At 41.9% G+C, this 125,000-nt stretch overlaps 2 protein-coding genes and 1 long non-coding RNA gene across 5 annotated transcripts in view; 1 reads left to right on the top strand and 2 right to left on the bottom strand.

Moving 5' to 3' along the window:
* Positions 1 to 18,769: 18,769 nt before the first annotated feature.
* Positions 18,770 to 75,751, bottom strand: LOC310790964 (uncharacterized protein). 3 transcript variants are annotated; one of them, XM_083652681.1, is made up of 6 exons: positions 75,537 to 75,751; positions 72,198 to 72,317; positions 71,580 to 72,098; positions 70,482 to 70,618; positions 59,824 to 59,924; positions 18,770 to 19,379 (listed from the first exon to the last, which is right to left on the bottom strand). In XM_083652681.1, exons 1-6 carry the CDS (start codon positions 75,718 to 75,720, stop codon positions 19,238 to 19,240), a joined length of 1,203 nt encoding a protein of 400 aa, XP_083508807.1. In that variant the 5' UTR covers positions 75,721 to 75,751; the 3' UTR covers positions 18,770 to 19,237. The 3 variants fall into 3 exon arrangements, with proteins under 3 accessions (XP_083508807.1, XP_083508805.1, XP_083508806.1); XM_083652679.1 differs by lacking the exon at positions 18,770 to 19,379 and adding an exon at positions 59,319 to 59,705; XM_083652680.1 differs by lacking the exons at positions 18,770 to 19,379; positions 59,824 to 59,924 and adding exons at positions 69,756 to 70,067; positions 70,185 to 70,288.
* LOC310790864 lies at positions 20,607 to 21,662 on the bottom strand. The gene is made up of 3 exons (XR_014553402.1): positions 21,570 to 21,662; positions 20,991 to 21,110; positions 20,607 to 20,891 (listed from the first exon to the last, which is right to left on the bottom strand). It is a non-coding gene; the product is annotated as an uncharacterized lncRNA (long non-coding RNA).
* A 42,077-nt stretch (positions 75,752 to 117,828) lies between the features above and the next one.
* Positions 117,829 to 125,000, top strand: part of kcnq1.1 (potassium voltage-gated channel, KQT-like subfamily, member 1.1) — a gene marked incomplete at both ends in the record, with an annotated part of 38,175 nt that continues 31,003 nt past the window's right edge. Inside the window, one exon of the mRNA XM_083652891.1 lies at positions 117,829 to 118,205. Coding sequence (XP_083509017.1) covers positions 117,829 to 118,205 — 377 coding nt within the window. The remainder of the gene's footprint in view (positions 118,206 to 125,000) is intronic.

The following is a 125,000-nucleotide window of genomic DNA, read 5'->3' as shown; positions in this document are numbered from 1 at the left end:
TGGGCATTATGAGGAAGAGCAACTGAGTAAATGTTTGAGTAAATGTTTTGTTCTGCTTGGGTGGCGGCCGGTAAACCAGGACACAAAGCGTGGCAGCCTTAGCACTAATCAAAACGCAGGGGGATTCACAGGGAGAGAAATAGCCTTGAGACATAATAATGCATCTGAGGTGTTTATTATAAATGATTACTACGCCATCACCCCGAGCAGAAAGTCTGGGCTTGTGGAAATGAGTTTAGAATGGAGAAGTAACCTCAATTAGAGGGCTAATGTGACTACAACCAAGACTCCATAATGAAAATGAGCTGAAGGTAGGAAATCAGCTCCTGAATAACTTATTTGAGATGGACCTTACATCCATCCTTACAACCATCCAGGCAGAGGTCAGGCAAGGCAGAGTCCAGATAAACGATACAAACAGGAACAGACAGACGCGGGAGAGCTAGACAGAACACAAGTTGACTTGACAATCTGGCATGGACAGGGTGAAACGAACAGTCTTAGGGTGTGGCTGGTTGGTATGGTGACTGGCGGGAAACAGGGAGAGAGATAGGCTGTGGTCGAAGGGCAAAAAAGAACGTTTTTAATTATTGTTCTGCATTTTCCCCCCATTTTCTTCCAAATTACTTGGCCAATTTCCCCCCTGCTGCCTCGGTTGCTGCTCCACCCTCTGCCGATCTGGGGAGAGCCGTAGTCTAGAACCATGCTTCCTCCAACACACGCGCAGTTGCCAGCCGCTTCTTTTCACCTAACAGGGGCAGCTTCACCGGCAGGATGTAGCACGTGGGAGGATCACGCTATTCCCGCCAGTTCCCTTCCACCCCGACCAGGTGCCCCGAACCGACCAGAGGAGGCGCTAGTGCAGCGACCAGGACACATATACCCCCAATCCGGCTTCCGGTAGTTCTTGTGCTGTTGAAAAATGTTAAAGTAGATCTGAGGTGTAAAAAATGTTGTGGCACCCCTGACCTTAAAGGGTTAACCCCGCAGGAAGGCTGTCCCAGGCTAGTTTTATCACATAAATGACATTGGGTGAAGGAGGGGTGGGGGGAGGGGGGTGATGCAGCAGAAAGGACAGAAATAATTAGAAATCTTCAAAAGTCCTTTTTATCTGTACAGAAACGAACGACACAATCGTTACCCAAAAATTGAGCACACATTTCATTTTGACCTCCAGCAAATGACCTTCTTATAGTCTGAGGGGAGCCAGAGGGAATGGTGAACAGTTTCTTCAATAGCCATGTGACAGCTGACAAAGGGACATGACGTGCCTTTAATCCACACAAAATACCGCATCGTGTGTTATGTAAATGCTAACTTGTGACCCCTCATTATATGTGGACATAATGGCACCTCTTTAAACGGTGCTGCAAGTCTGCAAATTGGTGACATCTTATTGCGGCGCATCGGATTTTTCAATATAGCTTCACCTAAGAAGCCCCTATAGGCTGCAAAATGTATATATAGCCTGAATGGATACAGTAGTGCTGGGCGTCTAATGGGCATTGGGAAGAGTAATTATGCCGGCCATTGTATAACAAACTTCTACGAGAGCCTGGAGGCTTCTTTCAAAATAGATGCATATGATCACCTCCATTAGTATATTTTTTTTTTTTTTTTTTTTTTTTTTTTTACCTTTATTTATACAGGGGGAGTCTCACTGAGAGCAATGCTCTCTTTTTCAGGAGTGCCCTGTTCACATTCACACACACATTCATACCTGGAAGCTGACCAGTACAACCACAGTCTGAACTGCTGGCCACTGATCAGCTCCACTGGAGCGGTTGGGGATATAGGGCCTTGCTCAAGGGCACCTCAGTGGTGGTAATGAGGGAGGGGCAAGCGCTGCCTTTTCACTTTCCCCAACCAGATTTATCCTGCCGGTCCCGGGGATTGAACCGACGACCTTCCGGTCACAAGCTCGCTTCTCTAACCATTGGGCCACCACTGGTATATTCCTGACCTTTAACCCTTTATGGGCCTACTGTCCTACCTGAGAGATATAGGCAATGGTCAGTATAGAGAGCCAAAGTTTTGTAAAATGCTTATAAAAATAGTTGTACTTGTTCAAACCAAACGGTACAGATATATTTAGAAACAGGAGAGACCGCATAACATTTCACTCAGGCCAAAATGTTACAAAAAATGCGGGTTTTAAAGAAAATATGTTTTCGATGTTTTTTTGTTAAAGTTTTGGTCCAAGTGAAATATTCTATGGTCTCTCCCGATTCAAAATATAGCTGAACCGTTTGGTTTGACCAAGTAAAACTATTTTTATAAGCATTTTAGGAAATGTCTATGGGAAAATAAATTGCGGAAGAAAATCTCTGGTACAGTGCTGAAGCGGGAAGTGACGTTCACTTTGCCTCTCTAATACACAACAGATAGAGGGTACACAGACATTACTGACACAACCAAATGAGTGGATGCAGGGCGGTTTCAACATTTCCAGGTAAGAGTTTTTTGTCAATGATGATCTCTTGTGCATAATGACCCTTTAACAAAGGAAGAAAACCAGGGACAAAAGGGGGATTTTAATTCATGAATTGCTCCCCACCTCCCAGCCTAGACAGCGAGTCCTGTGATTTCAGGAGAGTGAGGGAGCACTTGTGTCTGCTCTCCACACAGACATAAACCCCCACAATGCACATCTCACCGTGCTGAGCACGTCCAATGGGCTCGCACTGGGCCAAGGCCCACGCTCTTACAAATTGCTCTGCCAAGCGGTTAAGGCATTTTCCCCCTCAGAGCATCAGTTTCTCCTGCAATAATTTATTACAACAAACGTGTTGACACTGCGCGCTGATGCCAAGTCATGCAGTTTGTTTGTTTCCAGTCTAGTTTACTTGATAGAATTTCTTAGAGTGACTGCAAATCAACTCCAGTGCCTGCCTGGGGAGCGCCTGTTCCCTCCCAATACGACTCCAGCAGCCATCCTATTTGGACTATTCATTATCTATTAGGCTACTAAAAGCTATTAGATTCTAGATTTGGATATTTTCCAAAGCGTTGCCGTATTGAGCCACATGTGGGGCTGGTGAGTTGAAGGAGGAGGAAGGTTTTTTAATGCGTGGTTAATTGGGAGGCTGTGCAGCTGTTCGTCTCTTCTCTTTCCCCTGGTGTCCCTCAGAGCAGACAACAACATGCTGGAGCAGAGCTGGTCCAAGGCAGAGGAGGAGGAGGAGGAGGTGGAGCTACATCGGACAGGTGACATGAGGATACTGTTAATCAGAGCAATTTAGAGAGAGAGAGTGGCGTCAGTGGGGGACCAAAATGCGTGACTCATTAGCCAATGAACAGCCAGGAAGGGGTCTCGCTACTTTTGAATGCTAAAATAAAGCTGATAATGTACAATTTGATTCTAAAAAACAAACAAACAAACAGTACAGCACAAACTGTCCATTTTGCTGCAACTCGACAGTGCTGCTTAATCCAGGACCTTACTTCCTGGAACTATTGAGAGTAAAAAACTGGTCTATTGGAGTGATAGGAGATGTCGCGACTCTTCTGTATACACGCTCTGCTTTTAATGCTGATACAGTCAGCTGACTTACACTGGGGAGCTGCAGGTCAGCTGACTGACCGGGGAGCTCAGGTCAGCTGACTGACCGGGGAGCTAAGGTCATCTGACTGACTGTACTGGGGAGCTCAGTCGACTCAATCGCTGGGCAGAGCTCAGCCTCGCCCGAGGCTGTGTGGTGCTGTCTCCATAGGATCAGTCCCTATTAGAAGACAAGAATAGACACCTAGAGTAACAGTGATGCTCTACTGTGTTTAAGCAGGCCCACATAACAATCAAATCAATATTCATAAATATTTCAATCATCTACAGTAAGACTGACAGTGCTGCCAGGGGGAAGCTGTGAACAAAACAACACAATCTATTCATCAAGTGTGATTGGCTGTCACAAGATGAAGAAAAGGTACTGCTATATACAGTACACACACACACTGTAGGGAAGTTCTACCATTTCAATTAGCCCCGCCCCCTTCCCATTCCCCACTATAGCTGTCACACTTCATCCCAGCATTGTTCTCTTATGGTACATTGATGTGATCCGTACTGAGCAATAATGTATTTTGGGACATGAGACTCATGGGGTTAGTGGTGTTCTCTGCTGCTACTGTACTGTATGCCATCTTCATTACGACAGGGAGGTGGCAGTTTTACTGCAAATTGGACCTTTGACAGCAGAGGAGAAAGTTTAAAGTTCCATGACTAGTTGGCTTTTGCTTCTGCTTGAAGGGATGTTCACATACATACAGTATAGCAAATTATATAGCGAGTTTAAACAAAAAGACATCTCCAATGACACTAATTATCATTTAAAGCTATGGCCTAAAACTATTATATTATAGTGCTAAAGAGGTGTGTGTGTGTGTGTGTGTGTGTGTGTGTGTGTGTGTGTGTGTGTGTGTGTGTGTGTGTGTGTGTGTGTGTGTGTGTGTGTGTGTGTGTGTGTGCGTGCATGTGCCAGCGTGTGTGTGTGTGTGTGTGTGTGTGTGTGTGTGTGTGTGTGCGTGCGTGTGCCAGCGTGTGTGTGTGTGTGTGTGTGTGTGTGCATATCATCATACCTTTAATTATTTAGTAGAGAAGAAGAAGCACTGAGGGGAGGCAGTTGTGACTGGAGGAGATCTGGAGATGAAGGTCAATTGCGGCTCTTCAGAGGGATCACGTTGAGATGACAAACTGCACACTCGGGCTACACAACATGTAGCATGACAATTACTTGACACATATTGCATTTTGTGAATGTGATACGAGCTTTGATTGAATTCCTTAAAAAGGTATAGTTTTACCTTTTGCACTCTACATTGCCTTTTGATGTGATATTAAATGCGTTAGCCGTTGTGGCTCCACTAGCCTAGATTGTGGCAAGATCTCCTGTCGGACCTTCCATTGCTGATATACCAGTATACAGTATTTCTACAACAGTTAGTTCCAGCCAAGCAATTTGATTGGACAAGAGGCATTCCAAGAGTTACGTCATCTCCATTCATGCCAATGGACCTTTTTTCTTTTTCTTTCTTTTACCTCACAATAGTTCCCGGAAGTATGGTTCTAGATTAAGCAGTGCTGTTGAGTTGCAGCAGAATGGGCCGTTTGTGATGTACTTTGAAAGGGTAAGACATTTAAAGATTCAAATTGTATAATTATCAGGTACTTCCGGGAACTATTCCCCCGCACACACTATAGCTATACGTGACGCGACGATCAAGGATTTTGGACTTCTGTTGGCGCCACTCTCTCTTTGTTCCAGCCGTGCCGATATTTCAGTATAACATCACATCACGTGTATATATCACTCCGCTTCACAGCTGTAACCTTGATTAGGCTGAGTTCAAACAGCGTTCACACAGTAGGGACAGCGATATAGATACTTTTTTTTTTTTTTTTTGAGGGGGGGGGGGGGCATTTTTGCCTCAAAGTAGCTAACGTTTGCTTAGCTAGTATGCATTTTACTCTAAAGCACTGTAACTGCATTGTAAATGCTCGCTGTGCGGAATCAAGTGGAACCTGCAGTGCTCCGCAATGTGCTTGGTAAGGTAGGACCTTGAATACTGTTTCATAGGTGTGCCACCCACCTTTTCTTCCCTGCTGAAAATTGATGTTCATGATAATGGACCTATACAGTACAGTGTATTATCGCTGCACCCAGCAGACTATAGTTATCAATAATGAATGAAATTTACTCGTGCTAAGTGCTGAAATTGTTTCATAGGATTCCTGAGAGAGATTAATGTAATAATTGCTCCCATATTCATCACTGCAGCTCTGGGAAACAATCTCAAATCTGATCAATTACCGTAGTCTCTATTGTGATGACACCACACACATCGTATCAATGAAAAGCATTTGCCCTAAAGACAAGGGAGAGATAAGCCTATTTACTTAGCATTTACACTATCTGCAATTTCCATCCAGCAAGCCTCTACAGCCTTAGGAGCAGAAACGGCTGTTATATGTTATGTATTGCTCATTATAATAGCAAAGAAGAGAAGAACATAGTTGTTATTCATCCATTTCTTTCTCATGATACCTCCCACTTTTACATGTTGGAATTATTAGCAGCATATGTTTACACAACCCCCACAGTTGTCATTTTATTGCTTTTATTGTTTTATTTTTTTCTAGATTTTATTGTGTAGTTTTATGTGCTTATATTTCATTTCCCCTGCTGAATAAATGTACTTTTGCTGCCTGCAACAATTTAATTTCCCCAGGGTTATTATCATTTATATATATATAAATATATATATGTATATATATATATGTATTTAAGTTATCTTAAATGCGCTGCTCTGGATCTGTACATGTTGCATATGATTGTCTATTTGTTAATTTGTTGTCTGTCCCTGAATGCGATCATGGTTGGATTGGAAAATGTTTGACACAATTACTACCAGCAAATTGAAAGGGTAGTCACATTTCAAAACTGTATGATTTGATTTTCCTGATGATGTAACATTTTCCATTTCAAAACATTACCGTGCTGGCTTTCATCATTCTAGGGAATTGAGCCAAAATGAAAAAGTTCCTGCGTTAATGCGAGAGGATGAGAGTAAACAATGGAAGTGTTTTTGTCCTTTTAGGATACAAACAAAAATGATCAAGGTCATTATTTGGAACGGTTGCTCCCGAAATTCATGACAATCTACACATTTACATAATATGGTTCAATAAAATGTTCCTTCCAAGGACGTGCCCTCGACTCCTTCTCCATCTACCGTAATTAGACTTGAGTTACAGTCAACACACTGTGATCAGAGCGCCAGCAGTTCTCAGCACCCAGGGGACAGATATGCTGTGAAAATCTATAATTAATGGCAAATCTAAATTGTCTCTAAGTCATACAGATCTTATAGAGACATCTTGAGCAATAGTGACTCCTTTATTCACATCAGAGTGACATTGTAGTCTTTAATCCTTTGACATTCTGTTGAACTTATTTTGTACTTGACAGCACGTCACATTTACATGTTTATTCCTATAGATTTAGCCAGTCATAAAGCATATTGATATATCTATCAAATTGATCCAGTCACCTCAGTCATTCCGTTGTCTCCTGGATTGTTTAAAATGCGTGTGGCATGAAAATCCCTTCATTCATTTAATGACAAATGACATGTAAAGAAAATTTCTGAATAAATTTCACAATTATTATTCATGCCTGTTATTCCACAAATCGATCAAGTAAAATAGCACTTTCCTGAGAAATACATCTCATTTAAATATGTACAAAAAGTTAATTTCACATTATTTTCAACATGTTGACTCTGATACGCTCCCTCCACACCTCCTCTCTTTCCCTGCTCTCTCCTCCCCAACATCCCCCCGCTCTCCCTTCCCGACCTCCTCCCTTTCCATGCTCCCCCCCCACATGCAAGTACAGAATCCTCAGCTGGGAAAACCTGACAAAATTCACTGATGCCTGCCTACTGTTTAAAATTTTGAATGGTAAGGCCCCTCCACCTCTCAGTACTTTTGTCAAACAAAAAACATCTCATAATAGGTCCACAAGATCTTCCCAGAGGGGGGACTGTACTGTGCCGTTTAGGTCCAGCTCCTTCAGTCAATCCTGTTTTTCAGTCAGAGCCACTCAGTTTTGGAACATCATACCAACTGATATAAGATACTGTGCTACCTACCACACCTTTACAAAAAAACTCAAGACCTGGCTATTAACAAATCAAACATGTGACCACTTGTAATCAGTTAATTGTGTATTGTATTATTGTTTTTACTATTATTTTGGATTGTGTTGTAAATATTGTGTTTTACTTTTAATGCTTCTGTTTTAGGTGTATGGTTTTATAACATCTTGCCAAAAGGACTACAGTTGCGAATTAGCCAGTTGGCTAAAACTGGCGCATTTACAGTAATGTTGATTAATGTGTACTGTCCTTTTTCTTAAATAAACTGAAACTGAAACTGAAACTGAAACATTCCCCCCTTTCTCCCTCTCTTTCTGTCTCTCTCTATCATATGATTGTTCAATCATGTTGTTGTCATCACTGCTGTAATTGGTATTGTTGTGTCAGCTAAATTTAGCTAGACACATTATTCTCTGTGAAGTCCTCTGAGACATGCTTGTGAATTAGGGCTATACAAATAAACTTGACTTGACTTGATATTCAGCATATAGGACCTGAGAAAATTCACGACAGAGAAGAGAGAGAAGGGAAGAGGGAAAATAGATTGTGATAAACAGAAACTGATTGCTCAGTCTGGGTCGTTAACGTTCTAAATGCACATGATTCAAACTCTTGCCATTGATGTGGGCATGTACATTAAAGCTGTATCTTAGCGTGTCAGAATGTATCGCACGCGGTCGGCAATATCCACCGTAAACATGAATTCCATCGTAAAAGTATTGACACTGATGAATATATATATAAAGTAAATGTAACCAAATACCTCTTTGATGAGCCTAGACTTATAGGATGAAATGCAGTTCACATCTATTCAACATCACTTATTCAAGGATTATGTCTCAGCTTTAGCTATTGTATATATTAGTATTCTACTAATACTGCAGTACTGCTGTGAGTGAGAAAGATTAACTCTTATTTGCACATCGCTCTCCTCTCGTCTCTTAATCACCAACTAGGTTTATTACCACAGACAGATTTCTTACTCCCAGATGAGCTCAGTAATAAGCAGATTTCTGGGTCCCTAATGGAAGCATAAATAGCGGTTGTCGTGAAGGACAGAATTAGATACGACCGCACCATGGATTAGGGGTGTCTTTACATGAACACAAAGTTATTTATTTTTTTGTTTATTTTGTTTGCAGTTTTACCATTTCTCACACGTAAAAATGGTCTTGATACAGAAACAGAACCCAAGATTGGCCTGTTACTTGATGGCAGTGAGAAATGGTATTCGTGTATTCGTTCATATTTATAATCGCTGAGGGTCACAGACAATAATGTTACACTAGAGTGGAACAAGTGATGTGAAACCATGTTTTTCTGTCATTAACAGTGTCCTCGAGGCTCAGGTGTATCGTTTCAAATATTGTTTTCATAATGTGGGTGTTGCGGAGCCTTTTGAGATGAACAGTGATTAAGTGCTAAACAAATAAACCTGCCTTGACTCAGAGATGTACACACATCTTTTGACCTTTGTGGGATTTGATTGATTGATAGATACAGTATGATAGATGGAGAGAGAGAGAGAGAGAGAGAGAGAGAGAGAGAGATCGAGAGAGAGAGAGAGAGATCGAGAGAGACCCCCGGATGGAAATTCTGGCGTTACAACAGCTGTTACATCAATGACAACGTTTTACAAGCATCATCATCATCATATAAAAGGGAGTAAGAGGCTTCTGTTTGTTTGTTTCTTTCTTTCAATTTATGTCCCACACTGATGATGTCACAATGTCTATGACATCATCAGTGATGTCCTTTGGTGAGTCAGCCCATTGAGATATATGGGCGATACTACCCCACTCCATGGATGTATTAAAAAAACTGGATAGGGGACGTGCCACGCCCACCCATGTATTCGGACGGAGGTTGCTCATTGGCGCATGAAGCCATCATGGGGGCTTTTTCTTCCTGGTTTTACTTCCTGACAATGCAGCCCAAGGCGAAGTGCGCATGTGTGCCATGACGTGTTTCATGACGTCTCCCACCCCTCCCACCCATGGATTGTATTACAAGAAGAAAATACCCCCGTATACGGCTCTTAGTGGCTTCTGAAGAAAAAAATGCCCCATAAAAAATTAGTTGATAATTAAAAGAGTCGTTTTATACTTTGAGTGACACCCGGAAAAAATTCACCTGGGTTTAACAGCTGCCGGAGTCCCCATGCAAGTGGATGGGAATTTTCCTTTCTGGGCTGCATGGCGTCATGTGGCTTGCAATACAGAGCTTCGCCAGCATGTTCAAATGGCTTCAAAGCCCAGCGCTATTCCTGGGGGCTTGCCCCACTCGCGCGCCAGCCGTATAACATTTTGTGGGCGTTCCCGTATTGGGATAGGAAGGTCGTAGAGTCTGGGTTCGAGGGGTGGGTAGGGGGAGTGGCTGGGGGGATGTGGGTGGTGGGTTAGATTTAGGGGTAGGACCACTTTCAATGTTGAAAACAATTAGCTGTGTTATTGAGCTACCCCAAAACATTGCCTAGAGTGCTATATAATAAGGCTGAATGACCACACAACTCCGCCAGCGCCATGGGCTTCAAGGTATTTGCGATTATACTTTTACTGCAAGAAATCATAATTCATTTTCCAATGACATACACCATATTGTCGTTCATAGCCTTGAGGGTACTTCCGCAGAGGAAAGGACAGGAAAAGACAGTGTTGAAAGGATAAATAGATACACATATAAATAAAATATATAAAATAAAAAATACATACACATATCCTTTCACCACTGTTGGCTTTTATGATACAAGCCAACAGAATAGAGAAAGAGAAACAATTATTCTGTTACAATAAAGTAAACAAAAGTTCAAATGTAGCTATTGTTCTCTCTGACACAAAGACAATTATAAGTTATTCAATAACTCCACAAGGCAGCCTATCCCCCATATAGTAGAGTTTGTAATTATGTTATATAACGTACACACACACTTGCACTTAAGTATTCATGCCGTGGACCCAGGTGGGATCAACTTCTCCCTACAGATGAAATATATTATATGTGTATGACTCAGTGTGACTCACGCTGGCTACTGTCATCATTAAACCATAGCTCCCTCGTCCATCATTATACATTGCATTCTAGGGGCTTGATTGACCACATCTTTACATAAATAGGTTCAGTCAGCTGATCATTTATTCATAAGGCCATAGAGAGAGAGCTTCCCTTCTCACTCTATATTTTATATTACTCAGAAATGTGGAGGACAATACCATCTGAGATGCCATCATTTATGCTGACTGGGCCCAAAGTGTGGACATATACAGAGCAACTTTAGAAGGATCTGTGTGCTGCCTTCCTATGGAAAGAAACCTGCGAAAAGATTTCCACCTTAAAGGAGAACTTAACCGAAAAACAATGCTGATTTAGCTATTTTGCACATGACCTCGCACGTAAAAAACTGTAAACAGTTTTGCAGGCATTCATTTCTTTTGACAGTTATACGAGGGTAGAGTCTACGTTGAGCGCAAAACACCAAGATCACCAAAGGTGTAACCAAAATCAAGAAATATTATCACTAAGTTTCAGGCCGATACAAATAAACTCTGACTTGGCTATTTATCTCATTGCATTTTGAATGTCGTCTGTTACAATGTTGCAATCTTAAGAGCAAAATCCAAACAGCTGTCACATCTCCTCATCATGCTATCAGTACGCTGTTTCCTCATTTCTTCCAGTACCTTTCCTTCACTGCTTTTCTCCCCCTGCGGGTCAGGGTTTGAACACAACTATTCTAATTTGACAAAGAGGAAGTATTCAAAAGGTTTAGAAAAAGACATCTATAAAAGACATCAAGCTAACACCGCATGAAGTAAGTGAAACCAGCGGGGTGCCAAAGATAGTGAAACCATCATACCCAAGCCACATTTCCAACCATGTCCTATCTCAGATCAGAGGTACTACAATAAACACGACTTTTTGTGTATTAATTGAGACATGGGGGGGGGGGGGGATCACACCCACACAATGTTGAGTTATTTACAAATGAAAAAGTAGCATCTAGCAGCCACAGCTGTTGATAGGAATCAGTCTCATGATGACTGATGTATGGCTTAGGAGGCATACTGCGTGCGAAGTGAGAACACAACGAACTGAAAAAATATAGTAGCCTACTATGAACATTACATATAGGATTTAGACAACAGAACACTGAATCGTGCCCACAATTCATTGGACTATCAGAAATAACAAAGCGAGACAGAAAGAGAGTGAACTTTAATTTGAAATTCTGTCAATGATTATTCTCATGGAATTTATGAAAGGATAATTCCAGTGTGATACTGTATGAGATTTGGGATTTTTTTTTTACATTTCCCACCATCCCTTTAATAGTGATTATGATTATAAATTATTATCAATGATAATGCATTATCATTGAAGATATTTCAAATCAGTTATGTCTGACCCAATAAATGTTACACAATTCTGGCTTAATATTGACACCCTCTTATTTGGGATTAACTCATCACATTTAGACAGCATTTATTTCAAAGTAGTTACTTTTAAAAACAACTAAAATATAGGAAAATAGCAAATATCACATGAAATTATAATAGCACTGAAAACTGTATAGAGTGATGTAAAACAGCAAGGGAAAGCAGGAAATGAGCAAACTTCAATGATGTTGGAACGCCTTTTAAAGTTTGACCAACATTTTGCAAACAGATTATATTTACTTATGTAGCCCCGCCCCCTTGACCCATTGTATCACGACTTCCTGTTCAAAACGCCGGCTGTTTTATTTGCTCAAACTAGTCTGACTCACCTGGTTAAACCTAGTTTGACTCACATTATAAGTCAGACTAGGTTTATGAGTCACAGGAAGTGTAAATACAATTGGAACTTCCGATTGTATTTACACTTCCTGTTAGTCTCTCAAGCCAGCTGGTCTCTTCTGAATTAGGTGAATAAACTGTACTGTAAAAACTTTATGTAATGAGAGACAGCAGCTGTAACGGCAGCTGATCCAAGTTTTGGCTCTCCTGTAAAAGCTACTAATGCACTAATGCAAATATTTAACAAGGGGCTTTAACAAAGCTGTTATTATTGAGGAACTGTCACACCTCCTTCTCACAGACCCAGCCATTCCTGCTGTCACATGAAAGGTCATTCCATCTGTTCAAAGGGTCACGAAAATTATTATACAACTCAGCGCAGTACGCATTGCCACTCTTATTGTCAGGCTGCTTCTGTCCCCAGTATCTGAAACAGAAACACAGGAGGACAAGGAGTCAAACCCTGTGGTGAAGACATGGTCCACAGCTACAGTGACTCTGAAGTCTCACACAAATTAATCAGAACAAATGTGATCTGGTCTTACTCAGTGGTCAGATGTGATCCATCCACCCATCTCCAGGTCCCTTCTTTAGTTCTGTATGCCAGACCAATCCACACCTTCCTGTTTAGTCCAACCAGGAATTCCTGTTTTTGGAGATGCAATTAGAGCACGTGCAAGCATGCGTGCAATGCACACACGCACACACACACACACACGCACGCACGCACGCGCGCGCACACGCACACGCACACGCACACGCACACGCACACGCACACACACACACACACACACACACACACACACACACACACACACACACACACACACACACACACACACACACACACACACACACCTGTTCTTCTCTGCTGTTGATGATCACCAGATCAGCTCCTCGGTCCAGACAGTCCTGTCTGCTCTCTTCCCAGGTTTTCTTCATGATGGCATTGGAGACGTAGTACCGCTTAGACTTAAATACAATCCCCATTTGTGCTGCAACAAATCAACACAACAAAACAAAACAAAACAAAACAAAACATGTATGTTATATTATGCTCACACATGAACACAAAATAATAACTATTTGAACTGCCTTCATTTAATAATCATAAAAAAATCCTTCACTATTATCAGATATTAACAAAATCCATTTTAAAGGTCTTAGCTGATGAAGACTGTGATGCACAGTTGATTGCACTATTGTTGACAAAATGTACTATTGTAAGTCATTTTGGATATAAATGTCTGCTAAATGATGCAATGTAACTGGTCATTAACACATCAAACACACCCCTCACTGGACTGAACCCCACCTCCATTCACGGCAAGACAGTAGAACAGGTCAACAACTTCAAATATCTCGGACTCACATTGGACAATAAACTCAGCTTTGATCAACACATCACCAATATCCATAAACGTTCCCAGCAGAGACTCCACATCATCTGCAAACTCAGAGCACTTTCTGTTGCCCCCCACCTCCTGTTACTACAAAAGTATCATTCAACCCATCCTCCTACTGTTCCCCCTGTTTGTACACCATGCTGACCATATCCAACAAAAACAAACTCACCAAGATCACCCATGCTGCCTCCAAAATCATCCACTCCCCCACACCCAATCTGTCAGACACGAACGAGCTAGCCATCAAACGCCTCGCACTCACAATAGTAAATAACCCCGATCACCCACTCAACCCACACTTCACACTATGCCATCAGGCCGCAGATACAGATCACTCAAATGGAGAAGAGAACTCAATATATTTCCAACTTTACCGAACTTCACGTTTTGGTAGAAGTTTTGTCCCCTCAGCAATAACCGCCCTGAACAAAATGCCCCGTTGGCCTTGTATAGTTCCAGACCTTACCTCACCCTACCCTACGTTTGTGTTATATGCTGTGTTATATGTTGTGTTTATATGTACTGTGATCACTGAACATGTACCGACTGAAAACACATTTCCTATGGGACAAATAAAGCTATCTATCTATCTAATGTAATGTAATGTAATGTAATGTAATGTAATGCAATGATATCATTTTACTTTTTATGGCCAACATTTACTCACGTACATGTCAATCTGTTGTTACTGGTCTGTAACTGGTCTCTCTCTTTAGTCAGGATGTTGTTACTGTTCTGTAACTGTTGTTTCTCACTGGTCAGGTCAGCATTGTGCTTTCTCTCCTCGTTCAAGCTGGTTTTGTCCTGAATAACTGCCATAGCAGGAAAATGACATGTTGGGGTCTCATACTGTATAACATTCACATGACTTATTTAGACGATCTATAATAGCATCACCAAACTGAAAACTCACATTGGCCGATGATCCCAGCCAGGAGGAGAAGACACAGCAGCCCCAGAAACACTGTGGCAGCTCGGAAAGGATTCCTCTTCTCTGAGCTGACACTTACAGTGACTGGACTGACTGTGGACACAAGAGCTAGAGATAGATAGATAGATAGATGATAGATAGATAGATAGATAGATAGATAGATAGATAGATAGATAGATAGATAGATAGATAGATAGATAGATAGATAGATAGATAGATACTTTATTGATCCTTTGCAGGAAATTGATGTGTCACATGATGCAGCCACATTCAACAGTCAGGACAACAGGAGACAAAAACTGACACTGAAACATGTAGCTAGCTAGGCACAATAATACCAGAATAAGTTGCTAAGAGTACTATGTACTAGAGTTGCTAAATCTACTACGGCAATAAAAAATATACATATCTAATACAGCATTATGCAAAAATAATGAAAGTGCAAAAATGTACATAAATGCAACGTGTGTTGGGGAAAGTTGCTTTTAAACGTAATTTGTAAGTCACAATGTTACATACTCGTTATTAAAATCGTAAGGGTACTTTTGCATTCCACATGTCAAAAGCATGTGAAAAGCAATACTTTCACAGCCAAGTGTACCGTCAATTATTGTTTTAAAATATGTTTTTAAAACTTAAAAATATATATATATCAAGCAGACTTTTCCAAGTAGTGGCATGTTTTCTGCACAAGATGTCGTGGGATATTCTCGCTCTTTCTACTTTTTAAATATTTGCTCTCACACACAAAAAAGGAACGATAGGAACAAAAAGTAAAAAGAAACATTAAAATTTTAATTTTAAATCTAATTCTAGCTGCCACAAAAAAGATACATGTACAAAGATAGATAGATAGATGGATAGATGGATAGATGGATAGATAGATAGATTGATTTGATTTGATTTGCAGATTTTTTATTTTTGGTCATCCAAACACCATGTACAATACCTCTATTTCATAGAATCAAAACAATAGACATAACACATTTTACATGGATCTTGACCAAAAAAAGGTATGGGCTGAAGCTAAAAGCTTATTTTGCCCACCCTATTCACATACAGCACATGACAAAGAAAGAAAAACAAGTGTGAATCTTTATAAGAAAAGAAAACAAAAAAGGAGAAAAACGAAAAAGAACATGCTTCCTGCTCATACTTTATAATGCATATTTAATAGTTGTACATGATTTATTTTATTTTATTTTTTTACTTTTTTATTTTTTTTTATTTTTTTAATTGTCTTTGTTTATTTATTTATGTATTTATTTATTTATTTATTTTTTATTTTTTTTTATATATTTTTTTCCATCCCTTTTTCCTGCTTCATGATCCATAAGTAATAACAATAATACATGATTAATTAGATAGATAGATAGATAGATAGATGGATAGATAGATACTTTGGTGTTGACCCTCAGTAGTGTCCGGTGGTGTCCTCTCCTCCGCCGAGGGGTTCTCATAAATCCTCAGGCTGTCTGCGCTCTCATAGATGTCCACAATCCTCTCCTCCTTCTCGCCTCTCTGATATCTAACCTTCTTGGTGAGGTCTACCTTGGCGTACAGATCAGCAGACATCGTTGTATAATCACAGTGTTTTTCTCACCACACATCAGCTGTGTACCTGAATCAGTTCAGCTGGACTCTATTCTACTGTAGGGTGCTCTATCCTGCTCTGCTCAAGACTCCGGCAACTCACTGTATTTCAAATGTATTTTGTTCAGGAAATACAGAAGTAGGAGGAAATAGAAAATAGAGGAAGTCAGGGGTATTGGATTGGCGGGAAGGAGGGGGGGTGGTGGTGTGGGTGCGAGTGCCTTTTTATTCTTGTATTGGGTTAGGGTTACCAAATGACCAAGCCACAAGGCTTGGTCAGTGTCAAAAGTGGGGTTTTGCTACTGTACGTGTCAAAATGGCGTACATGCAGTAACATCTTTTAGACAGCAAACAAACCCTACTTGTACTGTCTTTGCAGTGAGCTATACAATGATTTTCATGACCCTTGGCACGTACACACGACGGTTGTCAGTCGCCAGTCACTGTTCTGCTCAGGATATACAACTTGCTGTCTTCTAATCAGGAGTCTTTGTGTCATTTTAGTTTTCACACTATATATAGGTTATTTCACCAGGAGAATCTTTGAACCTTGGTTCAAAGTCAGAGTTATTAAGGTAAACAAACGGCTTCACTGGGTGGAAACGCGTACCTTTATAATGGGACCCTATGGCGGCAGCCTTGAGTGTCTCACTCTAGCCGACTGTGCTGTTTACTAAATTCACTTCATTTAAAAAACTGCGACAGTTCACACAACTTTAACACGACATGCATATATTATACATCAGATACAAGAGCTACTTCTGCTCTCACTCAGAATGTCAAAATATAAGCGATGTGTGTTTTTGAGATATTAACGTTTGTTTGGCACAACTCATACTAGTTAACCGCTACGGGGGGTTCCGCATTTCCGGGTGGTTGTGATGTCACGCTGATTCGTCCTATTGAGAGTTGATTTGAGTTAAGTTGTGGACCAGTGACATCATCAGAAGGCACTGTATCATTTTGAGTGACATCACTGGTCCACAACTGTCAAACTAAACGAATGTCTGCAAAACTGTTTACAGTTTTCAGGCTTTTCAGGTTGAGCGCAAAACACTAAGATCACCAAAGGTGTAACCAAAAAGAAGAAATATTATCACTAAGTTTCAGGCCGATACAAATAAACTCTGACTTGGCTATTTATCTCATTGCATTTTGAATGTCATCTGTTACAATGTTGCAATCTTAAGAGCAAAATCCAAACAGCTGTCACATCTCCTCATCATGCTATCAGTACTCTGTACTCTGTGGGGGTACGGTGGCGCAGTCGGTAGCGCTGTCGCCTCACAGCTAGAAGGTCCTGAGTTCGATTCTCGCCTGGGACGCTGTGGGCGCTGGAGTTGTGACCCCCCCATATCTTCAGTGCCTACTGCCCAGGTGGGCTATTTCGTCGAAAGGGCCTTTCTGTGTGGAGTTTGCATGTTCTCCCCGTGCTCCCCAGGGGGTTCCTCTGTACATAACCCCCCACTAAAAACATGCAGAAGATCGTCATCCGACCAGTGACGACAACATCCGAAGTTGGTCCCCGGGTGCTGGAAAGAAAAAGCGACCACTGCTCCTGGCCTGCCCCCTGGAGGAAAGGACAAGCCTGGATGGGTCAAATGCAGAGGACAAGTTTCACCGGCCACCGTCAGCATGAGTGTGTGTTTGTGGCCGCATGCATGTGTTCGTGTGACAATAAAAGACGGGCTTGTCCGTCTGAAATGGTGTTTAATCGTGTCTCCTCATTTCTACCTTTCCTTCACTGCTTTTCTCCCCCTGCGGGTCAGGGTTTGAACACAACTATTCTAATTTGACAAAGAGGAAGTATTCAAAAGGTTTAGAAAAATACATCTATAAAAGGCATCAAGCTAACACCGCATGAAGTAAGTGAAACCAGCGGGGTGCCAAAGTTAGTGAAACCATCATACCCAAGACACATTTCCAACCATGTGTCCTATCTCAGATGATCAGAGGTACTACAATAACCATGACTTTATTGTGTATTAATTGAGACATGGGGGGGGGGGGGGAATCACACCCACACAATGTTGAGTTTTTTACAAATGAAAAAGTAGCATGTAGCAGCCACAGCTGCTGATAGGAATCAGGCTCATGATGACTGGTGTATGGCTTAGGAGGGATACTGCGTGCGAAGTGAGAACACAACGAACTGAAAAAATATAGTAGCCTACTATGAACATTACATATAGGATTTAGACAACAGAACACTGAATCGTGCCCACAATTCATTGGACTATCAGAAATAACAAAGCGAGACAGAAAGAGAGTGAACTTTAATTTGAAATTCTGTCAATGATTATTCCCCCCAGCATAACAGTTTTGCTTAACAAACATGGAATTTATGAAAGGATAATTCCAGTGTGATATGAGATTTCTTTTTTTTTTTACATTTTACATCCCTTTAATATTGATTATGATAGTGCATGCATCATCATTGAAGATATTTTAAATCCGTTATGTCTGACCCAATAAATGTTACACAATTCTGGCTTAATATTGACACGCTCTGATTTGGGATTAACTCATCACATTTAGACAGCATATATTTCAAAGTAGTTATTTTTAAAAACAACTAAAATATAGGAAAATAGCAAATATCACATGAAATTATAATAGCACTGAAAACTGTATAGTGATGTAAAACAGCAGGAAAGCAGGAAATGAGCAAACTTAAATGATGCTGGAACGCCTTTTAAAGTTTGACCAACATTTTGCAAACAGATGATATAAACTGTACTGTAAAAATGTTATATAATGAGAGACAGCAGCTGTAACGGCAGCTGATCCAAGTTTTGGCTCTCCTGTAAAATCTACTAATGCACGTAGGAAAATATTTAACAAGGGACATTAGCAAAGCTGTTATTATTGAGGAACTGTCACACCCTCTTCTCACAGACCCAGCCGTTCTTGCTGTCACATGACTGGTCATTCCATTTGTTCAAAGTGTCACCAAAATGATTATTCAACTCAGCACAGTACTCGCCATTATCAATGTTAGGCTGCCCCTGTTCCCAGTATCTGAAACAGAAACACAGGAGAACAAGGAGTCAAACCCTGTGGTGAAGATCCATATGGTCCATACTGTAGCTACAGTGACTCTGAAGTCTCACACAAATTCATCAGAACAAATGTGATCTGGTCTTACGCAGTGGTCACACGTGATCCATCCTCCCATGTCCAGGTCCGATCAGTTCTTTCTGCCAGACCAATCCACAACCTCCTGTTTAGTCCAACCAGGAATTCCTGTTTTTGGAGATGCAATTAGAGCACGCATGCGTGCACTGCACATGCACGCACGCGCGCGCACACACACACACACACACACACACACACACACACACACACACACACACACACACACACACACACACACACACACACACACACACACACACACACACACACACACACACACACACACACACACACACACACACCTGTTCTTCTCTACTGTTGATGATCACCAGATGAGCTCCTCGGTCCAGACAGTCCTGTCTGCTCTCTACCCAGGTTTTCCCCGCGGCATTGGAGGTGTAGTAGAACTTAGACTCAAATTCAATCCAGCAATAATGCATTTGTGCTGCAACAAATCAACACAACAAAACAAAACAAAACAAAACATGTATGTTATATGCTCACACATGCACACAAAATAATAACTATGTGAACTGCCTTCATTTAATAATCATAAAAAAATCCTTCGCTATTATCAGATATTAACAAAATTCATTTTAAAGGTCTTAGCTGATTAAGACTGTGATGCACAGTTGATTGCACTGTTGTTGACCAAATGTACTATCGTAAGTCATTTTGTATATAAATGTCTGCTAAAGGATGTAATGTAATGTAATGTAATGTAATGATAATCCAAACAAGTTCATTTCGTCTATCTATTATTAACTATTAGTTTTTCTTATTGAAAGACTGTGTGTATTTTGTGTATTGAGGCCAACCCCTCATAAACCAGCCATACAGCACGTCACAACAACATCACGTGACGTCTCTGAGGAAGACTGCAGGAAGCAGCAGTCGAAACTGTCAGGTATGACAAAATACACACAGTCTTTCAATAAGAAAAACTAATAAGTAATGTAATGATATCATTTTACTTATTCTGGACAACATTTACTCACGTACATGTCAATCTGTTGTTACTGGTCTGTAACTGGTCTCTCTCTCCGGTCAGGATGTTGTTACTGGTCTGTAACTTGTCTTTCTCGTTAGTCAGGATGTTGTTACTGGTCTGTAACTGGTCTCTCTCTTCAGTCAGGATGTTGTTACGGGTCTTTAATTGGTCTCTCTCTTCAGTCAAGATGTTGTTACTGGTGTTTAACTGGTCTCTCTCTTCAGTCAGGATGTTGTTACTGGTGTTTAACTGGTCTCTCTCTTCAGTCACGCTGTTGTTACGGGTCTTTAACTGGTCTCGCTCTGCAGTCAGGATGTTGTTACTGTTCTGTAACTGTTGTTTCTCACTGGTCAGGTCAGCATTGTGCTTTCTCTCCTCGTCCAAGCTGGTTTTGTCCTGAATAACTGCCACAGGAAAATGACATGTTGGGGTCTCATACTGTATAACATTCACATGACTTATTTAGATGATCTATAATAGCCATCACCAAACTGAAAACTCACATTGGAGTTCCAGGCCGATGATTCCAGCCAGGAGGAGAAGACACAGCAGCACCACAAACACTGTGGCACCTCGGAAAAGGTTCCTCTTCTCTGAGCTTACACTTACACTGACTGGACTGACTGTGGACACAAATGAACTGTGTTGGGGAACGTTGCTTTTAAATGTAATTTGTAAGTCACAATGTTACATCCTCGTTATTAAAATTGTTAGGGTAATTTTGCATTCCACATGTCAAAAGCATGTGAAAAGCAATACTTTCACAGCCAAGTGTACTGTAAATCCTTGTTTACAAATGCGATGCAAGATGCTCTGTTTTTAAAACTTTTTTTATTTTTTTTATATCAAGCAGACTTAGCTTGCACTTTTCCAATTAGTGGCATGTTTTCTGCACAAGATGTCGTGGGATATTCTCGCTCTTTCTACTTTTTAAATATTTGCTCTCACACACAAAAAAGGAACGATAGGAACAAAAAGTAAAAAGAAACAACATTCTAATTTTAGTTCGTAATTCTAATTCTAGCTGCCACAAAAAAGATAGATAGATAGATAGATAGATAGATTGATAGATAGATAGATACTTTGGTGTTGAGTCTGTTGACCCTCAGTAGTGTCCGGTGGCGTACTCTCCTCCGCTGAGGGGTTGTCATCAGTCCTCACGCTGTCTGCGTTCTCATAGATGTCCACAGTCCTCTCCTCATTCTCGCCTCTCTCATATCTAACTTTCTTGGTCCGGTCTATCTTGGCGCGCAGATCGGCAGACATCACTGTATAATCAGTGTTTTTCTCTGTGTACCTGAATCAGTTCAGCTAGACTCTACTCTACTGTTGGGTGCTCTATCCTGCTCTGCTCAAGACTCCAGCAACTCACTGTATTTCAAATGTATTTGTTCAGGAAATACAGAAGTAGGGGGAAATAGAAAATAGAGGAAGTCATGGGTATTGGGTGGGCGGGGAGGAGGAGGAGGAGGAGGTGATGTGGGTGCGAGTGCCTTTTTATTCTTGTATTGTCTAATATTGTCATTATAGTCTATTATCAATTATATATATCAACACATATATATATATATACATACATACATGCAGTTTTGCAAAAACCATGCATTTGTTTTGCATGCTGTATAAATGTGTTATTTGCACCTATTCTATTTTGATATTTTTGGAATTGCATAAATTGGGTATAACTGGAAAGTTGATACTCTTCTTATTAGAATACAGTAGTAGTAGTAGATACATGCTGTACATGCTGCCATGCTAGCATTACTTATGTCAGCATGTATTTTGAGCTGAGCTAAGTGCTGTTTGAATCCTCTACCCAAAAGGCTTGGTCAGTGTCAAAAGTGGGGTTTTGCTAGGTGTCAAAAGGGCGTACATGCAGTAACACCCTTTAGACAGCAAACAAAACAAACTTTTAAAGATGCAGTACGCTATACAATTATTTCCCTGACCCTTTGAACAAATGGAATGACTTAAAGAGCAGGTGGACCATGTGTCTCAGGACACATGACTTATTGATGTGTCCTGGCTGGGACACATTCAAAGAACTGTAAACCCCTGCAAAACTCTTACTATCAGACCTCATCCTGACCAGTTCACACTCCTAACCTTATAGAATAACATTTGAATCTGTAGGCCTAAGTATTTCATGGGAATATTAACATATTTATATTCCCAGCTACAGGGTGAGCGAGGGACCAAGTGAGCCCGCACAGCAGTTGAGCTGCAGGGGGGGTGAGGCCACGCAGTGGCTGAGCTGCATATGCAAGCTGCAGGGCCAGCTCGGCAAGCTGCAGGCCGGGCGAGCCCGCGCATTGTCAAGCCTAGGAATTGAGCGCGCAAGATGCCTAGTATAGGATAGTAGAAATGATGTTATCATGCTGCAAAGCTAGCATTACTTATGTCAGCATACATTTTGAGCTGACCTAAGTGCTGTTAGGATCCTCCAGTCTACCCACAAGGCTTGGTCTGTGTCAAAAGTGGGGTTTTGCTACTGTAGGCGTCAAAATGGCGTACATGCAGTAACACCCTTTAGACAGCAAACAAACCCTACTGTCTTTGCAGTGAGCTATACAATGATTTTCATGACCCTTGGCACGTACACATGACGGTTGTCAGTCGCCAGTCACTGTTCTGCTCAGGATATACAAGTTGCTGTCTTGTAATCAGGAGTCTTTGTGTCATTTTAGTTTTCACACTATATATATTATATATATTATTATATATATTATATATTTCACCAGGAGAATCTTTGAACCTTGGTTCAAAGTCAGAGTTATTAAGGTAAACAAACAGCGTCACTGGGTGGAAACGCATACCTTTATAATGGGACCCTATGGAGGCAGCCTTGAGTGTCTCACTCTAGCCGACTGTGCTGTTTACTAAATTCACTTCATTTAAAAAACTGCGACAGTTCACACAACTTTAACACGACATGCATATATTATACATCAGATACAAGAGCTACTTCTGCTCTAACTCAGAATGTCAAAATATAAGCGATGTGTGTTTTTGAGATATTAACGTTTGTTTGGCACAACTCATACTAGTTAACCGCTACGGGGGGTTCCGCATTTCCGGGTGGTTGTGATGTCACGCTGATCACCAGAGTGTCTCTGCCCACCCTGCATGACACCTATTCTAAGCGGGTGAGAGCAAGAGCTCATAAAATAATGAAGGACGCCACACATCCCAACTTTGGCCTGTTCACCATGCTGAGGTCAGGGAGACGCCTTTGTAGCCTGAAGGCAAAAACCGAAAGGCTCAAGAGAAGCTTCTTCCCCCAGGCTGTTCGCATGCTAAATGCCAGCCACTAGCAGCATTATGACCACACAACATTTACTTTTTTATTTTTTAAATATGGCACTTTATTTCTATTTTTAATTAAAGACAGGACATGACGATACTGTAGCGTTTCTCAACTGGTGGGTCTTGGGTCGCGGGGCCGTTTGGATTGGGTCGCGGACATTGGCCAAAAAAATAAATAAAAATAAATAAATCATATTTCATTTGAGTTAAATTCAGATTATTGAAACTGGATTAGCCTGACCAGTTCTACTTGTTTAACAAGCTGAAGCATATGCTCTGCCTGTAATTCAAGAGAAGTCTGCCTTTTCATTTCATATTTAATTTTAGTTCAATTCAGATGATTGAAACTGGATTAGCATGGCCCCAGTTTAATTAAAAGTTATGACCAGTTTAACTAAAAAGCATATAGCCTGCCTGTGATTCCTTTTGTTATTGTTATTATTATTATTATTATTATTATTATTATTATTATTATTATTATTATTATTATTATTATTATTATTATTATTATTATTATTATTATTATTATCATTAACTTGTTTAAAAACATATAGGCATGTAATTCAAGATGCCTTTTATTTCATATTTCATAGAGTTCAAATAAGACTTTCTGAGCATAACCAGTTTGACTTGTTTAAATTTAAAAACATATAGGCCTGTAATTCAAGTCTGCCTTATTTCAATTGGTTTTTAGCCCTAGTTGCACTTCTGTTGCACTTTTTTGTTCACTTGAGGTTTATAACAGTGCATGAAGGCATTGTGTATTAAATTAATGCGCTATTTTTTTGTGCAATAAATTTGAGTGGTTTAAAAAAAAATCTGAAATTTGGGTCGCGACTTCATGACAAGGAAAATAGTGGGTCCTGAGGCTACACCAGTTGAGAACCACTGCTATAGCACTTTACGATCAGCACTTTATGTCTCTTATATGTTCTGTGTCTTTTATTGTTTTTACTGTTTTTATTGATACCTACCTTTTCTGGCACATTGCAGAGACCAAGTCCCATTGCATTTCACTGCATGTTTTACACTGTATTTCTGTGCAAGTGACAAATAAAGTATCCTTGATCCTTGATCCTTGATTCGTCCTATTGAGGGTTGATTTGAGTTAAGTTGTGAACCAGTGACATCATCAGAAGGCACTGTATCATTTTGAGTGACATCACTGGTCCACAACTGAACTCAAATCAACTCTCAATAACTGTCAAACTAAACGAATGTCTGCAAAACTGTTTACAGTTTTCAGGCTTTTCAGGTTGAGCGCAAAACATCAAGATCACCAAAGGTGTAACCAAAATCAAGAAATATTATCACTAAGTTTCAGGCCGATACAAATAAACTCTGACTTGGCTATTTATCTCATTGCATTTTGAATGTCATTTGTTACAATGTTGCAATCTTAAGAGCAAAATCCAAACAGCTGTCACATCTCCTCATCATGCTATCAGTACTCTGTACTCTGTGGGGGTACGGTGGCGCAGTCGGTAGCGCTGTCGCCTCACAGGTAGAAGGTCCTGACTTCGATTCTCGCCTGGGACGCTGTGGGCGCTGGAGTTGTGACCCCCCCATATCTTCAGTGCCTACTGCCCAGGTGGGCTATCTCGTCGAAAGGGCCTTTCTGTGTGGAGTTTGCATGTTCTCCCCGTGCTCCCCAGGGGGTTCCTCTGTACATAACCCCCCACTAAAAACATGCAGAAGATCGTCATCCGACCAGTGACGACAACATCCGAAGTTGGTCCCCGGGCGCTGGAAAGAAAAAGCGACCACTGCTCCTGGCCTGCCCCCTGGAGGAAAGGACAAGCCTGGATGGGTCAAATGCAGAGGACAAATTTCACCAGCCACCGTCAGCATGAGTGTGTGTTTGTGGCCGCATGCATCTGTTGAAGTGTTCGTGTGACAATAAAAGACGGGCTTGTCCGTCTGAAATCGTGTTTAATCGTGTCTCCTCATTTCTACCTTTCCTTCACTGCTTTTCTCCCCCTGCGGGTTAGGGTTTGAACACAACTATTCTAATTTGACAAAGAGGAAGTATTCAAAAGGTTTAGAAAAATACATCTATAAAAGACATCAAACTAACACCGCATGAATTAAGTGAAACCACCGTGGAGCCAAAGTTAGTGAAACCATCATACTCAAGCCACATTTCCAAGCATGTGTCCTATCTCAGATGATCAGAGGTACTCCAATAACCATGACTTTATTGTGTATTAATTGAGACATGGAGGAGGGGAAATCACACCCACACAATGTTGAGTTATTTACAAATGAAAAAGTAGCATCTAGCAGCCACAGCTGCTGATAGGAATCAGTCTCATGATGACTGGTGTATGGCTTAGGAGGGATACTGCGTGCGAAGTGAGAACACAATGAACTGAAAAAATATAGTAGCCTACTATGAACATTACATATAGGATTTAGACAACAGAACACTGAATAGTGCCCACAATTCATTGGACTATCAGAAATAACAAAGCAAGACAGAAAGAGAGTGAACTTTAATTTGAAATTCTGTCAATGATTATTCCCCCCAGCATAACAGTTTTGCTTAACAAACATGGAATTTATGAAAGGATAATTCCAGTGTGATATGAGATTTGGGATTTTTTTTTTTACATTTCCCACCATCCTTTTAATATTGATTATGATGCATGCATCATCATTGAAGATATTTTAAATCGGTTTTGTCTGACCCAATACATTTTACACAATTCTGGCTTAATATTGACACCCTCTTATTTGGGATTAACTCATCACATTTAGAAAGCATTTATTTCAAAGTAGTTACTTTTAAAAACAACTAAAATATAGGAAAATAGCAAATATCACATGAAATTATAATAGCACTGAAAACTGTATATAGTGATGTAAAACAGCAGGAAAGCAGGAAATGAGCAAACTTCAATGATGCTGGAACGCCTTTTAAAGTTTGACCAACATTTTGCAAACAGATTATATAAACTGTTGCTGTAACGGCAGCTGATACAAGTTCTGGCTCTCCTGTAAAATCTACTAATGCCCTAATGCAAATATTTAACAAGGGGCTTTAACAAAGCTGTTATTATTGAGGAACTGTCACACCTCCTTCTCACAGACCCAGCCGTTCGTTTTGTCACATGACTGGTCATTCCATTTGTTCAAAGTGTCACGAATACAATTATACAACTCAGCACAGTCGTCAGCACGATTCTTATTGTTAGGCTGCCCCTTTCCCCAGTATCTGAAACTGAAACACAGGAGGACAAGGAGTCAAACCCTGTGGTGAAGACATGGTCCACAGCTACAGCAGTGACTCTGAAGTCTCACACAAATTAGTTAGAACAAATGTGATCTGGTCTTACGCAGTGGTCACACGTGATCCATCCACCCATCTCCAGGTCCCTTCTACCGCTCTGTCTGTCAGACCAATCCAAAACCTCCTGATGTTTAGTCCATGCAGGAATTCCTGTTTTTGGAGATGCAATTAGAGCATGCACGCACGCACGCACGCACGCACGCACGCACGCACGCACACACACACACACACACACACACACACACACACACACACACACACACACACACACACACACACACACACACACACACACACACACCTGTTTTTTTTTGCTGTTGATGATCACCAGATCAGCTCCTCGGACTAGACAATCCTGTCTGCTCTCCTCCCAGGTTTTCTCCATGATGGCATTGGAGACATAGTACCACTTAGACTCAAATTCAATCCACATTTGTGCTGCAACAAATCAACACAACAAAACAAAACAAAACATGTATGTTATATTATGCTCACACATGAACACAAAATAATAACTATGTGAACTGCCTTCATTTAATAATCATAAAAAAATCCTTCATTATTATCAGATATTAACAAAATTAATTTGAAAGGTCTTAGCTGATTAAGACTGTGATGCACAGTTGATTGTACTATTGTTGAGAAAATGTACTATCGTAAGTCATTTTGGATATAAATGTCTGCTAAATGATGCAATGTAACTGGTCATTAACACATCAAACACACCCCTCACTGGACTGAACCCCACCTCCATTCACGGCAAGACAGTAAAACAGGTCAACAACTTCAAATATCTCGGACTCACATTGGACAATAAACTCAGCTTTGATCAACACATCGCCAATATCCATAAACGTTCCCAGCAGAGACTCCACATCATCCGCAAACTCAGAGCACTTTCTGTTGCCCCTCACCTCCTGTTACTGCTATCCAACAGTATCATTCAACCCATCCTCTTGTACTGTCCCCCCTGTTTCTACACCATGCTGACCATATCCAACAAAAACAAACTCACCAAGATCACCCATGCTGCCTCCAAAATCATCCACTCCCCCACACCCAGTCTGTCAGACATAACCATCAAACGCCTCGCACACGCAATAGTAAATAACCCCGATCACCCACTCAAACCACACTTCACACTACTGCCATCAGGCCGCAGATGCAGATCACTCAAATGGAGAAGAGTACGTTTTGGTAAAAGTTTTGTCCCCTCTGCAATAACCGCCCTGAACAAAATCCCCCGCTGACCTAGTTCACTGTGCTCACTGAACATGTACCGACTGAAAACAAATTTCCTACGGGACAAATAAAGCTATCTATCTATCTATCTATCTAATGTAATGTAATGTAATGTAATGTAATGCAATGATATCATTTTACTTATTCTGGACAACATTTACTCACGTACATGTCAATATGTTGTTACTGGTCTGTAACTGGTCTCTCTCTTTAGTCAGGATGTTGTTACTGTTCTGTAACTGTTGTTTCTCACTGGTCAGGTCAGCATTGTGCTTTCTCTCCTCGTTCAAGCTGGTTTTGTCCTGAATAACTGCCACAGGAAAATGACATGTTGGGGTCTCATACTGTATAACATTCACATGACTTATTTAGACGATCTATAATAACCATCACCAAACTGAAAACTCACATTGGCCGATGATCCCAGCCAGGAGGAGAAGACACAGCAGCCCCAGAAACACTGTGGCAGCTCGGAAAGGATTCCTCTTCTCTGAGCTGACACTTACAGTGACTGGACTGACTGTGGACACAAGAGCTAGAGATAGAGATAGATAGATAGATAGATAGATAGATAGGTAGATAGATAGATAGATAGATAGATAGATAGATAGATAGATAGATACTTTATTGATCCTTTGCAGGAAATTGATGTGTCACATGATGCAGCCACATTCAACAGTCAGGACAACAGGAGACAAAAACTGACACTGAAACATGTAGCTAGCTAGGCACAATAATACCAGAATAAGTTGCTAAGAGTACTATGTACTAGAGTTGCTAAATCTACTACGGCAATAAAAAATATACATATCTAATACAGCATTATGCAAAAATATTGAAAGTGCAAAAATGTACATAAATGCAACGTGTGTTGGGGAAAGTTGCTTTTAAACGTAATTTGTAAGTCACAATGTTACATACTCGTTATTAAAATCGTTAGGGTACTTTTGCATTCCACATGTCAAAAGCATGTGAAAAGCAATACTTTCACAGCCAAGTGTACCGTCAATTATTGTTTTAAAATATGTTTTTAAAACTTAATAATATATATATATCAAGCAGACTTTTCCAATTAGTGGCATGTTTTCTGCACAAGATGTCGTGGGATATTCTCGCTCTTTCTACTTTTTAAATATTTGCTCTCACACACAAAAAAGGAACGATAGGAACAAAAACTAAAAAGAAACAGTAAAATTTGAATTTTAAATCTAATTCCAGCTGCCACAAAAAAGATACATGTACAAAGATAGATAGATAGATGGATAGATGGATAGATGGATAGATACTTTGGTGTTGACCCTCAGTAGTGTCCGGTGGTGTCCTCTCCTCCGCCGAGGGGTTCTCATAAATCCTCAGGCTGTCTGCGCTCTCATAGATGTCCACAATCCTCTCCTCCTTCTCGCCTCTCTGATATCTAACCTTCTTGGTGAGGTCTACCTTGGCGTACAGATCAGCAGACATCGTTGTATAATCACAGTGTTTTTCTCACCACACATCAGCTGTGTACCTGAATCAGTTCAGCTGGACTCTATTCTACTGTCGGGTGCTCTATCCTGCTCTGCTCAAGACTCCGGCAACTCACTGTATTTCAAATGTATTTTGTTCAGGAAATACAGAAGTAGGAGGAAATAGAAAATAGAGGAAGTCAGGGGTATTGGATTGGCGGGAAGGAGGGGGGGGGGGGGGTGGTGTGGGTGCGAGTGCCTTTTTATTCTTGTATTGGGTTAGGGTTACCAAATGACCAAGCCACAAGGCTTGGTCAGTGTCAAAAGTGGGGTTTTGCTACTGTACGTGTCAAAATGGCGTACATGCAGTAACACCCTTTAGACAGCAAACAAACCCTACTTGTACTGTCTTTGCAGTGAGCTATACAATGATTTTCATGACCCTTGGCACGTACACACGACGGTTGTCAGTCGCCAGTCACTGCTTTGTGTCATTTTAGTTTTCACACTATATATTGTAGCGTATCTGTGGTACGCCAAGGAACGGAGAGTTGTTCAATCAGGAGAGGCCAGTTGGTAGGATTAGACAAACTTTATTTAGCAATCGGCGTGCATGGCAAATGCTTTGGCGCTTGACTCCATTGGCCAGTGGCGCTGCTCTTGAGGCAGAGGAGGGCGCCTGCATGGGCTAGGAGATCCCCCCCCCGTGGGGGATCAGGAGTCAAGACTCGTTGGTGGTGGACTGGGGAGGTGGGTGGGGCAAAACAACGCTTCGGGGCCGGCTTCAAGGGAGATGGACTGCCGTGGGCTGCTGCTGCTATGGTCGGCCAGAGAGAGAGAGGTGACGTAGGACCCTTGCTATATATATGAGGATTAACTGACGTCATGTTTGACGTCATAGCAGACGTCATACTAGGATTTTTTTGACCACGTTGAGATCGGATTACGCGTGAGTGGCCTTCTGCTTGAACTATGGTCTGGAGACCTCACTTCAATCAGGAGAGGCCAGTTGGTAGGATTAGACAAACTTTATTTAGCAATCGGCGTGCATGGCAAATGCTTTGGCGCTTGACTCCATTGGCCAGTGGCGCTGCTCTTGAGGCAGAGGAGGGCGCCTGCATGGGCTAGGAGATCCCCCAAAAGGAAGATCTGATTACCGGAGGTTAATTGAGATCTGCAGGCGCCAGTAGTTGATTGCACTATTCCGGCCTTCGACCTTTTTAGCGGCTTACAGCTATTTGCGGCTGGCGCTCCCAACTCGGTCGGGCCTTCGATCTTGCTTTTCCTGCCTTCGACCTTTTTAGCGACTTACAGCTATTTGCGGCTGGCGCTCCCAACTCGGTCGGGCACCTCGTGATAGCGCTTCCCAGCTTAGCCTACCTGGCCGCCTTGGCGCTTCACGATTGTACTTTTCCTGCCTTCGACCTTTTTAGCGACTTACAGCTATTTGCGGCTGGCGCTCCCAACTCGGTCGGGCACGTGATAGCGCTTCCCAGCTTAGCCTACCTGGCCGCCTTGGCGCTTCACGATTGTACTTTTCCTGCCTTCGACCTTTTTAGCGACTTACAGCTATTTGCGGCTGGCGCTCCCAACTCGGTCGGGCACCTCGCGATAGCGCTTCCCAGCTTAGCCTACCTGGCCGCCTTGGCGCTTCGCGATTGTACTTTTCCGGCCTTCGACCTTTTAGCGGCTAACGGCTATTTGCGGCCGGCGCTCCTAACTCGGTCGGGCCTTCGATCTTGGTACATTAGAGTTTAGCTTGGCGCTTCCCGGCTTGGCCTACTTGGCTGCCTTGGCGCGACTACCCTGACTTTTTTGCTCTCTCTTTCTCTTTCCCCCCCAAAAATGAGCCGGGGAGTTTACTGCGCCTTGCTGGCGCCGTGCTTTCGGGGAGCCACCACCAACGAGACATTTTCTTCATCGGCACGGAAGTCCGGGACATTGTTTGTTGCCATGCTCACCGATTTAAGGGAGGAGGGTTCTTTGGGCCGCCAGTATGGCCGCCTGCTCCGGGCGGATGTAGCTGGAGAATGCCGATGACGACCAGCGGCCCATTTGCTGGAGGGAGGCGGAGGACACTCCTTGCTCGGCGGCCGAGGTGGCCGCTCTGATCCTGAAGGAGTGGCTGGAGTATTTCTTTGTCGGGAGGTTGCGTTGCTGGAGCGTTTGCCTGAGGTGCAGGGTGAACCAGGATCTTGTCATGTGGTGACAAGGTGCGATGAGGAACAGGGGGGCCGAGGGGCCGGTCCGAGGCCTGAGCCTGACGTAGTGAGCCATGGACGAGAAGGGGCAGAAGGGGGAATTGTTCCGGGCGATGACGATGTGCCGATGAGGGCCAGCGGCCCGTTTGCTGGAGGGAGGCGGAGGGCACTCCTTGCTCGGCGGCCGAGGTGGTCGCTCCGATCCTGAAGGAGTGGCTGGAGTAGTCCTTCGTCGGGGGTTGCATTGCTGGAGCGTCTGCTTGAGGTGCAGGGTGAACCGGGATCTTGTAGTGTGGTGACAGGGTGCGATGAGGAGCAGGGGAGCCGAGGGGCCGGTCCGAGGCCTGAGCTTGACGTAGTGAGCCATGAACGAGAAAGGGCAGAAGGGGGCTAGTGCCTTCCTGTATGCTATTGTGTGCTGGGGCAGCGGGGCTCTCTGGCTGCGGTGTCAGAGAAGAGAACGTTGTCCAGGCTACGCTCCATCGTGAACAATGACTCGCGCCCACTCCACGGCGTGCTAGTCGAACGCAGGAGTACGTTCAGTGAGAGACTGATTCCACCTAGATGCAGTACGGAGAGGCACAGGAAATCATTCCTGCCTGTGGCCATTAGTCTATTTAATGCCTTCCTTAAAGAGCACCTCGGAGACGCTCAGTCTCCCTGAGACTGAGCCAGCCGATAGGTTAACTGTGCCTGGCTGAGCCACGTGTGGCGTATAGGGCAAGCCGACTTAATATAGTCCCGGGTGCAATAATGATAATTGACACGGAATGTATACTTACCTGACGTGTTTTGTATTTTGCATTTGCGTTGCATTTACTACTGTTTATTTTATTTTAAGCTATGTGTGTACTGTGAGCGAGCTACTGTAACCTGTCCCGATTTCCCCTCGGGGATCATTAAGTCATTCTGATTCTGCTTCTGAAGAAATGCCAGAGGCATTTTACTTTGAAATTCGTTAAGAACAGGAGGTGGTGTATTAAGACCGGGTAGCTTAACACGGAAAGACGTCAGCATTCCCTGGGCCGTCTGGCTTCGGTCCGAAGTTATGCAGTAACACTCATTCTAGCTGATGCTCAGACAAGCTCCGTGGGCCAGGGGTGTTAGAATGGCCCCTTGCGTGGTTATTATTATTATTGTTGTAATTATTATTATTATAATTATTATTATTATTGTGACTCCCACTGGCCATTTGCCAGAAGCGATTTCCGCTTAGGCGTCGGAGATAGGCAGGCTGAGATGCCCGCTGGGTAGAATAGTCAGATCGCAGGCCAAGCGCACGAGGTAATCAATGACTCCACGCATGTCCTTCATGTCATGTCTGTTAATGCCATCAGGAAAGCGCTTTAGACAGCCTGCCTGCGAAACAAGCAGAAGGAAGTTTGGTTTGGTTCCAGAGGCCATTCGACTGGTGAACAGCCACAGTACGAGAAGTGGTCAGTTTATCTAGACTAGGTCTGTACCTTGACCTTTTGATTTGAACCCTTGAACAAGTCTAATATGCACTTGGATTGTATTGACTGAAATTAATTTGTATTGATGTGACACCTATATTCCTTTGTGGTGTTGGATACACTGTAATCAGGGATCTTGCTTTATCAGTGTCATTTATTGTATTTATTGTCTTGTTTTTTGTATTGTTTTTGGATGTGTACAGAGTACAGCTTGTTTGCAGTATTCATGCCTTAAATTGGCCTTTGCGGGACTAATAAAGTTTTTTTTTTTTTTTTTTTTTTTTTTTTTTTTTTTTATAAATTGAATTGATTTTACTGGACTGGTAGATTGCCCGTTTAAATGCTGAAGTACTGATACTTTCCTCATGGGTCCTTTCGCGTCCACGGGTGACTGGTCCTCCGGGGTATGCTCGGTGTGCTGTGGTCGTCAACCCCGTCCTTGGTAGAGCAGGTAGCTCTTGAGAGAGGCGGGCAGGGGCAGTCCGTGGATTCCGCTCGGGCGGTCCCTTCCTAGAGCCGCCCGCACGGAGCGCCTGCACAGGTCCATCAGAGGGAGGGGATCCGGATCGAGTCCGTTTATGTACCGGATTCGTATTTCGCAGTGTCACTATGAAACCTAACGTCCCCTCGTCCATGTCCAAGACGACTAACAGAGCGAGTCTGGTATTATGAAGGTGTCGTCGGGCTCCAGGAAGGGGGGTGATAGTGGAGTTGTTGTTTTTTAAGATTGTTGTTCAGATAAACCCCCTCAGATCGGCTAAAGTTAAGAAATTATCATTGTCATCATTAGGGGTGGGACAAAATATCGATACCCACGTTATCGCGATATTTCCACCCGCGATACGTTATCGATACACTGGCGCCAAGTATCGATATGTTTATTAATTTTTTTTTTTTTTTTTTTTTTTTTTTTTTTTTTTTTTTAATAAACAGGCTAAAATATTATGCTGTGTGTGGTAGTTGAAACATAGTTTCAAGTTGACTTTATGTTTGTAGTTGAAACAAAAACATAACTACTGTAGGCTACATGAATGGAAATGTTTGATCATTAATATCTACTTTTAGAAATTATATAGGTAGGTAGGTAGGTTATAGCCTATAGGTTTTCTTGTTTTAATAGTAATAATAAAAAGACTTAATGTGTAACTTTTCCTCCGTGGTATCGAAAATGGTATGAGTGAGTGAGTGAACTCAGAGAGTTCATGTCAATTCTGCTAATAAATGCATAATACATGATTTTTTGCCTTCAGAGGTATTTTTTTCACTTGTTACACAGGTATCGTGATGTATCGTCTTCCAATATATCGCAGTATCGCAGTATCGTGATATATCGTTATCGAGGGCCAAGTATCGTGACGATATCGTATCGTGAGCTACTCAGCGATTCCCACCCCTAGTCATCATCACAGGAGCTTCCTAATTTAATTTATCAGTCACCATCAGTCACATGGGGTTGATTGAGAATGAGAAGGCAAGAGTATATAGTGCCTTTTTGAAAACGGCGCTGCGGCCATTTTGGCCTGAAATACGGCTCCTTGCTGGGGCAGAAGCTTAGTCTCCAAAATGGCGGATTGGCTGTGTGCTGTCGCATCTTTACGATAAAAGGTCTCTGGTTACCGTGAACCTCCGTTTCGCAAACACCACGACAAGGAGGGAGACAGCTACTTTTCACGCTCTGTTTTGGATTAAGAGGATGTCCTGAAGTGTGACGGTGGATTAAAGACTTGATGAAAAACGTCATGTGATCTGGTGGATTATAGTCTTCGTGACAGAAAGAACAGGATGGAACATGGATGCGAGTTTTACTGCCGAGTGCGACTTTCTGCTTGACTGCATGTAACGTTAAACTTTTATCGTCCATGAATTCCTGGGAGTGCTTATTCTTTTCGTGAATGGATTATTTTACGTCGCTGGATTTGGAAGGGAAGCAAATTGCACTACATTTCAGCTGTTGCCGCCAGAATGAACCGTTCGCCCCATGGACCTTTCGGTCTGCCCAGAGTGCCCGAGATGCCACGGCGCTCCGGCTTCAGCGCTTCTCCAAGCCGGTTCCCGTCAATCACCGTGAATCTGCCCGGCGGCCTGGGGGTCAGTGCGACCAGGAAGTACGTGGCGTCTCGCGGCGGCCCCGCGGCCTCCATTTCCCCAGCGGCTCCCGGCTCTGGGGGCGGCTGCCTCTACTGGTCTTCGCCCGCGGCCTCTCGCACGTCCGCGCCGATCGGCCTCTCCCTCCGGCACGCTCGCACGCGTTCTTGGGCGTCCGCGGCGCGGCGCTTCGTCTTCTGCTCTCCTACCGGGGCCGTCGCAGTGGCGCGCGGGGGGCTATGTTGGCAGCCTGTGGTCCGGTCGCTTCGCCAACGTCTTCGTCAGGCACCTCGGAAGGCAAGTACGCTCCGTGGCCGGTCCGGGACAGGGGACCGATGACTGAACTCGACATGCCAGGAATGGGAATATCCACGGGTAGAGAAGGCTTGTGGGTGCTGATTCGGTCTGCGGATCTGGTGCAAAACAACGCTTCGGGGCCGGCTTCAAGGGAGATGGACTGCCGTGGGCTGCTGCTGCTATGGTCGGCCAGAGAGAGAGAGGTGACGTAGGACCCTTGCTATATATATGAGGATTAACTGACGTCATGTTTGACGTCATAGCAGACGTCATACTAGGATTTTTTGACCACGTTGAGATCGGATTACGCGTGAGTGGCCTTCTGCTTGAACTATGGTCTGGAGACCTCACTAGTTGGTACAGGGTCTTTATTCACAGGCTTCGTTAGCTCCTAGCAGCTAGCTTCACACCGCTAGCTCTACACATAACAACCGGTCTCGCTCACTCCATATCTTGACTGACCCCGGCACAGCGGCCGCTCGTCCTATATACTCCGTTTCCCCTAGGAACACACCCACACACATTAGTTCCTAGCTACAATCCAGACACTTAGGTTGCACATCACATTACAGGTAATACCTGGATTACCCAAACACGTTACAATATATTTCACCAGGAGAATCTTTGAACCTTGGTTCAAAGTCAGAGTTATTAAGGTAAGCAAACGGCGTCACTGGGTGGAAACGCGTACCTTTATAATGGGACCCTATGGCGGCAGCCTTGAGTGTCTCACTCTAGCCGACTGTGCTGTTTACTAAATTCACTTCATTTAAAAAACTGCGACAGTTCACACAACTTTAACACGACATGCATATATTATACATCAGATACAAGAGCTACTTCTGCTCTCACTCAGAATGTCAAAATATAAGCGATGTGTGTTTTTGAGATATTAACGTTTGTTTGGCACAACTCATACTAGGTAACCGCTACGGGGGTTCCGCATTTCCGGGTGGTTGTGATGTCACGCTGATTCGTCCTATTGAGAGTTGATTTGAGTTAAGTTGTGGACCAGTGACATCATCAGAAGGCACTGTATCATTTTGAGTGACATCACTGGTCCACAACTGAACTCAAATCAACTCTCAATAACTGTCAAACTAAACGAATGTCTGCAAAACTGTTTACAGTTTTCAGGCTTTTCAGGTTGAGCGCAAAACACTAAGATCACCAAAGGTGTAACCAAAAAGAAGAAATATTATCACTAAGTTTCAGGCCGATACAAATAAACTCTGACTTGGCTATTTATCTCATTGCATTTTGAATGTCATCTGTTACAATGTTGCAATCTTAAGAGCAAAATCCAAACAGCTGTCACATCTCCTCATCATGCTATCAGTACTCTGTACTCTGTGGGGGTACGGTGGCGCAGTCGGTAGCGCTGTCGCCTCACAGCTAGAAGGTCCTGAGTTCGATTCTCGCCTGGGACGCTGTGGGCGCTGGAGTTGTGAACCCCCATATCTTCAGTGCCTACTGCCCAGGTGGGCTATTTCGTCGAAAGGGCCTTTCTGTGTGGAGTTTGCATGTTCTCCCTGTGCTCCCCAGGGGGTTCCTCTGTACATAACACCCCACTAAAAACATGCAGAAGATCGTCATCCGACCAGTGACGACAACATCCGAAGTTGGTCCCCGGGCGCTGGAAAGAAAAAGCGACCACTGCTCCTGGCCTGCCCCCTGGAGGAAAGGACAAGCCTGGATGGGTCAAATGCAGAGGACAAGTTTCACCGGCCACCGTCAGCATGAGTGTGTGTTTGTGGCCGCATGCATGTGTTGAAGTGTTCATGTGACAATAAAAGACGGGCTTGTCCGTCTGAAATGGTGTTTAATCGCGTCTCCTCATTTCTACCTTTCCTTCACTGCTTTTCTCCCCCTGCGTGTCAGGGTTTGAACACAACTATTCTAATTTGACAAACAGGAAGTATTCAAAAGGTTTAGAAAAATACATCTATAAAAGACATCAAGCTAACACCGCATGAAGTAAGTGAAACCAGCGGGGTGCCAAAGTTAGTGAAACCATCATACCCAAGCCACATTTCCAACCATGTGTCCTATCTCAGATCAGAGGTACTCCAATAACCATGACTTTATGGTGTATTAATTGAGACATGGGGGGCGGGGGAATCACACCCACACAATGTTGAGTTATTTACAAAAGAAAAAGTAGCATCTAGCAGCCACAGCTGCTGATAGGAATCAGTCTCATGATGACTGGTGTATGGCTTAGGAGGGATACTGCGTGTGAAGTGAGAACACAATGAACTGAAAAAATATAGTAGCCTACTATGAACATTACATATAGGATTTAGACAACAGAACACTGAATAGTGCCCACAATTCATTGGACTATCAGAAATACCAAAGCAAGACAGAAAGAGAGTGAACTTTAATTTGAAATTCTGTCAATGATTATTCCCCCCAGCATAACAGTTTTGCTTAACAAACATGGAATTTATGAAAGGATAATTCCAGTGTGATATGATATTTGGGATTTTTTTTTTTACATTTCCCACCATCCTTTTAATATTGATTATGATGCATACATCATCATTGAAGATATTTTAAATCGGTTTTGTCTGACCCAATACATTTTACACAATTCTGGCTTAATATTGACACCCTCTTATTTGGGATTAACTCATCACATTTAGACAGCATTTATTACAAAGTAGTTACTTTTAAAAAAATATAAGAAAATGGCAAATATCACATAAAATTATAATAGCACTGAAAATACAGTATACAGTGATGTAAAACAGCAAGGGAAAGCAGGAAATGAGCAAACTTCAATGATGTTGGAACGCGTTTTAAAGTTTGACCAACATTTTGCAAGCAGATTATATTTACTTATGTAGCCCCGCCCACTTGACCCATTGTATCACGACTTCCTGTTCAAAACGCCGGCTGTTTTATTTGCTCCAACTAGTCTGACTCACCTGGTCAAACCTAGTTTGACTCACATTATAAGTCAGACTAGGTGTATGAGTCACAGGAAGTGTAAATACAATCGGAACTTCCCATTGTATTTACACTTCCTGTTAGTCTCTCAAGCCAGCTGGTCTCTTCTGAATAAGGTGAATAAACTGTACTGTAAAAACTTTATGTAATGAGAGACAGCAGCTGTAACGGCAACTGATCCAAGTTTTGGCTCTCCTGTAAAATCTACTAATGCACTAATGCAAATATTTAACAAGGGGCTTTAACAAAGCTGTTATTATTGAGGAACTGTCACACCTCCTTCTCACAGACCCAGCCGATCGTTCTGTCACATGACATGTCATTCCATCTTTTCAAAGGGTCTGGAAAACAATTAAACAACTCAGCACAGTCCTCAGCACCATTACGATTGTCAGGCTGCCCCTGTTCCCAGTATCTGAAACAGAAACACAGGAGGACAAGGAGTCAAACCCTGTGGTGAAGACATGGTCCACAGCTACAGTGACTGAAGTCTCACACAAATTAGTCAGAACAAATGTGATCTGGTCTTACTTAGTGGTCAGACGTGATCCATTCACCCATTTCCAGGTCCCATCATTTGTCTTTGTCAGACCAATCCACACCCTCCAGATGTGTAGTCCAACCAGGAATTCCTGTTTTTGGAGATGCAATTAGAGCACGTGCAAGCATGTGTGCACTGCACACTAGGGCATTCACAGACTAGTCGACTAGTAAAAGCACTAGTCGACACTGTGCTTAGTAGTCGACTAGTCGTTTAATTTTTTTTTTTTTTTTTTTTAATCTTTAAGAAAGAACATGAGGTATTTACACGACATACATGGACTATCATATCCCATATCCCATATCCCATATCCCCAACAAAGAACATCAAAACACAACAAAACAAAACAAGAAAACTGCATAAGATACACAATAATCCAAGAACAAACAAGACTATTTTTGATTGATTGATTGATAACTTTATTGATTCAATAAGAGCAGAATTGTGCAAGACAATACAACAAAAATATTGATCAAAAGGAATAAAACACAATAAAGCCCAAGGGCTTGTTTCCATTGTGGTCCTTTGTATTGGACAAACAACGAAACAAAAACAATGCATTCAAAGTAAATACATAGATCTTGCCCTGTTGGCAGCTAGGTAATGCATAGCTTTAAATTGGAAAGCATCCAATCGCCCAGCTGTAGTTCACTGGTGGAATGAACTCTCAAGCTACCATACGTTGGATAACATTTACTACAAGAGCAAAGGCAGATTCTTAGACATCCCCAAAATATGGCAACCACATACAGAGTTTGACGTTAAGAACTTTTTACCCCAGTGTCATTAGGCTTATCAGGATAGGAGCTGAATGCATTGTTTTTGTTTGGTTGTTTGTCCAATAGTCTTGTTTGTTCTTGGATTATTGTTATTTTATGCAGTTTTCTTGTTTTGTTGTGTTTTGATGTTCTTTGTGGGGGATATGGGATATGGGATATGATAGTCCATGTATGTCGTGTAAATACCTCATGTTCTTTCTTAACGTTTTTTTTTAACGACTAGTCGACTAGTCGACTACCTTTAGGGACGACTAGTCGACTAGTAAAATTCACTAGTCGTGAATGCCCTACTGCACACGCACGCACGCACGCACGCACGCACGCACGCACGCACGCACGCACGCACGCACACACACACACACACACACACACACACACACACACACACACACACACACACACACACACCTGTTCTTCTTTGCTGTTGATGATCACCAGATCAGCTGCTTGGGCCAGACAGTCCTGTCTGCTCTCTTTCCAGGTTTTCTTCATGGTGGCATTGGAGACGTAGTACCACTTAGACTCAAATTCAATCCACATTTGTGCTGCAACAAATCAACACAACAAAACAAAACTAAACTAAACTAAACTAAACAAAACAAAACAAAACAAAACAAAACAAAACAAAACAAAACAAAACAAAACAAAACATGTATGTTATATGCTCACACATGAACACAAAATAATAACTATGCGAACTGCCTTCATTTAATAATCATAAAAAATCCTTCACTATTATCAGATATTAACAAAATTAATTTCAAAAGTCTTAGCTGATGAAGACTGTGATGCACAGTTGATTGCACTATTCTTGACAAAGTGTACTATTGTAAGTCATTTTGGATATAAATCTAAATGTCTGCTAAATGATGCAATGTAACTGGTCATTATTAACACATCAAACACACCCCTCACTGGACTGAACCCCACCTCCATTCACGGCAAGACAGTAAAACAACTTCAAATATCTCGGACTCACTTTGGACAATAAACTCAGTTTTGATCAACACATGACCAATATCCATAAACGTTCCCAGCAGAGACTCCACATCATCTGCAAATTCAGAGCACTTTCTGTTGCCCCCACCTTCTGTTACTACAAAAGTATCATTCAAGCCATCCTCCTGTACTGTTCCCCCTGTTTGTACACCATGCTGACCATATCCAACAAAAACAAACTCACCAAGATCACCCATGCTGCCTCTAAAATCATCCACTCCCCCACACCCAATCTGTCAGACATGAACGAGCTAGCCATCAAACGCCTCGCACTCACAATAGTAAATAACCCTGATAACCCACTCAACCCACACTTCACACTATGCCATCAGGCCGCAGATACAGATCACTCAAATGGAGAAGAGAACTCAATATATTTCCAACTTTACCGAACTTCACGTTTTGGTAAAAGTTTTGTCCCCTCGGCAATAACCGCCCTGAACAAAATACCCCGTTGGCCTTGTACAGTTCCAGACCTTACCTCACCCTACCCTACGTTTGTGTTATATGTTGTGTTATATGTTGTGTTATATGTTGTGTTTATATGTTGTGTTATATGTACTGTGCTTACTGAACATGTACCGACTGAAAACACATTTCCTACGGGACAAATAAAGCTATCTATCTATCTAATGTAATGTAATATAATGCAATGATATCATTTTACTTTTTATGGCCAACATTTACTCACGTACATGTCAATCTGTTGGTCAGGTCAGCATTGTGCTTTCTCTCCTCGTTCAAGCTGGTTTTGTCCTGAATAACTGCCATAGCAGGAAAATGACATGTTGGGGTCTCATACTGTATAACATTCACATGACTTATTTAGACGATCTATAATAGCATCACCAAACTGAAAACTCACATTGGCCGATGATCCCAGCCAGGAGGAGAAGACACAGCAGCCCCAGAAACACTGTGGCAGCTCGGAAAGGATTCCTCTTCTCTGAGCTGACACTTACACTGACTGGACTGACTGTGGACACAAGAGCTAGAGATAGATAGATAGATAGATAGATAGATAGATAGATAGATAGATAGATAGATAGATAGATAGATAGATAGATAGATAGATACTTTATTGATCCTTTGCAAGAAATTGATGTGTCACATGATGCAGCCACATTCAACAGTCAGGACAACAGGAGACAAAAACTGACACTGAAACATGTAGCTAGCTAGCACTAGCAAAGCCGGGACATTTTTACCTACCACAAGGGCCAGAAGAGGGGTCGACTGACCCCTAGTCATTTGAATGAGAGGCTGTGCATTTGCACCTCTTGTGTGGAGTCTCCCTGTCAATTCTATTCAAATGCGAAATGAATTCTATTCAAATGCTAAATGTACTGGCCGGGGAGAGGGGAGGTGTCTCTGCTATCATGGCAAATTTGTCCTCCACAAGGCCGGCAGCCCTTGTGCTCTTGTCATCAAAGCGTAGATAGCGCATGATATCGGTCTGATTTTGAAAATGTATATGAACACAGGGTCGTACAACAGACATATTTAGGAAAAGTCAAGAAAGTAGGGATTTGGAACTCGATCGAGTGCAAAAATATATTTTATTTTAACTCACAGGGGTCACGTGACCCCTTTGACGGCCCTTCTAGTGCTAGGCACAATAATACCAGAATAAGTTGCTAAGAGTACTATGTACTAGAGTTGCTAAATCTACTACGGCAATAAAAAATATACATATCTAATACAGCATTATGCAAAAATATTGAAAGTGCGAAAATGTACATAAATGCAACGTGTTGGGGAAAGTTGCTTTTAAACGTAATTTGTAAGTCACAGTGTTACATACTCGTTATTAAAATCGTTAGGGTACTTTTGCATTCCACATGTCAAAAGCATGTGAAAAGCAATACTTTCACAGCCAAGTGTACCGTCTATTGTTTTAAAATGTGTTTTTAAAACTTAAAAAATATATAGGCCTATATATCAAGCAGACTTAGCTTACACTTTTCCAATTAGTGGCATGTTTTCTGCACAAGATGTCGTGGGGTATTATATATACAAAAAAGGAACGATAGGAACAAAAAGTAAAAATAAACATTAAAATTTTAATTTTAATTCTAATTCTAGCTGCCACAAAAAAGATACATGTACAAAGATAGATAGATAAATGGATAGATATATAGATAGATAGATAGATAGATGGATAGATACTTTGGTGTTGACCCTCAGTAGTGTCCGGTGGTGTCCTCTCCTCTGCCGAGGGGTTCTCATAAATCCTCAGGGTGTCTGCGCTCTCATAGATGTCCACAATCCTCTCCTCCTTCTCGCCTCTCTGATATCTAACCTTCTTGGTGAGGTCTACCTTGGCGTACAGATCAGCAGACATCACTGTATAATCACAGTGTTTTTCTCACCACACATCAGCTGTGTACCTGAATCAGTTCAGCTAGACTCTACTCTACTGTAGGGTGCTCTATGCTGCTCTGCTCAAGACTCCGGCAACTCACTGTATTTCAAATGTATTTGTTCAGGAAATACAGAAGTAGGATGAAATAGAAAATAGAGGAAGTCAGGGGTATGGGGTGGGCGGGGAGGAGGAGGAGGAGGTGATGTGGGTGCGAGTGCCTTTTTATTCTTGTATTGTCTTATATTGTCATTATAGTCTATTATCAATAATTGATATATATATATATACATATTAATATATATATATATATATATATATTAATATGTATATATATATATATATTAATTATTGATAATAGACTATATATATATATATATATATATATATATATATATATATATATATATATATATATATATATATATATATATTGTAGAGGCTAAATTAAACCAAAATAATAAAGCCACTGAGGGGCGAATTGGTAGTAGTTTCAGACGCGTGTTCAAGTCCAAGAAATCAATGTCCATTCACTGTGTTATAATTGGATGTCTCACCGACCCTCCATTTATTTGGCAATGCATGTTTGTCATTGCTCACCATATGTACAGCATAGTCCAATAGCAACAGTCACGCTATGATGCCCAGTAACCAAACTCATGACTTCACATAATACTGATAACATGGAGAAAATGAACAAACACGGTAATAGTGAAAGGCATGGAGCAGCACCAAACACTGCAGTAGGTCGAAAACTGTGTGCTTTCCCAATCAGCACCTGATTCCCCTCACCTGGGAGCATACCTATATGCACTTGTCTCTCCCATACCATGCTCCACCCAGTGTCCAATGTCAGGATTGCATGTAGCCTACACACACAGTCAGATCACAAACAAACAAAAGTAGAATTTGGCTCCAACACACCGGCCCCTAATTGTTTAGGGCAGGAGGGCATGAACAATATATATATATATATACATATATATAGGAGGGCATGAACAATTCAAACCTTTTTATATGATGATGGAGCCAAAAGAATCATTGAAACAAGCAAAATCCTCTGTGTCAGAGGGCACCAGTAATGGAATGTCCAGTTACAACTTATGTTGCCGCTTCTTGAAGAAGGCAAAGTTTGGTCACTGGCCTGTCCAGTGTGCTGGTCTTCGTTCTCACACGTGCAGAACGCACCAGTCCTTTTCTGTCTGGATAGGTCTCCAGAATTCTTCCCAGTAACCAGGAACCACGTGGAGCTGTAGCATCTGCAACAAGTACAATATCTTCAGGAACAAGACTTCGCCTCTCTTTACTCCACCTTTGACGCTCCTGTAGCAAAGGCAAGTATTCACGTATCCAGCGCTTCCAAAAGAGATCGGAGATATATTGTACTTGCCTCCATCTCCTCTTGATGTAGAGGTCGGTCTTCTCAAACAACCCAGGTGGTAAAACTGGTTTTCGTTTCATCGTGAGCAGATGATTGGGTGTGAGAGCTTCTAGATCATTTGGATCTCCAGACAGCTTGGTGATGGGGCGGTCATTTAAGATGGCTTCGACTTCACAGAGCACTGTATGGAATCCTTCGTCACTCAGAGATTGCTGACGCAATACTGATGTTAGTATCCGTCGAACCATCCTTATGATGCGCTCCCATGCGCCTCCATGGTGAGAAGCTGTTGGCGGGTTGAAGCTCCACTTTATTCCTTCCTGCAGAAAGGTCCTTTGGATTTTGCTGTGATTTAAAACAGCAAGAGCTTCCCTTAGCTCCCTTTCCGCACCAATGAAATTGGTTCCATTATCAGAACGTAAATGCGAGACTTGCCCTCTTCTGCAGACGAACCTGCGCAGAGCATTTATACAGGAGTCAGTATCCAACGAGTAAGCAATCTCCAAATGGACCGCTCTACATGCCATACATGTAAAAATGACTCCATAGCGCTTTTCAAGGCTACGTCCTCTCTTGATCTCAATCGGCCCAAAATAATCAACTCCAACGTTGGTGAATGGAGGAAGATCAGGCACGATTCGTTCTACAGGCAAGTCTCCCATCTTTTGCTCTCCCAACTTCCCTTTATGGCGCTTGCAGAATCCACAATTGGACAGAATCCTTCTTGTTTCTGCATTAGCACTGGTGATCCAATACTTCCTCAGTAGCCTGGAGAGAATGTGGTTTCTTCCACCATGGCCAATCTGTTCATGAATATGCTTGAGTATTAGAGACGATACTGTACATGTTGGTCTTTGGATAAAATGACTGGATGCTTAGTCTCCTCAGGCATGGCTGCCTTACTCAGCCTCCTTCCAACTCTAAGCAATCCATCTTCCAGAATGGGATCCAATTTATAGATGATGCTCTCTTTCTTGACTTCTTTTCCAGACGACAATACAGCAATTTCCTCATGGAACCTTTCCTGCTTAGTGAAACGAAGAATGGATGTTTCTGCCTCTGAAATATCATCTGGAGTCAAACATGCAGATCCAATCGGTTTCATCTGACTCATTTGCTTTCTTTTCTGACTCATCTCCAGTAGGGTCTTCCTTATTTTCAAGATCCATGCAACTGATCTCTTCAACCGTCTCCAGTCAGAAAAGTATGTTATCAGTTGATGAGTGGCACTTGGTGTATCATCAACAACTACTGCATTGACTGTGACCTCCCTTTTGACCTCTGGATCATCAGCAGCGATGTTGGAATCCAAGCAGTTAGCTGGCCACTCTTCCTCTGCTTTCCACAAAAACTCTGGGCCATCAATCCATCTTCTGTCTGTCAACAAATGATCCATCTTAAATCCCCTTGATGCTTCGTCTGCTGGATTTTGGGTGGTATGCACGTATCTCCACTGTGCGACATCGGTTGTTCCTCGGATAGCAGATATCCGGTTGGCCACAAAAGTTTGAAATTGTCTGTCCTCATTCCTGATGTACCTCAAAACTGAAGTGCCATCAGTCCAGAAACATGATTTCTGAAGTTCAAGCTGCAACTCTGATCTTAACATTGTGTCCACTCTTACTGCAAGAACGGCTGCAGTGAGCTCCAACCGAGGGATTGTTACTTGCTTGAGTGGTGCCACTCTGGCTTTGCCTTGGATGAAAGCGACATGAGTCTGGTGGACATTATTCTGTACCCGGAGGTATGTCACAGTACCATATGCACATTCACTGGCGTCCGCAAAGTGATGTAGCTGGGCACGAACGTATTGTCCAAAGTCTGCCGGCTTGAGGCATCTACCGACCTTGAATTCGGTCACTCTTTACAGGTCTTTCAACCATTTCACCCACTGCTGCTGGAGAGTTGGAGGAATCTGATCGTCCCATCCGCAACTCCTCCTACACAGTTCCTGTAGTATGACTTTGGCTGGAAGTGTGAAGGGTGCCAGAAATCCCAATGGATCATAGACTGAACTGACAACGGATAAAATTCCACGTCTAGTGTGAGGCTGTTCTTTGAGCGCCATCTTGAATTTAAAGTTGTCCGTCTCGACACACCATTGAAGGCCCAGGGCTCTTTCGACCGGCAGTTGGTCTTGGTCCAAATCCAATTCATTTAGATTCTTAGATCGGTGCCCTTCAGGAACAGACAGCAACACTCTACGATTGTTGCTAACCCATTTCGTCAAATGGAAGCCTCCCGTTTGACAAACAGCTGTCAGATTCTTGACCATTTCAGGATGGACGTACTGGCAGGATGGACAAAATACCATCATTGTTCCCGGCCCCTGTTTGACCACATGCTTGGAGAGAGACAAGTGCATTACCCAAAGATGGCTTCTTTGACTGTCTTCGGTCTGTATCGACTGCTCCCTCCTTCTGGTAGATGTGGAGCACGCTGGGGTGATTTTGACTGCACTCCTTGCAAGTCATGCGCTTATCGCAATACTTGCTCATATGTCCAATGCGAAGGCAGCCAAAACAGATACCTTTGTCCCTCAGAAAGGTTATCTTTTCCCTGTGTGTCTTCTCCTCCAAACGTGGACAATGCTCCAATGCATGGTCTCGAGAGCAACAGATACAAACTCTGGTGTTATTGATAGATGAGCCACCTTTCCGTTGAACCTGCCTGGACCTTTCCACCGTAGGTGTTTCAATGACAGTCAGTGGTTGCAAAACTGTCTCCTTTAAAGCTGGACCTTGGTTGTGCTTTCATCCTGATGCCACTCTTATTTGCTGTAGGGAGTTGTACATTTTGAATGTCACCAAAGATTGGGTCAGACACGATTTTAACCTGACGCTCAACGAATGTGATGACGTCAAAAAACAGTGCCCTACGATTAGATGTTTCCATGATATCACAAGCAGTGATTCTCCACTTTTCTCTTAGCTTGTACGGAAGCTTCATAATCACCGTCTTCATGTTTGCTGGCATATCAAGTTCTGTCAGATAATGCACAGCCTCCATTGCATTGCCACACTCTCGCAGAAAGAGCGCATAGGCTTGAAGAGATTTGACATCTTCAGGCTTCACCATCAGTAGCGTAGCCAGACTCGGCTCATTGGGTGTGCCACAGAAAGCCAGGGTGTGCCAGGGGGCGGACCATTCGGTGGCGGCCGCGAGGCCGCCGCCAAATTTTTTTTGGGTCTTTTCAAACCAGATTTAGAGGAATATTTGTGTGTTGTTTGCTCCTTTTCGCACTCATTATTAGCAGGTAGAAGCAGTCAATTAAATTGTATTTTTTGGCAACATGTAAAACCACTTTGTTTAGTATCTCAAAAAAGTCTCACCTACTTTTTCCAATGAGTGTTCTAGTCGGGAAAGAACGCAAATTTGGTTGGCATGTTCGTGTGGACCCGTATATTATTAGAAATCTGAGACGCATGCAGATGCATGACTGAAAAGTCCCCTGGCTAACGTTAAATGCGAAGGGACACGCCGCCAACATCTTCACTGTGCGTGGCGTGCATTAGAAAGTGCGTTTCACAGTGATACATGGGGGCTGCTACTGTTAACGCTAGTTAGATAGTACAGTAGTGTGGCAGTCTCTAATATGCTACCGCCGTTCATTCCCCCAAAAGCACACACAACAGCGCTAGAAACAATCACATACATGTTGTGACTTGTGTACTCACCATGCGATCATCAAATAATAATCCAAAGTACGCGAAACTGTCATTTTCAAAGTAAATCCATAGCGAGAGGAACCAGCAAGAGTGGTTCCAAGAGGGTTACCTCTCTGCAACGAAAATCACTTCCTTGTTTGCCTGAGCGCATGGGTACACATGCGTCTCAGGCAAACAAGGAAGTCATTTTCGTTGCAGATGGGAACGCTCTTTGCTACTTATTTTCTCTATGGATTTACTTGCAGGCGGACAGTTGGACACAGTGCATGACAGCGTTGACATGTGTTTTGCAGACAAAACAAAACACTTTTTTTACCCCATTTTTTTGGGTGCGCCAGTGGCCTGTCTGGGTGGCATTTGCACACCCTAGCGCACCCGTGGCTACGCGCATGTTCACCATTGGCCAGCCCAGAACCTTTTGCATATAGGCAGCGGTGACCCTGTGTTCATTGCCGAAATGCTCCTGAAGCAAATCCTTAGCCATAGCATAGCCTCTTTCTGGATCCATGTGATGACAGCTACGCACTAGCTCTCTTGGCTGCCCTCTTGTGTATTTGTCCAAAAAATACAAACAATCCCCTCTGTTGCTGGTGTTCGACTCCACACAGTGTTCAAAGGCTCGGATGAACGCTCTGAACTGCAAAGGGTCTCCATCAAAATATGGAATTTCTCTTGGTGGTAACAAATGAGAAGTTTGCTGTTGCATTAGCAGTGATGAAATTTCATTTTTGCTTTTGCATGAGGTTGTATAAAGCAGATGTTTCATCATTTCCTTGCTGGAATTGAGTTTGGATGACGTTAGGGGATGTAAGCTGCACATGAAGGTTCAAGAGAGGCGTGCCTGTCGGTTTTCCATCCTGTACTGTGTTTACTGCATTCCCATATGCATATGGTTGTTGTTGTTTAGGTGGTGGTAATTGTTGTTGTTGCCATTGTTGTGAGTTCACAGGTTGTTGTGAATGCAACGGTGGTGGGTTGAAAGTTGGAGGCATATGCTGTTGCATAGGCGGTGGTTGTGGTGGGTTTGGCTTTGGCGTGTATGCTTTGGCCTGCGGATTGAGAGTTGTATGCTGTTGCATAGGTGGTTGTTGTTGCTGAGAATCCATTGGTGCTGTGGATGTATTAATTTCGTTCGTCCTTGCTCCTCTTCTCAAGTACGAATCTCTTCCATTAGATTGTGTACTAGAGAGAGCGTCCTGACTGGATGCTGCCAATACTGCCAGCTTAGCAGCAGAAGCGGCCATTTCTTTTTCCAACTCCAGCTTTTCCAGTCTCCTTTTCAGCAGCTGTGCTTCTTCCTCCAGAGCATGTTTCTCTTCTAAACCTGCAACACGAGCCAGAAGCACTGCCCTCTCGGCCTCTGCCTGAATGCGTGCCGAGGCGGTGGAGGATCGACTAGATCTGCTGCTTTTTGAACTGGTGTGACTTATGGCTTGTGAAATGCTGTCACAGATTCCCACTTCATCTTCCTCAACAACACCACTCTCTTGTTCAACAGTTTCAGGTTTCCCAATGTCTGTGTTCTGCAACCACCTGATCACATCATTAAATTAATTTACACTCAACAGTTTTGCTTTAAACCATGTTTCATGTTTCTCCTTTTCTTCAGGAGGCATACTATGCAACAGAGCAATGTGTGCATCCTCTGCTTCACCACACAGAGAATTGTATTTCTCCATTGTGGACAGAACCTCAGCTTCCTTTTCTCTGTCTTGCATTAGGTCCTGTATTGTGCCCTTTAAGTTTGATGCTTTATTCAACATGGATTTCCTATTTTCTTGCAGCCTTTCCACTTTAGCCAACAATGCCTTTTGTGTTAGTTTAATTGTACGTTTTTCCCTTTCACCAGCTTCCACCTTGTCACTGGTGACACCAGCAGCTGAATGCATTTCAACAGGTTTTTCCATTGTAATGGGAGTTTCATCAGGTGCAGGCTCAACAGGAGAAATTGTATTTTCTTGCCCAGACATAATTCAAAAACAATCAATTTGCAAATAGCCTACCACACCCAAGTCAAACAGATCATAAACCAAGAAAATGATCAGAACCAGGTAGGAATTCATAGACCACGCAGCATATATTCACATAAGAAACCACAAGCAATAATCATCAATGGGCATTATGTTCGCACAGCCCACCCCACCATTCAAAACCCAAATGGAACCAATGCATTGGATTTATAGGCTAATGTGTGCACACCATCTAATGGCCATGTCATGTTGGTAGCGCGCTACACATACCTCTTCATTGCATTGGCAGAGCAGATTGTGTCTCGACCCAGTGGAAAGAGCGGCTGTGACGTCAGCGCTGGTGAGTTGCCGTTCCTGATCGGCAATGAGCGTGTGAGTGTGATTCACGTGATGTTTTTCCGCACCTGGGATGTGGATCCCTCTGAACCCGTGGCCCCCTGCGATGAGCTGCCTGTGGCCTCGCACAGATCGGTACCGCTTAGCTGGCTGTGATGAGATGTGGATCCCTCTTCGTGCACGACACGCTGAGTAGATCGTCCCGGGCCGATGGCTGTAGTCTCATTGCATTTTGAATGTCATCTGTTACAATGTTGCAATCTTAAGAGCAAAATCCAAACAGCCGTCACATCTCATTACATTACATTACGACATTTGGCAGATGCTTTTATCCAAAGCGACTTACAATAACACACTTTTTGTCAGCAATAGAGCAATCAACTATGGAGCGCAGTCTATGACAACTACAAATTCTGAAGGAACAGTGGTACGAGTTTAGTTTAGTTTTTTTTTTTTTTTTTTTTTTTTTTATTAATAGAAAGAGAGAGATCAAGAAGGGCCCAGATGGAGCCTGAAAAGGTGAGTCTTTAGTCTTTTCCGAAACATCTCCTCATCATGCTATCAGTACTCTGTACTCTGTGGGGGTACGGTGGCGCAGTCGGTAGCGCTGTCGCCTCACAGCTAGAAGGTCCTGAGCTCGATTCTCGCCTGGGACGCTGTGGGCGCTGGAGTTGTGACCCCCCCATATCTTCAGTGCCTACTGCCCAGGTGGGCTATCTCGTCGAAAGGGCCTTTCTGTGTGGGGTTTGCATGTTCTCCCCGTGCTCCCCAGGGGGTTCCTCTGTACATAACCCCCCACTAAAAACATGCAGAAGATCGTCATCCGACCAGTGACGACAACATCTCCTCATTTCTACCTTTCCTTCACTGCTTTTCTCCCCCTGCGGGTCAGGGTTTGAACACAACTATTCTAATTTGACAAAGAGGAAGTATTCAAAAGGTTTAGAAAAATACATCTATAAAAGACATCAAGCTAACACCGCATGAAGTAAGTGAAACCAGCGGGGTGCCAAAGTTAGTGAAACCATCATACCCACCCACATTTCCAACCATGTGTCCTATCTCAGATCAGAGGTACTCCAATAACCATGACTTTATTGTGTATTAATTGAGAGATGGGGGTGGGGGAATCACACCCACACAATGTTGAGTTATTTACAAATGAAAAAGTAGCATCTAGCAGCCACAGCTGTTGATAGGAATCAGTCTCATGATGACTGGTGTATGGCTTAGGAGGGATACTGCGTGCGAAGTGAGAACACAATGAACTGAAAAAATATAGTAGCCTACTATGAACATTACATATAGGATTTAGACAACAGAACACTGAATCATGCCCACAATACATTGGACTATCAGAAATAACAAAGCAAGACAGAAAGAGAGTGAACTTTAATTTGAAATTCTGTCAATGATTATTCCCCCCAGCATAACAGTTTTGCTTAACAAACATGGAATTTATGAAAGGATAATTCCAGTGTGATATGAGATTTGGGATTTTTTTTTTTACATTTCCCACCATCCTTTTAATATTGATTATGATGCATGCATCATCATTGAAGATATTTTAAATCGGTTTTGTCTGACCCAATACATTTTACACAATTCTGGCTTAATATTGACACCCTCTTATTTGGGATTAACTCATCACATTTAGACAGCATTTATTACAAAGTAGTTACTTTTAAAAAAATATAAGAAAATAGCAAATATCACATGAAATTATAATAGCACTGAAAATACAGTATACAGTGATGTAAAACAGCAAGGGAAGGCAGCAAATGAGCAAACTTCAATGATGTTGGAACGCCTTTTAAAGTTTGACACATTTTGCAAGCAGATTATATTTACTTATGTAGCCCCGCCCACTTGACCCATTGTATCACGACTTCCTGTTCAAAACGCCGGCTGTTTTATTTGCTCAAACTAGTCTGACTCACCTGGTCAAACCTAGTTTGACTCACATTATAAGTCACACTAGGTTTATGAGTCACAGGAAGTGTAAATACAATTGGAACTTCCGATTGTACAGTATTTACACTTCCTGTTAGTCTCTCAAGCCAGCTGGTCTCTTCTGAATTAGGTGAATAAACTGTACTGTAAACATTTTATACAATGAGAGACAGCAGCTGTTAACGGCAGCTGATCCAAGTTTTGGCTCTCCTGTAAAATCTACTAATGCACTAATGCAAATATTTAACAAGGGGCTTTAACAAAGCTGTTATTATTGAGGAACTGTCACACCTCCTTCTCACAGACCCAGCCGATCATTCTGTCACATGACAGGTCATCCCATTTGTTCAAAGTGTCACGAAAAACATTATACAACTCAGCACAGTACTCATCGCTGTTAAGCTCCCATCCCCAGTATCTGAAACAGAAACACAGGAGGACAAGGAGTCAAACCCTGTGGTGAAGACATGGTCCACAGCTACAGTGACTCTGAAGTCTCACACAAATTAGTTAGAACAAATGTGATCTGGTCTTACGCAGTGGTCAGACGTGATCCATCCTCCCATCTCCAGGTCCGATCCTTTCTGTATGCCAGACCAATCCAAAACCTCCTGATGTTTAGTCCAACCAGGAATTCCTGTTTTTGGAGATGCAATTAGAGCACGTGCAAGCATGCGTGCACTGCGCACGCACGCGCACACACACACGCGCGCGCGCACACACACACACACACACGCGCGTGCGCGCACACACACACACGCACGCACACACACACACACACACACACACACACACACACACACACACACACACACACACACACACACACACACACACCTGTTCTTCTCTGCTGTTGATGATCACCAGATCAGCTCCTCGGTCCAGACAGTCCTGTCTGCTCTCATCCCAGGTTTTCTTCATGATGGCATTGGAGACGTAGTACCACTTAGACTCAAATAAAATCCACATTTGTGCTGCAACAAATCAACACAACACAACAAAACAAAACATGTATGTTATATGCTCACGCATGAACACAAAATAATAACTATGTGAACTGCCTTCATTTAATAATCATAAAAGAAATCCTTCACTGTTATCAGATAGCTGATTAAGACTGTGATGCACAGTTGATTGCACTGTTGTTGACAAAAAATGTACTATCATAAGTCATTTTGGATATAAATGTCTGCTAAATGATGTAATGTAATTATATCATTTTACTTATTCTGGACAACATTTACTCACGTACATATCAATATGTTGTTACTGGTCTTTAACTGGTCTCTCTCTTCAGTCAGGATGTTGTTACTGGTCTTTAACTGGTCTCGCTCTTCAGTCAGGATGTTGTTACTGGTGTTTAACTGGTCTCTTTCTTCAGTCAGGATGTTGCTACTGTTCTGTAACTGTTGTTTCTCACTGGTCAGGTTAGCAATGTGCTTTCTCTCCTCGTCCAAGCTGGTTTTGTCCTGAATAACTGCCATAGCAGGAAAATGACATGTTGGGGTCTCATACTGTATAACATACACATGACTTATTTAGACGATCTATAATAGCATCACCAAACTGAAAACTCACATTGGCCGATGATCCCAGCCAGGAGGAGAAGACACAGCAGCCCCAGAAACACTGTGGCAGCTCGGAAAGGATTCCTCTTCTCTGAGCTTACAGTGACTGGACTGACTGTGGACACAAGAGCTAGAGATAGATAGATAGATAGATAGATAGATAGATAGATAGATAGATAGATAGATAGATAGATAGATAGATAGATAGATAGATAGATAGATAGATACTTTATTGATCCTTTGCAAGAAATTGATGTGTCACATGATGCAGCCACATTCAACAGTCAGGACAAAAGGAGACAAAAACTGACACTGAAACATGTAGCTAGCTAGGCACAATAATACCAGAATAAGTTGCTAAGAGTACTATGTACTAGAGTTGCTAAATCTACTACGGCAATAAGAAATATACATATCTAATACAGCATTATGCAAAAATATTGAAAGTGTGAAAATGTACATAAATGCAACGTGTGTTGGGGAAAGTTGCTTTTAAACGTAATTTGTAAGTCACAATGTTACATACTCATTATTAAAATTGTTAGGGTACTTTGGCATTCCACATGTCAAAAGCATGTGAAAAGCAATACTTTCACAGCCAAGTGTACCGTCAATAAAAAATAAAAAAATAAAAAAAATAATAATATATATATATATATATATATATATATATATCAAGCAGACTTAGCTTACACTTTTCCAATTAGTGGCATGTTTTCTGCACAAGATGTCGTGGGATATTCTCGCTCTTTCTACTTTTTAAATATTTGCTCTCACACACAAAAAAGGAACGATAGGAACAAAAAGTAAAAAGAAACATTAACATTTTAATTTTAAATCTAATTCTAGCTGCCACAAAAAAGATACATGTACAAAGATAGATAGATAGATAGATAGATAGATAGATAGATAGATGGATGGATAGATAGATAGATAGATAGATACAAAGATAGATAGATAGATAGATAGATAGATAGATAGATAGATAGATAGATAGATGGATAGATACTTTGGTGTTGACCCTCAGTAGTGTCCGGTGGTGTCCTCTCCGCCGCCGAGGGGTTCTCATAAATCCTCACGCTGTCTGCGCTCTCATAGATGTCCACAATCCTCTCCTCCTTCTCGCCTCTCTGATATCTAACCTTCTTGGTGAGGTCTACCTTGGCATACAGATCAGCAGACATCACTGTATAATCACAGTGTTTTTCTCACCACACATCAGCTGTGTACCTGAATCAGTTCAGCTGGACTCTACTCTACTGTAGGGTGCTCTATCCTGCTCTGCTCAAGACTCCGGCAACTCACTGTATTTCAAATGTATTTTGTTCAGGAAATACAGAAGTAGGAGGAAATAGAAAATAGAGGAAGTCAGGGGTATTGGATTGGCGGGAAGGAGGGGGGGGGGGGGGGTGGTGTGGGTGCGAGTGCCTTTTTATTCTTGTATTGGGTTAGGGTTACCAAATGACCAAGCCACAAGGCTTGGTCAGTGTCAAAAGTGGGGTTTTGCTAGGTGCAGTAACACCCTTTAGACAGCAAACAAACCCTACTTTTACTGTCTGAGCTATACAATGATTTTCATGACCTTTGGCATGGACACTACACAACGGTTGTCAGTCGCCATTAGGGTTGGCACGATGGATGATGGCATCGACCATCGTCGATGGGCCGACCCCCATCGACCTCTGAGCCGTCTACATCGGACCATTGTGATTATCCGTTAAAAAAAGTTTTAATAATAAAAAGAAGTCCACTCAACCGTGGCACGCGGGGGATGCGCGGGCGGCATTAAACAAGCACACCCAGTTGAGAGAAGCGGTAGAGCGGAGATGAGGAGGGGGGGGGGGGGGGGGGGGGAGGGGAGGAATGAGGATAAGCAGAAGTCGGTTGTGTTGTGAAAATGTTAAGACAAAGAAGAAACTTCACGTTCTTTCCTGTTTTCAACGCAATATGGGTAATGTTACAACAAGTCTTCAACTGTGAATTCAACTCGCCTGTTTCCATGAAGTTGCTCCATAACATACTGCAGGCTGCTGCTGCTGCTGTTTCTATTTCTCCTTAACGTGAAGTTAGGTTCAAAACTGAGCACACGCGAATCTAACGTTATATCCGCCAGTAATTCTGTCAGTTTCCAGATTGGTTGGTCAGGATCTGTAATGTAACGTTATTTGTTTTGCGCTGTTCAATATTGCTGGTAGTGACAGACACTGCTTCAGTCGCCTAGGCTCTGTGCTGTAGTAGTAGCCTATCCAAGCCAGCTGGTCTCATGTAGAGCTCAGCTGTCCTGTTTTAAATGTGAACATGCATTGCAGCCAAACGGCATTACGGCACCCCAACGAACGACTTCATAAATCATGAATGAATGAGTCAGAGTTATTAAGGTAAACAAGCAGCCTTGAGTGTCTCACTCTAGCCGACTGTGCTGTTTACTAAATTCACTTTATTTTAAAAACAGTTCACACAACTTTAACACGACATGCATATATTATACATCAGACTCTTGAGCTACTGCTGCTCTCACTCAGAATGTCAAAATATAAGCGTCGGCGATGTGATGTATAGTTTTTGAGATAATTGAGTGCCAGCCACTTTTGGTGGTATCAGTGATTTCTCGAGGCCCACAGAATATTGTGTGATATGTAAGGGATAATGTATACTGAGCCGGTGATTACTGTGGAAATAATGACCGACAGGTGAATGATTTAGCCCGACGCGCAGCGGAGGGCTTAATATTCACCTGAAGGTCATTATTTCCAGTAATCACCGGCTCAGTATACATTATCCCACTTAGAACACGGCCTACAACTAAATCATTCAATAATCTGACAAAAGGGGGCTCAGTTGTGGGCGCGGATTGACTGCTATTCGCAGCCAACGTCAGCTCCAGCCAGAGCAATCTATATGGCTCTGGCTGCAGCATGAGCGGTTTCTCTTTCATCACGGGGCGTTTTCCTGCCGTTTTCCTGACATTTCTCTAATCTGGAGAGCACTGTCGCCACCTAATGAGTCCGTAAAATAGGTTATACACCTTCAATAGCTACAATATTTGTACAGGAGATGCAGGAGGCTTTGATCCACGTCCCACCGTCAAAAAACGCATTTGACGTCGATCGACGTCATTGGCACTCAACGTCACTATTTACTTTGACGTCGATCGACGTCATTGGCACTCAATGAGTTAATGTTTGTTTGCTGGCACAACTCATTCTAGTTAATTTGCTGCGGGATTCCACATTCCTGCATGGTTGTGATGTCACGCTGATTCGTCCTATTGAGAGTTGATTTGAGTTAAGTTGTGGACCAGTGACATCATCAGAAGGCACTGTATCATTTTGAGTGACATCACTGGTCCACAACTGAACTCAAATCAACTCTCAATAACTGTCAAACTAAACGAATGTCTGCAAAACTGTTTACAGTTTTCAGGCTTTTCAGGTTGAGCGCAAAACACCAAGATAAAGGTGTAACCAAAATCAAGAAATATTATCACTAAGTTTCAGGCCGATACAAATAAACTCTGACTTGGCTATTTATCTCATTGCATTTTGAATGTCATCTGTTACAATGTTGCAATCTTAAGAGCAAAATCCAAACAGCTGTTACATCTCCTCATCATGCTATCAGTACTCTGTACTCTGTGGGGGTACGGTGGCGCAGTCGGTAGCGCTGTCGCCTCACAGCTAGAAGGTCCTGAGTTCGGAGTTGTGACCCCCCCATATCTTCAGTGCCCACTGCCCAGGTGGGCTATCTCCTCGAAAGGGCCTTTCTGTGTGGAGTTTGCATGTTCTCCCCGTGCTCCCCAGGGGGTTCCTCTGTACATAACCCCCCACTAAAAACATGCAGAAGATCGTCATCCGACCAGTGACGACAACATCCGAAGTTGGTCCCCGGGCGCTGGAAAGAAAAAGCGACCACTGCTCCTGGCCTGCCCCCTGGAGGAAAGGACAAGCCTGGATGGGTCAAATGCAGAGGACAAATTTCACCGGCCACCGTCAGCATGAGTGTGTGTTTGTGGTCGCATGCATGTGTTGAAGTGTTCGTGTGACAATAAAAGACGGGCTTGTCCGTCTGAAATCGTGTTTAATCGTGTCTCCTCATTTCTACCTTTCCTTCATTGCTTTTCTCCCCCTGCCTGCCTGGTCAGGGTTTGAACACAACCATTCTAATTTGACAAAGAGGAAGTATTCAAAAGGTTTAGAAAAATACATCTATAAAAGACATCAAGCTAACACCGCATGAAGTAAGTGAAACCAGCAGGGTGCCAAAGTTAGTGAAACCATCATACCCAAGCCACATTTCCAACCATGTGTCCTATCTCAGATCAGAGGTACTCCAATAACCATGACTTTATTGTGTATTAATTGAGACATGGGGGGGGGGGGTAAATGTTGAGTTATTTACAAATGAAAAAGTAGCATCTAGCAGCCACAGCTGCTGATAGGAATCAGTCTCATGATGACTGGTGTATGGCTTAGGAGGCATACTGCGTGTGAAGTGAGAACACAACGAACTGAAAAAATATAGTAGCCTACTATGAACATTACATATAGGATTTAGACAACAGAACACTGAATCGTGCCCACAATTCATTGGACTATCAGAAATAACAAAGCGAGACAGAAAGAGAGTGAACTTTAATTTGAAATTCTGTCAATGATTATTCCCCCCAGCATAACAGTTTTGCTTAACAAACATGGAATTTATGAAAGGATAATTCCAGTGTGATATGAGATTTCTTTTTTTTTACATTTTACATCCCTTTAATATTGATTATGATGCATGCATCATCATTGAAGATATTTTAAATCAGTTATGTCTGACCCAATACATTTTACACAATTCTGGCTTAATATTGACACCCTCTTATTTGGGATTAACTCATCACATTTAGACAGCATTTATTTCAAAGTAGTTACTTTTAAAAACAACTAAAATATAGGAAAATAGCAAATATCACATGAAATTATAATAGCACTGAAAACTGTATAGAGTGATGTAAAACAGCAAGGGAAAGCAGGAAATGAGCAACCTTAAATGATGCTGGAACGCCTTTTAAAGTTTGACCAACATTTTGCAAACAGATTATATAAACTGTACTGTAAAAATCTTATATAATGAGAGACAGCAGCTGTAACGGCAACTGATCCAAGTTTTGGCTCTCCTGTAAAATCTACTAATGCACTTAGGTAAATATTTAACAAGGGGCTTTAACAAAGCTGTTATTATTGAGGAACTGTCACACCTTCTTCTTCTTCTCACAGACCCAGCCGTTCATTCTGTCACATGACCGGTCATTCCATCTGTTCAAAGGGTCACGAAAACCATTATGCAACTCAGCACAGTACTCATCGCCAATAGCATTGTTAGGCTGCTTCCATCCCCAGTATCTGAAACAGAAACACAGGAGGACAAGGAGTCAAACCCTGTGGTGAAGACATGGTCCACAGCTACAGTGACTCTGAAGTCTCACACAAATTAGTCAGAACAAATGTGATCTGGTCTTACTCAGTGGTCAGATGTGATCCATCCACCCATCTCCAGGTCCCTTCTTCAGTTCTGTCTGTCAGACCAATCCACACCCTCCTGTTTAGTCCAACCAGGAATTCCTGTTTTTGGAGATGCAATTAGACACATGCACACGCACGCACGCACGCACGCGCGCGCGCGCACACGCACGCGCACGCACGCACGCACGCACACACACACACACACACACACACACACACACACACACACACACACACACACACACACACACACACACACACACACACACACACACACACACACACACACACACACACACACACACACACACACACACACACCTGTTCTTCTCTACTGTTGATGATCACCAGATGAGCTCCTTGGTCCAGACAGTCCTGTCTGCTCTCTTGCCAGGTTTTCCCCGCGGCATTGGAAGTGTAGTACAACTTAGACTCAAATAAAATCCAGCAATGATACATTTGTGCTGCAACAAATCAACACAACAAAACAAAACATGTATGTTATATGCTCTCACATACACACACACACACACACACACACCCCCCCCCCCCCCCACACACACACACACACACACACACACACACACACACACACACACACACACACACTCACACACACACACACACACACACACACACACACACACACACACACACACACACACACACACACACACACACACACACACACACACACACACACACACACAATAATAACTATGTGAACTGCCTTAATTTAAATGTAATAATCATAAAAAAAATCCTTCAGTATTATCAGATATTAACAAAATGAATTTTAAAGGTCTTAGCTGATTAAGACTGTGATGCATAGTTGATTGCACTGTTGTTGACCAAATGTACCATCGTAAGTCATTTTGTATATAAATGTCTGCTAAATTATGTAATGTAATGTAATGCAATGATATCATTTTGATATCGTGATACTCACGTACATGTCAATCTGTTGTTACTGGTCTGTAACTGGCCTCTCTCTTCAGTCAGGATGCTGTTACTGGTCTTTAACTTGTCTTTCTCTTCAGTCAGGATGTTGTTACTGGTCTGTAACTGGTCTCTCTCTTTAGTCAGGATGCTGTTACTGGTCTTTAACTGGTCTTTGTCTTCAGTCAGGATGTTGTTACTGGTCTGTAACTGGTCTTTGTCTTCAGTCAGGATGTTGTTACTGGTCTGTAACTGGTCTCTCTCTTTAGTCAGGATGTTGTTACTGGTGTTTAACTGGTCTCTCTCTTCAGTCAGGATGTTGTTACTGGTGTTTAACTGGTCTCTCTCTTCAATCAGGATGTTGTTACTGTTCTGTAACTGTTGTTTCTCACTGGTCAGGTCAGCATTGTGCTTTCTCTCCTCGTCCAAGCTGGTTTTGTCCTGAATAACTGCCACAGGAAAATGACATGTTGGGCTCTCATACTGTATAACATTCACATGACTTATTTAGATGATCTATAATAGCCATCACCAAACTGAAAACTCACATAGGACTGCCAGGCCGATGATCCCAGCCAGGAGGAGAAGACACAGCAGCCCCAGCAACACTGTGGCAGCTCGGAAAGGATTCCTCTTCTCTGAGCTTACACTTACAGTGACTGGACTGACTGTGGACACAAGAGCTAGAGATAGATAGATAGATAGATAGATAGATAGATAGATAGATAGATAGATAGATAGATAGATAGATAGATAGATAGATAGATAGATACTTTATTGATCCTTTGCAAGAAATTGATGTGTCACATGATGCAGCCACATTCAACAGTCAGGACAACAGGAGACAAAAACTGACACTGAAACATGTAGCTAGCTAGGCACAATAATACCAGAATAAGTTGCTAAGAGTACTACTAGAGTTGCTAAATCTACTACGGCAATAAGAAATATACATATCTGCTATAAACATGGAGGGGGGAGTACAGAAAATAGCATTGTTTGCAGATGATGTATTAATATATCTGTCTCAGCCAAATAAATCCATCCCAGCACTTATGTCGACCTTGGCAGACTATGGTCTTTTATCAGGCTACAAGGTAAATGTACAAAAAACACAGGTTAATTCATTTAATTATAGGCCAGACCAAGCCATTAGAGAAAGATATGATATTAACTGGGAGTTGAAATCAATGAGATATCTGGGAATCAATTTGCCACAAGATCTAGGTCAACTAAAATCTGTTAACTATGACCCTCTGCTTGGTAAAATTAAAAATGATATTAGGAGATGGAATCTTATTCCATTTATGGGCATTAATGCCAGAGCAGAAGTGATTAAGATGAACATACTTCCGAGGCTACTTTATTTATTTCAGACGTTACCTGTGGAAGTAACCGACAGGGAATTCATAGAATGGGACAAAATGATTTCACGATATATCTGGCAAGGGAAGAGACCGAGAATCAAGTATAGGACACTGCAGTTACTTAAGAATAAGGGAGGGTTAGCTTTACCGTGTTTGAAGAGTTACTATCAAGCAGCGCAAATAAAAACATTGCTGAGTCTGTGCAATCCCTCTTGTAAAGCGAGGTGGAAATAAATTGAGGTTATGACAACAGATGAGGTTCCTATCCAGGCTATAATAGCCGATAAAAAATTGAGGAGACACCTCCGAGAGGAGGTAAATCGATGGCTGGATATATCAACTAAAATTTGGAATACAATAGTAACAAAAAATAATTTGACAATACATAGTAGGTTGATGAGATGGATTGCACATGATTCAGAATTCATACCAAATAGAACAGATGGGAGATTCAAAACATGGAAGCGGGGACCCAAGATACACTGGGAATTACTGAAGAATAGGAATATTAAAAGCTTTCAAGAAGTGAAGGATCAATTTGGCTTGGCTAATCAGGACTTTTATAGATATTTGCAATTGAGACATTACATAGGACAAACAATGAGAGAGGGGAATCTAGATGGATCAGAATTGGGAATAATTAATATGTTTACCTTGGCACATGAATCTTGGGAAGAAAAGTTGGGAACTTGGGAAGAAAATTAATTTCGAATTTATATATGAGAGTGGAAGATTTGAAGGGCAGTGACACAATATATATAAAAGAGAAATGGGAGAGAGAAGCAAATATTGAGATGACAATGGAGGAATGGGAAGAGGTCTTTGAACAACAGTGGAAAACAACATGCTCCTCATCTTGGAGAGAACATGGATGGAAAAATATCACAAGATATTTTTTAACTCCTGCACAGAAAAAATATCAAAACACAAGGTGCTGGAGAATGTGTGGAGCAGACAGAGCTGACCATTTCCATATATTCTGGGACTGCCCTATTCTAAAAGGTTACTGGCAAGAGTTAAAGAAATGTATGGATGAAATAACCAAAGTGAATCTTCCACTCTCATTTGAGGTATTATACTTGGGGAATGTAGACCAAGGGCTTGTGCGATTAGGAGACAAACATATATTTAGAATGATGTTAATTGCAAGTAAGAAAGCGATTACAAGGAAATGGCTGAAGGCCGAAGCGCCTAAGGTGGATGATAGGATTGAAGTAATGCATGATATATATGTGATGGAGAAGCTGACTTATGCTATCAGACTGCAACAGGATAAGTTGAAAGGAATCTGGGAAAATTGGATCGAGTATATAGCACCAATTAGAGCAGACTTTGTATAGGAGATTGTGCAGGGCAAGGAATCCCTTAGTTCAAGGTTTAATAGCTACAGATATGTACATGTTATGATTTATTTTTGTATTTTTTGTTAATAAATGTAAAAAACAGAGCTGATATAGAGATGACTAAGTAGATGTCCGGAGAAGAGCATAAAGAAATGTGTGGTACCGAATACAACTGTCAATAAGCATACATGGGAATTGAGAGAGAGGGGGGAGTGGGGAAGGGAACGCAGGGGAATGATTGTATGTATGTATGTATGAACGATATAACATTATGTATGACACAAGAAAATAATAGTAATGATGTATCAGATGCTCTGTATTCCATGCTGAAGAACAATAAAAAAAAGAATAATAAAAAAAATATATATATATACATATCTAATACAGCATTATGCAAAAATATTGAAAGTGCGAAAATGTACATAAATGCAACGTGTGTTGGAGAAAGTTGCTTTTAAACGTAATTTGTAAGTCACAATGTTACATACTCGTTATTAAAATCGTTAGGGTACTTTTGCATTCCACATGTCAAAAGCATGTGAAAAGCAATACTTTCACAGCCAAGTGCACCGTCAATTATTGTTTTAAAATGTGTTTTTAAAACTTAAAAATATATATATATCAAGCAGACTTAGCTTACACTTTTCCAATTAGTGGCATGTTTTCTGCACAAGATGTCGTGGGATATTCTCGCTCTTTCTACTTTTTAAATATTTGCTCTCACACACAAAAAAGCAACGATAGGAACAAAAACTAAAAAGAAACATTAAAATTTTAATTTTAAATCTAATTCTAGCTGCCACAAAAAAGATACATGTACAAAGATAGATAGATAGATAGATAGATAGATAGATAGATAGATAGATAGATAGATAGATAGATAGATAGATAGATAGATAGATAGATGGATGGATAGATATATAGATAGATTGATAGATAGATAGATAGATACTTTGTTGTTGAGTCTGTTGACCCTCAGTAGGGTCCGGTGGTGTAATCTCCGAGGGGTTCTCATAAATCCTCAGGCTGTCTGCGCTCTCATAGATGTCCACAATCCTCTCCTCCTTCTCGCCTCTCTGATATCTAACCTTCTTGGTGAGGTCTACCTTGGCATATAGATCGGCAGTCATCGTTGTATAATCACAGTGTTTTTCTCACCACACATCAGCTGTGTACCTGAATCAGTTCAGCTAGACTCTACTCTACTGTCGGGTGCTCTATCCTGCTCTGCTCAAGACTCCAGCAACTCACTGTATTTCAAATGTATTTTGTTCAGGAAATACAGAAGTAGGAGGAAAAAGAAAATAGAGGAAGTCATGGGTATTGGGTTGGTGGGGAGGAGGAGGAGGAGGAGGAGGGGGTGATGTGGGTGCAAGTGCTTTTTTATTCTTGTATTGTCTTATATTGTCATTATAGTCTATTATCAATTATATATATATATATATATATATATATATATATATATATATATATATATATATATATAGCGTATATATATATATATATATACATACATACATACATGCAGTTTTGCAAAAACCATGCATTTTTTTTGCATGCTGTATAAATGTGTTATTTGCACCTATTCTATTTTGATATTTTTGGAATTGCATAAATTGGGTATGACTGGAAAGTTGATACTCTTCTTATTAGAATACAGTAGTAGTAGAAATTATGTGATCATGCTGCCATACTAGCATTACTTATGTCAGCATGTATTTTGAGCTGAGCTAAGTGCTGTTTGAATCCTCTACCCACAAGGCTTGGTCAGTGTCAAAAGTGGGGTTTTGCTAGGTGTCAAAAGGGCGTACATGCAGTAACACCCTTTAGACAGCAAACAAAACAAACTTTTAATGATGCAGTACGCTATACAATTATTTCCCTGACCCTTTGAACAAATGGAATGACTTAAAGAGCAGGTGGACCATGTGTCTCAGGACACATGACTTATTGATGTGTCCTGGCTGGGACACATTCAAAGAACTGTAAACCCCTGCAAAACTCTTACTATCAGACCTCATCCTGACCAGTTCACACTCCTACCCTTATAGAATAACATTTGAATCTGTAGGCCTAAGTATTTCATGGGAATATTAACATATTTATATTCCCAGCTACAGGGTAAACGAGGGACCAAGTGAGCCCGCACAGCAGTTGAGCTGCAGGGGGGGTGAGGCCACGCAGTGGCCGAGCTGCATATGCAAGCTGCAGGGCCAGCTCGGCAAGCTGCAGGCCGGGCGAGCCCGCACAGTGGGTAAGCCTAGGAATCAAGCGCGCAAGATGCCTAGTATTATAGGATAGTAGAAATGCTGTTATCATGCCACAATGCTAGCATTACTTATGTCAGCATACATTTTGAGCTGACCTAAGTGCTGTTAGGATCCTCCAGTCTACCCACAAGGCTTGGTCAGTGTCAAAAGTGAGGTTTTGCTAGGTGTCAAAATGGCGTACATGCAGTAACACCCTTTAGAGAGCAAACAAACACTACTGTTACTGTCTTTGCAGGGGGCTATACAATAATTTTCATGACCCTTGGCACGTACACATGACGGTTGTCAGTCGCCAGTCACTGTTCTGCTAAGGATACACAAGTTGCTGTCTTCTAATCAGGAGTCTTTGTGTCGGAGGTACGGTGGTGCAGTGGTAAGCACTATCGCCTCACAGCTCGAAGGTCGTGTGTTCGATTCCCACCTGGGCCGATGTGAACACTGAAGGAATGCGTGCCCGTCCGCATGTCCTCGAGTGCCCACCACCTGGGTGGGGGTCGGCAAAAATGGCCTTTCTGTGTGGAGTTTGCATGTTCTCCCCGTGCCTCCCGGGGGTCTCCTTCATATAGGAACCCCCTTCACAAAAACATGCAACATCCTGGTTGCTTATATGGTTCCTCCTCTGATCGTTAAGGGCGCCTGTTCAGAGGGAGGGGAACTGGTTGGAATAGCGTGAACCTCCCACGTGCTATGTCCTACCGGTGAAGCTTCCTCGGGCAGGTGAAAAGAAGCGCGGCTGACTTGACTGCCCATGTCTCGGAGGAAGCATGGAATCAGTCTCGGCTCTCCCCAGATCGGCAGAGGATGGAGTAGCAACCAGGATTGAGTAATTCAAATGAGCACTAAACGGGGGATAAAAATGGGAAGAAAAAAAAAATCAGGAAAAAAACATTTGAAAAGAAGGAAAAAAAAAAAAAGGAGTCTTTGTGTCATTTTAGTTTTCACACTATATATATTTCACCAGGAGAATCTTTGAACCTTGGTTCAAAGTCAGAGTTATTAAGGTAAACAAATGGCGTCACTGGGTGGAAACGCGTACCTTTATAATGGGACCCTATGGAGGCAGCCTTGAGTGTCTCACTCTAGCCGACTGTGCTGTTTACTAAATTCACTTCATTTAAAAAACTGCGACAGTTCACACAACTTTAACACGACATGCATATATTATACATCAGATACAAGAGCTACTTCTGCTCTCACTCAGAATGTCAAAATATAAGCGATGTGTGTTTTTGAGATATTAACGTTTGTTTGGCAAACATACTAGTTAACCGCTACGGGGGGTTCCGCATTTCCGGATGGTTGTGATGTCACGCTGATTCGTCCTATTGAGAGTTGATTTGAGTTAAGTTGTGGACCAGTGACATCATCAGAAGGCACTGTATCATTTTGAGTGACATCACTGGTCCACAACTGAACTCAAATCAACTCTCAATAACTGTCAAACTAAACGAATGTCTGCAAAACTGTTTACAGTTTTCAGGCTTTTCAGGTTGAGCGCAAAACACCAAGATCACCAAAGGTGTAACCAAAATCAAGAAATATTATCACTAAGTTTCAGGCCGATACAAATAAACTCTGACTTGGCTATTTATCTCATTGCATTTTGAATGTCATCTGTTACAATGTTGCAATCTTAAGAGCAAAATCCAAACAGCTGTCACATCTCCTCATCATGCTATCAGTACTCTGTACTCTGTGGGGGTACGGTGGCGCAGTCGGTAGCGCTGTCGCCTCACAGCTAGAAGGTCCTGAGTTCGATTCTCGCCTGGGACGCTGTGGGCGCTGGAGTTGTGACCCCCCCATATATTCAGTGCCTACTGCCCAGGTGGGCTATCTCCTCGAAAGGGCCTTTCTGTGTGGAGCTTGCATGTTCTCCCCGTGCTCCCCAGGGGGTTCCTCTGTACATAACCCCCCCACTAAAAACATGCAGAAGATCGTCATCCGACCAGTGACGACAACATCCGAAGTTGGTCCCCGGGTGCTGGAAAGAAAAAGCGACCACTGCTCCTGGCCTGCCACCTGGAGGAAAGGACAAGCCTGGATGGGTCAAATGCAGAGGACAAATTTCACCGGCCACCGTCAGCATGAGTGTGTGTTTGTGGCCGCATGCATGTGTTGAAGTGTTCGTGTGACAATAAAAGACGGGCTTGTCCGTCTGAAATCGTGTTTAATCGTGTCTCCTCATTTATACCTTCCTTCAGTGCTTTTATCCCCCTGCGGGTCAGGGTTTGAACACAACTATTCTAATTTGACAAAGAGGAAGTATTCAAAAGGTTTAGAAAAATACATCTATAAAAGACATCAAGCTAACACCGCATGAAGTAAGTGAAACCAGCGGGGTGCCAAAGTTAGTGAAACCATCATACCCAAGACACATTTCCAACCATGTGTCCTATCTCAGATCAGAGGTACTACAATAACCATGACTTTATTGTGTATTAATTGAGACATGGGGGGGGGGGGGGATCACACCCACACAATGTTGAGTTATTTACAAATGAAAAAGTAGCATCTAGCAGCCACAGCTGCTGATAGGAATCAGTCTCATGATGACTGGTGTATGGCTTAAGGTGCATTCACACCGACCTATTAAAGTTTGTCGCTGGCGTCGAGTTTACATACAAAGTCAATGCAAACGAGCGATTGAGCGTATATTCGCCTGGGAGAAAAATCGCTGGGCGTCCGAGCGGCAGAGACAGAGCGACAGGGAGAAAATACGCTCGTCGCTCAAGATGAAATATCCCAACTCGAGCGAAAATACGCTGGCATCAGTCGCTCGCTGTTCAACACTGATTGGCTGCCGTGTGAGAGTGAGTCAAGGATCACACTGGCTTGGAACAAACCGCTGGTTTATTGTGTGGCAACAAACCGCATTGACAGGCTGACAGCTGACATGAAGTGAAGTCTGTACTACCGGTATGCAGCTCGCATTAGGAGCACGCTGATAGGCTTTAGCTTGTAAACAATGACGGTGGCTCGTAGTGGACAAACAGCATGACATTGCGTAACGTTATATTACCCCACATGTCCGTCATTTCGTGTGCCTGTTGATGAGCGATTTAAACAGAGCGACAGAGCGATTCCAAAGGGTTGAATCAAGCGACAGAGCGTCTAGCATCTAGCAGCCACAGCTGCTGATAGGAATCAGTCTCATGATGACTGGTGTATGGCTTAAGAGGCATACTGCGTGCGAAGTGAGAACACAATGAACTGAAAAAATATAGTAGCCTACTATGAACATTACATATAGGATTTAGACAACAGAACACTGAATCGTGCCCACAATTCATTCGACTCAGAAATAACAAAGCAAGACAGAATGAGAGTGAACTTTAATTTGAAATTCTGTCAATGATTATTCCCCCCAGCATAACAGTTTTGCTTAACAAACATGGAATTTATGAAAGGATAATTCCAGTGTGATATGAGATTTCTTTTTTTTTTAAATTTTACATCCCTTTAATATTGATTATGATAGTGCATGCATCATCATTGAAGATATTTTAAATCCGTTATGTCTGACCCAATAAATGTTACACAATTCTGGCTTAATATTGACGCCCTCTTATTTGGGATTAACTCATCACATTTAGACAGCATTTATTTCAAAGTAGTTACTTTTAAAAACAACTAAAATATAGGAAAATAGCAAATATCACATGAAATTATAATAGCACTGAAAACTGTATAGAGTGATGTAAAACAGCAAGGGAAAGCAGGAAATGAGCAAACTTCAATGATGTTGGAACGCCTTTTAAAGTTTGACCAACATTTTGCAAGCAGATTATATGTATTTATGCAGCCCCGCCCACTTGACCCATTAATGTATCATGACTTCCTGTTCAAAACGCCGGCTGTTTTACCTGCTCAAACTAGTCTGACTCACCTGGTCAAACCTAGTTTGACTCACATTATAAGTCAGACTAGGTTTATGAGTCACAGGAAGTGTAAATACAATCAGAACTTCCGATTGTATTTACACTTCCTGTTAGTCTCTCAAGCCAGCTGGTCTCTTCTGAATAAGGTGAATAAACTGTACTGTAAAAATTGTATGTAATGAGAGACAGCAGCTGTAACGGCAACTGATCCAAGTTTTGGCTCTCCTGTAAAATCTACTAATGACCTAATGCAAATATTTAACAAGGGACTTTAACAAAGCTGTTATTATTGAGGAACTGTCACACCTTCGTCTCACAGACCCAGCCGATCCTGCTGTCACATGACAGGTAATTCCATTTGTTCAAATTGGCACCATAATAATTAGACAACTTAGCACAGTACTTGTTGTCATTCTGATTGTTAGGCGGCCCCCATCCCCAGTATCTGAAACAGAAACACAGGAGGACAAGGATTCAAACCCTGTGGTGAAGACATGGTCCACAGCTACAGTGACTCTGAAGTCTCACACAAATTAGTCAGAACAATGTGATCTGGTCTTACGTAGTGGTCAGACGTAATCCATCCACCCATGCCCAGGTCTTTTCCTCATCTCTGTATGTCAGACCAATCCACACATTCCTGATGTTTAGTCCAACCAGGAATTTCTGTTTTTGGAGACGCAATTAGAGCATGCTCATACACACGCGCGCACGCACACACACACACACACACACACACACACACACACACACACACACACACACACACACACACACACACACACACACACACACACACACACACACACACACACACACACACACACACACACACACACACACACACACACACACACACCTGTTCTTCTTTGCTGTTGATGATCACCAGATCAGCTCCTCGGTCCAGACAGTCCTGTCTGCTCTCTAGCCAGGTTTTCTTCATGATGGCATTGGAGGCATAGTACCACTTAGACTCAAATAAAATCCACATTTGTGCTGCACCAAATCAACACAACACAACAAAACAAAACAAAACATGTATGTTATATGCTCACACATGCACACAAAATAATAACTATGTGAACTGCCTTTATTTAATAATCAGAAAAAATCCTTCACTATCATCAGATATTAACAAAATCCATTTTAAAGGTCTTAGCTAATGAAGACTGATGCACAGTTGATTGCACTATTGTTGACAAAATGTACTATTGTAAGTCATTTTGGATATAAATGTCTGCTAAATGATGCAATGTAACTGGTCATTATTAACACATCAAACACACCCCTCACTGGACTGAACCCCACCTCCTTCACGGCAAGACAGTAGAACAGGTCAACAACTTCAAATATCTCGGACTCACATTGGACAATAAACTCAGCTTTGATCAACACATCACCAATATCCATAAACGTTCCCAGCAGAGACTCCACATCATCCGCAAACTCAGAGCACTTTCTGTTGCCCCCCACCTCCTGTTACTACAAAAGTATCATTCAACCCATCCTCCTGTACTGTTCCCCCAGTTTCTACACCATGCTGACCATATCCAACAAAAACAAGCTCACCAAGATCACCCATGCTGCCTCCAAAATCATCCACTCCCCCACACCCAATCTGTCAGACATGAACGAGTTAGCCACCAAACGCCTCGCACACGCAATAGTAAATAACCCCGATCACCCACTCAACCCACACTTCACACTATGCCATCAGGCCGCAGATACAGATCACTCAAATGGAGCAGAGTACGTTTTGGTAAAAGTTTTGTCCCCGCTGCAATAACCGCCCTGAACAAAATCCCCCACTGTGCTCACTGAACATGTACCGACTGAAAACAAATTTCCTACGGGACAAATAAAGCTATCTATCTATCTAATGTAATGTAATGTAATGTAATGTAATGTAATGCAATGATATCATTTTACTTATTCTGGACAACATTTACTCACGTACATGTCAATCTGTTGTTACTGGTCTGTAACTGGTCTCTCTCTTTAGTCAGGATGTTGTTACTGGTGTTTAACTGGTCTCTCTCTTTAGTCAGGATGTTGTTACTGGTCTGTAACTGGTCTCTCTCTTCAGTCAGGATGTTGTTACTGGTCTGTAACTGGTCTCTCTCTTCAGTCAGGATGTTGTTACTGGTGTTTAACTGGTCTTTCTCTTTAGTCAGGATGTTGTAACTGGTCTGTAACTGGTCTTTCTCTTTAGTCAGGATGTTGTAACTGGTCTGTAACTGGTCTCTCTCTTCAGTCAGGATGTTGTTACTGGTGTTTAACTGGTCTTTCTCTTTAGTCAGGATGTTGTTACTGGTCTGTAACTGGTCTTTCTCTTTAGTCAGGATGTTGTAACTGGTCTGTAACTGGTCTCTCTCTTCAATCAGGATGTTGCTACTGTTCTGTAACTGTTGTTTCTCACTGGTCAGGTCAGCATTGTGCTTTCTCTCCTCGTCCAAGCTGGTTTTGTCCTGAATAACTGCCACAGGAAAATGACATGTTGGTGTCTCATACTGTATAACATTCACATGACTTATTTAAACGATCTATAATAGCCATCCCCAAACTGAAAACTCACATTGGAGTTCCAGGCCGATGATCCCAGCCAGGAGGAGAAGACACAGCAGCACCACAAACACTGTGGCAGCTGGGAAAAGGTTCCTCTTCTCTGAGCTTACACTTACAGTGACTGGACTGACTGTGGACACAAATGAACTGTGTTGGGGAACGTTGCTTTTAAACGTAATTTGTAAGTCCCAATGTTACATCCTCATTATTAAAATTGTTAGGGTGCTTTTGCATTCCACATGTCAAAAGCATGTCAAAAGCAATACAACTTTCACAGCCAAGTGTACTGTAAATCCTTGTTTACAAATGCGATGCAAGATGCTCTGTTTTTATTTTTTTTAATTTTTTTTTATATCAAGCTTGCACTTTTCCAATTAGTGGCATATTTTCTGCACAAGATGTCAAGGAATATTCTCGCTCTTTCTACTTTTTAAATATTTGCTCTCACACACAAAAAAGGAACGATGGAAACAAAAAGTAAAAAGAAACAACATTCTAATTGGTAACCCTTTATTTTACAGGTACCCCAGTTACATATGAACTATTTGTAATTACACATGAACACCAAATGTAATTACACAGTAATTACCAATAGTTATAAATGAAGTTCATATGTAGTTACATTGCAACGGACCTGTAAAATGGAGTGAGTCTGTTCAACTGTAGTTCATATGTAGTTACATTGTAACAGACCTGTAAAATGGAGTGAGTCTGTTCAACTGTAGTTCATTATGTAATTACATGGAACGGGACCTGTAAAGTGGAGTCAATCTATTCAACTGTAGTTCATATGTAGTTACATGGTACTGTACCTGTAAGGTGGAGTGAGTCTATACAACTGTAGGTCATATGTAGTTACATGGTACCGGACCTGTAAAGTGGAGTGAGTCTATTCAACTGTAGTTCATATGTAGTTACATGGTACCGGCCCTGTAAAGTGGAGTGAGTCTATTCAACTGTAGGTCATATGTAGTTACATGGTACCGGACCTGTAAAGTGGAGTTAGTATATTCAACTGTAGTTCATATGTAGTTACATGGTACCGGATCTGTAAAGTGGAGTGAGTCTATTTAACTGTAGTTCATATGTAGTTATATGGTACCGGACCTGTAAAGAAGCTCCGGGCTGGGACAGAGATTGCTAAAACCCAGTGATGGATTCGAACCACTGAACTTCTGATTGCAAAGCAAGCGGCTTTAACCACTCAGCCACAAGGGCTTTCCGAATTACATGGTGGAGTTTGAGAGGATAACTGTATGTCAGTCAGATGTAGTTGTCACTTCATAGCTTTGTTATTATAAACAGAGACTTGGGGAAAATATTGATTGTTATAATATTGAAAATATTTATTTTTAGTTGTAGATATGATTTTGTCCAGAATTCCCATACAAAAATTTAAATAAAAGTATTGTAGGTATTCTTCTACATTCTAATTGTTAGCTTATTGTAAATTAGTCATTTTCCCCATCAATTTCCCAATTTCTCAATTAGTTGGGGATCCAGTCGAAGCCCCTGTGGTCACCAGACCCCTGGATCATCTCTCCCCAAAGTCTACCCCCTCCCCCCAAGTCTATAAATCCCCCCGATGTGAAGCATAAGGGGGAACTCCCCCCAATTTGCTAAATAAATTGTATGCACTGTGCTCTAGAAACATTTATTTATATATATATATATATATATATATATATATATATATTTTTAAATACATTCTAATCATTTTCTGAATTGAGGTGGAAATAGTCACATGAGCCATTTACAGCTCGTGTGTGTGTGTGTGTGTGTGGGGGGGGGGGGGGGGGGGTCTGGCACAGTCACACTGCAGAAATGCCGTGCACTGCGCACCGCAGATATCTGTAGCACCGAGACCACAACCACCGCTACTGCAGTCAATAACAGGAAACAGATATGAGGGCACTGCCATCTTTTCTTTCCCTTCAGACTTTGAAAGTTATGGTTATAGTTCGTGAGTGTGTGTGTGTGTGTGTGTGTGTGTGTGTGTGTGTGTGTGTGTGTGTGTGTGTGTGTGTGTGTGTGTGTGACCTCAGTCTCTCGTCTGACACTTTTCGTAAGACACCTGTCTGGCACAGTCACACTGCAGAAATGCATTCATATTAATCAATATTGCCTGTCTTTCAAGCTACAACTAACAAAGTATAAAAAAAAATTCCCAAGCCTCTGTTTATAATAACAAAGCTATGAAGTGGCAACTACATCTGACTGACATACAGTTATCCTCCCAAACTCCACTAAGAAAGTTGGAAAGCCCTCGTGGCTGAGTGGTTAAAGCCGCTTGCTTTGCAATCTGAAGTTCAGTGGTTCGAATCCACCACTGGGTTTTAGCAATCTCTGTCCCAGCCCGGAGCTTCTTTACAGGTCCGGTACCATGTAACTACATATGAACTACAGTTAAATAGACTCACTCCACTTTACAGGTCCGTTACCATGTAACTACATATGAACTACAGTTGAATAGACTCACTCCACTTTACAGGTCCGGTACCATGTAACGACATATGAACTACAGTTGAATAGACTCACTCCACTTTACAGGTCCGGTACCATGTAACTACATATGAACTACAGTTAAATAGACTCACTCCACTTTACAGGTCCGTTACCATGTAACTACATATGAACTACAGTTGAATAGACTCACTCCACTTTACAGGTCCGGTACCATGTAACTACATATGAACTACAGTTGAATAGACTCACTCCACTTTACAGGTCCATTACCATGTAACTACATATGAACTACAGTTGAACAGACTCACTCCATTTTACAAGGTATGTTAATGTAAGTACATATGAACTACAGTTGAACAGACTCACTCCATTTTACAGGTCTGTTACAATGTAACTACATATGAACTACAGTTGAATAGACTCACTCCACTTTACAGGTCCGGTACCATGTAACTACATATGAACTACAGTTGAATAGACTCACTCCACTTTACAGGTCCATTACCATGTAACTACATATGAACTACAGTTGAACAGACTCACTCCATTTTACAAGGTATGTTAATGTAAGTACATATGAACTACAGTTGAACAGACTCACTCCATTTTACAGGTCTGTTACAATGTAACTACATATGAACTACAGTTGAATAGACTCACTCCATTTTTCCAGGTCTGTTACAATGTAACTACATATGAACTTCATTTATAACTATTGGTAATTACTGTGTAATTACGTTTGGTGTTCATGTGTAATTACAAATAGTTCATATGTAACTAGGGTACCTGTAAAATAAAGGGTTACCTTCTAATTTTAGTTCGTAATTCTAATTCTAGCTGGCACAAAAAATATAGATAGATAGATAGATAGATAGATAGATACTTTGGTGTTGAGTCTGTTGACCCTCAGTAGTGTCCGGTGGTGTACTCTCCTCCGCCGAGGGGTTGTCATCAGTCCTCACGCTGTCTGCATTCTCATCGATGTCCACAGTCCTCTCCTCCTTCTCGCCTCTCTGATATCTAACTTTCGTGGTCCGGTCTATCTTAACGCGCAGATCGGCAGACATCACTGTATAATCACAGTGTTTTTCTCACCACACATCAGCTGTGTACCTGAATCAGTTCAGCTAGACTCTACTCTACTGTCAGGTGCTCTATCCTGCTCTGCTCAAGACTCCAGGAACTCACTGTATTTCAAATGTATTTTGTTCAGGTAATACAGAAGTAGGAGGAAATAGAAAATAGAGGAAGTCAGGGGTATGGGGTGGGCAGGAAGGAGGAGGAGGAGGAGGTGATGTGGGTGCGAGTGCCTTTTTATTCTTGTATTGTGTTATATTGTCATTATCGGCGCGTCTATTATCAATTATATATATATATATATATATATATATATATATATATATAGCCTACATACATACCTACATGCAGTTTTGCAAAAGCCATGCATTTTCTTTGCATACTGTATAAATGTGTTATTTGCACCTATTCTATTTTGATATTTTTGGAATTGCATAAATTGGGTATGACTGGAAAGTTGATACTCTTCTTATTAGAACACAGTAGTAGTAGAAATGATGTGATCATGCTGCCATGCTAGCATTACTTATGTCAGCATGTATTTTGAGCTGAGCTAAGTGCTGTTTGAATCCTCTACGCAAAAGGCTTGGTCAGTGTCAAAAGTGGGGTTTTGCTATGTGTCAAAAGGGCGTAAGTGCAGTAACACCCTTTAGACAGCAAACAAAACAAACTTTTAATGATGCAGTACGCTATATAATAATGTCTTTGAACAAATGGAATGACCTGTCATGTTAAAGAGCAGGTGGACCATGTGTCTCAGGACACATGACTTATTGATGTGTCCTGGCTGGGACACATTCAAAGAACTGTAAACCCTGTAAAACTCTTACTATCAGACCTCATCCTGACCAGTTCACACTCCTAACTTTATAAAATGGTGTCCACCCGCTATGCCGACCACCCGCAATGCCGACCTTAGGTTTAGGCGTGGGGGTGAGAGGTTAGGTTTTGGGTTAGGGTCTGGGGGAGGTTAGGTTTAGGCGTGGGGGTGGGAGAGGTTAGGTTTTGGGTTAGGGTCTGGGGGAGGTTAGGTTTAGGCATGGGGGCTGGGAGAGAGGAGGTCGAAACAGCGAGAGGTCGGAACAGCGAAATGGAACCTATAAAATGACATTTGAGTCTATAGGGATGAGTATTTAATGGGAATATTAACATATTTATATTCCCAGCTGCAGGGCGAGCAAGGGAGCAAGTGAGCCCGCACAGCAGTTGAGCTGCAGGGGAGGTGAGGCCGCGCAGTGGCCGAGCTGCATATGCAAGCTGCAGGGCCAGCTCGGCAAGCTGCAGGCCGGGCGAGCCCGCGCATTGTCAAGCCTAGGAATTGAGCGCGCAAGATGCCTAGTATAGGATAGTAGAAATGATGTTATCATGCTGCAAAGCTAGCATTACTTATGTCAGCATACATTTTGAGCTGACCTAAGTGCTGTTAGGATCCTCCAGTCTACCCACAAGGCTTGGTCTGTGTCAAAAGTGGGGTTTTGCTACTGTAGGCGTCAAAATGGCGTACATGCAGTAACACCCTTTAGACAGCAAACAAACCCTACTTTTACTGTCTTTGCAGTGAGCTATACAATGATTTTCATGACCCTTGGGGCACGTACACATGACGGTTGTCAGTCGCCAGTCACTGTTCTGCTCAGGATATACAACTTGCTGTCTTCTAATCAGGAGTCTTTGTGTCATTTTAGTTTTCACACTATATATATTTCAGCAGGAGAATCTTTGAACCTTGGTTCAAAGTCAGAGTTATTAAGGTAAACAAACGGCGTCACTGGGTGGAAACGCGTACCTTTATAATGGGACCCTATGGAGGCAGCCTTGAGTGTCTCACTCTAGCCGACTGTGCTGTTTACTAAATTCACTTCATTTAAAAAACTGCGACAGTTCACACAACTTTAACACGACATGCATATATTATACATCAGATACAAGAGCTACTTCTGCTCTCACTCAGAATGTCAAAATATAAGCGATGTGTGTTTTTGAGATATTAACGTTTGTTTGGCACAACTCATACTAGTTAACCGCTACGGGGGGTTCCGCATTTCCGGGTGGTTGTGATGTCACGCTGATTCGTCCTATTGAGAGTTGATTTGAGTTAAGTTGTGGACCAGTGACATCATCAGAAGGCACTGTATCATTTTGAGTGACATCACTGGTCCACAACTGAACTCAAATCAACTCTCAATAACTGTCAAACTAAACGAATGTCTGCAAAACTGTTTACAGTTTTCAGGCTTTTCAGGTTGAGCGCAAAACACCAAGATCACCAAAGGTGTAACCAAAAAGAAGAAATATTATCACTAAGTTTCAGGCCGATACAAATAAACTCTGACTTGGCTATTTATCTCATTGCATTTTGAATGTCATCTGTTACAATGTTGCAATCTTAAAGGAACACTCCGCCCATTTTCAACCAGCTTATATCATTAGAACATCAGTAGTATATCAGAAAACTGTAAACGGTTTTGAAGTCTGTCATTTAATTTGACAGTTATTGAGTGTTAAAGTGTGGACCAGTGACATCACTGGTCCACACTAACTCAAATTAATAACTCATTAATTCAAATCAACTCTCAATAACTGTCAAACTATTCATCATTCATCTAGTTTGACAGTTATTGAGAGTTGATTTGAGTTAATGAGTTAACTCTGTGGGGGCACGGTGGCACAGTCGGTAGCGCTGTCGCCTCACAGCTAGAAGGTCCTGAGTTCGATTCTCGCCTGGGACGCTGTGGGCACTGGAGTTGTGACCCCCCCATATCTTCAGTGCCTACTGCCCAGGTGGGCTATCTCGTCGAAAGGGCCTTTCTGTGTGGAGTTTGCATGTTCTCCCCGTGCTCCCCAGGGGGTTCCTCTGTACATAACCCCCCACTAAAAACATGCAGAAGATCGTCATCCGACCAGTGACGACAACATCCGAAGTTGGTCCCCGGGCGCTGGAAAGTAAAAGCGACCACTGCTCCTGGCCTGCCCCCTGGAGGAAAGGACAAGCCTGGATGGGTCGAATGCAGAGGACAAATTTCACCGGCCACCGTCAGCATGAGTGTGTGTTTGTGGCCGCATGCATGTGTTGAAGTGTTCGTGTGACAATAAAAGACGGGCTTGTCCGTCTGAAATCGTGTTTGTCTCCTCATTTCTACCTTTCCTTCACTGCTTTTCTTCCCCTGCCTGCCTGGTCAGGGTTTGAACACAACTATTCTAATTTGACAAAGAGGAAGTATTCAAAAGGTTTAGAAAAATACATCTATAAAAGACATCAAGCTAACACCGCATGAAGTAAGTGAAACCAGCGTGGAGCCAAAGTTAGTGAAACCATCATACCCAAGCCACATTTCCAACCATGTGTCCTATCTCAGATCAGAGGTACTCCAATAACCATGACTTTATTGTGTATTAATTGAGACATGGGGGGGGGGGATCACACCCACACAATGTTGAGTTATTTACAAATGAAAAAGTAGCATCTAGCAGCCACAGCTGCTGATAGGAATCAGTCTCATGATGACTGGTGTATGGCTTAGGAGGGATACTGCGTGCGAAGTGAGAACACAACAAACTGGAAAAATATAGTAGCCTACTATGAACATTACATATAGGATTTAGACAACAGAACACTGAATCGTGCCCACAATTCATTGGACTATCAGAAATAACAAAGCGAGACAGAAAGAGAGTGAACTTTAATTTGAAATTCTGTCAATGATTATTCCCCCCAGCATAACAGTTTTGCTTAACAAACATGGAATTTATGAAAGGATAATTCCAGTGTGATATGAGATTTGGGATTTCTTATTTCTTTTTTTAACATTTTACATCCCTTTAATATTGATTATGATAGTGCATGCATCATCATTGAAGATATTTTAAATCAGTTATGTCTGACCCAATAAATGTTACACAATTCTGGCTTAATATTGACACCCTCTTATTTGGGATTAACTCATCACATTTAGACAGCATTTATTTCAAAGTAGTTACTTTTAAAAACAACTAAAATATAGGAAAATAGCAAATATCACATGAAATTATAATAGCACTGAAAACTGTATAGAGTGATGTAAAACAGCAAGGGAAAGCAGGAAATGAGCAAACTTTAATGATGTTGGAACACCTTTTAAAGTTTGACCAACATTTTGCAAGCAGATTATATTTACTTATGTAGCCCCGCCCACTTGACCCATTGTATCACGACTTCCTGTTCAAAACACCAGCTGTTTTATTTGCTCAAACTAGTCTGACTCACCTGGTCAAACCTAGTTTGACTCACATTATAAGTCAGACTAGGTTTATGAGTCACAGGAAGTGTAAATACAATCAGAACTTCCGAATGTACAGTATTTACACTTCCTGTTAGTCTCTCAAGCCAGCTGGTCTCTTCTGAATAAGGTGAATAAACTGTACTGTAAAAGCTTTATGTAATGAGAGACAGCAGCTGTAACAGGAGCTGATCCAAGTTTTGGCTCCCCTGTAAAATCTACTAATGCACTAATGCAAATATTTAACAAGGGACTTTAACAAAGCTGTTATTATTGAGGAACTGTCACACCTCCTTCTCACAGACCCAGCCGTTCGTTTTGTCACATGACAGGGCATACCATCTCTTCAAAGGGTCTTGAAAACCATTATACAACCCAGCACAGTACTCATCGCCATTATCATTGTTAGGCTCCTCCCATCCCCAGTATCTGAAACTGAAACACAGGAGGACAAGGAGTCAAACCCTGTGGTGAAGACATGGTCCACAGCTACAGTGACTCTGAAGTCTCACACAAATTAGTCAGAACAAATGTGATCTGGTCTTACGCAGTGGTCAGATGTGATCCATCCACCCATCTCCAGGTCCCATCCCTTCTGTGTGTCAGACCAATCCAAAAGCTCCTGATGTTTAGTCCAACCAGGAATTCCTGTTTTTGGAGATGCAATTAGAGCACGCATGCACGCACGCACGCACGCACGCGTGCACACACACACACACACACACACACACACACACACACACACACACACACACACACACACACACACACACACACACACACACACACACACACACACACACACACACACACACACACACACACACACACACACCTGAGGCCTGTACTACAAAGCCAGTTTAGTGGTTTAGCGAGGTAACTTCAGGTTTAAACCTGGTTTGGCCGTACTACAAAGCAAGTTAACTTCTTACCGACATATATTTCCATAGCAACTTATGCTTCACACTTAACCTGGTCCGTAGCAGGTTAAGTTGCAAGGATAAGATTAGACCTTAGATACACCGCCCACGAACCAATCGAATCAGCAGTTTGGAAAAATGGCCAACCCCTTTCTGGACGAGTTTCCCATCTAGGAAGGAGCACGAATTGTAATGTTGAATGAGTAATGTTAATCAATGTTAATGTTAATCAAGGACTAAAGCCTTGCACTTGTTGGCTATTTTAATTAAGCCCTATACCACTTTGGAATATGTTTTTATATATTCATTTTTGTGCTCTCAAGTAGCCTAGATACGTTGTTTGATCCCGCTGATCGATTGCAGCTGAATAGTGAGTGGAGAAATATCACTAAACCGGCATAAAAAGGTTACATAAACGTCTCCAAAGCGCACGGTGCCGTGTGCGCAACGGAGCTGAGACTGACGTTGGGTTGGAATTGAAATAGTCATAGTTTACATGCTGGAATAGCCTACATGTAAGCAATTTAATATGGGATCACCTGCACACAGGCGATCCCATATTAAGATGATTCATATCTAGTCCTGCATTTTGCAGCTGCAAGTGTTGCTTTTGGCCTGTATGATGTGATTGAACTTCATATTTCCAGCATCATTATATGAAATATGGAGATATGCGACTCTGCTGACAATATATGTGACCACAAAATAGGCTATTTTTTATAAATGAAATCTATGCCCGCACATACCGTGTCGTTCAGAAGCCTCTTTTAATTTTATTATCATTCTTTTTTTTATTGATAGCCTATAGGAATTATTTAATCAGTGCGACTAAACATGACATCATTATTATTCGTTGAGCCTAAATGGTCTACGGATTTTGGACTGAGACATTAGGCTACACATTGCTTCCACTCGCAGTTTATTGAGAGGGTGAATTCAGCTGCTGTAGGATACGTGGAGGCAGAAACCGCTCTTCAAATAAATGACTGATGTGAATAAAAGTGGTAACTTTAGACAGTCATTCGGGAACAGACTAAAAATATCCAATGCGGATTTTGATTCTGACATAGTAGTAGATGGCTTTGATGAATGAGGAAATAGGCGTGTCTGGCGCTGTAAAAGCTACGGTTCTGAGCTGAGCGGTCCATATTGCATTGTGATTGGCTAGTTGTTAAAAACCACGCCTCTTTTGCGGGCACGAGCTCGTGTGCACGGGCATTTTCATGTGCACGCGCAGTCAACTTGATTAGAAAAACCTGGTTCGAGTTAACGACTGGCAAACGAGGTTCGTAGTACAAGTTAACTACAATCGAGCTGATCTGGTTTAGACAAACCAGATCAAGGGACAGATCCTGGATCTTCTTATCCAACATTCGTAGTACAGGCTACTGTTCTTCTTTGCTGTTGATGATCACCCGATGAGCTCCTCGGTCCAGACAGTCCTGTCTGCTCTCTTCCCAGGTTTTCTCCATGGTGGCATTGGAGACATAGTACCGCTTAGACTTAAATACAATCCACATTTGTGCTGCAACAAATCAACACAACAAAACAAAACAAAACAAAACAAAACAAAACAAAACAAAACAAAACAAAACAAAACAAAACAAAACATGTATGTTATATGCTCACAAAATAATAACTATTTGAACTGCCTTCATTTAATAATCATAAAAAAATCCTTCACTATTATCAGATATTAACAAAATTCATTGTAAAGGTCTTAGCTGATTAAGACTGTGATGCACACTTCATTGCACTATTGTTGACAAAATGTACTATCGTGTTAGTCATTTTGGATATAAATGTCTGCTAAATGATGCAATGTAACTGGTCATTAACACATCAAACACACCCCTCACTGGACTGAACCCCACCTCCATTCACGGCAAGACAGTAAAACAGGTCAACAACTTCAAATATCTCGGACTCACATTGGACAATAAACTCAGCTTTGATCAACACATCACCAATATCCATAAACGTTCCCAGCATAGACTCCACATCATCCGCAAACTCAGAGCACTTTCTGTTGCCCCCCACCTTCTGTTACTACAAAAGTATCATTCGACCCATCCTCCTGTACTGTTCCCCCTGCTTCTACACCATGCTGACCATATCCAACAAAAACAAGCTCACCAAGATCACCCATGCTGCCTCTAAAATCATCCACTCCCCCACACCCAATCTGTCAGACATGAACAACGTAGCCATCAAACACCTCGCACACGCAATAGTAAATAACCCCGATCACCCACTCAACCCACACTTCACACTACTGCCATCAGGCCGCAGATACAGATCACTCAAATGGAGCAGAGTACGTTTTGGTAAAAGTTTTGTCCCCGCTGCAATAACCGCCCTGAACAAAATCCCCCACTGTGCTCACTGAACATGTACCGACTGAAAACAAATTTCCTACGGGACAAATAAAGCTATCTATCTATCTAATGTAATGTAATGTAATGTAATGTAATGTAATGCAATGATATCATTTTCCTTATTCTGGACAACATTTACTCACGTACATGTCAATATGTTGTTACTGGTCTTTAACTGGTCTCTCTCGTTAGTCAGGATGTTGTTACTGGTGTTTAACTGGTCTCTCTCTTCAGTCAGGATGTTCATACTGGTCTTTAACTGGTCTCTCTCTTCAATCAGGATGTTGCTACTGTTCTGTAACTGTTGTTTCTCACTGGTCAGGTCAGCATTGTGCTTTCTCTCCTCGTCCAAGCTGGTTTTGTCCTGAATAACTGCCACAGGAAAATGACATGTTGGGGTCTCATACTGTATAACATTCACATGACTTATTTAGAAGATCTATAATAGCATCACCAAACTGAAAACTCACATTGGCCGATGATCCCAGCCAGGAGGAGAAGACACAGCAGCCCCAGAAACACTGTGGCAGCTCGGAAAGGATTCCTCTTCTCTGAGCTTACAGTGACTGGACTGACTGTGGACACAAGAGCTAGAGCTAGATAGATAGATAGATAGATAGATAGATAGATAGATAGATACTTTATTGATCCTTTGAAAGAAATTGATGTGTCACATGATGCAGCCACATTCAACAGTCAGGACAACAGGAGACAAAAACTGACACTGAAACATGTAGCTAGCTAGGCACAATAATACCAGAATAAGTTGCTAAGAGTACTATGTACTAGAGTTGCTAAATCTACTACGGCAATAAGAAATATACAGTACATATCTAATACAGCATTATGCAAAAATATTGAAAGTGCGAAAATGTACATAAATGCAACGTGTGTTGGGGAAAGTTGCTTTTAAACGTAATTTGTAAGTCACAATGTTACATACTCGTTATTAAAATCGTTAGGGTACTTTTGCATTCCACATGTCAAAAGCATGTGAAAAGCAATACTTTCACAGCCAAGTGTACCGTCTATTGTTTTAAAATGTGTTTTTAAAACTTAAAAATATATATATATCAAGCAGACTTAGCTTACACTTTTCCAATTAGTGGCATGTTTTCTGCACAAGATGTCGTGGGATATTCTCGCTCTTTCTACTTTTTAAATATTTGCTCTCAGACACAAAAAAGGAACGATAGGAACAAAAAGTAAAAAGAAACATTAAAATTTTAATTTTAAATCTAATTCTAGCTGCCACAAAAAGATACATGTACAAAGATAGATAGATAGATAGATAGATAGATAGATAGATAGATAGATAGATAGATAGATAGATAGATAGATAGATAGATTGATAGATTGATAGATAGATAGATGGATAGATACTTTGGTGTTGACCCTCAGTAGTGTCCGGTGGTGTCCTCTCCTCCGCCGAGGGGTTCTCATAAATCCTCAGGGTGTCTGCGCTCTCATAGATGTCCACAATCCTCTCCTCCTTCTCGCCTCTCTGATATCTAACCTTCTTGGTGAGGTCTACCTTGGCGTACAGATCGGCAGTCATCGCTGTATAATCACAGTGTTTTTCTCACCACACATCAGCTGTGTACCTGAATCAGTTCAGCTGGACTCTACTCTACTGTCGGGTGCTCTATCCTGCTCTGCTCAAGACTCCAGCAACTCACTGTATTTCAAATGTATTTTGTTCAGGTAATACAGAAGTAGGAGGAAATAGAAAATAGAGGAAGTCAGGGGTATGGGGTGGGCAGGAAGGAGGAGGAGGAGGAGGTGATGTGGGTGCGAGTGCCTTTTTATTCTTGTATTGTCTTATATTGTCAGTCTATTATCAATAATACATATATATTTGTTTTGTTCTTGTGTCTTTATTGCATATAAAAAATGAAAAAAATTATATTAAAAAATTATATATATATATATATATATTTATATATTTATATATACATACATACATGCAGTTTTGCAAAAACCATGCATTTCTTTTGCATGCTGTATAAATGTGTTATTTGCACATATTCTATTTTGATATTTTTGGAATTGCATGAATTGGGTATGACTGGAAAGTTGATACTCTTCTTATTAGAATACAGTAGTAGTAGAAATTATGTGATCATGCTGCCATGCTAGATTTACTTATGTCAGCATGTATTTTGAGCTGAGCTAAGTGCTGTTTGAATCCTCTACCCAAAAGGCTTGGTCAGTGTCAAAAGTAGGGTTTTGATAGGTGTCAAAAGGGCGTAAGTGCAATTACACCCTTTAGACAGCAAACAAAACAAACTTTTAAAGATGCAGTACGATATACAATAATGTCCCTGACTCTTTGAACAAATGGAATGACCTGTCATGTTAAAGAGCAGGTGGATGTGTCCCAGGACACATGACTTGATGTGTCCTGGCTGGGACACATTCAAAGAACTGTAAACCCTGTAAAACGCTTACTATCAGAGCTCATCTTGACCAGTTCACACTCCTAACTTTATAAAATAACATTTGAATCTATAGGCCTCAGTATTTAATGGGAATATTAACATATTTATATTCCCAGCTGCAGGGCGAGCGAGGGAGCAAGTGAGCCCGCACAGCAGTTGAGCTGCAGGGGGGGGGGGGGTGAGGCCGCGCAGGCATGCAAGATGCCTAGTATAGGATAGCAGAAATTATTTATGTCAGCATACATTTTGAGCTGACCTAAGTGCTGTTAGGATCCTCCAGTCTACCCACAAGGCTTGGTCAGTGTCAAAAGTGAGGTTTTGCTAGGTGTCAAAATGGCGTACATGCAGTAACACCCTTTAGACAGCAAACAAACCCTACTTTTACTGTCTTTGCAGGGAGCTATACAATGATTTTCATGACCCTTGGCACGTACACACGACGGTTGTCAGTCGCCAGTCACTGTTCTGCTCAGGATACACAACTTGCTGTCTTCTAATCAGGAGTCTTTGTGTCATTTTAGTTTTCACACTATATATAGGCTATTTCACCAGGAGAATCTTTGAACCTTGGTTCAAAGTCAGAGTTATTAAGGTAAACAAATGGCGTCACTGGGTGGAAACGCATACCTTTATAATGGGACCCTATGGAGGCAGCCTTGAGTGTCTCACTCTAGCCGACTGTGCTGTTTACTAAATTCACTTCATTTAAAAAACTGCGACAGTTCACACAACTTTAACACGACATGCATATATTATACATCAGATACAAGAGCTACTTCTGCTCTCACTCAGAATGTCAAAATATAAACGATGTGTGTTTTTGAGATATTAACGTTTGTTTGGCACAACTCATACTAGTTAACCGCTACGGGGGGTTCCGCATTTCCGGGTGGTTGTGATGTCACGCTGATTCGTCCTATTGAGAGTTGATTTGAGTTAAGTTGTGGACCAGTGACATCATCAGAAGGCACTGTATCATTTTGAGTGACATCACTGGTCCACAACTGAACTCAAATCAACTCTCAATAACTGTCAAACTAAACGAATGTCTGCAAAACTGTTTACAGTTTTCAGGCTTTTCAGGTTGAGCGCAAAACACCAAGATCACCAAAGGTGTAACCAAAATCAAGAAATATTATCACTAAGTTTCAGGCCGATACAAATAAACTCTGACTTGGCTATTTATCTCATTGCATTTTGAATGTCATCTGTTACAATGTTGCAATCTTAAGAGCAAAATCCGAACAGCCATCACATCTCCTCATCATGCTATCAGTACTCTGTACTCTGTGGGGGTACGGTGGCGCAGTCGGTAGCGCTGTCGCCTCACAGCTAGAAGGTCCTGAGTTCGATTCTCGCCTGGGACGCTGTGGGCGCTGGAGTTGTGACCCCCCCATATCTTCAGTGCCTACTGCCCAGGTGGGCTATCTCGTCGAAAGGGCCTTTCTGTGTGGAGTTTGCATGTTCTTCCCGTGCTCCCCAGGGGGTTCCTCTGTACATAACCCCCCACTAAAAACATGCAGAAGATCGTCATCCGACCAGTGACGACAACATCCGAAGTTGGTCCCCGGGCGCTGGAAAGAAAAAGCGACCACTGCTCCTGGCCTGCCCCCTGAAGGAAAGGACAAGACTGGATGGGTGCAGAGGACAAATTTCACCGGCCACCGTCAGCATGAGTGTGTGTTTGTGGCCGCATGCATGTGTTGAAGTGTTCGTGTGACAATAAAAGACGGGCTTGTCCGTCTGAAATCGTGTTTAATCGTGTCTCCTCATTTCTACCTTTCCTTCACTGCTTTTCTACCCCTGCGGGTCAGGGTTTGAACACAACTATTCTAATTTGACAAAGAGGAAGTATTCAAAAGGTTTAGAAAAATACATCTATAAAAGACATCAAGCTAACACCGCATGAAGTAAGTGAAACCAGCGGGGTGCCAAAGTTAGTGAAACCATCATACCCAAGCCACATTTCCAACCATGTGTCCTATCTCAGATCAGAGGTACTACAATAACCATGACTTTATTGTGTATTAATTGAGACATGGGGGTGGGGGAATCACACCCAGACAATGTTGAGTTATTTACAAATGAAAAAGTAGCATGTAGCAGCCACAGCTGCTGATAGGAATCAGTCTCATGATGACTGGTGTATGGCTTAGGAGGGATACTGCATGCGAAGTGAGAACACAACGAACTGAAAAAATATAGTAGCCTACTATGAACATTACATATAGGATTTAGACAACAGAACACTGAATCGTGCCCACAATTCATTGGACTATCAGAAATAACAAAGCGAGACAGAAAGAGAGTGAACTTTAATTTGAAATTCTGTCAATGATTATTCCCCCCAGCATAACAGTTTTGCTTAACAAACATGGAATTTATGAAAGGATAATTCCAGTGTGATATGAGATTTGGGATTTATTTTTTTTACATTTTACATCCATTTAATATTGATTATGATAGTGCATGCATCATCATTGAAGATATTTTAAATCAGTTATGTCTGACCCAATAAATGTTAGACAATTCTGGCTTAATATTGACACCCTCTTATTTGGGATTAACTCATCACATTTAGACAGCATTTATTTCAAAGTAGTTACTTTTAAAAACAACTAAAATATAGGAATATCACATGAAATTATAATAGTACTGAAAACTGTATAGAGTGATGTAAAACAGCAAGGGAAAGCAGGAAATGAGCAAACTTTAATGATGTTGGAACGCCTTTTAAAGTTTGACCAACATTTTGCAAGCAGATTATATTGACTTATGTAGCCCCGCCCACTTGACCCATTGTATCATGACTTCCTGTTCAAAACGCCGGCTGTTTTATCTGCTCAAACTAGTCTGACTCACCTGGTCAAACCTAGTTTGACTCACATTATAAGTCAGACTAGGTTTATGAGTCACAGGAAGTGTAAATACAATCAGAACTTCCGATTGTACAGTATTTACACTTCCTGTTAGTCTCTCAAGCCAGCTGGTCTCTTCTGAATAAGGTGAATAAACTGTACTGTAAAAATGTTATGTAATGAGAGACAGCAGCTGTAACGGCAGCTGATCCAAGTTTTGGCTCTCCTGTAAAATCTACTAATGCACTAATGCAAATATTTAACAAGGGGCTTTAACAAAGCTGTTATTATTGAGGAACTGTCACACCTCCTTCTCACAGATCCAGCCATTCCTGCTGTCACATGAAAGGTCATTCCATCTGTTCAAAGGGTCATGAAAATAATTATTCAACGCAGCACAGTCCTCAGCACCATTACGATTGTTAGGCTGCCCCCGTCCCCAGTATCTGAAACAGAAACACAGGAGGACAAGGAGTCAAACCCTGTGGTGGAGACATGGTCCGCAGCTACAGTGACTCTGAAGTCTCACACAAATTAATCAGAACAAATGTGATCTGGTCTTACTCAGTGGTCAGATATGATCTATCCACCCATCTCCAGGTCCCTTCTTTAGTTCTGTCTGTCAGACCAATCCACACCCTCCTGTTTAGTCCAACCAGGAATTCCTGTTTTTGGAGATGCAATTAGAGCACGTGCAAGCGTACACACACACACACACACACACACACACACACACACACACACACACACACACACACACACACACACACACACACACACACACACACACACACACACAGAGATGGGCGAAAATACATCATAAAGTATTTTGATACAAATTACAAATACTTGCTCAAAAAATGTATCACAATACAAATACAAAATACCTGTCTGAAAATGTATTTGAGATACAAATACGTATTTTGTATTTTGAAAATACATGAAAATACATTTTATAAAAACTTATAAAGAGCTGCAACGATTAGTCAATTCATAGATGAATTGCCAAATATTAAATTAATTGCCTATTTTGATGATCTATTAATCATTTAGAGACATTTCTTTAAGGAAAATGTCCTATTTCTCTGATTTCAGCTATTCAAAAGTGAAATTTTCTTGTTTCCTTAGACAGTAAATCCTCTCTTTAGTCCTCTGTCACAGTATGTGTACTCCCTAACACACTGCAGTTCTTCCATTTTAGTTTTAGTTGTTTTTCAGTAGAACTAATTTCTCCTTCAGCTCAGCTGTTAATCACCTTCTGTGAGGGCTTTTGACTTAAAGGCAGCATTTCTGCATGTTAACCTCAAGTTTAGGAACTTTGACTATGTTTAGCCATAGATATCTGACATCATAACACAATATATAAATAACTGAAATAGGTAAAAGGCATAGTAGGTCCCCTTTAAACAACTTCACATTCACCACCATGTCAGTAACTTGTCGTCACAGTATTTATTTAACGTGCAAACATATTTATACAACTAGAAAAGGTTACATTTCAGGAATTGAATGCCCTGATGCACATCCTGTCTAAGGTTGTGAAATTGTGAATCGGTGAGAGAAACGATGAGAAACTGCATCTCAAACAAAAAAGGCCTTCCATGAAATTGGACTCTTGTTCAAATCCTTACATCCTTAAAATGACTTCCCCTCCTTCTGCTTCATAAACAAAATCCAAAACAACCTGGCTATCTAGAACATAATTACTAAAGAACAATCACTCACTGAATACAACTTTCCACTATCAGCAGTGGTAACACCATTCTAGTGTCAAAATCTGCACAGCCATCATTAGTGAAGCTCAGACATCCTTGTAGCAACAGAAAGACATTTTTGATTTTCATTAGGGTACTTTGGTGTTCAGTTATAGTTTTTCAGTATAACTAATTTCTCCATCTATTCAAATCAGGTTTATGACAGTTAGTTGTTTTTCAGTACAACTAATTTCTCCTATTCAAATCAGGTTTCAGTTTAGTTCAGTTAGGGTTTTTTTCAGTACAACTTATTTCTCAATCTATTCATATCAGGTTTTAGTATAGTTCAGTTAGTTAGTTTTTCAATACAACTTCTTTCTCAATCTATTCTGAATCATATCAGCTTTCAGTTTAGTTCAGTTAGTTGTTTTTCAGTATAACTTATTTCTCTATCTATTCTGAATCATATCAGGTTTCAGTTTAGTTCAGTTAGTTGTTTTTTCAACTTATTTCTCCATCTATTCATATCAGGTTTCAGTTTAGTTCACTTAGTTGTTTTTAGTACAACTAATTTCTCCATCTTTTCACATCAGGTTTCAGTTCAGTTAGTTGTTTTTCAATACACCTTATTTCTCCATCTTTTCATATCAGGTTTCAGTTCAGTTTAGTTCACTTAGTTGTTTTTATTACAACTAATTTCTCCTATTCAAATCAGGTTTCAGTTCAGTCCAGTTAGTTGTTTTTTAGTACAAGTAATTTCTCTGTTTATTCATATCAGGTTTCAGTTTAGTTCACTTAGTTGTTTTTAGTACAACTAATTTCTCCATCTTTTCACATCAGGTTTCAGTTCAGTTAGTTGTTTTTCAATACACCTTATTTCTCCATCTTTTCATATCAGGTTTCAGTTCAGTTTAGTTCACTTAGTTGTTTTTAGTACAACTAATTTCTCCTATTCAAATCAGGTTTCAGTTCAGTCCAGTTAGTTGTTTTTTAGTACAAGTAATTTCTCTGTTTATTCATATCAGGTTTCAGTTTAGATCACTTAGTTGTTTTTAGTACAACTAATTTCTCCATCTTTAGTTTAAACCTGTGTCAATGTTTACATGTGTCAATTTGAGAATAAAAAGAAAAATGTATTTTATGTATTTGAAATACACAAAATACAAGATCTGAAAGTATCTTGATACAAATTACATCTAATTTTTCTCTGCCCAGCCAAATACAAATTACAAAATACAAAAAAGTAGTTGAAATACGTATTTCAAATACAAGTATTTCAAATACTGCCCATCTCTGCACACACACACACACACACACACACACACACACACACACACACACACACACACACACACACACACACACACACACACACACACACACACACCTGCTCTTCTTTCCTGTTGATGATCACCAGATCAGCTCCTCGGGCCAGACAGTCCTGTCTGCTCTCTTCCCAGGTTTTCTCCATGGTGGCATTGGAGACGTAGTACCGCTTAGACTTAAATACAATCCACATTTGTGCTGCAACAAATCAACACAACAAAACAAAACAAAACATGTATGTTATATGCTCACACATTAACACAAAATAATAACTATGTGAACTGCCTTCATTTAATAAGCATAAAAAAATCCTTCACTATTATCAGATATTAACAAAATTCATTTTAAAGGTCTTAGCTGATTAAGACTGTGATGCACATTTGATTGCACTATTGTTGACAAAATGTACTATCGTAAGTCATTTTGGATATAAATGTATGCTAAATGATGCAATGTAACTGGTCATTAACACATCAAACACACCCCTCACTGGACTGAACCCCACCTCCATTCACGGCAAGACAGTAGAAAAGGTCAACAACTCACATTGGACAATAAACTCAGCTTTGATCAACACATCACCAATATCCATAAACGTTCAGCAGAGACTCCACATCATCCGCAAACTCAGAGCACTTTCTGTTGACCGCCACCTCCTGTTACTACTATACAAAAGTATCATTCAACCCATCCTCCTGTACTGTTCCCCCTGCTTCTACACCATGCTGACCATATCCAACAAAAACAAACTCACCAAGATCACCCATGCTGCCTCCAAAATCATCCACTCCCCCACACCCAGTCTGTCAGACATAGCCACCAAACGCCTCGCACACGCAATAGTAAATAACCCCGATCACCCACTCAACCCACACTTCACACTACTGCCATCAGGCCGCAGATACAGATCACTCAAATGGAGAAGAGTACGTTTTGGTAAAAGTTTTGTCCCTTCTGCAATAACCGCCCTGAACAAAATCCCCCACTGTGCTCACTGAACATGTACCGACTGAAAACAAATTTCCTACGGGACAAATAAAGCTATCTATCTATCTAATGTAATGTAATGTAATGTAATGTAATGTAATGTAATGCAATGATATCATTTTACTTATTCTGGACAACATTTACTCACGTACATGTCAATATGTTGTTACTGGTCTTTAACTGGTCTCGCTCTTCAGTCAGGATGTTGTTACTGGACTGTAACTGGTCTTTCTCGTTAGTCAGGATGTTGTTACTGGTGTTTAACTGGTCTCTCTCTTCAGTCAGGATGTTGTAACTGGTCTTTAACTGGTCTCTCTCTTTAGTCAGGATGTTGTAACTGGTCTTTAACTGGTCTCTCTCTTCAATCAGGATGTTGCTACTGTTCTGTAACTGTTGTTTCTCACTGGTCAGGTCAGCATTGTGCTTTCTCTCCTCGTCCAAGCTGGTTTTGTCCTGAATAACTGCCACAGGAAAATGACATGTTGGGGTCTCATACTGTATAACATTCACATGACTTATTTAGATGATCTATAATAGCCATCACCAAACTGAAAACTCACATTGGAGACCCAGGCCGATGATCCCAGCCAGGAGGAGAAGACACAGCAGCCCCAGCAACACAGTGGCAGCTCGGAAAGGATTCCTCTTCTCTGAGCTTACACTTACAGTGACTGGACTGACTGTGGACACAAGAGCTAGAGATAGATAGATAGATAGATAGATAGATAGATAGATAGATAGATAGATAGATAGATAGATAGATAGATAGATAGATAGATAGATACTTTATTGATCCTTTGCAAGAAATTGATGTGTCACATGATGCAGCCACATTCAACAGTCAGGACAACAGGAGACAAAAACTGACACTGAAACATGTAGCTAGCTAGGCACAATAATACCAGAATAAGTTGCTAAGAGTACTATGTACCGTACTAGAGTTGCTAAATCTACTACGGCAATAAGAAATATACATATCTAATACAGCATTATGCAAAAATATTGAAAGTGCGAAAATGTACACAAATGGTGGTCTCGACCTAGTTTCAAGATGAAGACCAGCAGTGGGTTGCACCAGCTGTGCGTAAGTTGAAACGTAACCTAGTTTGAGCGTAAATATGGGCTGATATATGTGCCACCTCAAATTGAATTCGAATTGCTCAACTTGAATTCGAAATTTTTCATTTTGAATTTGAATTGCTCTTTTTGAATTCGAATTTTTTCATTTTGAAATTGAATTGCTTTATTTGAATTCAAATTTTTTCATTTTTAAATTGAATTGCTCTATTTGAATTTGAATTGCTCTATTTGAATTCAAATTTTTTCATTTTGAAATTGAATTGCTTTTTTATTTTGAAATTTTTAAACTGAATCTGAATAGCATAATTTTAAACTGAATTTATTTGCTTTGAAATTATTCAGTTTCCACATTCCTATTTCAAAATTCAATTCAAAATTTTCAGAATCTTGTGTTCAAAAATTTCAACATGTGTGTGCGCCATCCGGGTCCTCAAGGAGGAAGAGGAGGAAGGAGGAAGAGCAATCGAGCGCTGATTGACCTAACTCCTTTTTAGGTGAGGGGCCGAAGGCTGCTATCTGCTTTAGTTTTTGAGATGATCGATCCCCATTTTGAGGTTAGATGCTTTTTTCATATGAACTAAATAAAATTCTTCTGAACACGATTCCGTTTGTTGGCAGCCTCAAATCGAACGCAGTTTAATGAAAACGTAACTTATTAGATCAGGGAAACGTTATGGCAGTGCTATCGCAAAAACCAATCAAATGCTCGTTTTAGCATCACATGACTTGAATCAGCCAATGATATTCCCGCAAACAGGACGTATAGGAAGTGTGAACAAACCATAACAAACGCATCACAGAACGAAGCCGCTGGTAAGTCTGTTCAGATAATGTTTAGCGAATATAATTCATAATCGTTTTAATAGTAATAGTAATACTACTTTGCTACATCTTTGATGCAGTCAATATTGGCAACCGGCTAGTGTTAAATGAATTGTCATCACACAAGTTGTCTCTTTGCTGGTGTTAGGCTACAGCTAACACCATGTTGGACGTTACCAGAGTGGGAAATTAATTATTTTGCGTCTTAAATCTACCAGCCACTTTAGTATTTCACCAGCATTTAGCTGCAGTGCTAGATTCTCACCCTGCACATAAGGCTGCTGTTGCAGTAGTGTCCTTGTGTCCATTCTAGACAAGGAAGACAAACCCCAAGACTGTGTTACAGTAGGCTAAGTGTATCTTGTCCTATAATTGACCAGACTAGACAGAGGTTGAAGTAGAAGAGATAACATTTATTACAAACGTTTACATCATCTGCAGCTCACCAGTTACTTGTGTCAATATTTTAACCTAAAATGTTTTAGCATTGATTTTTAAAAGAATTGCAAAGAATAACAGTTTTATGTTCTCCTGTAGGATGTGTTTTGGAGAGCATTGATAAAGGACTACCAGTACATCCATCTCCAGAGCCTGAACAATGTTTTCTGTCAAGCTGCGAATGAGGGCTAGGTGTGACAGGAAACATGTCATCACAGATTGTCTTTTGAAATGTAGCATATGAAATATAGCCCAATTAATTATAGTATATAGTAATCTTATTTTTTCCAACTAGAAAATGTTCAGTTTGTAGCAGCAAGGTGCATACCTCTGACACTAACACTGTGTTAAACTGTAAAGGTGGAGGTTACAGGTGTAGCCTCAGCAAGTGAGACATCCAGGTGGAATGAGGAGGATTCAGAGGAACTAATGCCAAGGGTTTTTATTTACAAACCAAATCCCTTGATTAATGATGGAAAATCATGTGGACAGATGATTTGGCCTAAAAGACAAACAAGGTATTAACAAAGGATTTGATCAAACAAGGCAAAACAAATTCAACTGTAAAGTAATATAATAAATCTTATTCAAATCAAATACTCAATCAATATTCAAAGGAACTAACTATAATAAACTAACACTTCAAACGATGCATCTGCACATGGACAATCAATTGGGAAGAACAGAGCAGAGCAGCCTCCTCTCAACAGCATACATGGCAAACTGAGCCTGGCCTACTGGGCTTCACCCAATCAACCACCCTTTTTTTTAGCCCAGGTGTGGCTGGTTAGGTGCGGCTGAACTGGTGGGGGGATTTTGTACAACTAACATTTTAAAAAGTCTAACATTGAAGTCTTTTTGACTCTGAAGAAGACTAGAAGAAGATTATCTGTCGAAATGTCACTCAGCCCCTATTAATAAACGTGCAGACAGAAAAGAGTGCTCCATATGTCTTTACTTCAGGCAGTCTGTGAAGTGCCCAGGTAAAACTTTTTTCTATGTAGGTTACACTATAACATTTCTAAATTAAATGCTGCCGGTCACTAACACTAACCCATCTTTGCAGGCCACATCATCAGTGCACACTCATATTCATGCAACTCCATTATTCAGCACTGTAAATGTTACTGTTGCAATCAGTATGAATAGTTAATTGATTGTGTCCCACATCTGTTATTTTGGAATAAAAAAAGATTCTATGCCACATGTCCTGAAATGTAATGTCATGCATAATTACTTAGATTTTCTGACATCACATTAGGAGGGGTTATGCAGTCATTTATGCTGTGATGGTAAATAAAAGGCACAGATAGAAATGTCCTTATTTCTTACAGGTATAACCAAACATGAAACTACTAACAAGTACTGTACATGTTTTATAAAATTTAAAGGTAGCCTGCATATCACTGTATAGATTAAGACTGTTCTTCACAGCCACAAATATCAATATGCAAGATGATTGGCAGGGTTCCTACATGCTTTCCATTTTTAAATTACATATTTTCCCAGGCAGACCCTATGTTCTTGACTGGATTTGATTAATGTAGGTATTTGATAATGCATAGTGACAGCAGCTAGATAGTAAATAGCATCCCTCTATCTGAACATTACTCACATCAACAAAAACTGGACTCAAAGTGGCACATAAAAGCTGTCTTCCCCAACGTCAACGACGGGTCTTCATCCCATACAAGGAGCAAAATGATGTGTAGTAGCATGGAGACACAAGAGTATGGTGGTTGCAGAACATCTCTCCAAATCTGCGGGTATCTGCTGCAGTCTGCAGGTTTGGGTCCGTGATAGACACAGCTAGCAGTTGTCCTGTTCCCCATCCCACCGTCACAGTTAGTCATCGCCAGAGGCAATGTTCTCTCTTCTTGGAATCTCTAATAATAGAAAACATAGTAGTTACTGTATGTTACATGTGTGGCCAACGTTGCTAACCTAGCTTCTGAAATGTTTACGGCTAGAATTCATTAGATCGATAATGCTACCGTAGCCTAATCTAGCTAACGTTAACGTTACCTCCACCTCGCTAGCTATAGCAACATACTGTTCTAGCTACAGCCTACAAGGAAAATTCATTCATTTATCAAATGTCTTTATCTTACCAAACACAATTACGCTAGTTTCTGAGATAATATATAGTGTGGCATATACCTGTGAATAACATGTAATGTTAAATGCTCAACATTGTGCGTTTATTCTTACCTGGAAATCACACATCGATCCGTAGCTTGTTTCTGTGGCAGTTAGCCTAGTTGGCTAGCTAGCAGTTAGCCTAGTTGGCTAGCTAGCTAGCCAACTAGGCTAACTGCCACAGAAACAAGCTCAGCTGGTGTAGCTACGTTACGTTATGCCGGTGAAAATACATGGTAACCAGTTGGTATTTACCGTGGTTGGTGTCCTCTCGTCCATGATGATGAGCAGACAATGGAAAGACTGGCGGGCGGCTACTTTAATACATCCGCGGGAGCAAAGACCTGTGGTGTAATCTCAGTACATGATGTTGACCTGTTGATGATGTCACAGGGTCGGGGGAGGATCAGTTCCGGGTTCACGAGATTCGCTGTCATGTACTGTTCAATGATATATACTGTATAAACATCCTTGTTCAACTCAAAGTGGTCTTCTATGATTGTAGCGAACCTGAATACAACAAGACCAAATAGTTCTAGCGGGAGTGGGTGGGTTTCTGGTGCCTCGCCAAAAAGGAGTTCGGTCAATCTGCGCTCGATTGCTCTTCCTCCTTCCTCCTCTTCCTCCTTGAGGACCCGGATGGCGCACACACATGTTGAAATTTTTGAACACAAGATTCTGAAAATTTTGAATTGAATTTTGAAATAGGAATGTGGAAACTGAATAATTTCAAAGCAAATAAATTCAGTTTAAAATTATGCTATTCAGATTCAGTTTAAAAATTTCAAAATAAAAAAGCAATTCAATTTCAAAATGAAAGAATTCGAATTCAAATAGAGCAATTCAAATTCAAATAGAGCAATTCAATTTCAAAATGAAAAAATTTGAATTCAAATAAAGCAATTCAATTTCAAAATGAAAAAATTCGAATTCAAAAAGAGCAATTCAAATTCAAAATGAAAAATTTCGAATTCAAGTTAAGCAATTCGAATTCAATTTGAGGTGGCACATAAATCAGCCCATACGTAAAGTCTCACTAAGTCCGAGTTTACGCACTACTAAAAATATTTGGGTTGCACCAAGTGAAATAGTTACAACGTAGGCATAAGTTAGAACTTAAATTTTACACCTACGTCTTACTAGGTGTAAAGTCCTCCGTAAAGTAGGCAATTGGCACAGCTGGCAATATTGGCACCATGGTGCAGCGTTGTTTTGCGTCGGTAAGATGTTCTCCGTGATAAATTACACGCTTTGATATTTATGACTCACGCTTTTGTTTTCCACAAGCTGCGTCACTGCATACAAATTAAAATAACAGCAACAATTTAGCGAGGCAGGATGGTTGTAAATTAGCCTACAATGCTGATGAAGAGCTCACAGATAAACGTTAACAGTAGCCTATTATGAACCTAAACGTGTTATTGTCAGTCGCTTTGGATAAAGCGTCTGCCAAATGACGCAATTTAATGTAAACGAACGTTACTCAATAACGTTCTCATTTGATTAGTGTTGATGAAATATGAAAGCACTAATTTGCGGTTGGCAACATGTCTGACTGTTTTCATTCCATTTAATTAAACAACGGTAAATAAACACCGTTTCCACCGTGCTTTTCACTGATTGGTCAGAGATACTGTACACGTCATTTTCTGCGACACTATTTTGGCTAGTGTAAAGATGTACCTTACGTCTCCGTGGTGCAACCAAACAAAGACACAACTTTAGTGTCAAACTAACTAGTTTGAACGTAGCAGTTAGTGTGGACTTTACACCCTAACTTAAGAGCGAACTTACGTTCCAACCCGTTCTCACTCTGAGCGCGTCGCATATTGACGCTTTGTCCTGTCCCTTGTGCGTCGCTTGTTACTAACATGGTACCCTTGAGCGACACATGAAACGACTTGGGCTTTCCGACTAAACTCAATGCAAACCCATGGAAGTCATCTTTGACGCTTATGGCAACTGCTCCCCTATTAGCCTAACTGCTCCACCATTAGTCAACTGCTCGCCCATTAGGGTCTGGAGGAGCTAACCTCTCCCAGACCCTAACCCTAAACCTAACCTCTCCCACCCCATGCCTAAACCTAACCTCTCCCAGACCCTAACCCTAACCCTAACCTCTCCCACCCCATGCCTAAACCTAACCTCCCCCAGACCCTAAACCTAACCTCTCCCACCTCCCAACCTAACCTCCCCCCAGACGCTAATGGTGAGCAGTTGACTAATGGGCGAGCAGTTAGGCTGATGGGGGAGCAGTTGCCATAAGCGTCAAAGTTGACTTCTATGGGTTTGCATTGAGTTTAGTCGGAAAGCCCAAGTCGTTTCATGGGTCGCTCAAGGGTACCATGTTAGTAACAAGTGGCGCATAAGGGACGGGACAAAGCGTCAATATGCTACGTGGTCGGAGTGAGAACGTGTTGCACGTTCAGCTGGTGCAACAGGCTGCAGACACGCTGCCTCGCATCACATGTAATCTAGTGACCTCATGTAATCCTAGCATGACGACAAGTGTAATCGTCCGTGTGACGCATTTGCCTATATGACGCCGATAATGTCGTCAGTGCTGGGATGCCCGCGGAGCGCGTCTCGGACAGCAGTCGAGCGCAACGGCTCAGGCCGCATCTAGGCCGGTGATCGGCACGAGGGGACGGATGAATGGCCCAGAGGCAGGACGCGCGTCACTGCGAAGGCCCGATGGAGGACCAGTCACCCGTGGACGTGAAAGGACCCGCGAGGAAAGTATCAGTATTTCAGTATTAAAATGGGCGATTTACCGGCCCAGTAAAATCAGATGTAATCATCTCTTAAATACATAGTGTCATATATTTTTAGCAATCAAATCTTAATTTTAAATCATTTTTGGCGTATATTTCAAAAACAATCATCTAACCATTCACTGCGGTCTGCACGTCGGGCGCAAAGGAAACGAGCTGGGCACAAGTAGCAATGCATTTATCATAGTGAATGAATGAACTCTTGACAATCTTTGTGAACTGGATGTTACAGTATATCCTCGCCTATAGCTAAAGAAAGACGGCAGAGCTACATTAAATGTCTCTTCGCATCCAATAACGTGAAATTAAATAACTCGATAAGATAATCTAAATTAAGAATCAGTTCCCTACAGGCCCGGTTCCAGACCAAAATTACAGAGGGGGGGTGGGGGTGGGTGGGAGGGGGGTCCGGGGGGATTCTCCCCCGGAAGAAGATTTTGTACATTTTAAAGTAAAATTCGTCAACCTGGTGCATTTGAGAGCAAAATTAAGAGGCTAAATCTATGAAGAACTACACACATCTCTACAAATAATTAGGCCTAAACAATTAATATTAAATATATTATATTAATATATTAAATATTAAAAAAGTGTCTTCTTCAGAGTCAAAAAACTTTGACTGTTTTTTGACTCTGAAGAAGACACTTTTTTTTAGTCTGCTTGCACTTATTAAATTGCCTTAAATTTGACCGTGTGCTCCAGATTGTTTCTTTCTCATGCGTTCACTCAGTCCCCTTTTCTGAGAAGCACCGGTTGGGCGCAGTTCGTCAGCTGAAGCGCGGATTTCCCTCTGTTCTAATATTAAATGTACTTACACATTGTGCACATTTTGCATTCATTGTGACAAATTTACAATAGTTAATATCCAGCCAGAACCATTGCAAATGGATCTTCAAAGTAACAGTTAGCAATAGCATTCAGTTAATCAATGCCTAATGACAGCCAGATTCCGTTTTAAACTTTAAAACAGAAAAACGGAAAAACGTTTCCCTTTCTCCGAGATGATGCTCCAGTCATTCAGTCAAATAAACAGAAACTGTGCTGCTCATTAAATATACTCCTCATTAAATGGCAAACCAAGTGAGGTCACAGTAGCCTACGATTTTCTTTCTTAATGCTAAAACAGCGCGCCGAATTATGCCGGATTGGTCGATCACCCAGCGCCCGCTGTAGCGCTGCGGCCACGCCCGGTCGGTGGTTTTCGTAAGTCCCTGCAAATGCTAAGTCAGCGCGCCGAATTATGCCGGATTGGTCGATCACCCAGCACCCGCTGTATCGCTGCGGCCATGCCCGGTCGGTGATTTTCGTAAGCCGCTGTGGGGGTTTTCCTTAATGCTAAGTCAGCGTGCCGAATTATGCCGGATTGGTCGATTCTCTATTCTAGTCCGAGCAGATGCCCTCTCTCGCCGCAAGAAGAGAGGCATCTTACCACGGAGTCATTACGCCAAAGAACTAGTTGCCATGCTGCCATGCCATCAGAATTAGTTGCCATACCGTTTCATGCCATACTTGAATAAAGCTTGCTTGTTAACTCTACCCTCTGGTCTCTCATGATTGAAATGCAACGTGTGTTGGGGAAAGTTGCTTTTAAACGTAATTTGTAAGTCACAATGTTACATACTCGTTATTAAAATCGTTAGGGTACTTTTGCATTCCACATGTCAAAAGCATGTGAAAAGCAATACTTTCACAGCCAAGTGTACCGTCAATTATTGTTTTAAAATGTGTTTTTAAAAGTTAAAAAATATATATATATCAAGCAGACTTAGCTTACACTTTTCCAATTAGTAGCATGTTTTCTGCACAAGATGTCGTGGGATATTCTCGCTCTTTCTACTTTTTAAATATTTGCTCTCACACACAAAAAAGGAACGATAGGAACAAAAACTAAAAAGAAACATTAAAATTTTAATTTTAAATCTAATTCTAGCTGCCACAAAAAAGATACATGTACAAAGATAGATAGATAGATAGATAGATAGATGGATAGATATATAGATAGATAGATAGATAGATAGATAGATAGATAGATAGATAGATAGATAGATAGATAGATAGATAGATAGATAGATAGATAGATAGATACTTTGTTGTTGAGTCTGTTGACCCTCAGTAGGGTCCGGTGGTGTAATCTCCGAGGGGTTCTCATAAATCCTCAGGCTGTCTGCGCTCGCATAGATGTCCACAATCCTCTCCTCCTTCTCGTCTCTCTGATATCTAACCTCCTTGGTGAGGTCTACCTTGGCGTACAGATCCTCAGTCATCGCTGTATAATCACAGTGTTTTTCTCACCACACATCAGCTGTGTACCTGAATCAGTTCAGCTGGACTCTACTCTACTGTAGGGTGCTCTATCCTGCTCTGCTCAAGACTCCAGCAACTCACTGTATTTCAAATGTATTTAGTTCAGGAAATACAGAAGTAGGGGGAAATAATAAATAGAGGAAGTCAGGGGTATTGGGTTGGTGGGGAGGAGGAGGAGGAGGTGATGTGGGTGCGAGTGCCTTTTTATTCTTGTATTGTCTTATATTGTCATTATAGTCTATTATCAATAATATATATATATATATATATATATATATATATATATATATATATACATGCAGTTTTGCAAAAACCATGCATTTTTTTGCATGCTGTATAAATGTGTTATTTGCACCTATTCTATTTTGATATTTTTGGAATTGCATAAATTGGGTATAACTGGAAAGTTGATACTCTTCTTATTAGAATACAGTAGTAGTAGAAATGATGTGATCATGCTGCCATGCTAGATTTACTTATGTCAGCATGTATTTTGAGCTGAGCTAATTGCTGTTTGAATCCTCTACCCACAAGGCTTGGTCAGTGTCAAAAGTGGGGTTTTGCTAGGTGTCAAAAGGGCGTAAGTGCAGTAACACCCTTTAGACAGCAAACAAAACAAACTTTTAAAGATGCAGTACGCTATACAATAATGTCCCTGACTCTTTGAACAAATGGAATGACCTGTCATGTTAAAGAGCAGGTGGACCATGTGTCCCAGGACACATGACTTATTGATGTGTCCTGGCTGGGACACATTCAAAGAACTGTAACCCCCTGCAAAACTCTTACTATCAGACCTCATCTTGACCAGTTCACACTCCTAACTTTATAAAATAACATTTGAGTCTATAGGCCTCAGTATTTAATGGGAATATTAACATATTTATATTCCCAGCTGCAGGGCGAGCGAGGGAGCAAGTGAGCCCGCACAGCAGTTGAGCTGCAGGGGGGGTGAGGCCGCGCAGGCGTGCAAGATGCCTAGTATAGGATAGCAGAAATTATTTATGTCAGCATACATTTTGAGCTGACCTAAGTGCTGTTAGGATCCTCCAGTCTACCCACAAGGCTTGGTCAGTGTCAAAAGTGGGGTTTTGCTACTGTAGGTGTCAAAATGGCGTACATGCAGTAACACCCTTTAGACAGCAAACAAACCCTACTTTTACTGTCTTTGCAGTGGGCTATACAATGATTTTCATGACCCTTGGCACGTACACATGACGGTTGTCAGTCGCCAGTCACTGTTCTGCTCAGGATACACAACTTGCTGTCTTGTAATCAGGAGTCTTTGTGTCATTTTAGTTTTCACACTATATATATTATATATATTATTATATATGTTATATATTTCACCAGGAGAATCTTTGAACCTCGGTTCAAAGTCAGAGTTATTAAGGTAAACAAACAGCGTCACTGGGTGGAAACGCGTACCTTTATAATGGGACCCTATGGAGGCAGCCTTGAGTGTCTCACTCTAGCCGACTGTGCTGTTTACTAAATTCACTTCATTTAAAAAACTGCGACAGTTCACACAACTTTAACACGACATGCATATATTATACATCAGATACAAGAGCTACTTCTGCTCTCACTCAGAATGTCAAAATATAAGCGATGTGTGTTTTTGAGATATTAACGTTTGTTTGGCACAACTCATACTAGGTAACCGCTACGGGGGGTTCCGCATTTCCGGGCGGTTGTGATGTCACGCCGATTCGTCCTATTGAGAGTTGATTTAAGTTGTGGACCAGTGACATCATCAGAAGGCACTGTATCATTTTGAGTGACATCACTGGTCCACAACTGAACTCAAATCAACTCTCAATAACTGTCAAACTAAACGAATGTCTGCAAAACTGTTTACAGTTTTCAGGCTTTTCAGGTTGAGCGCAAAACACCAAGATCACCAAAGGTGTAACCAAAATCAAGAAATATTATCACTAAGTTTCAGGCCGATACAAATAAACTCTGACTTGGCTATTTATCTCATTGCATTTTGAATGTCGTCTGTTACAATGTTGCAATCTTAAGAGCAAAATCCAAACAGCTGTCACATCTCCTCATCATGCTACCAGTACTCTGTACTCTGTGGGGGTACGGTGGCGCAGTTGGTAGCGCTGTCGCCTCACAGCTAGAAGGTCCTGAGTTCGATTCTCGCCTGGGATGCTGGGGGCGCTGGAGTTGTGACCCCCCCATATCTTCAGTGCCTACTGCCCAGGTGGGCTATCTCGTCGAAAGGGCCTTTCTGTGTGGAGTTTGCATGTTCTCCCCGTGCTCCCCAGGGGGTTCCTCTGTACATAACCCCCCACTAAAAACATGCAGAAGATCGTCATCCGACCAGTGACGACAACATCCGAAGTTGGTCCCCGGGCGCTGGAAAGAAAAAGCGACCACTGCTCCTGGCCTGCCCCCTGGAGGAAAGGACAAGCCTGGATGGGTCAAATGCAGAGGACAAATTTCACCGGCCACCATCAGCATGAGTGTGTGTTTGTGGTTGCATGCATGTGTTGAAGTGTTCGTGTGACAATAAAAGACGGGCTTGTCCGTCTGAAATCGTGTTTAATCGTGTCTCCTCATTTATACCTTTCCTTCAGTGCTTTTATCCCCCTGCGGGTCAGGGTTTGAACACAACTATTCTAATTTGACAAAGAGGAAGTATTCAAAAGGTTTAGAAAAATACTTCAATCAGGAGAGGCCAGTTGGTAGGATTAGACAAACTTTATTTAGCAATCGGCGTGCTCCATTGGCCAGTGGCGCTGCTCTTGAGGCAGAGGAGGGCGCCTGCATGGGCTAGGAGATCCCCGGCGCTTGACTCCATTGGCCAGTGGCACTGCTCTTGAGGCAGAGGAGGGCGCCTGCATGGGCTTGACTCCATTGGCCAGTGGCGCTGCTCTTGAGGCAGAGGAGGGCGCCTGCATGGGCTAGGAGATCCCCCCCCCGTGGGGGATCGGGAGTCAAGACTCGTTGGTGGTGGACTGGGGAGGTGGGTGGGGCAAAACAACGCTTCGGAGGCCGGCTTCAAGGGAGATGGACTGCCGTGGGCTGCTGCTGCTATGATCGGCCAGAGAGAGAGAGGTGACGTAGAACCCTTGCTATATATATGAGGATTAACTGACGTCATGTTTGACGTCATAGCAGACGTCATACTAGGATTTTTGACCACGTTGAGATCGGATTACGCGTGAGTGGCCTTCTGCTTGAACTATGGTCTGGAGACCTCACATCTATAAAAGACATCAAGCTAACACCGCATGAAGTAAGTGAAACCAGCGGGGTGCCAAAGTTAGTGAAACCATCATACCCAAGCCACATTTCCAACCATGTGTCCTATCTCAGATCAGAGGTACTCCAATAACCGTGACTTTATTGTGTATTAATTGAGACATGGGGGGGAACGGGGGGGAATCACACCCACACAATGTTGAGTTATTTACAAATGAAAAAGTAGCATCTAGCAGCCACAGCTGCTGATAGGAATCAGTCTCATGATGACTGGTGTATGGCTTAGGAGGGATACTGCGTGCGAAGTGAGAACACAATGAACTGGAAAAATATAGTAGCCTACTATGAACATTACATATTCGCTGCTGTCGTTCCAGGACCTCGAATCTCCAAAACAGAAACTTTTCAGGAAGTAAAAAAAACCTGTTTGCTCTTAAACTACTGAACCAAATGTCGTCAAAGTTGGCACATGTCTTAATTATAGTTAGTTTCCCGCTGAATGTGTCATTACTTTATAAATATCTGACCTGGATAAGCTCAAATGATGTTGTTTATATTATCAGTTCGACTTGGAAGCGCTTTCTCATGGCCAGTCAAGCGGGAGGCAGCCGCATCCTCATGCACGAGCCCCCAAGCTCCAGGCCGCGGGCGCGCGCGCAGGAGCAGCAGGATTGCCCCTCGCCTCTCATGGCCGATTTGGGGCTTTCGCATGGGGTGAGAAATAGTCTGACATAACGTAACGTTAACGTTACTTTATTCTCGTCAGAAAGCACTCCGATTTGCATGTTAAAACAAGTTTGCAGCCTAGGAATAACTGGAAAACATTTGATTGATATATTAACGTCAGAGGAAGCCAGGATGAGTCAAAACGATATGAGAAATACACAGCGCGTCTGCCGTGTGTCTTTTCCGGGTTTAGTGTCCTGCGTGGGGGGGTACACACGGAGGTAGGGGGGGGATTTCGAGGTTTGACTGACAGATTGAGGGCGAATGGCGTTACGAGATTTACTCACAAGCTCGTTTTAATGCTTTTCCATTGGTTGCATTTGTTAAAAACCACACAGAGACGTGAAGGGTGACCAATGGCATTGATTCATGACAAAAAGTAAGAAAGTGAAAAAAGTGACATTCGAGGTCCTGGCCCGACACCGACGATGGATTTAGACAACAGAACACTGAATCGTGCCCACAATTCATTGGACTATCAGAAATAACAAAGCAAGACAGAAAGAGAATTAACTTTAATTTGAAATTCTGTCAATGATTATTCCCCCCAGCATAACAGTTTTGCTTAACAAACATGGAATTTATGAAAGGATAATTCCAGTGTGATATGAGATTTTTTTTTTTTTTTAACATTTTACATCCCTTTAATATTGATTATGATAGTGCATGCATCATCATTGAAGATATTTTAAATCAGTTATGTCTGACCCAATAAATGTTACACAATTCTGGCTTAATATTGACACCCTCTTATTTGGGATTAACTCATCACATTTAGACAGCATTTATTTCAAAGTAGTTACTTTTAAAAACAACTGAAATATAGGAAAATAGCAAATATCACATGAAATTATAATAGCACTGAAAACTGTATAGAGTGATGTAAAACAGCAAGGGAAAGCAGGAAATGAGCAAACTTCAATGATGTTGGAACGCCTTTTAAAGTTTGACCAACATTTTGCAAGCAGATTATATTTACTTATGTAGCCCCGCCCACTTGACCCATTGTATCACAACTTCCTGTTCAAAACGCTGGCTGTTTTACCTGCTCAAACTAGTCTGACTCACCTGGTCAAACCTAGTTTGACTCACATTATAAGTCAGACTAGGTTTATGAGTCACAGGAAGTGTAAATACAATCGGAACTTCCGATTGTACAGTATTTACACTTCCTGTTAGTCTCTCAAGCCAGCTGGTCTCTTCTGAATAAGGTGAATAAACTGTACTGTAAAAATGTTATATAATGAGAGACAGCAGCTGTAATGGCAGCTGATCCAAGTTTTGGCTCTCCTGTAAAATCTACTAATGCACTAATGCAAATATTTAACAAGGGGCTTTAACAAAGCTGTTATTATTGAGGAACTGTCACACCTCCTTCTCACAGACCCAGCCGATCCTGCTGTCACATGGCAGGTCATTCCATTTGTTCAAAGGGTCACGAAAATGATTATTCAACTCAGCACAGTCCTCATCGCCATTACGATTGTTAGGCTGCCCTGGTCTCCAGTATCTGAAACAGAAACACAGGAGGACAAGGAGTCAAACCCTGTGGTGGAGACATATGATGGTCCATAGCTACAGTGACTCTGAAGTCTCACACAAATTAGTCAGAACAATGTGATCTGGTCTTACGCAGTGGTCAGATGTGATCCATCCACCCATCTCCAGGTCCCTTCTTCAGTACTGTCTGTCAGACCAATCCACACCTTCCTGTTTAGTCCAACCAGGAATTCCTGTTTTTGGAGATGCAATTAGAGCACGTGCAAGCATGCGTGCACTACACACACGCACACACACACACACACGCACGCACGCACGCACGCACACACACACACACACACACACACACACACACAGACATGCACGCACGCACGCAGGCACGCACGCAGGCACGCACGCACGCACGCACGCACGCACACACACACACACACACACACACACACACACACACACACACACACACACACACACACACACACACACACACACACACACACCTGTTCTTCTCTGCTGTTGATGATCACCAGATGAGCTCCTCGGTCCAGACAGTCCTGTTTGCTCTCTTCCCAGGTTTTCCCCTTCATTCCATTCATGATGGCATTGGAGGCGTAGTACCGCTTAGACTCAAATACAATCCAGCAATGATACATTTGTGCTGCAACAAACAACACAACAAAACAAAACATGCATGTTATATGTGAACTATGTGAACTGCCTTCATTTAATAATCATTAAAAAATCCTTCACTATTATCAGATATTAACAAAATCCATTTTAAAGGTCTTAGCTGATTAAGACTGTGATGCACAGTTGATTGTACTATTGTTGAGAAAATGTACTATCGTAAGTCATTTTGGATATAAATGTCTGCTAATTGATGCAATGTAACTGGTCATTAACACATCAAACACACCCCTCACTGGACTGAACCCCACCTCCTTCACGGCAAGACAGTAGAACAGGTCAACAACTTCAAATATCTCTGACTCACATTGGACAATAAACTCAGCTTTGATCAACACATGACCAATATCCATAAACGTTCCCAGCAGAGACGCCACATCATCTGCAAACTCAGAGCACTTTCTGTTGCCCCCACCTTCTGTTACTACAAAAGTATCATTCAACCCATCCTCCTGTACTGTTCCCCCTGTTTGTACACCATGCTGACCATATCCAACAAAAACAAACTCACCAACCCATGCTGCCTCCAAAATCATCCACTCCCCCACACCCAGTCTGTCAGACATAGCCACCAAACGCCTCGCACACGCAATAGTAAATAACCCCGATCACCCACTCAACCCACACTTCACACTATGCCATCAGGCCGCAGATACAGATCACTCAAATGGAGCAGAGTACGTTTTGGTAAAAGTTTTGTCCCCTCAGCAATAACCGCCCTGAACAAAATCCCCCACTGTGCTCACTGAACATGTACCGACTGAAAACAAATTTCCTACGGGACAAATAAAGCTATCTATCTATCTATCTAATGTAATGTAATGTAATGTAATGTAATGTAATGTAATGTAATGCAATGATATCATTTTACTTATTCTGGACAACATTTACCGTACTCACGTACATGTCAATATGTTGTTACTGGTCTTTAACTGGTCTCTCTCGTTAGTCAGGATGTTGTTACTGGTCTTTAACTGGTCTCGCTCTTCAGTCAAGATGTTGTTACTGGTGTTTAACTGGTCTCTCTCTTCAGTCAGGATGTTGTTACTGGTGTTTAACTGGTCTCTCTCTTCAGTCAGGATGTTGTTACGGGTCTTTAACTGGTCTCGCTCTGCAGTCAGGATGTTGTTACTGTTCTGTAACTGTTGTTTCTCACTGGTCAGGTCAGCATTGTGCTTTCTCTCCTCGTCCAAGCTGGTTTTGTCCTGAATAACTGCCACAGGAAAATGACATGTTGGGGTCTCATACTGTATAACATACACATGACTTATTTAGAAGATCTATAATAGCCATCACCAAACTGAAAACTCACATAGGACTGCCAGGCTGATGATCCCAGCCAGGAGGAGAAGACACAGCAGCCCCAGCAACACTGTGGCAGCTCGGAAAGGATTCCTCTTCTCTGAGCTTACAGTGACTGGACTGACTGTGGATACAAAAGTGTGTTGGCGAAAGTTGCTTTTCAACATAATTTGTAAGTCACAATGTTACATACTCGTTATTAAAATTATTGGTAACACTTTATAATAACGTTCAGTCATAAGTCATTTATAAGCCTTTAATTAATGATGAACTAATCACATACAAAACATGAATATACATTTGTAGATGATTAATAAATGCTATGTTAATATATCACAAATGCGTTGTAAGTCATCTATAAACTTTTAGTAAATGAAGTGTTCCTCACCTGTTATAAATTATGTGTAAATCATTTACAAATAATTTACAAGGCTTTCTGCATCCCCTAATCTAAAGTGTAAACCATTCATCACACATACATGTGTTACATACAAGGGGGTAGCTCTGTCAAAATTGAAGCCAATGCAGAAGTGCACTTAAACCTGCATTCTTTCGAATGGCCTGCAGGGTGCGATCCATTGGTTTGTGGACTTATGTTTTTTGACGCCTCACGTATGACATTTTGGCCATTGCCATGTTGTATCTCGACACACAAGTCCAGGGGTTTCCCACAGAGCACGGCCTGCTATTGGTCCGTGATTGGCGAGCTGTGTGATCAGTGGTTAAGCGACCTGTCAATCACGCCCCAAAACATAGTCTGCAACTACAACATAGTCTGAAACTAGCGATTGAGACCATAAACACATTAGGAAAGTGTTTACTGAGGCCATACTTGAGGCCTCAAAACAGAAGTCCACAAACAAATTGGTCACCCCCTGCAGGCAAAGAGGACACTTCCACATTGGCTTCAATTTTGACAAACAGAGCTACCCCCTTGTATGTAACACATTTATATGTGATGAATGGTTTACACTTTAGATTAGGGGATGCAGAACGCCTTGTAAATCAATTGTAAATTATTTACACATAATTTATAACAGGTGAGGAACACTTCATTTACTAAAAGTTTATAGATGACTTACAACACATTTGTATATGTTAACATAACATGTATTAATCATCTACAAATGTATATTCATGTTTTGTAAATGGTTAGTTCATCATTAACTAAAGGCTTATAAATGACTTACGACTGAACGTTATTATAAAGTGTTACCAAATTGTTAGGGTACTTTTGCATGTGAAAAGCAATACAACTTTTACAGCCAAGGGTACCGTCAATTATTGTTTTAAAATGCGATGCAAGATGCTCTGTTTTTTTAAACTGGAAGACATTTATATCAAGCACACATGTTACACTTTTCCAATTAGTGGCATGTTTTCTGCACAAGATGTCGTGGGATATTCTCTCTCTTTCTACTTTTTAAATATTTGCTCTCACACACAAAAAAGGAACGATAGGAACAAAAAGTAAAAAGAAACAACATTCTAATTTTAGCTTGTAATTCTAATTCTAGCTGCCACAAAAAAGATACAAAGATAGATAGATAGATAGATAGATAGATAGATAGATAGATAGATGGATAGATACTTTGGTGTTGACCCTCAGTAGTGTCTGGTGGTGTCCTCTCCTCCGCTGAGGGGTTCTCATAAATCCTCAGGGTGTCTGCGCTCTCATAGATGTCCACAATCCTCTCCTCCTTCTCGCCTCTCTGATATCTAACCTTCTTGGTGAGGTCTACCTTGGCGTACAGATCGGCAGACATTGCTGTATAATCACAGTGTTTTTCTCACCACACATCAGCTGTGTACCTGAATCAGTTCAGACTGAAGACTCCAAGACTCAAGGTGTATTTCAAATGTATTTAGTTCAGGAAATACAGAAGTAGGGGGAAATAGAAAATAGAGGAAGTCAGGGGTATTGGGTTGGTGGGGAGGAGGAGGGGGTGATGTGGGTGCGAGTACCTTTTTATTCTTGTATTGTCTTATATTGTCATTATAGTCTATTATCAATAAAATATCCCATTACATGGAGGATGCTGGACAAAAGCATCTTCCTGAGCACATGTGGTGGGGAAGTCTATGTGCTACAGGGTATGTGTATATACTATAAATATATATATATATATATATACTGTATATATATATATATATATAGGGGAGTCTATATATAAAGGAGAGTCTCCCCTTTACAGTCATGCCCACAGTATGCTAATCCCATGCAGTTTTGCAAAAACCATGCATTTTTTTGCATACTGTATAAATGTGTTATTTGCACCTTTTCTATTTGGATATTTTTGGAATTGCATAAATTGGGTATAACTGGAAAGTTGATACTCTTCTTATTAGAATACAGTAGTAGTAGAAATTATGTGATCATGCTGCCATACTAGCATTACTTATGTCAGCATGTATTTTGAGCTGATCTAAGTGCTGTTTGAATCCTCTACCTCCCAAAAGGCTTGGTCAGTGTCAAAAGTAGGGTTTTGCTAGGTGTCAAAAGGGCGTAAGTGCAATTACACCCTTTTGACAGCAAACAAAACAAACTTTTAATGATGCAGTACGCTAAACAATAATGTCCCTGACTCTCTGAACAAATGGAATGACCTGTCATGTTAAAGAGCAGGTGGACCATGTGTCTCAGGACACATGACTTATTGATGTGTCCTGGCTGGGACACATTCAAAGAACTGTAAACCCTGTAAAACTCTTACTATCAGACCTCGTATTGACCAGTTCACACTCCTAACTTTATAAAATAACATTTGAGTCTATAGGGATGAGTATTTAATGGGAATATTAACATATTCATATTCCCAGCTGCAGGGCGAGCGAGGGAGCAAGTGAGCCCGCACAGCAGTTGAGCTGCAGGGGGGGTGAGGCCGCGCAGGCGTGCAAGATGCCTAGTATAGGATAGCAGAAATGATGTTATCATGCTGCAATGCTAGCATTACTTATGTCAGCATACATTTTGAGCCGACCTAAGTGCTGTTAGGATCCTCCAGTCTACCCACAAGGCTTGGTCAGTGTCAAAAGTGGGGTTTTGCTAGGTGTCAAAATGGCGTACATGCAGTAACACCCTTTAGACAGCAAACAAACCCTACTTTTACTGTCTTTGCAGTGAGCTATACAATGATTTTCATGACCTTTGGCACGGACACTACACAACGGTTGTCAGTCGCCAGTAGGGTTGGCACGATGGATGATGGCATCGACCATCGTCGATGGGCCGACCCCCATCGACCTCTGAGCCGTCTACATCGGACCATCGTGATTAATTAAAATTATTTAAAAAAAATACAAGTCCACGCGGGCGGCATTCAACAAGCGCACCCAGTTGAGAGAAGCGGTAGAGCGGAGAGGAGGAGGGGGAGGGGAGGAATGAGGATAAGCAGAAGTCGGTTGTGTTGTTGTGAAAATGTTAAGACAAAGAAGAAACTTCACGTTCTTTCCTGTTTTCAACGCAATATGGGTAATGTTACAACAAGTCTTCAACTGTGAATTCAACTCGCCTGTTTCCATGAAGTTGCTCCATAACATACTGCAGGCTGCTGCTGCTGCTGTTTCTATTTCTCCTTAACGTAAGGTTAGGTTCAAAACTGAGCACACGCGAATCTAACGTTATATCTGCCAGTAATTCTGTCAGTTTCCTGCCAGCTAGTTAAATTCAACATATTGGTTGGTCAGGATCTGTAATGTAACGTTATTTGTTTTGCACTGTTCAATATTGCTGGTAGTGACAGCCACTGCTTCAGTCGCCTAGGCTCTGTGCTGTAGTAGTAGCCTATCCAAGCCAGTCTCATGTAGAGCTCAGCTGTCCTGTTTTAAATGTGAACATGCATTGCAGCCAAACGGCATTACGGCACTCAGAGTTATTAAGGTAAACAAGCAGCCTTGAGTGTCTCACTCTAGCCGATTGTGCTGTTTACTAAATTCACTTAATTTTATTATATACTTAACATGCATATATTATACATCAGATGCTTGAGCTACTGCTGCTCTCACTCAGATACTCAGAATGTCAAAATATAAGCGATGTGATGTATAGTTTTTGAGATATTAACGTTTGTTTGCTGGCACAACTCATTCTAGTTAATTTGCTGCGGGATTCCGCATTTCTGGGTGGTTGTGATGTCACGCTGATTCGTCCTATTGAGAGTTGATTTGAGTTAACTTGTGGACCAGTGACATCATCAGAAGGCACTGTATCATTTTGAGTGACATCACTGGTCCACAACTTAACTCAAATCAACTCTCAATAGCTGTCAAACTAAACGAATGTCTGCAAAACTGTTTACAGTTTTCGGCCTTTTCGGTAAAGCTCCCCTTTAAGGAACTGGTGATGAGTTCAAAGTCGTTCTTGAGACTAATAAGGGAGATGAACCCATTAGAAATGGTTGATGAGGATATTTTAGGACCACTCTCTCTCTCTCTCTCCTCTCTCTCTCTCTCAGATTCAGAGAAGGCCTTTACTAACCTCTGTTTCTCTTCCGTTCCTCTTTTTGCGATCATCAATCCCTTATGATGAAAAGCCATTGCTTTTTCCCTGCCTGCAACTAAGTGATGTGTTGCTGCTGTCTGGGCCGGGCCTCTACTGTAAAACACTTCATTGATCTCAACTAGATGAGTCCATGATGATGGTTCATAAAAAGACCAGGCTCGGCTCATACGGATCAGGACCTTGTGGGGATAAAGGTCAACTTCCACATTTCCCCCACCTCATTACGACACCGGCACCAGTCATCAATAGTTTTGTGACTGCCCCCTGCTGTCAGCTTTAGTAGAAGGCGTCGTTTACTTTATGAGCTGGTGTCTGCCTTCAATTATGGCTTAAACAAAAACCTAATTATTATCTGGTGTTATTGTCACACGGATGTGTGAGATAAGGATGAGCTAACAAGACACTGGAGAAGGTGCTGTATGGAGAGTTGTCAAATGTATTCATTGTTGGCAGCTGTTGGCAGTCATGACTGAAAAAGTGTCAAATACAGTAGTCTATCTTGGGCTCTCTCCACAGTGATATCTTAGCCTATCTACCCTGACTCTTTTTATTTTTCGAGCAACACAAGGGTGGATTCCAAACCCAGTATGCTCTTAAAAAATGTATTTAAGTATGTTTTTAAATATGTTTTTTTTTAATACAAATGAAATAAAAATCCCGCTAATGACAAACCGTAGCGGTTACCTAATGTGACAGCTGCTGGTATTTCGACCCACATGTAGGCGGAGGTCATTTTTCATTTTTTTTTTTTACAGATTATGAAAGTGCAGATTGTAAACTTTCAAATGATGTGTCACACATTGTATTCTGAAAAAGAATGAAGGGAGATCATGCTTATTTGAATGTTCACACTCCTAAAAGCCCTCAAAGTTGGAGAAGCTTTTCACACCTAGGCGGCCAGGGGGACTGGACTTTTATTTAACAAGAAGATACACTTATTTACTGATTCTAAAACGGCTGCATTTTATGTGGAATCGATAGTTCAAAACCTAAACTTGTGTATTAATGGAAAAACGAAAAACAATCTTTTTTTAAAGAAACTATTTTCTCATTTTCTGGGAATTACAATGGCCTACATGTGATACCTTCCTCTGGGGTGTGTCTAGCCTACAGTATGCCTACAAGCATGTAATCAATGTCTGTAGGCTATGTGACAGAGTTATAAAGCATTAACACACATCTTACAATATACTGTATATTCCAAAAACAGTTACATAGCCTACATCCACGTAATCCAATAGGGGAGCATGGGTGACCTTCAGGCTAATTACCTGCCCTTTCTACGCGAAAAGCAAAAACTAGTCTACATGAACAGCGAGGACCAGTTGGAGTTGTGCTACATTAATATCTACCTGGCAACAGAAGCTGTCATCACGCGGACGCCACTTGACTCCTATTAAAATGTGATGGAGCCAACCTGTTTCCCCCTCCTTGTATTAGTCCAAGGTCACTGCAGAAAGAAAGAATCCACAATGTGACCTTGCAGCTTGTCAAAGCAGGCTGTGCTTCCCTGGGGTTTACCTTGACTAATGCCTGGGTTGAGCAGGTTACTGTCAAACTGTAATTCATCAGAGATGCTTAAAAATGTAATCTGTGTTTCTTTCAGTGGAAAATCCAACTTTTTATTTATTTATTATATTTAGCCTACTTTTACCATGCTTTGGGGCCATATTTTGTAGCCTAATTTTGTGTTAATGACTTGTTGTACCTACCTCACTGTGTGTATTTTTTTAAGTTATGTGTGTTTTTGTCATCTTTGTGAATTGCTGCTGCAACACTATAATGTCCCTTTGGGGATAAATAATTATCTATCTATCTATCTATCTATCTATCTATCTATCTATCTATCTATCTATCTATCTATCTATCTATCTATCTATCTATCTATCTATCTATCTACTGTATCTATCTCTCTATCCATCTATCTATCTGTCTATCTGTCTGTCTTTCTATCTATCTATCTATCTATCTATCTATCTATCTATCTATCTATCTATCTATCTATCTATCTATCTATCTATCTATCTATCTATCTATCTACAGTATCTATCTATCTATCTATCTATCTATCTATCTATCTACCGTATCTATATATTTTCTCTATCTATGTCTATTTCTATCTATCTATCTATCTATCTATCTATCTATCTATCTATCTATCTATCTATCTATCTATCTATCTATCTATCTATCTATCTATGTCTATTTCTTTCTTTCTATCTATCTATCTATCTATCTATCTATCTATCTATCTATCTATCTATCTATCTATCTATGTCTATTTCTTTCTTTCTATCTATCTATCTATCTATCTATCTATCTATCTATCTATCTATCTATCTATCTATCTATCTATCTATCTACTGTATCTATCTATGATTATCATTATTTATGATCGACCAACGAGCATCAGGCAGCTTTTACAATTTAAGTCATACTATAATTTCACATGCACATTTTCCATTTCCTGATGCTGCTATAAGGCCATGGTCTAGAAATAACAGGGAAGCAGTGGAAGTCCTGTTTTCATTAAAAACTGCCAAGACTCAGAGTGGGAGACTTACATAACCAATATGCATCATTTTGATAATGACTATATTTTCATAATGACCATATTCTTCAATATAAACCTATTCATGGTACATATTCTCAGCAGACAACAAAGTCAATATAGTGATCAACATAGTGTTTCCATAACAACAACTGGCATGTATTTGGCTCATAAGGACATCTCTTACTTTAATTGACACACAATTTGAGTGTTCTGCAGTCAATAATCAAAGCTTTTTATATGGTCATATCACAGCATAATCTAGGCTATATAAAAAATATATTTGATGATACACATTTAGAGGTTGGGAACCACTAATCTAGAGCAGTGGTTCTCAACTGATTTAGCCTCATGCCCCATATTCCTTCCTTAGTCATTAAGTTGCGCCCCAAAATTCAGATTTTCTTTTTTAGGCCTATCTACTGCATGGGATTAGCATAGGTGGGCATGATATGGAAGCCATTCTCATTCAGATATATTGAGGTGAGAGGTCAAGGGTGCCCCTTGAAAATTCCCATGGCAGTTTTCCCCTCGCCAAAATCTAGCCTTATTTAGCTCCCTTGCCAACAAGCTAGTATAAAAGGGTTAGTAGGCTACCACCACGTCTTCTAGTTTCAGAGGATAGCATAGAGTGTGTTGCAGAAGTAGGCCTACATCATATATTCATGTCTCCATCGAAGGTTTGTGCAATATATTAGCTATGACAATTTTATGACCTTATGATGAAAACTAGGTAAATATGTCATTTTCCTCACCTCATGCCCTGGGGGGGGGGGTCAACTTCCTCTTTGACACCTATCAAAAACAAAAATAAACAATAATAAACACTCTACTTTTCCATTCGACCTTGTGTCCCATTCACCCTGAATTCACCCTAGCTGAAGCAGGACCTGCGCACTAAACTCGCAAAGGCTGATAAGTTCTCTGAAAGAGCCAGGTGGTAAGGTGAGGTGGTATTCATACAGGAGTGAGACTCACCCAACAATATCCTCAACAACCACAGAGCTGCAAAGTTAAGGAGGGAGGGAGGAGGGGGCTCCGCTCCCCACTGACTCCAGCACAGTCCTCCTGCTGAGACCAGGCGCGCAACAGGTGCGCGCACACGGGCGAACATTATGACGGTCAGTTTGAGTTGAAGGGAAAACTAATTGAAAAGGTTAACCCAGCAGCGACAGAGGGAAACCCGGGCAGCCGCAAAATGTCCTTCTCCGCACCTGGTCAGCGGAACTCACGGAGGTCTTCAGCTGCAACACGTGGAAACAGACCACCGGACTTGGAGCTGTCGGAAGCCGCGTTTGGCGCACATGAACCCGGGTCACCTGCCGGCAGCGTCAGGCTGTCAGCCCCTGGAGACAAGATGCCCGAGGACGGCGGCAACACCCACGCCGGGGACGGCGGCCCTGCCCACACCGCGGTCTTCCACCCCTACCTGTCTCACCCCCGCATGTCTGTGCGGATGTCGGTGTACAGCGCCGGGATTCGACCGGTCATCACCCGCGCCTACCTCCAAGGACGCGTGTATAACTTTCTGGAGAGGCCGTCCGGCTGGAAATGCTTTGTCTATCACTTCTCAGTGTGAGTGCTTTTAATTCCTTGATGATCAAGATAGGCCCTACACGGGGCACTCAAGGGTATAATTGCAGTTCTAAGATCCCAATTAAAGAGGCAATTAATGGCGCTGATAGAGCTGATGGATAGCCCTCCTCACTACAAAGAACTGTAATAATCCTGTCAATTTGAGAAAGACCGCGCTGATAAGACAACAAACTGTTATAGCAATATTGTATAGCGATTGAAGTAGTTTAAAGAAGAAAAAGGGAAAAAAGAGAAAAGCAGACATGATACCAATAGTCTCACAGAATAAGTCCCCCAAAGTATCATAGGAATATTATACTTTTGTTCATCTGGGAGAGAGTATAAGCTACATTTTCCCTGACACCATACTAGTTATTTTTCCCAGACAGTCCTGGAACACAGTTGAGGCTGTAACAGACTGTTGAACCTTTCAAACCTGTACACAACATGACAGGATTTGTTTTTTTACAATTGTCTGAATGTATTAGGTTATTTGACTGCAGTCTGAAGAAAGGCATAATATGAGACTCCACTCATTCAGGGCCTGGAGAGACATGAGGCAGTCTGACTACCTGGTCTTGTGACAACATACAAATGTAGCAAAGCATTCTTATTGTATCAGAGAGTGTATGACCTTGAAAAGTAAATAGTGCTGCTAGCTACACACTCAGTAACTAACAAGCATTATGATTTAATATAGCATATTATTTGGAGTATCTGTGGATTTTATTGGCTGAAGATTCACTAACGAGTATTTGAAGCTATCAAATTATGGTTCATCACTTGGAGATAACTGAGCAAAATTCTAAATTGATGTGACAGCTTTGTGTATAATTTGTAAATCTGTCTGTTTTGGCAAAGGGACGAAATGCAGTTAGGCTACTTCTGGGAAATACCTCTGGTGTCCCAGCCAGCCTTTACCGGGCGGTGACGGTTGAAATGCCAAAAGTACCGCAGATGATGCATTTGGCTACTAATTGTTCTCGGTATCACCCATGCATGTCAGAGAAACTGACCCTTTTACACAGTGGATCCAGACTGGAGTGTTGGTTGAGGAACGTGCTTCCAGATCACCCCCCCATCTGTGCTGTCTGTCCCCACTCGCTGGCACTGATAGCAGGCAGCTAAACTTGGCAGTCTGGCTCCTTTGGAAGAGCCACTGACTGTGGCCCCCGCCTGGCGATGCCACCCTCTGACCCTGCAGCGCTGGGAGGGGTGCATGCCGTGCAGGGCAATGCAGCTAGTGGGTGCGGGTTAAAGTCGCAGTGATTCATAGGAAGTCTGGTCCAACAACCAGAGATGGGGACTTGGACTTGAGACTTGGATTTGAGTCGCACTTAAGTCACACACACACACAGTGACTTGAGACTTGACTTGAGACTTGTCCTCAAAGACTTGAGAGTTGACTTGGACTTGAAGGTTTAGGAGGATTTTTTTTTTTGGTGCATTAACATTCCAGAAATGTCTACTAATGTCATCTCTAATCATTGTATTCTAATGGATAAGGAGTGAGGATAATACAGTACATGCTTTGAATTCCTATGCAGTGTTCTAAGCCGACCGGATAGCATGCAGCAGATGATAGAATGCTCATCCATATAGGGACGTGAGTCTTGACTTGGACTTGCCCCTCAAAGTCTTGAGACTTGACTTGGACTTGCAAAAAAGGACTTGTGAGCATCTCTGGGTCCAACACAGCACACCCCAATACATTACAGCATTGCCCAACACAACATAACGACTAGGGATGCACCGATATGAAAATTCTGGCCGATACCGATAACCGATATTAAATTGCTCTTATGGCCGATAACCGATCTTTACCGATGTGATATGATCTGTATAAACACATTTGTATAATAATCAAATTGTGTATATAGTGAAAAACACATCTAAACTCTGTGAACTTGAAAAAGTAATGGATTTCTTTATTTCCAAAACATTTGGAAAAGCTGCATAAATCATAGATTTACCGCATTATTGTTTCCTCTCAATGTGAACATTTTGGCCGATACCGATAACCGATATTAACATTGCAACATCGGACTGATGCCGATGTGTTAAAAAAAGACGAACATCGGCCGATAGATAGTACTGATATGACCTTAGTTAGTCCATCATAATATAATTGAGATTAAACTCTTCAACTTTGTATCAATTCAAAAAGACAGTGAGGTGTTACATTTTGGTGGTGCTGTTTCAATGAATAACAGCCCAGAGGGTTTTTTGGGCTTAGGTTTGGTACCTTTCCAAGAGTAGGAGTGTGATGAAGGCAGTTAAGAGCACACTGACCCAGAACTACAGCTTCAGACAGACCCAAGGTCTTATGTGTGTGCATGTGTGTGTGTGTGTGTGTGGGGGGGGGGGGGGGGGGGGATTTATTTACTCCTGCATTTCTTTTACTGCACTTTTCCAAAAAGCAACAATATGATTTCTATTTTGCATTCATGCAATTAATACATTAATTTCCAGACGCTCTTGAAAGATAAACCTCTCAGGCAGAAAGGATAGATGGTTTCTAATTACTTTTGGAAGTCATAGCACAACACATCTGTTTGGCTGTAGTTAGCTGCGAGCAGCAGCTAGCATGAATCACTCTGTGATTTGTTTATGCTATCCAATCAAAATCTGATCATGATGCTTTTTTTTTAGATTATTTTTTAACCACCTTGTTACTAACTTCCCATCCCCTGCTTAACCGCCCCCGTTACTAACTGCCCATCCTCTGCTTAACCGCCCCTGTTACTAACTGCCCATCCTCTGCTTAACCGCCTCGTTACTAACTGTTCATCCTCTGCTTAACCGCCCCGTTACTAACTGCCCATCCTATGCTTAACCGCCCCCATTACTAACTGCCCATCCTCTGCTTAACCGCCCCCGTTACTAACTGCTCATCCTCTGCTTAACCGCCCCCGTTACTAACTTCCCATCCTCTGCTTAACTGCCCCCATTACTAACTGCTCATCCTCTGCTTAACCGCTCCCGTTACTAACTGCTCATCCTCTGCTTAACCGCCCCGTTACTAACTGCTCATCCTCTGCTTAACCGCCCCCGTTACTAACTGCCCATCCTCTGCTTAACCGCCCCCGTTACTAACTGCTCATCCCCTGCTTAACCGCCCGCATTACTAACTTCCCATCCTCTGTTTAACCGCCCCCGTTACTAACTGCTCATCCTCTGCCTTGCCTTTACTGCAAAACAGAATGCAAGCCAAACTGTCGATCAATAATAGATAGGAGGAATGCTTTGAGCTGTTGTTTAGAGTTTAAAAGCAGGCTGCCAGCGCCAAAGGGCCCAGTCTAGACATAAGGGAAGTGATTTCATTATAGTTAGACACAGTAGATAATCACCTGAATAATATATTTGCAATACAAAGATGTGACAATATACATTTTATTCTGCAGTTAATCACAAACAAGATGGCTTGCCAATCACAATTGCACAAGCTTTCCATATTATATGATTTACACTTTGTAACGACATGTTGATATTGTTTACATCCTAGCAAGTCAATGGCATCGCAAGAAAGATTGTCGTTGAGCTTTAAATTGTATTGTTGTATGGTTGTATTGAATAGTGAACCGTGTGCCGCATATCGAATGGCATTGTGCGATAAGCATAATTGTCCCTCCCATCGTTAACCATGGCATTTTCAACAATTTGAATTACAACAAAGTTTAACCCTTAGCACAGCACAGCGTGGGCTTTGGTTTGGAAAGTTAGTTCATTTTGTGGGGCTTTTGCTTTGTCTTTTTAAATATCTTATTTTCTGCTGTTCATAAGGCAGAGATGCTCACAAGTCATTTTTTTGTAAGTCCAAGTCAAGTCTCAAGTCTCTTATGTTGTAACGAGCGTCCTATCATCTGCTGCATGCCATCCAGTCTGCTTATAACACTGCATAGTTATATAAGTCTCGTAACGGGACAAGCCCCGTCTTTTATTGTCACACGAACACCACAACACATGCATGCGGCCACAACACACTCATGCTGACGGTGGCCGGTGAAAAGTGTCCTCTGCATTTAACCCATCCAGGCATGTCCTTTCCTCCGGGGGGCAGGCCAGGAGCAGTGGTCGCTTTCTCGTACAGCGCCCGGGGACCAACTTCGGATGTTGTCGTCACTGGTCGGATGACGATGACGATCTGATCTTCTGCATGTTTTTAGTGGGGGGTTATATACGGAGGAACCCCCTGGGGGAGCACGGGGAGAACATGCAAACTCCACACAACCAGAAAGGCCCTTACGACGAGATACCCCACCTGGGCAGTAGGCACTGAAGATATGGGGGGGAACACAACCACAGCGCCCACAGTGTCCCAGGTGAGAATCGAACTCAGGACCTTCTGACTGTGAGGCGACAGCTCTACCACTGAGCCACCGTGCCCATATCTAAGGAATTCAAAGCATGCACTGTATTATCATCACTCCTGTACTCCCACTGTACAGTAAGTAACATGAACATACAGCTATAGACCAGGCCATGGCTACAAAATGGATTTAGATAACGTTACTCAGGGTAAGAGGAAAATATTGCCCCCCAAAAAAAGTTCACAAGTCTAAAATGTCAAGTACCGTAGTACGAATCGAGGCTCATGTCTTTTGAGAACGAGTCTCAACTCGCAAGTCAAATCTCAAGTCACTGTGTGTGTGTGGCCCTAAGTGCAACTTGAGTCCAAGTCGCCAGTCCAAGTCCCCACCTCTGTCATAAGGTTTGTACTGTCTCACTGACCGCTGTGTCACACCTGGACACTATATTATCTTAAGAGTGACTTGTTGCTTCCAGCCTGAGCAGTGACCGTTCCTGCTCCTCTTACTGTAATGGCCAAATTTGCTCCCACTTGCACAGGCAGCAGCACAGTGTGGCTGTCAGTTGACAGAAGACATGCAGCTATAGCAAACTGCTGACTCCTTTTCTTCTATTTGCTGCTTGTTCTGCTCCTTCAGTTCAGACAGTCTCCTGCCTGCTTTACGCTGCGGCCTAACTTCCCCCAGCAACTCTTCTCACTCTTTTATCTGTGTTGACGTGTGGCGATCGTGCACGAGCCTGTGCATGTGGCGAGCGTGCACGAGCCTTTGCGTGTGGCGAGCGTGCACGAGCCTGTGCATGTGGTTAGCATGCACGAGCCTGTGCGTGTGTGTGGTGAGCGTGCACGAGCCTGTGCGTGTGTGTAGCGAGCGTGCACGAGCCTGTGGGTGTGGTTAGCATGCACGAGCCTGTGCGTGTGTGTGGTGAGCGTGCACGAGCCTGTGCGTGTGTGTAGCGAGCGTGCACGAGCCTGTGGGTGTGGTTAGCATGCACGAGCCTGTGCATGTGTGTGGCGAGCGTGCACAAGCCTGTGCGTGTGCAGAGCATGCACGAGCCTGTGCGTGTGGCGAGTGTGCACGAGCCTGTGTCTGTGGCGAGCGTGCACAAGCCTGTGTGTGTGCAGAGCATGCACGAGCCTGTGCGTGGGGTGAGCGTGCACGAGCCTGTGCGTGTGGCGAGCGTGCACGTGCCTGTGCGTGTGGCGAGCGTGCACGAGCCTGTGCGTGTGGCGAGCGTGCGCGTGTAGCGAGCGTGCACAAGCCTGTGCGTGTGGCGTGCGTGCACGAACCTGTGCGTGTGGCGAGCGTGCACAAGCCTGTGCGTGTGGCGAGCGTGCACAAGCCTGTGCGTGTGGCGAGCGTGCACGAGCCTGTGCGTGTGGCGAGCGTGCACGAGCCTGTGCGTGTGGCGAGCGTGCACGAGCCTGTGCGTGTGGCGAGCGTGCACAAGCCTGTGTGTGTGGTGAGCGTGCACGAGCCTGTGTGAGTGGTGAGCGTGCATGAGCCTGTGTGTGTGGCGAGCGTGCACGAGCCTGTGTGTGTGGCGAGCGTGCACGAGCCTGTGCGTGTGGGGAGCGTGCACGAGCCTGTGCGTGTGGGGAGCGTGCACGAGCCTGTGCGTGTGGTGAACGTGCACGAGCCTGTGCGTGTGGTGAGCGTGCACGAGCCTGTGCGTGTGGGGAGCGTGCACGAGCCTGTGCGTGTATCTGTATCTGTTTGCTGGCGGTGTTTGGATTCCTGGCAAGCCTTCAATAAACTCAGGCCGTACTATGAGGCGATAAGAACTTCCATGGTGCAAACACAGACCGGAAACTGTAACTCCCTCTTATGCATAGTTTCCATCAGGTCCACTCATCTAGAAATCCCTTAGGTTTCCTTAGCGATATATTAAAGACAATATTAATACTACTGCAATAAATTATAGGGACAGTAGCCTGAGGCACCTGACTGAGGTATCATGGCCTATATTACATGCTGAACAGGTGTTTCTTCCATTTGAGACATTTAGGCATTTAGAGTATCAAATTAAGGTAACACACAGGTGTAACCGATAAAATGAATGAGGGCCCTGGCACTGGAACACCTAAATGGAATGGCACCATCATTAATGTTATTGGTTACACCTGTGTTTGCCCTGCTTTGTCACCTCAAAATGGCCGCTGTGAAAACGGTCCGTTGTACTTGACCGATTCCCCCCACTTGTCCCGGTCGTTGCTCCGCCCCCTCTGCCAATCTGGGGAGAGCCGTGGACTAGCACCATGCTTCCTCCGTCGCCAGCCACTTCTTTTCACCTGACAGGAGTTTCACCGGCAGGGTGTAGCGCATGGGATCATGCTGTTCCCCCCAGTTCCCCTCCCCCCAAACAGGCGCCCGACCAGAGGAGGCACTAGTGCAGCGACCAGGATCCATACCACACCGGCTTCCCACCTGCAGACACATGACCAATTGTGTCAGTAGGAACGTCTGACCAAGCCGGAGGTACCGGACC

This window comes from Poromitra crassiceps, assembly GCF_964638095.1.
Source record: "Poromitra crassiceps genome assembly, chromosome: 16".
Taxonomy (NCBI): domain Eukaryota; kingdom Metazoa; phylum Chordata; class Actinopteri; order Beryciformes; family Melamphaidae; genus Poromitra; species Poromitra crassiceps.
Note: the sequence above shows the minus strand (reverse complement) of the source record. Positions and strands in the feature narration are given on the sequence as shown.

Excerpts from the sequence above, each read along its gene's own strand:
- LOC310790964 (XM_083652679.1), bottom strand. The coding sequence starts at position 75,720 with ATGTCTGCCGATCTGCGCGTTAAGATAGACCGGACCACGAAAGTTAGA. Across the intron at positions 72,318-75,536 it reads TCAACAGACTCAACACCAAA|TCAGTCCAGTCACTGTAAGT; the intron begins GTATCTATCTAT and ends TTGTGTCCACAG. Across the intron at positions 72,099-72,197 it reads CATCGGCCTGGAACTCCAAT|TTATTCAGGACAAAACCAGC; the intron begins GTGAGTTTTCAG and ends TTCCTGTGGCAG.